Source organism: Nilaparvata lugens, chromosome 2 (genome assembly GCF_014356525.2).
Source record: "Nilaparvata lugens isolate BPH chromosome 2, ASM1435652v1, whole genome shotgun sequence".
In the NCBI taxonomy this organism is placed as follows: domain Eukaryota; kingdom Metazoa; phylum Arthropoda; class Insecta; order Hemiptera; family Delphacidae; genus Nilaparvata; species Nilaparvata lugens.
The window spans coordinates 25,672,765-25,779,613 of record NC_052505.1 but is presented as its reverse complement, the minus strand read 5'-3'; the positions used below and the strand labels follow the sequence as shown (position 1 = coordinate 25,779,613).

Here is a 106,849-nt window from a genome sequence, read left to right as displayed (position 1 = left end):
TATTGTAAATATATCTATAGATAGTCATAATAAATTCTAGATACATCTGAATAGATCTATTAAGAGTGATTTGAAATTTTGCAATTCATTGTGTTGAATCAGAAGCATTGTACAGGAATGCGAAATAATTGTTGAAATTAAAATGTTTTCAAATTAACCAGCTATATCAACACATGCACAATATCATTACTCTTTCATTTGACTGTGGTTTGAAACGAACGATGAAATTATCAGATACCTTGTCGTTCACCTGACTGTTTGTCAGGTAGTTGCCAAAGTCGATACTTTGTGATCACCTGACTGGAAACGGAATAAAAAGTCTTCGAATAGATTAATAGATAGGAACCTCTGCCGAATCAATTTGGTTCGATTGTTAAAGTGTATCGTGCTAGCCTATGGTGAGATTAACTTTAAACTATCAGACTTGATTGAATGGCAAAGAGCATTGACGTTGAATTCAATAAAATGACAGTTCGAATTGAATCTCACTAGTCAGTCACTACTTTCATAATTTTTTCAGGTTTCTCACTATAAGCTAGACAGACCATAGCACTACCGGTATCGACCCAGAACCGTGATGCCATAAGAAGTGCTCATTGAAAACCTCACAAAATTGAGTTGTAAATGTTTGCATAAGATTTCTGGAATTTTTAGAAAAGAAAATATCAATAATTCAAGACTAGAAATTGAAAAAAAATTACTCGTTTCCATTCTATCATTTTTTGAGAACGTTATTGATCAAGCACGCTGTAGCAGCTATGCAACTAATAAGAGTAACTGTACTAGCAGTTCCAATGATTATTCCAATTATTTACACAGACACAATATCAATTTTAATTCAATTTCATTGAACTTTTTCTTCAAAGGGAAGAATTAAACAAAAAAAAATACACAAAAGAAATCAAAATACAAGAACAATCAAAAAGTTATTATAGTTGGTTCTCAGAGCCTAAAATAGTTATTTGTGCAACAAGTGCGCAAAGTGATAGTTTGCTGCACCGAAAGAAACATTTACGCACGAGCCGTAGGCGAGTACGGAATAATGGTTTCCTGAGTGCAGCAAACGAACTTTGCGCACATATTTCACATCAAATTTTTCCTACAGTTACCATTGAATATGAAAAGTGGGTAATTACGGGTAAAATTCCCTGGAATCCATCAAATGTTTTTCTGTGTAATTTTATTAATAATAAAAACCTTAATTTATTTAAAATTGAATAATAATAATATTAAATTATAATGATTAGTAATTCAATTGAAAATTTATCTAACTGCGTGAAGGGGGTTCATCATAGGGGGTGTACAGATATACGCGCCGCGAACATGAGCAATTCACTTTTAAACAGCTAATTATATCTGTATTTTTACAGATTTTTCTGTAAGGTACAGATATAAAAAGCTTGGCATCAGCTGATTAAAAGTGAATTGCTCATGTTCGCGGCGCGTAAATGTGTACGCACATGTAAGCATTGAAATGACTATAGTGAGGTCCACGTTATAATGACAATATTTGATAAACTTTGATGATGCTATCCTTCTCTATCGTTAGACAAAGTAGGTATTCTAGCTCCACAACGAGGCCAAATCTGTTTTTGACAATGTAGAAATATAATTAATCAAGGCACATAATAAATTGGCAACGCTGTTTTCCACTGCCATTATAACGTGGACCTCACTATACCACAGTCAGTGTTACCAACTAATTTTGATTTTCCTGCACTGGTGCTCCACATAACCTACTAACTATTTTGCATTGTCATGCTGCAAATCTGGAGTACGCAAAGAATTACTTTGCACACTAGAGCGGAGAAGTGATTCTTTGCGGCCTGCAATCAGTGCAGAAATGGTCACTTTTCAAGGTTTCTGTAGGAAGAATCAATTTTTTTCAGTAATTATGTAGGGATGGAAAAGGTGTTGAATGTGGGCTTTTTAAATTCATATAACTAATAATTCTCAAAGAAATTTCTACCATCCAAGGTTCATTGAATTTGTTTACAAACTTATGAAAATATTTTTGATTGCACGTTCAGCTATTAAATGAAACTATAATTAAAAGGTGCCATCCAACCAAAGTGATGCTGCAAGAACAAATGAACTAATTTGACGACAATGCGATGATGTGACATAGGTGAATTCGATGCAACCGACGTAGGCTAGTGTAACTGACCCTCAATGATCGAAAATCACACTAGAGTTTCCTCTCCTACAGTATAACAGTGAGTGGATCATTTTTTTGTTTACTACAATCGTATTGGTATAAAATAGTAACTTTTAGTTATTATCAACTATTAGATTTCCTTTAAAGTGAAAACGATACAGAAATTCATAAAACATCTTTTAAGTGTATCTTCTAATTCTAAACCGGAATCTAGTATGAACCATATTACGGTTTATACTGTAGAAACTACAGAGTTAAAGCTGATTTGTAGAAATGCCTTGTCATGCATAATGCATAGTTTACCTATAGAGGATAGAGAGTAGGCTACTATGGGAAGGTATATAATATCATAGACTATATTATTATAGTCTCATCGATTCCGGCTATGTCATGCTACATACAAATCATATTAATTTTTACTTTATAGGATACTACAAAAATTATTGAAATAAGATTGGAATTATTAAGTATCCTTTTATATTTTCTACAAGTACGATCAAAGGATTGAACTAGGACCCAATGGCCCCAACTATACGGGCGTCTCAAACACGCTGACGTGCTGAATTTTCTCAGCTCGTTAACCCCATCCATTGGCTCTCATGGGGTAAACTATACGAGCGAAAAAAGACGCTTCCCATGAAAGACCATGCATTTTCCGAAGATATAGGTTACATTCAGCGCGTAAGATGCATGTATAGTTGGTGCTGACTATAACAAACTATACACACATAAACTACGAGATGACTATTGATACAAGTCTGGTAATGAATATTATAACTAATATCGGGGCACCGAGCTCCGCCCGTTATTTTTATTTATTGATAAACAGAACATATTTTACAGCTGGCTATACGTCAGCTTATGAATTTCGGGGATGCGATATTTTGATTTTCCACAGAATCACTCGCTCACTTTTTACTATCCACATATGACGAAAGTCTCAGCTGTTTCAGCCGAGGATGAATTATCCTTTTAAATGTCGTTCATCGAGTTTTCCCAAGAATGAGACCTATTGCAATCGAATTTTTATATCATAAACCTACTATGTTTCAAATTTCGTGAAAATCGTTAGAGCCGTTTTCGAGATCCGTTGAGCATAAATAACTAGATAACCAGATATAAAAATATGAAAATCTAAACAGATATACAGAAATTGCTCGCTCAATATAATAGGATGGAGGATTCTGAGTACTATGATTATAGCTGTATGTAATACATTGACATTTATAGATACCAGCTTAGTCTTGCAGACTATAACTATAGAGAAGTGTGAGTACTATACCTACATAGACTGTAATATCATGTAGATACTAGCTCGTTCATCACACTATAACTATAGAGGATTCTGAGTGCTATGATTATAGTTGTATATACTTAAGAGATCTATAGATACCAACTCAGCCATGCAGGTAGAACAGGTATTCAAGATGGCGCGTAGGTCTGAGTTGGCCCCAATGCTCGCAACTCCAGAAGGCAGTCCTAGTCACAACTCGCCAGTCAGTGAGCGTACCGCTATACGTCTGCAAGGTTGTAGCCGCGTTCATTTTCTTACTTTTAAAATGTGTTACCGTCTCCAAAACACGAGAACTCCACAGAGAACGTTCCTCTAAATCAAGTATTATCTTTCGCGATTCGAAATTTATTGACTAGTGATCAGAAACTCGAGTTCTCGATTGATAACAGATTGTGTGAGATTGTTCCAGCTGTGTTGTCTTCTTTCGAACGCCAAGAAGACAACCAACAACATTCTTGAATGGAGTTCTCACGAAGTTTCTCTCAAAAACTTCTACAGCAAACACTTTTCAACAACAACTATTTCGGCAAAATGTTACGACATCATCGATAAGAATGTCGAATCACTTGCACCGATTAACAAGGTGTGACATTAGTTAGTTATTGGAGTTTACGTGAGCTATTCGGAAGTGTTGAAGTGAAAGAAGCCAACGTGTTGGGTGTCAGTGGTGGAATTTCAGTGATTTCAACAGTGTTCCTATTATGGATCGATTGGATTTCATCTCGATTCTGCTGCTAAACATCTGCTTGCTGCTGGGAGGTGAATATCTTGATTTGCAATTTACATAATTTGAAGTTGATAACGATGAACTTCCATTCTTTTGCATGTGCTAGCTGAGTGACTGACTACATAATAATGTAGTATATATATTATAATTATCAATAATAAATATAATATATTATATAAGGAGGCATTAGGTACCTTATACTTCATCTTCTTGATTACATATAATTGGGGATTCATGAGAAGTTTAGATGGGTGCTGCCAACATACAGCTGTATTATTATCAGTTTAAATACACAAGTCTAATTAATCCGTGATATGTGATCCATTGCTATATTGAAAAAAAATCACCATAGATGATGGTCACATCAAAAGTAGATTGGTCATGGATAATTGTAGATCAAACTTTAATAGCTGTTTGCCTCTGCTCTGTGTGTCCGGATTCAGACATTGCATTGGGTTTGAGACAGAGATTATCTGTTCATAATTGTTGAAGGGTTTTGGCAGAGAAAACTTCTCTAAAAATAAAGACCACGGATAACTCTATCATTTTTCTCTTTGAATGAGTTAAAGAAAACAGCGGTTTCGAACAGAGAGTAGGCCTTTAGAATGTACGTTCTATTCTCAATATTCTCTGGTTGAGAACAAGTACCACAAAATTTATCTCTGCTCCTACACATGATATATCATGGTCCCAGTCAGTATTCAATTATCCTAGAAACAATGAATTACTTTTTGTTTGTCAGACCGGTTGACCTTCCTGCTGTCTGTAGTGGGTGGACGTGGAATTAAAAGGAGGTTTTGTTGATTGAATTTATTTTCCTCACTGTCAACTAGTGACTAACCAGTTGATATCAACTTTCTAAAAATAATTCAGTTGACACAAGCTTCTCGTGCATTTCTCATAAGTTTCGGTGATTTTATTTACTCATTCACCGAATTCTTTCAGCTCATTGTAAGTAATAATTGTAGGTAATAATACATACTATGTAGTGTTTTAGTTGATCAAAACTGCCTTTAATCAGATAACTAAATTCGGAGATGAAGATTATATATCCCCCAATCAATCCACCAATAACGTGATGAAAGAAGATACATATCTTCGAGAAGAGTAAGTGTAGGAGTATATTATTCAAATTTCAAATCAAATCAACAGTCAACACATATTCTTCTCACTTGCTCTAAAACGTCACCTCATACCAGGATGACTAATCGGAAAACAACGGAAAACAGAAAAATTAACTCAATTTCCATGGAATGTTTGATCTCATCGAAGAAGTGGATCAGAAAATAGTAATTAGAAAAAAAGAAAATTGAATCTGAGGGAACTATTCAAATTGAAAAATTCAATTATCTATTATTTGATTTTTTCAGACAGTAAATCAGGAATTCCGTAATTGGATGGATTGTAGAATATCAAGAGAAGTGTATTGTTATTTCTGCATCTGCCTCCAAACTGAGGATCTGGAATTTCATTATTGAGACGAGACTTATATTCAGAGGAAGCCTCCCGACAAGACAATACAAGCTCCCTCTGCTTCTATAATAGAGCATTTGTCTGGATATGGAATTCAAGAATAGTTTATAGACTATAACTCTCCTATCAAATCTTACTGTGAACCTTGTATACTAACCCAAGTACTTCATGAAATGTTCTGCCTATTCAGCTCATGAAAGACTAGAAAAACTAGGCCCTTACAATACACGTACTCATTGGTGAAATCTTCAATTTCACTCTCCATGACGGGCTGCTAATTGATAATTCTCTTTAAGCACATTTTCTACGACACATAGCAGTCTATTGGTTTTCGCAATTAGTAGTAGAAATTACTATTAGACTAGGCCTACTTTAGGGAAGGAGCACTTTCAGATTTGAAGTCCAACTTCAACATTGGATATGCTTCTATGTCGTGAAAAAATTGGTATGATTTGTGTAATGAATGTGTTAAGGAAATTTGAGGATGATGTTTCATTATGATGTGATTGTGGTATTACGTATGCGTGGTAAGTGGCTAACAGTAAACTGATTGGTGATTTTCCATCAATAAACTAATTGGTGATTTTCCTTCTGGAATATTGATTGATTAATAATTATTCATTGATTTGCTGCTTCTAATTCAACTTGAAGGGTGAAGTTACGGCAGAGCCCATCCTCTCTCTCATTTGAATGAAGAGCTTTAATGCAATTCCTAAGGGATGCTGACAAATTTAAGTGGATCTCACTACAGATGTGATCGGTAGGCTGGTAAGAGCTCAGTTCACAACAAATTTCATCCTCCGAGCATCCAACTGATCAGTCAATGTCAATAATCAATCAATATTGTCTGATTTCTGTGAAAACCTGTACGAGATGGGCCTATACAGTTTCGACCGCATGTCCACATATTGTTGCTCAATATGACGTCAAAAATATTACATGCCTTGTTTCAAAAATTCAACCCATTCCAGGGTTGATGCCTCCGGCTGATAAGCTACGGTGTGAGTGACTTACAAAAATGTAAAATCATTTTCACTGATAATTGAACAGAAACGTACAGTTCAACGTGTTTTTTTGTATTGAATTTTGTAATCACGTTGTTTTGAAAACCATCGGACGGCTATTCATCTTGTGGAAAAAATGGATGAAAAAGGTTATTATATTTATCCTTTGCATACGAGAATCAAACTATGACAACAAGCCAATCAAGCTGTTCCGCAGCACTAGACAAATAACAAAACCCTTCTTCATTATGTATTTGTTTTTCAAACATGTACCTTCCATGTTCATTTTTCGATATAACAGAATATACAAATCAGTCCATAATCATAAATATGTATTTATAATATATTTATTACTCATCTCTTCATTTATTAGCATTATAATCATAATTAAAAAGTATCACTTGATTGAAAATTGAATGGAAATTCTGGATAAAATTGTCTATTCGGCTTTTTAAAATTCAAATAGCATAAGTGATTTTCGAATCACATTACTTTCGACATTGCATCGTTAAAATTAGTGGAACAGAAACCGTATTCTGTCTTTATTTTTATCATAACCGTGATCCAACTTGATCATTTTCAATCAACTGACAATTATAATCTGGCTGACACTACTTCATTCAATTGATATCTACTAGGCTATTGATTTATAATAATAATAACTGATTTGTTTAACTATCATAGAAATCAGTACATTAGTACCTTCTTTATACTTTTTTATATGAACTCGACTAGTTTCGAGTACTCATGACATTTCCAAGTATAAAAAAATGTAGTAATTTACTAGTAAAATCTACTAGTAATTTCTATTATAACTAGACTATTAATGCTCACAAAAGTGCGGACATACTGGACTATTACGAAATCAGCAGACAAAGTTGCCAAACTCTATTGTAAAATTGTCACTGCTTAAAGGACTTGTGAAAATTCGTGGAAAGCATGTTGACTATCATATTTCAGCCATTCAAAATACACTTCTTGACCTTGATACTCCACTGTGAGTGAATTTTCCGTTTATTCAGAACTAGCAGGTAACCCGTGCTCCACAAGGCTCTAATTTAAAACTTGACCTACTGAAATTTTGAAGAACTTAAAGAAGTCCCATACCAATCCTCGTTAACTTAAGAATCTATATGCAAAATTTCAAGTTGACCTGTCTCCAGTAGTGCAGACGTGATGATGCGTCATTCGTGAATTTCCTATCCCATATGTGTACAAGCCAATTCTTTTCTTTATTATATTGAAGATTATTAGAGTTTTCATTATAGAATGCAACACAAAACCTCACAGATACTTGAGAGATTATCATCTGTAGATATAAACTGGGATATAAAATGCCAGTATTGGGAACTTCACTTAATATTCTAGAGACTATCTTATTAATCACTTCATATTCTTCAGGTCATTTAATGAACCTTTATACAAAGTTCAAACACATTTTTAATTTATTCTTACTGCTTATAAGCTGTAGAAAAAAGCTGGAAATCCAATTTTGATCGACCGAAGCTTTTCTTCCTTAATTCTCCAGAATAACTTATTGTGAATAATATTCATAACGATTATTAGTTTCTCTGGCCTTTTAGTCCAGTCACTATAAATTGGTGCATGCAATTCATATTTTAGTTCTTGTTTCTTTTGATATATTATTTTGGTACATAAGAGAAGTACAGAACCAATTTGTTCATGCAAAATTTCCTTGTGTCAGATACAGAGTGGCCCAAAAACCTCGTATTTTCGGCTCATTTTCCAGTTTTCAGCTGTTTCTGCCAAATCTCGTAATCGAACATTTGCTCTTGTCTTTGTTCTAGATTGAAAAATTCTGAATAAAATGAGATCATTCGGAACTCTCTATCTTCAATTAGTACTGAGTTATGATTTTACAAAAATGAGTGAAATTTAAAGAAAAAAACAATTTTGATGAATTTTAGTTTTTGATCAACAGTATTTTCCGATTGTTACCATTTAGATGTATCATTCAAAATTCCTCTGGGCGTATTTTTGTGCTCTATAATCTGAGATCAAGTAGAGCATTCTGTCTCATATAGATTTCCAGGTACACCTGACAACAATGTTCCTTGTATTGTGAAAAACACCTATTTTCAGCTTCAATCATCATCACCAACTACATTGTCCTCATATTGATATTTCGCACACTGACATAAGTTCATGATATTATGTTCTATTAGAATCACCCGTTAGATGCACTTCATTTCAGTATTTCCTAGTGGAGAGGCGCGCTTAAGGACACCTCAAGGATCAAAATTTCTAACACTTATAACTTTTGACAAAATGCTCAGATTTCATCGTACTACACTTCATTCTTCTCGGCTTGTCAAGGCGGTCCGAAATCACGCATCATAAGTCGAACTCGGTCGAAAAATGGAAAATTTATTGTTGAGTGTACACAGAAAAACAAATTTATTGGCCCATACACAGAGAATGGCCAATTTCTATATTCAAAGCTATGTATCTTGGTAACCCCTTATTATAAAAATCATTACTTGATCTTGTTCCGAATGATCTCAGAATTTAATTCAGAATTTTATAATCTTAAAATAAAGGCAAGAGCAAATTTTTCTGACCGATTACGAGATTTGGCAGAATAGCTGAAAACTGGAAAATTAGCCGAAAATACGAGGTTTATGGGCCACTCTGTATCTAGCACAAGGAAATTTTGCATGAAGAAATTGGTTCTGGATTTCTCTTATGTACCCAAATAATATATTAAAAAATCAGAACTACAATACAAATTGCAAGCACATCCCCTTTTTTATGTCTATATTGACTGGACTATTTCTAATAATATTACAGCTCCACTGTAGAACGTGGGACACTGAAGCAGCTTGTAGGCCTTCCTTGTAAAACCTTGCCTATAACCTGTACGAAAAGCATGAAATATTGAATTTCAGTTACTTGATAGGTATGTTTAGGCTAAGTCATCATCGTGTAGGCTATAGATAATTCGTATCTTTGAAATTACGAGAATTTTCAATGAGAATGTTTCACGAAAGGCATGAACCTGCAACAGGAACTTGTACTAAACTGTACAAAAAGCGTTCTATTCAATTTCAGTCGATCAAAGCTTCACTTGATATTGCTGTGGTCATCATGTAAATGCGAAGGATAAGTGTTGCTGGACTATTTCTAATAATATTACAGCTCCACTGTAGAACGGGGGACACTGTAGCAGCTTGTAGGCCTTCCTTGTCTATAACTTGTAAGAAAAGCGTGAAATATTGAATTTCAGTTACTTGATAGGTATGTTTAGGCTTAGTCATCATTGTGTAGGCTATAGATAATTCGTATCTTTGAAATTACTAGAATTTTCAATGAGAATGTTTCACGAAAGGCATGAACCTGCAACAGGAACTTGTACTAAACTGTACAAAAAGCGTTCTATTCAATTCCAGTCGATCGAAGCTTCACTTGATGTTGTTGAGGTCATCATGTAAATGCGAAGGATAAGTGTTGTTGCAATTGCGGATAGCAGCTGATGGGCCGGAGATTGGAAATGGTTGAAGCTGTCAAGAGAGTATTCGAGAAGAACCGTTACTCTTGACCATTGAAAGGCGTTACCAGTTACCAGCATCACTGTCCACGACTGAAAGGCCACAGTTCTTCTTTTCCATTCATCCTTCCTTTCTATCATCTGCTCTTTCTCCACTTCCCGTGTCCTTCTCTCATTACATTTCCAATTCTCCCCCGTATTTTTCTTCCTTCCCTTTACTGTTTACAATGTCCTCTCCATTTCTATCCTGCTTTTTCTCTCACTCATACTATCTCCCTTTTCCTTCCTATTCTTCCGCATCCTTTTCTACTTTCTCTACCAATCTTCTCCTATACCATTTTCTCATCCTTTATTTCCTCTGCTACCTCTCTTATCCTCTTACTCCATGCCTTTTTGTTTTCTTCTCTCCCTTATTTCACTCTCTCTAGCATATCCTTCATCTCTTCCCTATTCGCTAATATATTATTATCATTTCCTATCTCCCTACTTCCTTTCCTATCCTCTCGCTTTTGTCTCTCCTCTCTCAATCTTCTACTGTCGTATTTCTCTCTTTCATGGAAGTGTTATTATTTAGTTCATTATTACCAGTATTCGCCATAGCTCTTGTAATGTAAGATGTATTAAATAAATATCAAATATATTTCTTCCTTCACTTATTCTACTCTCTTTGCCCCTTCCTTACTCTTCACCATTCCCTTTGACCTATCTATCATATTTCTTTCCTCCTCTTACTTTCTGCATCTTCCTCTCCTCCCTTTCTCAATCTTCTCCTGTTATATTCCTCCTTCTTTCATATCCTTCTCTTCTCTTCTTTTTTCTACTATTCTATTCTCTTCTCCTCTTCCTTCTTTTTCTCTCTTTCCTCTTTCTCTCTTCCACTCCATTTTTGTCTCTGTCATTCTTCTCAACTTCTTTTTCTCTAAGATATCATTATTCATCACCTTTCTTTGACCATCCCCTACTATCTTCCTTACCTTTTCATATCCTTCAACATCCTTCTCTAATTCCTTTTTTATCCATCTCCATTTTCTTCTTTCATCTTCTCTCACCCTCCATTCTTCCACTTCTTCCGTTTCTCCAATCTTTCCGCTCTTTGTCTTCTCTTTCTAACCTTCTCTCCATTTTTGAACTCTCTTCTATCTTTTTTCCCTCTCCTCACTCCTTTCAATTTTTTCCTTCCATCGCCCACAGTTCACTATCCTCCTGTTCTTCCTTACGATCTTTCCTTATAGTTATCCTCTCTTTCTCCATCTTCTTCCTCATCATGCAATGGAGGAAACGTGTCATGAATGCAAACAGCAAAGGATCGGTCGTCTCATGCAATCAATGCCAGAGGAATATCGAGTTGCACCAACTTCTATACATACCGAGACATGTTTTGCTCTGTCGAATGCTTGAGACTTGTCACCACAAAAGAATCCTGTCCTATTTTTTGTTGATGTTTATTATACATCTAAGGTTTTTTCAGCAACTGGAATGCTTGGGAGATGTCAAAGAAAGGCAATCTTTCCTGGCATTCTTACAACTGAAGATTTTTATTAAACTATCATATTCCAGTCAAGAATCAAGTGACGGATAAAAGCTTGCCCAAAACTGGAATGACTTGCGATATTGAATGTCTCTTGTCTATTTGACGTTAGAATAGAGAAACGAAAATTCAAATTTATAGTTTTCCAATTCTCCTCCTCTAAATTGTCCTTTTTTGAGTGAATATCAGGGGTCAAATACGAACTGAACTCATGTCAACCATACATAACAAATAACACTCGTACATTTCAATATTATAAAAACATATGAAAATTCCGTTGTGGAACGAAAAATGAATGATGAATGAAATATGTATAATGAACGGAGAATATAATGTTTCTCTATAAATGTAGCTTTTATGATCAGTTCATCACAATATATAAGATAATTGTACAAATGGGGATGAATTGGAAGTTGCATTTGTTCAAAAGCTAATCAATGAATCAATAAAATTATTAAACGAAATTCCAATTAAATGCTGTATATCACTCGGAAGACTTCTGCTACTGCAAATATTGACAACAGGGTAAACAGCTTGATGGAAATTCAATAACGCTACTATACAAAAATCACCCGGGAATCGAACCCAGTACCTCCTAATTTCCGGTCAGGAATAAAAAATTAAATAAAAAATTTCAGTTGTAAGAATGCCAGAATGCTTACCCTTACACCAAACTGACAATCTCTGGATTATTTCCATCTGTAGACTGGCTGGCCGCTATGGCATTGTATAAAATGAGCGCTGCTATCCAGAGATTGTCAGTTTGGTGTAAGGGTAAGTATTCCTGACCGGAAATTAGGAGGTACTAGGTTCGATTCCCGGGCTGACAAATAATTTTTGTATAGGTCTTCCGGGTGATGTACAGCATTTCATTGGAATTTCGTATAATAATAATTATTGAGAAACAATTTCCGAATTTTTATATTTATACAGTAAATGAGAGATGAAGAATTGTAATATAAAGTACAGTCTTTCTATCAACATCAATAAAATCAATAGATTATAGAATAAATTTGAGAAGTTAGATCTACTAGTTAAACTGTGCTCATGTTCAAAGACTTCATTGCATAATGTGAACATAAAGTGCAACTCCAATTATTTTCCAAATCGGTTTTGAATAAAGTGGGCGTAATTTGAGCTGTTTCCAGCGAATTTAAGATATATGTTGAAAATCCATTAACATTCTTTCATTAAAGTTCAATCGACACAGCAAAGTATTCAACTTGTTTTGATTGGAATTGATAATATTAAGATATATACAATGGAGATTTTCCTCTCTAAATTCTCATTTTTTTGTGAGAACTCCAATAAATTATCCAAAGATTTTACTAACCGAATGGGGGTAGGTCTCACTTTATCCAGATATTTGGAATTCTACTATACTTCATCAATATTACAACATATTGGATACAGACAGGTATTATGTCTATTCCAAGCACTTTTAGCATTCTACTACTCGTCACACAGAACAGTAAATAAATTTTGACTCGCATTCTAAATTGATTTTATTGCAAAATTTGAATGTAGAAACATTCTCTCCCTACTCCATTTTTTCGCTAAAATTAACATACCGGTAGTAATCTTCTCATGCTGATTCTTCCGCTCCTTCTCCATTGGTAAATAACTTTGACGTGTTAATTAATCGCAATTTAAACTGACTAATAATGACAACGTTGAAAGAATAAAATTTTCAAGGGAAAATTTTGACCAGAACCACATTGCTACAACCCAAGATGTTAACTTGACATGTGGGAAGGGAAGCTTCAAATCCTCTGTTATATTATGATTAACTGTGTTGAATAAATTTATATCTTATCTTATGAATAGATTCTCATTTTAAGTCTTACAGACTCGTGATAAATCGAATCTTTCAGATAATAAAAGAATCAAGATGTGAAAAAAACAACTCAAACTTCGCCACAGAATATGCGAATAAACAACTGTACTGTGAATAATTCTTTCCTTCTTCTTCTTCTCCTCCTCCTTCTTGTTCTTCTTTTTCTTTTTCTCTTTCTGTTTCTCCTTCTTTTTCTCCCGTCAATAGTCTCGTACGTGGACAGTGAAATCAAGAAACTCTCCCAACAGCCAGAGCAGCGAAGAATTGTGATTGGTGAGAGTGAGAGAGAAAAGCCCAGTCTGTGTGTCTGGACAGTGCCGGTCGTCGCATTGGTCTTCAATTCGAGCTTTCACGTGCATCGAAGTGGGTCAAAGCAGGAGTTGAGAATGAGTGAGACAGAGTGAGAGTGAGAGAAATAGTTAGAGAACTCACTTTCTTAGTAAGAGCAGAAAAGCCCACCTAACTCATCTCTCAGGAATTGTGCGATCGAGAGAAAGAAAGAGGAAGAGCGAGAGAAAGAGCGAGTATATGAGAGACAGATGTAGTATATCAGTGATAAAAAAGAGTGAGAAAAAGGAAGATAAACCTCACCCTCTCATCCATAACTCATTTCATTCGTTACCAATAATTAATATGTTCATGACCCAGCTGGTTCTGGTCCGATCTCTGTGGTAGTAGGGCATAGAGAGATTCACAAACTGACAGCATTGATCGAATTGGAAGCGTCAGTGTTATTTATAAGGATTACTGTCAGTTCAAAGTGAAAACCACTATAAGATAAAATACTTTCCCTTGAGGTAAACGTATCTCTGAGACAGGAATCTTCAGCTTGCTGTTGACAGCTGTGTGTAATACCTGCCAGCTGAATGGGTGTAGCTCATAGTCTAGAAATTCCTTCTTGGAACCCAAAGAAAGTGAAATCTCCCACAAATCTCTACTGAGCCGATTCCCAGTTATTGATATTCTCAGGTATGATTTACGTCACCTCGGATTCTCGTGTAACGACGAAGAAAAACGTTATAAATGTCATCCAGTTAGGCTTTGATAATGGTCCTTAAACCTTTTCACAGACCTTTTTGGAGGCTCTTTATAGTGTCTTCAAAGACTAAATCCTCAAGAATAGTTTTTCTGATATAACGAAGGAGAATTTTTCATGTTTTCCTTCATCGTTACTTCATTCTATTCTCATTTCAAATGAGGGATGAATTTGATCAACAGAATTTCATTGGAAATCAACCTAATGCAGCAAAATGAAATTTATCTGCTGAGATCGTATCGAAAAAATCAATACAAGTTTAATGGTGAATCTTTGGTGGCCTGTAAGGTCACTACGGTATTCTCTTATAATAATTATTATGATTATTTGTAATAATTTTGATGAAATAATCAATTGAATTTGAATCTCTCAATTATTGAATTCCTTAGAATTCAGCAGTTTCAAACATCAAATTCCAAATTCAATTATTCATTCGTTTTCTAATTTCAATATGAGAATACATTAATTCGAATATATTCTTTTATAAGTCACTTTTATATTTCACTTCATTACTTAGATCTTATGATATTATCAAGAGATTGATTTTTTTTAAAATTTTCATCATTATTTCATATGGAAATGAACCACTCTACTTATTTTCTAATGCGGAATAGATTGTGTGGTAAATACCTATAAACAAAATGAAGATAAGATTCCAATGTTGTCACTATTACCATAGAGAAACAATAGCGTAAGTAGATATCCCATGGTATAGGGAGTTTATGTCGTAACTTCTACTGTTATCTCAAGCCGATAGTCCACGTAGTTCTTTCCCTTGAAGCTGTGTGACACTGGTAGTCTCTCATATTGTGCCGTTCATACCCTCTCACCACAACAAAACAGTGAGAATCGACAATAATCGACTTGAGATAACTGTAAAAGTTACGACATAAACTCCCTCTACCATGGGATATCTACTTACGCTATTGTTTCTCTATGCTATTACCAAAACAGACTGTTGTTATGAACTTGTCCGCTCAATATTATTTGATTCAATATATAATTAAATTAACTTCAATGTATGACAAACAAGAAGTATTATAATAATCAACAATTTTGATCACATCCAACAAGGCAGTTAGAATATCTTTATATTCGGCCTTCTATCGAAGCTAGTAATAACAGTAGGCTATTCAGTTGAGTCTTATGCTCCTCTGATTTATTATCATAATTTATGCTTGATTGGATAGATACTTCCATTGTTTTCATTCAGAAATGATAGAACCATTATTGAGAGATGCTGAATTATTGAATTTCAAGATACTACGTATTACTCTGTGAAGTCGATCAATGAGAGACACAGGAATCACATGAATGGATATCACTACCACAGGAAATCTGTATTCAAGAGAGGTGTTAAGGACACCTTATACAGGGAAGTAAATTGCATCGAACAAAGCTGCTGTACAAAAGCGAATTAGACGTCTTTTGTCGCCCGCCATTGTTGTCCGCTGAGGAAATATTAGAGAAAGCGACTCCAGATAACTTCTGCTGTTGACTTCTGCAGCGACAGAGGAGGTTTGAATGCTGTTGCCATGATAGCGAGATTCACTTCGAACGGCCAGCATCCCTTATTACTGGCTGCAGCACTTCTCAATCAACTCATGCTGACAGTTTGAAGTGGATTTCATTGTTTTGTATCTCCTCTAGGCGGATGTAAACAGCCATTACCGTAGTGTAATACTATAAGATCTGAGGAGATGTTATTGCAGTGTAAACTTTGAGATTATAGACTCTGAACACCTACGAAAAAAAAGTGAAATTGGATGGGAAATGAAAAAGGTAGATGGTTGGCACCATAGGCGTTTCGAATTTGAATAATCAATATAGCCTATAGTGAGGTCCACGTTATAACGACAGTATTTGATCAACTTTGGTCTTGCTATCCTTGTCCATCATTCGACAAAGCCGGTGGTACTATCCTTTTCTAGGTCCTCAATGATGCCAATTATGTTTTTGTTAGTGTAGAAATATAATTAATTAATGCAGAGAATCGGCATCGCTATTCTTCTATCTTTATCCACTGCCATTATAAGTGGACCTCACTATAGTGATATTTATTCCAATCAGTCAGTATGGCTCATAAATTAATAGCATCGATGTTGCTCATTCAATCAATGCTGAGAGTTCTTAAGTGGATCTCACTATAACAAAAATGATTCTTTACTAATAAGTTGATGGGAGTTTGGGTTCACTCTGCATACTCTACAATAAATGATTGAATGTATTAATTCCTTCCTCAAACTAACATTACAAAATAAGACATTTAATAAATTCAAAAAACGATGAGGTTGTCGTTTAAGCCTGAAGCCCCCTCTTTCACTCTAAGAAACATTATTCTCACAATAATACAATATTCTTGAATATTATTCAAAAATTTATAACAGTTTTCAATCAAGATATTATTTCTTATGCATGATTAATAATGTTATGAGTTTGTGAAGTGTCAAATCGTATATTAGATCAGACTTCTCCAGTTCCAGCCCTCAATTCCACATTATTAAATTCTTAATAATAATGAAGGACTTTGTGTTCAAAATCCTCTAAGAATTCCTATTCAATGGCTGAGTTACGAGTTCCAGAATGGAAATACTTCATTGAATATGAAGCTTGATATTATCGTATTTGTACCCATTATTTGGTTTTTCGTCTAGTGTTTTCCTCATCAAGTGTTTTGTTATGAATTATTGATTTGTTTGGTCCATTTCACATTGCTTTATTGCATATTTCTCACTTTCTCCACTTGAGAGTCGAGGCTGTTCATTGTTTATGGTGAGCATTTTTGTAATTCCATAATAATGAAAGTGAATTTCTCAAATTTCTGTACGAATTCTCAGTATTCATATGGGGAGATGATTCTGTGTTTACTACCCTGTGCTATCGTACTATCCTTCCCAATTCATATTTCTTTATTGAATGAGAAGAATGCTGGCAGATATATTATAGAAGTGAGAAAATACAAGTTTAGGGAAAGTTATTAGACTGCTGGAGAGATGGTTATCACAAAGATTGAAATTGTTGAGATATCTAATTGATTGTACAGCTGAAATGGTTCAAGTTCAACAGCAATCATATTCTCGTCCCCACACAAGATAATTGAGAATTTCAGTTTAAATAAGATATGGTTTGAGAAAGTATGATAAGTCTAACCTATTTAGGCGACAAATGTAAGAATCATTATTGGAACTTGGAACCAATAAATACTTGATATGCTAATATATGCTTATATGCTAATATGTTAATATGCTTATAAGCACATGTGTTAGATAAACACGATTATGAATTCTTTGAATTCAATCGATTGATAATGCTTCAAAGTATTTAAAATTTAAACAAGTATCAGATCCTTCAATTAACACTAAACTGAATACCTGCATTGAATTCTCTCTGCAATCGTAAAATCAGTTTTGAAGATTAAGATCAACAATAACTTTATAAATATCATATATCAAAGAAAAATACTTATGTTATAATCATATAACATTCACGTTTAAGCAACATAAGTTATACATTGATCATTGATTTTTATTGGAATTTTAATTGAAAATCTGTTATCAATGAGAGAAGCGAGTGATTTCGGTAATGTTTTCCCGCAACTACTATTATCCAATTCTTTTAGTGAATTTAGAAATCACCAATTTAGAAGATCTAATACTTAACACAACGTTAAGCAATCACCTGCAACAATACTTTGGTACTTTTCAAGAGACGCCTACAAAGCACTCTCATTGGCTGATGTCTTGAAGACATTATGTTGACTTCATTTTGCTGGACTAAATCATTTGAATTGATGGGCTATTCTATGGTTTCAATCCGGATTCGTAGAGAGAATTGTAACTACTTGGAATAGTGACTGAAATTTGAAATTCATATTGGAACGAAATGCAGGCTCTAATCAGGCTGGTGCTGCGAGCTAAAATCAAGATCGCGTTGCGTGCTCGATTCAGGCCCGAGATGCACGGTCGAATCAGGAATGAGATGCAGTCTTGACTCAGGCTTGAAACGCATGCTGGATGCAATCCGTCCATTCAAGGCCACCTGGCACACCTTTCACGAAATTCAAGCTCGATTCTATTGTGATTCTAGATCAATTAGAGTCGGATTCAAGCTGGATGTTTAGAGTAAATCAATCCTGATTCAAGGCCAGTGCAATCCAATATTAATGCTTAATCATAATTCAAATCTCATCCAGAATTTGAAATAAATCTGTAATTCTTATTATTCATGATTCAATTATTCTTCCAAACTAATGCTCCAATCTTACTATTGCCTTAATACTCTATTTCTATACTCAGTGGACATCCATACATTCTATATAATTATAGATGAAATCTATATATAATATATAGATTATATAATATATATATATTATAGATTTCATTAATATATAGATTATATAGATGAAATCTATATAATATATAGATTATATAATATATATATATAGACTATATAATATATATATTATATAGATTTCATCTACATATAGAATCTATGGATGTCCACTGAGTATAGAAATAGAGTATTAAGGCAATAGTAAGATTGGAGCATTAGTTTGGAAGAATAATTGAATCATGAATAATAAGAATTACAGATTTATTTCAAATTCTGGATGAAATTTGAATTATGATTAAGCATTTATATTGGATTGCACTGAATCAGATTATTAATATACATTTTATATTTTTAATATTATTCAAATTGAAATATTCTTTAAAATTCTCCTGTGAATGGCAAATTACTTATTCATTCTCTCCTGTCAGGGCAGTCTATAAACTGTCTCTGTAGTTGTATTGATTGAGTCGAGATCGACCTCTGCTAACCAATAACAGCTTGCAGACTGTCCTGAGAGGGAGCAGTGCATGAGTCACTCGCCATTCGATGAATTAATTAAATCAAATCTGCTCTAGTTCAACAGCCCTCTATGCTTGCAACACCTCAAATGGAATACAGTTCATATACATCTGAGTAACACATCAATTATTACTTTGAATATCTATTAAAATATTAAATATTATATATTAATATCTTTATTATATTAATATATTATATAATATATTTTATATCTAATAAACTAATATATTAGTTTATTTTCTTTAAAGCTTAACTTCAGAGTATATCTATATGAGCGAAAAATGTAAATAAGAAAGCATTATTTTCAATAAAATTCAATGATTTTTATTAAATATTACAAAAATTGAACTTTCAATTTATTACTAATTATATATTTTTACTTTGAACTGCTATCGTCCTCGATTTGAGCTTCATGAGGCGTAGTCTCTCTGCTCTTGGTCCTGTAAAATATGAAATGTACAGTTTAGTGGGATAACTTAATAGGTTATTATGAGTAAAATATAAAATTTCTCGGTAATCAATTCTCAGAATGCTGATTATGTAGCTTAAAAACTTTTATAAGTTGGAGACTGATATACATATTGTAACTTTCAGGATAAGTTATTGGTCGAATACTCTACCTTTTGACATACATAAATGAATTTCAACCCCTCATAAGTGGTTGACTTAGACCTTCATAAGGACATCTCATTTACATTTATGACAGTTTGGCACACTGTCAAACGAGAGAATAAAGGGTCTCGAGCATTTCGGGAGCATCTTTTGAAATGAAATGTAAAAATCTGGTGTGGCGCACTCACACAACTTTCCTTGCCGTTATGAAAATTGATCACCTGACGCTATTGTTCCCGCGCATCTCAAGTCTACTATTCAGTGATTTGAGCCAGCTGGTGACAGGGTAATAACGCTGGAGACACACATGAGGTCTGCTATCTCTTCATAGTGAATGATTTAATAGAATCAACAATAATTTGCAATTGAATAATCACATTTTCTCGAATTTAAAGCTTATTTTCAATTTTAGGTGAAAATGTTACTGAACATTAATTGTAGAGATTTTCATGGTCAATCTACTCCACTTGATTTTTTTGTTTCAATTGTATCTGAAGCCTGATAATTGGGATTCTATCTGCATTGATGGGGCGGAGCTCCTGAAATTTTTACAGATATGGGACTTGTGAAAGTTGATAGAGCTTATCAATGACTATTTTAGGTATGAATTTGATCAAAATCGTTGGAGCGGTTTCCGAGAAAATCACGGAAAACCTTGTTTTTGACAACATTTTCACCATTTTAGCCGCCATCTTGAATTGCATTTGATCGAAATTGTTCGTGTCGGATCCTTATAGTGAAAGGACCTTAAGTTCCAAATGTCAAGTCATTCCGTTAATTGGGAGATGAGATATCGTGTACACAGACGCACATACACACACACACACACACACACACACACACACACACACACACACACACACACAGACCAATACCCAAAAACCAGTTTTTTGGACTCAGGGGACCTTCAAACCTTCAAACGTATAGAAATTTAGAAATTGGGGTACCTTAATTTTTTTCAGAAAGCAATACTTTCCTTACCTATGGTAGGCTAATAGGGCAAGGAAAGTAAAAAGTACCAAACAGATTACTAAATAAATAATCAGTTTTTCAATGTGTTTCGTTATTCATCAAAAAAGTGTTGTTTTAAGTTTTATTACTTTTATCAATGTTTCATTTCTATAAAAACTAAAACTTCAATCAGCCGCCATTTTTGATAAAAGTATCATAGAACATTTTTATTGATGTCGTCATTCTTGTTTTAAAAAGGCCTTTAAAATTATGTACCACACAATGGGTGTTTACATTTTAAATATTTGAGTTACAAACCCTCATTTCTTCAAAAACTAAAACTTCAATCAGCCGCCAAAAACTGTGTTTGAAGGAGGTTCCGTCTTTGGGTAGCAGTGATTGGACATTGGTTGCAAAAAGGCAAACATGTAGAAGAAATTTGAAAAGAGTATTGGGAGCAAGCGGTGAAGTGTACGAACGATGAGTTCTTCTTTGATTCAAGTAACTGATTTGCAATTTCTCCACATGTATTGGGACTACTAATTTATGATTATTCCATACTTTCATAAAAGAAAGCCTTTTTGACATGATTGTTTTATTCACAAATAAGTTTATTGAATGAACTATTTTCATTTCACAACATATTGGACAATTCAATTTTCTATCTGTAAGTCAAATATTTTCTTGGATTTTTATTTTATACTTTGAAAACATGATCAATAATAATAATTTACTAATGATGAATTTTGTGTACGTATATGTATGTCATTGGCCTTTGATGATACTGCTATTTCCTTATAATTGAAAAAAAATGGGTTGGTTCAGGTGGTTTACACTCAGCAAGAATAGTATAATAATAGGTTGCCTTGATCACATAAGACGCGTGGAGAACGCAGCCTGCTATGGTGTGACGTCATGCTGCGACCTCTCGCCCTGGCTTAACATGCATTCAAATGTAAAAATGCCAACTTTGAGCCCTCATAGCAAATCAACCATCAACTTTACATAGAAGTGATTGACATCAAAATGTTCAGCATTTTATCCCCTTTGAAACAATATCAAACTAATTTTCAGTAAAAATCCTATAAATGTTACCGGCGAGTCTAAAACAAATCGTTTGAACACACAATTTGATTTGATAATACCATTTCAAATACGTTTTTGTACTTTCTATTAGTTTTTTCTGCATCGTTTTAGTTCTTTCTCTTAAACAGATTCCATTCTCATTTAGAAATTTTATCCTTATGAAGTCTGTGGAAAGAACTAACAGCTTCTTTAGGAATTTCAGGATATTAACGTTATTTTATCAACAACTCCTGAAAGATAGCAATGCGAACCCATCAACGGTTGCCTAGCTTTATCACAAAAATAAACAGTCTAGATAAGCCCTAAGAATATATGAACATCATTTAAACATTATAAAGATTCTTATTTATCCCAATTATGATAAAAAAATAGATAATCATGACTTTTAATGACTTTAATGCTGTTATTTTATCAAAAAATAAAACGCATTACACTACTGTACTGTAAAGTAGTTGAATAATTTCATGAATAATTAATGTTATATTATTTGAAGTCATAATTTGATGAACTATTTAAATTATAATTAAGATCTATTCTTGCTTTACACAAGTGTTTTTTGCATTCATAAGTATCCCATGGACACATTGAAATAAAAAATATCATACTACCGTGAATAATATATGGTATTTCCTTTGTAAATTTGTGTCCCATGAAAATAATCGATAAAATATACTAATAATAATAATACTGCACTGAGCAGAAACAAAAACACAATACAAGAACAACGTGTTGGCACTACGCTTTCCAGTAGACAACTGAAATAATTATTAGTAACCAGACAGTTCAACGTTCTAAAAATAACTTGTAACCATCAGTTCCATGATTTCGCTAAATTGGTTCTAGGTATATGTCAATTAATAAAGTCTTAAACAAATATCATTAATACAAATGCTTGCAACTAGCATTCCAGGCGACGATACAACTATCAATTTTCACAAACAATTGTCAAATAAGGAACAATCATTTTTAAATATTATTGGACGACCAGCATAAAATTAAATGAGTTCGCTTCATTTTGTCATATTATTGTTTAAAATAAGTCCAAAACAAATAAGTTACCAGCTTTTTCACAAATATGAATAGGTTTTACCGATTGAATATAGTGATAGATTCAAGGACTTTCTACACTTTTCGAAATGAATTAATGTTTTCAAAATACACATTGATGTGGAGCTTGTTTCTTTCCGAATTGAATAGCATATTCATATTTTTTATCAATACAGCGGTTTTTATGTGAGGAAGTGATATTTGACGCGGTGTTTTGTATGTAATTCTTATGGGAAGCCGGCGTTTGCCACGTAGGCTCATGCCATCTCATCCGCGTATGTAAACGCGATTGAGGCAACCTGCTATACACTATCCTTGGTTTACACTCCCATTCTATATAAAGACCGAGTGGCACATATATGTGTCACGAGTGAAAAAACCCTGAAATTTGAGAAACTTGAGGAATTTAACGATATTCCAGAGTAATTCAAATTACTGTTAAGGAAATATTCATTTCAACAGGTGATATGATTTGGAATGTGTGGAGTATTCTGTATTAATTGACTGGTATATATGAAGTAAACCTAATTTTTTATTGGGAGGAGTTGATTAGTCATGTCGCACATATATGTGCCACCCAGGAGCAAATGTGCTATTCCTTTTAGTCGAATATATGACATTTTTGGTTATGTAAATATGGATGTTACTTATTTTTATTGTATGTTAATTTTTATATGTTAGCAAGGTTAGCGTTTTAGGCAATATTTACACTGCACTGTAGTAGATAGCCGTATTTGTTTTTCAAACCATACCTGTAGGTATGTAAATAAAAACAGAAATTCAAGTACCCATTTTAAAATTGGCATATTTCTTTTTAGAAATAAAAATATTAGAATAATATTATTTTTATTTTTCTTTGATTTCTATTCTCAAGTATTATTCCAGGGTAGCCCTAAAGAAAAAAGACTATAGGTATGTTTTATCCCAGTAATGCGTTCACACTAACTCACTCAAAGTTGCAACCATATTAGCCCAGTCAATATAGACATGAAAAAGAGGGCCTGCTAGTAATTTATATTTTATTTCTGATTTTTATACCTATATTTTTTTAAACATCAATGAAAATTAAACTTGAACTTTCAGCAGTAAAATATTATAAAAACATTTTGGGACATATTATTCATTATCAAAATTTGGGAATAAAATAGTTTTGGGCAAAGCCTGCTATTCTTTCCAAATTATATTTTTATGATTTGTGATTGTATCCACAAAAGGATAAATAAATTCAGAGCCAATCAATATTTGCATGATAAATAATTGTCTTGTTCTATATAGATACAGAGTGGCCCAAAAACCTTGTATTTTCGATAAAATGGATATTTTCAGAAAATATTTTTTTAATAGTTCAACAATACTATGAAGAATCTATCCTCTAAATCTCAAGGATTTATCTTTAACCGAATTTTAAATGTTCTGTCCGAAAAATTCAAACTTTAGGCTCTCATATCTCAAAAAGTAATGATCGGAAAAAATGTTTTTCTGAGGATACCTTTTCATTTTGATAGGTTGATGATATACAAACCGAAAAACTTTGAAAAATATCACCAGTATAAATGTTATTTTTAGCCTTTGCACAACCTTAAACCGACTCTAGCCGCGGTTCACACTTCTGCCAGTTCACTCATTCGTCAAACTTCTTGTAACATATCCAACATTATTGAGATTTATTGTGACTTAAGTCTCCAATATGGTTCTTTGGAAATTACAATACTAATTTGCAGCTTGTTTTACAATAAATTTTTGCTTCATATGAAATTAAAAATCTGAGCCTATTCAATTATAAAGTTATCATTTTAAAATTTTAAAACTGCTTTAGTGATTAGGAAATAGTATAGTGCAACTTACTGAAAATGGTTTCCATCAGATGTAGAAAGGAGTTTTAAATCTAAAACTGTAGTTGGCAGCATATTCGTCTGTCATGGTGGATTTTGGTATATGCGTCTGCAGTTCTATTCCCACCTTTGCCTGAAATCAAATGATACATTAAATGTATGAAAGCGATTTTCTAATTGAAAGGAATTTTATAAGTGATAGTAAATGATATAACAATAAACCAATACAAGAGAGTTTTAAAGGACCTTACATAGTACTGAACTAATTATCAAATTGTAGCCTATCAATGAGAATGATTGCTTTTATTTACAATTTATTTAAAGTATTTCTCAAGGGGGTTATTTTATACTGGTCATATTGGAATAAATATGGTTTAATCTAATCAAAATATTAAAAAAAATTTAGTTCATGTCCCTAACAAAAATGTAACTATAGTCCCAAATAAATATAACTAATAATTAGTAGGTAGGCCTATAATGGTGTTATGAATAGTTCTATTATTGTAACATTTTACAATAGCTTCTTTTATATCATAACCATCCATGATATTAAATCAATCTATTATAATATTACTGAATCATATAATCACTAGCTTAAAATGTATTGAATCATGAAATTAAAACCACTAACTTAATAGTTTTTTACAAGTTTGAAGTTAACCAACAATGATAACAGTTTAATCAACTGTTAGACCCGGTTGCACAAAAGCCGTGATTAACTTCATGAGAACCAATCAGAGAATGCGTTTTTGATAAAACGGCTTCTCTGATTGGCTCTCGCGGAATTAATCATGGTTAAAATTTAACCGGCTTTTGTGCAACCGGGCCTTAGTGTTTGAAAATGATAAACATTCAATTTATAAACACTAAAAATTGCAATTACTGTTATATTAGGGTTATTAATAGGGCTTGACATAAAATCTTAAAACTGCTCCAGTAATTCTTGAATATAGACTATTGTAGGTAGCCTAAGTTTGTTTGTTAAGGTTACAAGTAAGTTTGTTTATGTAGGCTATGTTGAAAAATTTGATCATTGAACGAGTGCAACTTACTGAAAATGGCTTTCATCAAATGTAGAGAGGAGAAGAACTTTTTTCAAATCTAATCCTTGGCATCATATTCATCTGTCATGGTGGATTTTAGTATAATATGTATCTGCAGTTCTATTCCCACCTTCGTCTGAAATCAAATGGAACATGTATGAAAGCAATTATCTAATTGAAAGAAATTTTGGCTAAAGTGCACGTCCAGTGCCAACATACTTGTAATCAAATTTTTGGTTGGGATCGATTTAGTATATATTTTGAGCACAAAATCAAAAAATTAAACGGAGGTCACTATTGTTTTCAAAATAAACTAAGTTCAAAGTAGCACAACTTTACATGCATTTAACCCATGCTATAAGTAGCAACCATAAGTAGCTAAGGTTAGGAAAAGCTTTAGGTTAATAAAGCTTAGGTTAGAAAAAGCTTTGGGTTAGGAAAACTCAGATTAGGAATATCATAATTTGATGATTTCAATAATCAAAATGGCTGCTACTCATAGGTTAAATGCATGTAAAATTGTGCTACTTTGAACTTAGTTTATTTCAAAAACAAAAGTGACCGCCGTTTAATTTTTGTGATTTTGTGCTCAAAATAGCATACTTAATAATCAATCCCAACCAAAAATTTGATGACAGGTATGTTGGCACTGGACGTGCATTTACACCGAAATTTTGAAGTAATAATTTAGTATGGTTTTAATAAATTGATAGTATTAAAACAATAAACCAATACAAGGGAGTATTTAAGGACCTTACATAGTACTGAACTAATTATTAAATTGTAGCCTATCAATAAGAATGATTGCTGCTATTTACAGTTTATTTAGAGTATTTCTCAAGAGGTTGATTTGATACTAGGCTAGTCATATTGAAATAAATAATGTTTTATCTAATCAAAATACTGTATTCAAAAAGTTAATTAGGTCAAATGTAACCATAGTCCCTAATATGCCTATAAATAACCAATATTATTAGTTGGTAGGCCTATTCTCTTATTAGCTTTATTATTGTAACATTTTACAATAGCTTCTTATATCTTAAACATTCATAATAATTAAATCAATCTATTATGATATTACTGAATCATATAATCACTAGTTTAAAAATTATTACCTAAATCATAAAATCGAAACCACACTTGATAGTTGTTTTACAAGTTTAAGGTACCAACAATGTTAACAGTTGGTTAAATCAACTGTTTGGGTTTAAAAATGGAAAAAATTAACTTATACACACTAAAAATTGCAATTAATGTTGTATCAGGGTTATTAATAGGGCCTAACATAATAATTATTTACCATAGTGCTTTTAAAAACAACATGTGCTTTACAAATTTGTCTGGGGAACGCTTTGCCATTATTAGGCTAAACAGCTTTGTTTAGTAGGTAACTTCATGCTATTAAATTTATCAATAAATATCCTAGACATAAATGAATGATCTTACCTTAATTTAAGACCTTCAGCAATCAAAAATCATCATCAACTTGATGACGCGATAAAATAAAGGATAAACAAACAACGAACCAATACTGCAATACTTCACCTTCAACTACTGAAAACTAAAGAAGACAGGCCGAGGACATCTTTAATGGCTGTCGCTCAAGCGCAGTAGTGCACAAGCACAAATCACCCCGGGAGTTTCAAAGTTATTGATATAGACAATCTTTATTGTTAACATTAAAACAGATAACAGTCCATATTTCTGGGATGGATTAATGATTTCTTTATGGTGGACATTTGTGCTTTCACTGAAATAATGTTGGAATCAATAAAATAGTACCTAGTTTATTATTATTTGAATTTGAAACTTGAAAATTATTTCATAGGCTTGGTGTGTGACATGATTTTTAGCACAAACTGGAATCTAATTTGAAAAAATGATATAACTTTCTCAATTTTGGTTGGAAACATTTGAAATTCTAGGACAATGTTTATAACATGAACAGAATCGTTAATTATTTTTTTCAAAATTTTCCATCATCAATTACCAATTATTTAAAATTTTAAACGTTAGTAGCCCGTCAACGGCCCGTCTGACGGGATTTTTGCATTGAGAAGAAGTGCTGGAAATCTACTTCTGTAGCCGAATAAGTGATAAAAGACTGCTTTTTTGAACATTTTTGGGAAACTTAGAAATCGATCAAATTTTTTCCAAGTCCCTATTTGGATTAAAATTAGCGCAAAAGGTCTATTATATCATCAACAGTACGTTGTAGACGATTTTCGCAAGAGACAAAAAGTGTTTGAAATTCAATTCTGCATCCGAACTATTGATTAGAAATACAATTTTTCGACTTTTTTGGGAAACTTGAACATCTGGCAAATTTATTAAGTCCCTCTGGATTTAGCGCAAAAGGTCAATTATATCGTTAACAGTGCATTTTAGACGATTTTCGCAGAAGACAAAAAGTATTTGAATTGCAATTCTGCACCCGAATTTATTAACAAAAAGCTTAAAATGAGACTTTTTGGAAAACTCAAAAAATTTCAGTCTTAATTTGTGTAAAACATTTTCTTTATCTCGATAACGGTGAGTTGGAGACTTTTTTGGAGGATTTTTGAAGAAGATAGAAAGGGATTGGAATTCAATTCCACTTAGGAATATTGGTCAGAAAGCCTAAATTGAGACATTTTTAGGGATTAAGATACACAGGTGAGGGGGGAGGAGACACCTTCTGAAAAAAATGTTTGATTTTCACTTATAACATTTTCACTTAGTGTGTTGACTGGGTAGGTACTGTAGAAATTCCATACTGTACCAACCTTTCTAACGTTTATTTTAGTAAACATTTCTAAGTTTATCAAACGTTGTTTTCATAACGTTTATCAGCAATATACATTCTAGACGTTTATTGAACGTTTATAGAGTAAACGTTCATTTTAGTAAAATTCCCTAACGTTTATTGAACGTTGTTTTCATAACGTTTATCGGATTTATACATTTTAAACATTTATTAATTTATTAAACGTTTTTTAAACTTTTTGTGCTGTGTGGGATGAACACTACAGGTTGATCTCTTCTCCCCTGTATTAGAGGAGATTTTGGAAGTGACAATGAGAAATAGACAATGTAAAGAAGACAATGTAGAATAGGCTACTCGAGGATTGTTTGACACTCACAATAGAAACAAAATCCAAGGGAATGCGTAGCAAGCTATATTCAAGATCGATTCAAATCGGCTTTAACCAATACCTACTATTACTTCAGGCCCCTACAACTGATCTCTAATAAACTATGACGTCATCACATGTAGATCATCGATGATCTACTGGCGGTAAGCAAGCGAGTAAGTAATAGTAGGTATTGAATAAGGGCGCTGATGCTTGTTATCACATCTGATATGGTAATCAACAAAATTTGAATTACAAATTCAATTTTAACGGTGTTCCATTTCAATGAATATGGTTTGTTTATCATTCTTCTAATATTTGTTTGTGAAAAGTAATAATGAATTTGGGGTTTTAAATCATTGGGATACTGCTGTGTACCGGTACCTAATTGTTGCGGGAATTATAACAAGATTCCAAAAGTTTCCGTACGGTTTTAAAGTTTAAAACGGTTTTTTTACTTTTTCGAAAGATTACTTTGAAACGAAAATGGATACGAGCGATAAGAAGAAAGAGCTTCAATTCTACAAAACAACGGTTTACATGAAGTGTAGAAGAACAGTGTAAATAAAGTGTGAGTGGAAAATTTAATTAAAGTGTGGAAGAACAGTGTAAATAAAATGTGAAATAACAGTGTAATTAGAGTGTGGAAGAACAGTGTGAATAAAGTGTGTGAAAGAACTTTTGAATTAATAAATTAAAAAGTAAATGCAAAGTGTTGGAACTGCCCATAACATCAAAATATTGAAGGTTTTACCTAACTGAAAAACATCTCCTGATGGGTTTCTTTGTACTACAGATCAATTGTGATCAAGTTTGTGGGAGCCTCTTTCCTAAAAAAAGAGTTAGGAAATTGGTTTATCTTTGATTTACCTCTCCTTCGACTCTGATACAGGCTATTATTAAGTATTTTTGGTTGAGATGAATTTATCAATAGCTCTATCACTGAATTGAGTAGGCCTATGTCTATCAATCTGAAAATATGGATAAATTATTGCATTTGTGGAATAGTGTTTTTATTTCAATAAAATTTCTATTTATTAAAATACAAGTGTCTTTAATTTGAAATTTAGATAGTATTCCATCCAATAAAAATTCATACAGTAACAAAAGTTACATTGATAAGCTAGTAGAAACTACTACGATCTAGGAAGAATCAATCTACATGTTATGACGTCATTAATTAGTTGTGGGGCCTGAAGTAATAGTAGGTATTGCTTTAACTGACAAGGGTTATTCAAGGCAGAGTCAAGACTTGTTTGACTCATGCAATAAAAGCTAAATTCGAAAGAATACCTTTCGAGCCATATTCAAGATCAATTCTAATCAAGACTGTTAGCTTTGACTAACAAGGGGAATTCAAGGCAAAGTCAAGACTTGTTTGACCCATGCAATAAAAGCTAAATTCGAACGAATACATAGCATGCCATATTAAATTTCGATTCCAACCAAGTTTGTTAGCCTTGAAAAACAAGGGTATGCTGCTTTCGATTCTAGTATGGAAATTCAAGGGGACTTAGAGTTGAATGTCAAGCAAGATTGTTTCCAGCTGGATTCAACTTCAGCCTTGATTGGCAAGTGAAGGCTGCTTCTAATTCAAGCCTTGAATCAAGCCTTACTGCTGACTGGGAAACTAGCTGCAGAACTATGTATTTGAATTGATGGATCTGGTCTTACAATACACAAGTTTAACTATGCGAGCATTGATTAATCTTGGATTGATCTTTTGTTATCAACTATGAACTACAGTACTATCAACCACCATCAACTATCAACTATGTTAACTATCTCCACTCCACTTTAATGCCAGTTATGCTGCATTGCGTGCTGTTTGAAAATGTTCAGTAAATGTGTTGCAACCACAGAATAGACAATCATCTAGTATAGAAGTTTTCTCTGGTTGTAAATGTCTGAGAAGAATCTCCTGATACTTGATTAATGATTGAAAAAGCTACTCCATCCAAATAAACCCCGCTGTTAGATGGGATGCCTAGAGTATGAGTCAAAAGATGAGTGAAAAAAGTTAAAAATTTTTTACTCCTATGAATCGAGTCTCTAGTATATCGACTGTCGTGACTGAAATATCAAGAGTTGAGTGTCGATGAAATGTAATGTAACCGAACAGCTTCGACGGGCAATCACAGTGACAGGCCTTGCAGGTGAAAGTACAAGTTGTAGCCCACGCCAAGCGGAACGGTCTCTACTTCTTCATCTGAATGACGTCATTGGAAGAACCAAACCGATACCGGATTGGAGTCTTCCTAATCTTCATTGAGAAATATTTGCTTGTTTAGAATATCAATGTTCTCAACAGGATTTGCTTGCTGTAGGTCACTACTATCGAAAACGAATGAATAGGCAAGCTTGAACATATTCTTATACACACTTATTTTACTCTTAGAAACTTATCAACAACAGCTTCCTTCCTCTACCAAGTGAATAAAATAGCTATCAACTTTATAAGTTGATGGATACGTGAATAGGGAATTTTTTTGATAACTATATGAATAAAAGGTCATGCTAAACATATAACTCCGTTATTGTCTAGATTATTCTTATGTATGATATAATTTATTTTGAAGGCACTGTGAATTCTGATAACTATGATCAGAATTATTGAAGTAACCCCTTGCAATCGATAAAAGAAGTATCTCTTCAGAAATATTATGATTGGAAATACTACAGTCTGACAATCTTTCAAATAGAATAGAAAAGGAAAGAATTTTATTGTCCTCAAAACACAATTAGCTTACATCAAATAATATAGACACTTTATCCAATTTATCTACATTTTATCCAATGAACTAACGCGCAGTATTATTCTATGGTTGACAAAAATTCATTGGGCATGGCCGAAGCCGTCAGCCAGAGTTGGTAGATAAAGATGATAGTGAGTTATCTCGTATCTAATCAAGATAAAAACGTTTGATAAATTTCAGCAATTGTCATAGATTCCGGTAACTACTCTATACAAAAATAGTTATAAGCCTTCTATTACCATGAACTATCATTTGAAAATCTTTCAAACTTTAATTGAAAAACCAAGAATTTATTCTAATTCACAAGATAAGATTTAGGTAAACATAAAAAATACAATATATTACCGAGGTAAAGAATATCAACAACCTATTTCACAGTTTAAAAATTGTATTCATGAATTATGAAATTTCTCTATCTTCCCGCTGATCTTAAATCTTTCAAATAAAAATCACAGAAAGGAGTTTATCTCATGAATGGTGAACAAAGCACTAAAGCTTTTAAGCTCCCTACGATAACCTAGCACTGAATTATTATAGCACTTCATTATACTAACCTACTCTAGAACATGGTAGGCCATAGTGTAGTAAGTCATTTTCCACACAGAATACACTAAACATGTACAGGACACATTATAAGTACAATTTTATTGTAACCAACTATTGTAATTGTAATTTATCTAATATTTTCTGAAATTGATGTACCGTAGTAGTTTTAGTTTTTTGGGAAAATATACATTGATTTGAAATTGTGTTTGAAAATCATCTAGGGATTAAGTAGCTTTTATAATCACAAATCCTGGAACTCCGTCAAATTAGCAAATCTAATTTTCAATGCAGCACTTCAATTCTATGAATCAGAGAACAGATAAATCAATGAACAAAGAAATAGTTACCAATAAACAAATTGAATTTCTATCTTCAAATTTGATGTATGAAGTGAAACTTACAATTTCGACGAATTCTCCATCTGTTAATCAGCGGTAAACAAAATTCAACTAATTATTCATAATGAGAGATGAATTCATTGTCATTTATTATGTATGCTTCACTGATATGATGGATCAACAATATGTCAGGTTATTGTTATGAGGCAACTCATGGGGGTTTATTATGATTGTTCATGAATCTGTGAAATCACTGATATGGCATGTGTGGGATATGTTAGCGGGTGTATATGTGTATATCTTGTATCTTGGTTATTGCTTCAGGTTATAGACAGTGTTGTTTATGCATATGGAAGGCATACATAAATGTAAGCTTGAGGGAAGCAGCGTCAATATGTTTTGAGTCATCAATGCCTGACAGTTTTTCCATAGGTAGGAATTGTTTCTTTTCGAGAAGGTGATCGGTATCCTTTCCTCATTTGATAAAAAAATTGTCTTCATTCACTAGAAATAATCGTTCTGAATCTTTGTCAGTTAACGTTTGATAAATTACTTGAAAAAAATTTCTTTGTGGAATAAATGTAGACGGATTATTCTCCATATCAATTCATCTTTCTCGAATTTAATAAACAAATAATTGACTAGGCCTATATAAGATGTTATTCTCAAATAACAATCGAATAATTACATGCCGTATCTTCGAAGTTATCATATTTGTTGTGAATGACATCTCTCGCTGTTCTTGAAGGAAATCTGATTAAGAATTTGACTTTTTTACTGACTAATTTGTTTTTCTAACTTACATTCGAATTCAATGTTCAAAGATCATTGCCGTCTGAGTGATCGATCAATAATTCTGCATTATCGGAATTTCCATTGAAATCTGCTCAATTCTAACCATTTGATCAAATGTTTCAACTTGTTTATTAGAAATAGATTCAAATTAATTCCATTGTGCCCTTTGCATCATGGATATCTACGTAGGCTTTGTCAGTTGTCCCTCTTCATCTGTGATTCATCTGTCAATTTGATCCGATTTCAATTTCATCCAAAGTACCTGAATGACGAGCATTTTATATAATTATATAGAGTTGTATGAATATAATGATGAATAGAATGGATAGAGTGAATTTTATGGTGAATTTTGATTTCATATTCTGTAACTCATCCATGATCGTACCTCATGAATGATAATTTGTGATACTGTACGTTTTTTATCTTTATGCTGAATATATTTTTTTATTAAACAAATATTTCACCTCTTAAGTCAATTACTGTACTCTTTCATTTACTCATACATAGAATCACTCAATAAAGTACTATACAGTGCCTAATCTATCCCATTAAGTTGAAAGTCGGATGATAAAAGTCGTTTTTGCTAAACTTTATTTGCCTTTCACTCCATGCTTGTAATCAGAAATATTTTGAACAACTTTTGATGTGACATGTGAATTCACTTTATCTGTCCCCCATTAAGTCTACAAGACTTTCTCTTGACGTCAAGTTCCGAACAAATATCAGTAGAATGTTTTCAAATAGCAAATGCTTGTAAAAACTGTTGTATTACGGTATGTTGATTATGATCGTAAAAATGATTTTCAAGATCCAAAAAACATGCAATGAATAAACTTCTTGGAAAAAACCGATGATATTATCAACATTTTAAAACAGGGAATTTTCTACACCTAAGTTCATGAATGAGCAGAGAGGAACGATGATGGGGAGCAGGAGGAGAAGATGGTGGTGGTTGGTGATGAGGAGGAGGAGGAGGAAGTGGGGAAGGAGAACTAGGAAGAGGAGGATGAGGAGTAGGAGGAGGAGGAGGAAGAGGAGGAGGAGGTGGACGAGGAGGAGGAGGTGAAAAAAAGGAGGATGGTGATGAGGAGGAAGTCGAAGTGAAAGAAGAAGAAGAAGAAGAAGAAGAAGAAGAAGAAGAAGAAGAAGAAGAAAATAAGAAGAAGAAGAAGAAGAAAACATTAAAATAAAGTGAGTAGAATAAATAGGAATAAAAATAGAAAAATAAGTGTATTAGAAATCAATGTAACATGAATTACACAAAGTTACCTCACAGCAAACTATTCATTAATTTTTTCAGTCAAAACCTTCCTCAGAACTCATTATGAAGATTCCAAGAGGTAGCCACTGGTACATGATTATTCCATCTTGTTCCAAACTTACCAGACAACTAGTTGTACCTTTGAGACCTCAAAGATAGTGAAAATTGAGTTCCTAGCCAAGAATTATTTGCCTGGTCATTGTTGTCTAGCTATAAGCAGTTTCACAACTCAGCAACTCTTGGAATTTAGAGAGAGAGAGAGAAATAGTTGAAGTTCAGACACTCAAATTTGGGATTGGGAGAGCAAACTATAGAGAGAGAAAAGTGTGAGAATGAGTAAGAGGGACAGGGTGAGAGAGAGCATTAGAGTGGAGTGTGAGACTGAACGACCTTACCGTCTATGCCTTCATAATTAAGAAGGCGCTCACCCAACATCCGTGTTCGTCTCATTGCTCAAGGACAAAGTCAAACTTCATCTTAGTTTTGTTATGATGTTTGCTCTTACCAGAAGAGCAGCAGAGGATCTCCATGCTAATGCACAGGTTTCCTGTCTGTTTACCGAGAGTATCCTGGATAGAATGACCGGGAAGCATGAGTTCCTGATGAAAGAATGATGTTTCCTGGTTGGATGCAATGATATTCATTCTCTGAATAGAACTGTGGTAAGCCTAGTTGCAGATGCTTTGATAAAGCAAATGATTGATTGAAGCTCACCTTTATATTTCATGGAACAATACTACTTTGCAATATAGGTGCGAGTTTGGCTCATTAATGGTAATTATAATTGAATTAGTATGAGTGTAATTGAGTTGAATTCTCGTTCTCGAATTACACTCTACTTAATTAATATTCAATTTATCAACTTATCCCCTCATCATAGAGATAGGCTAAATGATATTTTATCAGTATCCACATAAGCTCATTTGACAGATTTATCAGAGTTTTCATTGTTATTTTGGTAACGCAAATCTGTTATTTCATACTTACAATTTTGAATGAAAAGGCAGGTAATTAAAACACCAGTATCATGAGTGTTACTGTGTGATTTATTGATTCTTTTGAATCTATTATAGTATAGTATAATGGATCAGAATAAATTGTTTTCACATGATATACAATAATAATTGAAAAATAAAATTGAAAATTTAATGAGAGTTTACTATTCATAATATAAGCTCTACAAATTTTAATGTCATGCATAAATTAAGCATCTCAGGCTGGCTACCAACTGTAACACATGAATGTACATGGAGCATGTTTATCATGCACAAACACACCCTCACACATGTTCATCATGTATTTTTTGTCATCAGCAGGAGGCTTCTAACAAGGAATAAACAACCAATAACAATAAATGAACCACTAGAGACTTACAAATTGTAATGACAGTAGAATTCAACCTCAAATAGAGCAGCGAAGAAAAAATGGAAAGCAAAAATTTAGAGATACAAAACTCTAACCTCAAAATGTTTTATCGAAGCCTTTCGCTGTGATGGCGCATTAATGTATAATGCATTAATGTGTATCTTGAATGTCCTACCGTTAGTGGCCAGCCCTAGAGTAAATAGTAAGTATTGGATTTGAACTGAGATTTTAAGAAAATAAATGCTGTTTTATATACGGTGGAATGATGAATGGTTCAAGTGAGATTTGCTTTCAACTGTCAGCATTCATTGTTAATAACATCATTGCTCACCATTCAGCCAATGCTGACAGATTGTAGTGGATTTCACTGAGGGCTGAAATTATTCTTGAAGTATACTTTTTATGACGAATCCAGTTCAATAACGGCGATGTCCAGTAGTTGATGTTGATGTTGATGCACTTGCAGAGGAGGGAGGACACGCTTTCTTCAGAGCTTAGTAGAACGATGAGTGGTCGGTCTGAGTCTGGCCCACATTTATGCTATGCTTTGCTATGCTATGCTATGCGCCGTAATAACGAGCTTGCAATCATCAAGTGGAATTTGCTCGCTCAACTGGCCGTGAAATATATCTATACTACATCATCTAATTGTACTATATCTTCAATACAAAAAAAAAATGGCAACCTTCAAGTTTCTCCGAACTGATATTAAGCAAAGGAATGCTACGAGGATAAGATGTTGCGAATAATTTGTCGAAAATATTTGAAAGCTTGATAGGAGTAATTTCAGATATGAAGTGATGGTTTCATTCTTTTTATAACAGTGGGCCTTTTAGTGAGTAGCTTTATATGATAAATGATTTGTTCTATTATTTTTTAAAATGAAACACAGTACCGGTACCTTTTTTCATGTTTGTATTTAGAAAACAATATAGCATTCAACTTCATTGCCTCATTTTCATGGAAATCGGTCTAAACGAATTTACAAATGTCTTCATTGATCTTCTCATTAAAGTTTTTTCTGGAAACTCTCGATCCAGCAATATAGAGATATTTAATTGGTTGTTAAAATTATAATCAGTTTTGATTAATTGTAGTTGGTAGCATTATCGTAGTAATATGAATAGGGGCTGTTAGTCGTTTTTGTGAGTATTAGGGCTATGATGTAAGTAAGATTGTGTTCCACTCCAATAACTGACAATCTTCATTGCTGAAAACTCAAAGTTTAAGATTTAGGTTTAGAAAAGAATATTTTCATCAACATCTTCTCTCTTGTCAGAGAAGGATCGTTGATTTCTTATATTATAACTCTTTACCGTACCTTTGAAATTTCAAGAGGATTTGAATATTATAGAATATTTTGAGTGATGAATTATTATTGTTTGGGTTGGAGTGATCGGATAATGGAGATGTTTTAAATCTCTCACTTTCCAATCTTCCAGATTGCTTTTGAATATTTTATTTGTTTCAAAGACAACAATCGCACGATATAGAAGTAGTCTATTCTGTTGTAAAAAGCTGAAATCATCATTATTTTGAGTAGGCTACCTTTTGTTTTACCCTGTGTCAAAGGGAATTCAAACTGAATTGGGATGAATTCTACATTTTGCACTTACAGCGGCAAACAAAGCGTCTGATCTTCATTTCATTTCAGGGTGGTGAGAGAATAAATTCCTCCATTTTGAATATTCCGAAGCCAGCTTAGAACAAAGCTGACAAATAATCTCATTTCGTTCAATTTAAACGGGCACTCAGCTCTTCATTTTCCACTTCTTTAACACAATAAAAAATCGCGGAAGAATGCAGTACAGGTTGCGGCTTTTGGTTAGAGCAGTGTGATTCCATTTCCATTTTGTCTCATTTCCATTCTCTTCGGTTCTGTTACATGTCCTTTCTACTCCATCTCATAGTTCGCTGCCGAACAAAAACGTTTTCAGAGTAATGCAGATTCGCACTCAGATCCAGATCCCCCAATAAAAATGGATGGTTATTAAATTTCAAACTGGAACAGTAACTTATTTCAGTTTCTAGTTTTTGTCGGTTTTGAAAGATACATTGCCAGCAATGATTGTTCTGGAAACTGGAATATTGTGGTTATCCCATTTCCCAGTCATTTAGTCTTTTGATGAAACCAGTCTGAGCTTCTGCTTGGAATATTAAATCCTGGAGAAAAATCATTCTGAAAATACTGGCTTTCTTTCATTTATGTTCTGTGGTTGGTTGAATCGCACTTCTCCATGGAATTTTAATCGTTTTGTTTCAGTTTCATAGGAGATGGAATCCTATAGTCTGATGGTTATTTATAGATTTATTATTGTTCCGATAGAGTACAGAAGTGGGGCTTGCATCAGTTACATCGCAATATTCTCTTTTGGGGGGCATCGTGTCTCAAGGGAGTTGTGTCTCAACAGCTTTTTTTTCAATCTTAGAACCTTCTTAACTTCTCAAAGTCACCTGAACACAAGCAATTTGTTGTAATGGCCATTTGTACTATGTGCAACAAATCAGCAGATAGATCAATGTTGAATCTGAGAAGAAAAAAGATAAATAAAACAACAGAAAATATACTGCATTTTAAGAGCAGAGTGATTGAAAGGCATCTTGGAATCATACCACATCATAAAATAGTAAATTTACATACTCGTAAATAGATTATGAAAAAGGATTAATGATAGAGGTTCATAATGGGTTGGTGAAATGAAATTCCATCTTCTTGTATCAGACAAAATCAATAGTTGTTATTTGTTGACTGATTCCAATTTTTGAAAAAAAGGTAAATAGAAGGTGATTTTGAATAAGCGTTTCTATATGATGGCTGATATAAATGCTTCTGAGAAAATCGGTGTATCTATTGTTATAATAATTCAACAAAACGTTGAAGATACTTTATATGATTAATCTATTATCTGAAACTTCTCAATCGCAAAATACAAAGCTCCACTCCACGCCAGTATAGAGAATATTTTAACTATTTGAGTCCGTTTGAGGTGATTTAATCAAAAGTTGAGTGAAACAGAGCTCACATGCAAAGTATGTGTAGGCCTACTCACGAGTACACACCAACGATCTATATATACAAACTGTAGTATATACTGTAGTAATATACTGTTAGTATATATAGATCGTTGGTACACACATAGAACTCGTCTGATTCTATGACAATAATATTCCAGTCTGGAATCAAACTTTGAACTATGAGTGACGACTTAATCGTACACGAGTCGTCAAACTATCTCCTATTGAACAACTTGATTTTCGATGAATTTCAATGTGAGCATTTGAAATTTACTGAATGCGCCAAATTAATTACGGTACCTTTTGTTGAATGTTGTGAGACTGAGAAATCCACCTGTGCCCAGTCATGATATTAAAGTAGATTATATTCCCAGTATTTGCAATGGTACACCATGAGCGTTTATTTCCTACGATTAATCAAGGTATGTTCACGCAGATTGCAGGTGTTTTGAAAATTAAATTGATATGAATGATTCCTATTCCTGAATATGGAGTTTGAAATTGAATATTGAAGTTCGATGTTTGGAAAAGAGAAAACAAACTAGTGAAGCGGAATAATGTATTTCAGTTTTTGTATTATTGAAGCACAACAATACTCAAAAAAAAAATTATGACAGGAATATCAAACTTATTGCAATTATTTTGTGTCTGACAAAAAAGTGAATACTTTTTATGGGGATGATTGATAATTCAGGAGAATATTCAACAATTTGGCATTGATTTTGAAGGATGATTAGAATGTACTGGGAACGGTAAGTTAATATTCTGGTAATCAATTGTGACCCAGGTTTGAATGGAATTCGAAATTTAAATACAATTTTATATCGAATTGGAGTGAATTATTGGAAATTGTAAGAGCTATTGGACGAACAGGGTCCAGAAATTCCTCTGCAGAATAAGAAACACACGTTTTTTTCAATATATCATTTTCTAAAGATGATTTCTTATGATACAATTGTCTCTTACATCTGAACCAGAGATGAACTAAATCTACTAGACTAGTAAATTTAGTAATACATGAATTTATATAGTATAGTATAAATATGAATACTATCTAGTAAATCTATATACTGAATCAATACTTTATGGTTTCTCTATGATTTGAACAATTTGATGTAAAAGGAAAAATCGTATGTTATCTTTTAATTGTACATTGAATTTGACAAGTCGGTGTTTGCCAAATCAATTTACAGTTATCATTATCTCTACAACGTAGCCACACCCTTCGTAGCAGAGTGCAAGGTCATGAATGATGGAAATTGAGAACTTCGAATATATTTTAAAAAATAATGGAAAATTTGGATTATTTATTGATGAAATATGTGAAACCCCCTGCTAAAACTCTCAATATCCAAATCACCATTTTGTGAGCTGATACTTTATTTCTGCGACAAAAATTTATATATTTAATCGATTTTAAATGTCAGCCTAACATGAAGTAATGATAAATTGACAGAATAACATACAATACAGGATCATCATAATATTGCAAGCTGATAATAAGGCTTATGAAACCTGACTTGTTTGGTTTGTTACATATTGAAATTTAAATTTTCCAATTATATAATATGATGGATCTTGGTCCGTAAAAATTTCCAATAAACCAATAAATAAGAAAATAAATGAGTCAATCGTTTAAATTGAGTTTAATATTCTACGATTAAATCAGAAAACAACACGAATCAATGTTTTTAATATTTTGTAATGAATAAACAGGTTTTCTGAAAATTCAAGTTTTTCATTCAGTTTTGTAAAGCTACCTTGAAACTAGAAACAACTATCACCTCGAGGCTAGTTCACATAACAAATAAATGTTGAAATGCAATTTGGGAGCCTTGTACTTAATAAGGAGATTCTCTGCTTCAATGATTCCTCGAGACTCCGGATAATTTTGTGCCTTTAACAAACGTGTTAAATCATGTACTTCATCACTCACAAAAATGTATATTTTTCTTGAAATCTTCATTTTCAACAGCATATCTGTTATTTGTTGCATCTCTTGGTCACTTGCGAAGCAAATGGCATTGTTTCTATTTAGATATTATCATACATTTGAAGTATACGGGATGTTATTCTTTCTCTTCTGTATGCTGTTTCTCACTCTCATCAACCTTTCCTCATGTTACTTCATTTTACAATATATCAATGCCTTACCTTCAATACTCTTATACCATTAACCTTCCATCTATTATACGTGATTAGGTCTCCTTAATAAACTTACCCAAGCAGCAAAATAATCAGTTTAAAGTACTTTGAAATGTAATTTTAAATCACTTTAAAGCACTTTTAAATTATTGTACAATGATTTACAATGCTTTAAGTGGGCAAAATTGTGATTTATAAACTACTTGAAAATCATTTGAAATCACTTTCAAATGATTGAATAAGTTCTTCAGAATCATTTAGAATCATCGATTTATGTACTTTTCAAATCATTTCAAATTAGATTTTAATCACTTTTAAATTACTTTTAAATGATTGTACAATGATTTACAATGCTTTAAGTGGGCAAAATTGTGATTTATAAATTACTTTCAAACGATTGAATAAGTTCTTTAGAATCATTTGGAATCATCGATCCATGTACTTTTTAAATCACTTCAAAGCATTTCAAACTAGATTCAAATCACTTATAAATTACTTTTAAATGATTGTACAATGATTTACAATGCTTTAAGTGGGCAAATTGTGATTTATAAACTACTTGAAAATCATTTTAAATCACTTTCAAATGATTAAATAAGTTCTTAAAAATCATTTAGAATAATCGATTTATGTACTTTTTAAATCACTTCAAAGCATTTCAAACTAGATTCAAATCACTCTTAAAATACTTTTAAATGATTGTACAATGATTTACAATGCTTTAAGTGGGCAAAATTGAGATTTATAAACTACTTGAAAATCACTTTCAAACGATTGAATAAGTTCTTTAGAATCATTTGGAATCATCGATCCATGTACTTTTTAAATCACTTCAAAGCATTTCAAACTAGATTCAAATCACTTATAAATTACTTTTAAATGATTGTACAATGATTTACAATGCTTTAAGTGGGCAAAATTGTGATTTATAAACTACTTGAAAATCATTTTAAATCACTTTCAAATGATTAAATAAGTTCTTAAAAATCATTTAGAATAATCGATTTATGTACTTTTTAAATCACTTCAAAGCATTTCAAACTAGATTCAAATCACTCTTAAAATACTTTTAAATGATTGTACAATGATTTACAATGCTTTAAGTGGGCAAAATTGAGATTTATAAACTACTTGAAAATCACTTTCAAATGATTAAATAAGTTCTTGAAAATCATTTAGAATCATCGATTTATGTACTTTTTAAATCACTTCAAAGCATTTCAAACTAGATTCAAATCACTTTTAAATTACTTTTAAATGATTGTAAAATGATTTACAATGCTTTAAGTGGGCAAAATTGTGATTTATAAACTACTTGAAAATCACTTTCAAATGATTAAATAAGTTCTTAAAAATCATTTAGAATCATCGATTTATGTACTTTTTAAATCACTTCAAAGCATTTCAAACTAGATTCAAATCACTTTTAAATTACTTTTAAATGATTGTAAAATGATTTACAATGTTTTAAGTGAGCAAAATTATGATTAATAAACTACTTTAAATCACTTTAGAAATGATTGAATAAGTTCTTCAGAATGATTCAAAATCATTGACATATAATCTACTTTATAGAATAAATAGTATATTCAGCTGGATGTGAAAAAATTACATAACTTCAAAATTGATGAATAAATCCTTTACTTTAACATTCATAATTAACATAGTAATGCGACGAATTGTATTTTATTGCTGGAGCTCCAAATTAAAATTTTCAAGTGTCTCGTCTTCATTGACTTCAGCAGACGACTGTTTCTTCTTCTTTTCTCCATGTCTGTGAACAAAAATTGAATCAACTTGATTTCAATGTCATCTTTATTGTATAACTTCAGGTACAAAAATAAGTCAAAACGGAAGCATTTGACCTGTAGGTCTACAGCAGATCAAGTTCAAAGGAAAACAAAATTGGAACCTCAGTTATGTACATTATCAATCAATCAATCAATAATTATTATGAATAATGTCATCTAAATTTGGAAAGAACATGTTTACTTCACTTATCTGTTAAAATACAAAGTTATTGTCATAAGAGCTCGTAGTATTCAATTCTTCCAGTTGCTCTCCTAAAAATGTAATTTTTCACTTCTAGATGAATTCTACTAGAATATTTTAACGACGACTCTGTGTTTCAAATCAATAAAACAAAAAAATAGAATATCAAATCAATGGGTGAAACCTATCTCATTGGGGACATGGGACGGTCAAGCGAGAACAATACAACTGCAATACCCTTTGGCAGGTAGTTCATCATAAATAGAGTATTTTGGGCCGCTGATTCAATGGATTTATTGGGCAGTTTTATTATATCATGTCAAACAATTCATGTTTTTTATGGCTCAGAGTAATAGGACTTGAGCATCACTACATAGTGGCTTTCTTCTTTCGTTCGCCTTTTCTTTTAATCTATTAAGCGTTAGCCTACATGAAAAGTTATAGTTTTCTTTCTCTTCAATATCTTTCTTCTCTGGCCTTGCTTACTGATAGGATTTTTCTTTCGTATTATTATTATCTTTCATATATATAATAGATATATTATACGTATTATTATTTTATTTTAGGCTACTTCTTGTACTGTTACTCATTCCCCACACACAGATCCGTCTATGTGGGGAAAATATTCACAAATCTGTTTTTAGATATGTTGTCTATGTTCTTGTGCTTTGTATTGTGAATTGAAAATTGAATAAAATTGAATTAAAATTGAGTGGCCCAGCACAAGTGCGTTTACAATTTATTGTGATTGTTAAGGGTATATCAGTGTGTAATGCTAGTTTTTAAGTTTATAAAAATAATAACTAAGTTTATACTATAACTAAGTTTAAATTATAACTATAAGTTTATTAATATTATCATAGTAGACCAAAGACTTGAAGAAAATACTCTATTTATGATGAACTTACAAGTTTATACATTTGAATATATAAAACTAATTTCATGTGCTACTTGATATTTTTCAAACGATACATATGTATACATATGTATATGTATACATATGTATATATGCTACACATGTCGAGTTGTAAGTTGTGGACCAGAGTGTTGGGTTTTGGCGTAAATTTTGAAAATATATTATTTCTGCTAATTTATCTGGATGGGGGCTATGTGGAGTGTTAATCCCAGATTTGTAGCTTACTACAAATCAATTAATATTTCCAATACAAAGTAACGATCAGCATCATAATGACCACCTCCCAAATTGAAAAAATCAACTCAGATATCCAATATTGCAGATCCTGGATGGAATGACTAATTTTTTTATTAAATAGAATAGAATGACTCCTTCATTCCAAGTTTGGACAGTAGTGTCCACTCTACCACTCAACCACGGTGTTTGTGGATGTCATGTTTAATGGCGAAATAAAGTTTTTGAGTCAGTGAAGTAGTATTTTCTATTCAAGTGGGATTTTATCTGGCTGATATTAATATTGCCAAATTAGCGTTGTTGAAAAATATGAAGCAAGCTACACAGTAAACTTCAAAAAGATAAATTTGCTGAAATCTTACCAATCATAACTTTAGTTATGAGAAGGTCCTTGAATGGTTTTTTCTCTATCTCATGGTCGTCCTTGCGTTGAACTCTTTCCCACGAAAAGTATATGGCAACGAAGGGTCACCAGCTTCCCCATGATACTCGTGATTGTGCGCCCTTCCAAAGCATGACGCGACATACGTCTCCTTTGAACAATGAAAAAACAATATATTTTAGTTGGATGATAAAATCAAAATTAAAATATTCTCAAAGGGATCAAGTATATCTATCTGATGAATTCATAATGTAACCTTTGTTTTTTACAATTTCCAAAAAACTCTATTAAATAACTTAGAAAGCGGATTATGTATGTAAATCATTTTTGTTCCAAGTGCTTAGTTCTGTTTCATTTAGTGGAATTTATAGTTACGGCAAAAAAAAATATTTTTGAAGTAGGGGTTTGGATTCAAGATTGAATACGAAAAAAATAATAGCTAGTGATTTGAAAAAATTTGGAATGCTGAAGATTTGACAAAAATCATAGGCTCTGATACTCTTATACCGATTGAAATAAGAGACTAAATAATATATAACCCAAATTTCTGGGCTATCGTATGATGACCGGTAAAAAATATAAGCTTGTTCAGTCCTCTAGCTCATCACAGCCTATCAGGTCAGGTAGAATTCAACTAGTCAACCAAAATGAATTAACTGAACCTACCTAATATAGGTAGAAAAGACAGAACACAAGCTACATCTATAAAATATAATAATAATGTGTATTTTCTCCAAGCTACTCTATAGTAGATATACTTTTATCAGTCTATGATTCAAACTTCCATAAATATAGTAATATTGTGTACTTACATTGATAATAGAAGATCAAGTGACTTCAAAACAAATAAATTCCCGGATAAAACACTGGAAACATGAACTGTAATCTGTATTCAATACATGATGAACTGAAACTAACTGGCCCTTGCGACTGACTAAAGTGACAGTTTAGTGACTACAACACTAACCAAAAGGCAAACCCAACCAAAAAGGGCGCGAAATACTCCGACTGAGAAGGAGTGAGTAGAGAAAGAGAGGGTAGACCAGTGGACAATGGTGACAGACCTACACTATTACAAAAGAAGGGACTATGCAGCTACGAAACTGTGGAGCAGGTAGTAAGTGGAGAGACTCAAACTGTATAGCCTACCGTACTGGAAAATGTAACATAGTAATAGAAAGCATATGCAGTTGAATAGAGAAGAGAGAGAGAGCATAGAGTGTAGAGATGATGGATCATGGATTAGATTAGATTAGATTAGAGTTCTTTATTTATGTATGTTATGTTACAATATATTATTATACTGCTGGCTTATACACTAATTTACGTTGAATGACAATATTGCTTATTATTAAACGAATTTTACAAGATATGAAGAGTTAATTAATGAGAATAGAGATTGAATGCAATTTGAATAACGATAACATTGCGATGTACCGTATCTTCATAAATCGCGGTGTTTCGACAAATAATTGTCCTTTCTCTAAAAATGATATGGAATAATATCCTTCCCATTTGGATAGATAGAGAAAGAGGGGTTGAGTGGTGTGGTAGACGAGGTTGATAAAAATATAGACAGAAAAAAACTATAGAAAAGGTTGCTGATCTGAGTTGATTTTTTTCAGTTCTACTCACTGCAAAAGCTAATACTCTGAAGTTCACCCATAATATTTTATGGCGAAAAATTTTTGAGAGCAATATTCATTCTCTGTTATGTACCGCATATAACCTAACTGGCTAGGTATCTAGGAGGCAAATCCTCCTAGGTATCTAGGAGGTACCTAACAGGAGGCAAAAATCGATCAGATGAGCAATTGGCGACAAAGAGTGGACTCGGGTGTTAAAATTGGGCAGGGAGTCTTCCTCAACTCTCTCATGTTGGACTACCAACCAACCAACTCACAACTTTGGCTCGATATGGTGTAACTGGAAAACTAGTAGCACCCAACTTCAAGACACGAAATAAAATTATCATTCAGCAAGAAATGTTATTGTTGTGATCATGTATCTGATCGAATAAACACCGATTCTGGTAGAAGTAAGTATTCCTGAGAAATAAACGATTCTACTATTGAAAAACTTTCTGTACGGTACCGGTATTCTAATATCAAGCCTCCATACCTACAATCCGGTAATTTCATATGATGATAATAATAATAATAAGAAAACTATTTTCTTGAGCTTCTTGAAGCCAGTGATAGTTAAGCCAGTTACACACATCGATTTTTGGACGTTCGATTTTTTGCCGTCCTTATAAATCCACCAGATTAAACGAGACTTGAAACTCTTGAATACATTATCTGTTTGCCAAGTTATGCAACTGTCGGAAAAGTAATAAAATAATATCCTCCCCATTAATACGCGACCGTAATAAGATTGATACGATACTGTATCAGAGAAAATGTAAAATAGGCCTACTAAAACTAAAGAAGACTTGTAAAATGCTGCGAGACCTCAAAATTTAGTAATATGGTTCAAATTAGAAAAGAGATGAAAAAACTAAATTGCAATTCATCCTCATTTAAAAGGATTCTCAACTCCGGCTACGAAATGATCTTGACAATATATTTTCGCTTGTATAGCCTATGCTAAAAACTAAGCACCTGAATGAAGTGAGGCGTAAGCTATTTTCTCTTTCTCCTTCATGTTGTGTAATGAAAAAATCGTGTGTCTCTTGTGTGATGGTTATATTTTACAAGCTCATTCCAAGCCTTGAAGAACCACAGATTAATATAGAATCACTGTATGATTCTCAAAAATGTAGTAATTGCAATGATTGAATTGACTCCTGTACAGGGGAGTATCGTTGGCATAACATTTGCTGTTCTCACAACTTTACTTGAATTGGTTCCTGAGTTTCTTTCATAGAATTCAATTTGATATCTCTAATCTATTTCAATACTCAACCATGAAAACCAATTTTCGAATCATAGTATTAATCAGACCCTTTGGATATCAATCTTCTAGTAGTTAACAGAACCAAAATGCAAGGAGTATAAAAAACCCACCAGTCACTGGTGGTAGGGCTGTGGTTGGGTGCAAAGTAAATGCTGTTATTATTGTAAATGGAAATAAATACGAAATATTTCCACTTTCGAGGTGAATTTCATTTCAAAGACTTGAGAGATATCGTCTATTTTTCTTTCAAATAGTCTCCAATTTATCATAAGAGACAATACAGTAAGTTAATATTCTTTGACATTCAATATTTCGATTTCCGTTAATTGAATCAAGCGACTACAATGTAATTGAAGGTATTTAAGTGCTCTCTGATTAATATATAGATCTACTGGGTAGATTAATTGAGTCAGTATGTAATTAATAACTTGATTGTTGAATTCTGGAAATTACTACTTATCACAATTTCTGAAAAACTACTTTATGGGTTGTGATGAAACTTATTATTTCTTATACATAGAAACATTAAGATTGAAAAAACAACAGCTTTCCAAGATCCTAGATGTTTACCAATCATGCAGCTATCTTGTGAATATAATAACTTTAACTTCAAGAAATTTTCAGGACTGTTTTCAGAGACAAATATTGTTGAAGCGTTTGAGTTATATGAACTGTGATGAGCTTCTAGAAAATGTGATACAAATAAGATACTTTTTTCTCCTCTCAATACTCTCAATATTATTATGATAGTTTTTGTGATATGTTGATACACAAAATTAACGATGCATTTACTCCGCATGTGCTGGAAGTTTACGTATAATATTGATTAATACAGTACCGTATCAATAATGAAATCAAATATTGGGCTTATCGAGAAGTAATGACAATCGTTCAAGTATTTAGTCTAAATCGTATCTGAAAATGAATCTTCAACATGTGCAAGTTCTATTTGCACAAAAGAGGAAATCTATACAGGTTTATTTCAACATGAAATAGTGTGTCGTCCAATAAAGTATGTAATGAAAACATTTGGGGTATGTTGGGTGTGCTCTGTAGATGTGAGATTCTCTAAAATTATAATTATTAGTAGATAACCCGTGTTCCGCAATGGCGGTCTAATTAAAAACTTGACCCACTGAAATATTCAAGAATTCAAAATAGGCCTATAACCATCCTCGGTAAATTAAGAATCAATATGCAAAATATTTCAAGTCAATCAGCTCAGTAGTTCTGGTGTGATGATACGTCATTCGTGAATTTCCTGTCACCTACGTCTGTCTATTAGCCAATATTATTTCCTCAATTAGGCTATATTATAGATAACTCTAAAACATCAACACAGACAAATTATTATCGTGATTCACATGATACGGAAGATAATTGAATGAAGATCTAGAACTTACATGTAGGCCTACATTATTTTGCTGTAAACTTACTATAATCTTGATAGATACTATAAATTAGGATAGGAAGAGAGTTATGAGAGTTTCAGCAGCAAATCTTCCAAAAACTAGTGTGACAACCTCTTTCACCTACAAAAAGTGTTACAAAACTGTAGTGTGTTCTGTAAAATGTTATTGCCTTTATATTATATTTGCGACACGTTTCCTACAATCAAACTTCTATATTATGCATTTATAATATTTCAAACGTTAATTCATTCTTCAGAAGTTCATATTTCTCAACATTTATTATGTTTCTATAAGAGAAAACTATGGAATATTATAGAAACTTATAGAAGATTAGAAAAATCTATGCAATACAGGTATGACTCATCCAATTCAGGTATTAACGGTTGATATAAGTGAACAGTTCACTCACAACTCAGATTACGTAGTGACAGTGAACTCTATACTAAATAGGCTATGTATCGTTCATGCGTTCATAGCCTACTTCAAATTATGGAACAGTACTGCGATGTACTAGAAACTCGAAACGAAGAAGCAGTATTTTGCTACAGTTTAGAATTTAGTTTTCAGTAGGCTACCTGCCAGCAAAGACAAGAAGATTCTCAGCCAAAAATCCAGTTAGTGGTGTGTCACACTCTTTTGAATTCTGATCTATTGATGCGAATTGGAATCATTGTCTACTTTTCAACTTTTTCTATCCAGAAAAGGTTTAGAAGGTCCCTGCTTTGTAAATACTGCAGCTATAGTTGAATAGCTTTAGTTATACATACTAGGGATAGTGGGCAGTTGGATGAGTATACAGGACAAAACATCTTCTCTCGCTTTCTCTATCACTTCTCTCTCCCTCCTCCCCTCTTGCTTATTCCACCGCTCTCTCTCCCGCTTACTCACTCACTCAATCTCTCACTCACTCACTCTCTCTCTCACACACACTCTCGCTCTCTCTCTTTCTGTCTCTTTTAATTATTTTTTTAAATAATTTTTTATACTTTGTAAAATTTGTTCAATAATTAGCATTACCATCAATTTATGTATAAGCCAGTAAATATTGTAACATACATAAATAAATATCTCCAATCTAATTCAATCTCTCTCTTTCACTCTCTCAATCTCTCTCTATCTCTCTCTCTCTATCTCTCTCTATCTCTTTCTCTCTCTGACAACTATTTGCTGAAACACTGCCGATTTATGTAGTTACTTCACAATATTATATTATCGTTATTTAAATTGCATTAAATCTTCATTCTCATTCATTTATTTTTCATACCTTGTCAAATTTGTTGAATAATTAGCAATACTGTCATTTTAATGAAATAAGTGTATAAGCCAGTGTATATTGTAACATACATAAGTATAGAACTAGATTTATTCTAATATAATGTTAATTGGGATTCCATATAACTCGGTTGATTTTCATCCACACGCTCCGGTCAAAATCTCATTTTGAAGGTTTGTTAATTCTCTATTCAAGTTACGAGGTGGAAAATTGATATTTCTTGAGAAAACATTTATATTGCTCTATTAAGTGGGAAACTTCTATGATTTTTTCCTGGCGTTTTTGATGAATATTTTGGAAATAAACGGTTTTTAAATGGAATCTAGCCAAGGAATTTATCGTTTGCAAGCCACTGAAAAATGGAGGTGACAGACCCTCACACGCACGCACAAGCGGTGCGTGACCGCCTTTAGTTGACTAAAGGCGACCGGTTTCATGGGTTCAGATTTCCTGTACACAATAGTTCTTACATTTCCACTCCCTTTTGAAAGTTATTCGCAGAAAGAGTTCATGTGTAAAGGGATATTGACCTGAGAGTGGACAAAATATAATCAGTATACAGAATGTTCTGAAAAAAGGTGCCCGTAAATCAGGGCGTGATTCCTCACATCAAAAGAAGAAAAAAATTATAATTAACATGGGTCCGAAAATGCTTAGTTACCAAGTGATAGAGGGTGGAAGATTTCGTCTGAATTTCTGTGCCTCTGCTGAAACGAAGCCCTACGGGTATTTGTTGGCTGTTAATTAAGATGTACAATTTAGCGTACTTTATGTGAAATGAACTGAAAAATTCAATAAAACCGTTTCCAGACCTATAGCTACAGTAATTTTTAAGATATGTGACGAAATATGCGAAACTTGGTCCCGAAAAAAGTTCCTTTAAAGTTTTTGTTAAAAAAATGTCTCTCTCTCTCTATATATATCTCTCCCGATCGTGTTCTAATGTGAAGGATGTTATGTTATATTCAGAGAGTTGGCAATAATTTTATTGGTTGAAACACCGCCAATTTATGTAGTTACATCACAATATTATACTATTGTTTTTCAAATTGCATTCAATCTTCATTCTCATATCTAGTAAAATTCGTTGAATAAACAGCAATACTGTCATTTATAGTCTAGTAAATTAGTGCATAAGCCAGTATATATTGTAACATACTGAGACATACAAACAGGCGGCTGTAGAAGTGTAGAAACAGCATTCGTCCAAATTGTCTTGCTACCAATCTATTGCTACTGCTTTGTAGTGAGATTCACTTAAAACTGTCAGCATTAGCTGGAAGGGAACAGCATTGATGCTGTTCAGAAGTATGCTGACACATCTGAGCTACTCTATGATGTCATTCATCTTAAACTGACAGCATTGATTAAACGGAAACAGCATTGATATCATTCACGAGGTATGCTGACACTCAACCAAGCTCCTCTATAGTGAGATTCACTCTAAAATGTCAGCATTAGTTGAACAAGACGAGCTTCGATGTTATTTATAAGGTACGCTGACACACAACCAAGCAGCTTTACAGTGAAATACTGTCAGCATTAGTTGAAGGTGAAACATTGATGCTATTCATGAGGAATACTGATTTTTGAAAGTGAGCCACACTATAAGTACCTGACTCGGTCAGCATCGACTGAATGGGCAACATTGATGTTATTTATAAGGAATGCTGACAGTAGATAGTGAATCTGTTCACAGTATAAAAGTGTCTAACAAGACTTTTCAGCATGGCTAGGAACATTTTTAGGCCAGTTCCTAAGCCTACAACAATCAATTAGTCACCGAAGCCTGTAACTGTGAATAGATTTTTCATTGGGGGGGAGTTCTTCTATGAAAGACTGACTATTTCCATCTTTCTCTCCTCTCCCTCTCGCGCTCTCACACTGACACAGACACACATACCTTCTTCAGAAATTTTGTACTTCTTTTTCTTTTAATCCGAACCTAGTTCTTACAAGAAAACGGGTAATGAATCCTGAATTTACCCGGCTATCCTGCAGAGCCTTGAATCCTTTGACAACAACTATTAAGCAATTCTAAATTATTTCATCCAAATTATTGTCAAACAATTTCAATTGGGAACAATTTTTAACAAATGATATCAATAATTCTAAATGATTTGTGAGTGAAAATTATTCTCCCACAATTCTTTTCCACAATTTTTTTAACACGGTAATGCTCACATGAGCTTCTTGCTTGTGCGTGAGTAATTGGGAAGTGCAATGATGATTTGATGAAATGCAAAACGACCAAGCCAATTGACCTGCAAATAACATTTATATGGACGAGATACTTCATATCTGTTTATTAGTGAAGTATCATTAAACAATTATCCCAGCACTTATTCTCACTCTACTCCAATTATTTTAAACGATTTGTAAATCAATATCAATCATCGATTCTCAAATGTACTTCCAAGCATTTCTGCAATAATTCTAAATGATTCATAAATCATTTCTAATAATTGATTATGGAATGATTTGCAAGTACTTTAAAGCACTTCTGAGTTCATTTAAAATGATTCATCAATCATTGATTATCAAATGATTGGAGAGTACTTCCACATATTAAATAATAAGTAATATGTTTAAGTATTTACTTATTACTTCATGGTAATTCTAAGCACTTTCAAGTACTTCACTTCAATCATTCTAAATGATTCATAAATCATTTTCAATCACCGATTATAAAATGATTGGAAAGTACTTCCAAGTACTTTACTTCAATCATTCTAAATGATTCATAAATCAGTTTCAATCACTCATTATAAAATGATTGGGAAGTACTTTCAAGTACTTTACTTCAATCATTCTAAATGATTCATAAATCAGTTTCAATCACCGATTATAAAATGATTGGAAAGTACTTCCAAGTACTTTACTTCAATCATTCTAAATGATTCATAAATCAGTTTCAATCACTCATTATAAAATGATTGGGAAGTACTTTCAAGTACTTTACTTCAATCATTCTAAATGATTCATAAATCAGTTTCAATCACCGATTATAAAATGATTGGAAAGTACTTTCAAGTACTTTACTTCAATCATTGTAAATGATTCATAAATCAGTTTCAATCACCGATTATAAAATGATTGGAAAGTACTTCCAAGTACTTTACTCCAATCATTCTAAATGATTCATAAATCAGTTTCAATCACTGATTATAAAATGATTGGGAAGTACTTTCAAGTACTTTACTTCAATCATTCTAAATGATTCATAAATCAGTTTCAATCACCGATTATAAAATGATTGGAAAGTACTTTCAAGTACTTTACTTCAATCATTCTAAATGATTCATAAATCAGTTTCAATCACCGATTATAAAATGATTGGGAAGTACTTTCAAGTACTTTACTTCAATCATTCTAAATGATTCATAAATCAGTTTCAATCACCGATTATAAAATGATTGGGAAGTACTTTCAAGTACTTTACTTCAATCATTCTAAATGATTCATAAATCAGTTTCAATCACCAATATAGTGTCTTTTGAGAACCTAAATTCTCAGACAACTATAATTAAGTTTGGAAATCATGCTAGACCCCGATGGTGGAGGGGTTAGTGAAATTTCTAGTACCATTCCAGTGATGAGGAATTCGAAATAAAAATCATTTGACGATTGATTGCCTCTATATTAACTATTTAAACTCAAACAACACTTCACAATAAATACTTTCTTCAATTAAAGATTATCTTTGTCTTTAAGAGACCAAATTTAATTATTTTTACGTCTTTAAGAGACCAAAATTTAAGGGACACATTGAATTCTGGTGGGGAAAGATCAAGTACTCATCTTGTAGTTGTCGTCGCGATGTCCGGAGTCCCTGGCGGAGATGGATGAAGGGTGAAGATGATTAGTCGTCCTCCAGGAATGTTCAGGCGTCGCGGCGACAGATCCAAAAGGGAGTTAGTCTTGTTCTCTCCTCATCAGCGTTCAATGACGTACGATTCCATCCATGGTTGGAAGAAGTCGCCGGCCCTTTTACAATGGAAATTCTCAGCCCGATACAGAAACCTGATGACAAATTTACAACAGAATTAGAAACATAATAATTACCAATATCTAATAGGATTGTATTCAATTGATGATCTAGGTAGATCATCAAATAAATACAATTCACCGCTTCCTATGAGGAAATAAATAATATTATTAACATACATAAATCAACACTTATAAATCACAATAATTGATAAAATATATTCAATGACAATAATAAAAATACTCACCCAAAAGGGGTATTGAAGATCCAACATATAGAGGGAATCAATCGTCATCCTAATTCATCCCATTAGTATATTCTATAAGGGGGACTTTACCTCTAAATATTATTCTTACATGAAATGTCCGATTTACTTGGACAATCAATTATTAAATTCTCCTGGGGAGAATGAGAATGTACCCCCAAACGAAAACATATTACTGTAAATTGTAAGAAATCTCAAGAAACAGTTTACACTCTGACAGCTGGGATTAGAATGATTGCTCTCCTAGTTTTCAGAGGCTTCCAGACTGATCAGTTTTGCCATCATCATTTAAAATATTTACCCGATCGCCTGTGAATTTCTCTTCGCCCACTCTCTTTCTCCTCAGTAAATAAGGAAGGTGATACGTTCAAGCAAGAAGGAAACTAGGAGAGAAAAGTTATTTCCCTTTTGCAAGTTTAGAACTATGGGATTGATTCAGCATACTTCTGGCGTCTCAATCTGTCGTGAGAATAGATAATTCCAAGTGGGATCGTGGGAACCAAGGATTTAATAAGATTCTGATCATAATTATAACGATTTTAGAAATGCTGGCTAAGTTGCCAATGAACAAGAATAAATTTACTATCTTCATGGGAACTGAAAACTACTTACTTAATATAGAATAAATTCCATTTAATAACTCAAAATTTTGGTACAGATTCTCCCCCCGTTAAAGGAAAGTTGGACGCCAATGAAAAAAAACTACCAAAATTTTGAATAGGTGAGCGCGCCAATTGAAAGGGTGTGGGGAGAATCCACAGCATTCGGAGTCAGTCGAAACGAAGAAAAGCGCGGGCCCAGCGCAATCTAGCGTCGTTGACTGGTTTTCCGAGCAAACACTTACTACTACCGTACTACAAGTCATGAAGGTTGTGAGAGAGAGTGTGCGAGAGTAACCTACGTCGAACGCAGTCAGAGAAAATTGGATTGACTCTGTCTGGATCCTATTCTCTCTGAACGGAGCTAGCCGTTCGAAGTCAACATTACACAAAATACTCATCTAACGGTATCATAATATCAACAAAATTATCATGAAACCTTACTAGAACAATGAACTAGCCTACTCTGAGAATTATCGATATATCAAGCTTTTCATTCAATACTTAATCTAATTACACATCAACACTACTAACCTATTTCTACATTGCCAATGAATACTATAGTACGTGAATAAAATACTACAACCTAACTGAATAATCGTACTCTAATAAACTGATTATGCCTTATTCACAACGATATAGTTTAATTGATTATATATACAAATTTGATATTATATAAGATTATACTCCAATTACGATTATTATAATAATTCTACTTATTTATCCTATTTTACCCATATCTTCCTGGGTCATTCTTCAAATAACGTACAATATTCTGTCTTATGGATATTAAAAAAAAACTAGCAAGAATAAAAATCTAATAAAGTTACATATAATAGTGTAAAATAGAAAGTACATAAGGCAATTAATATAAAATGAAAAAAAAGAATGTTTATAAAAAAAATTGTGTCCACAGACTATGATTAGTCATGTCCGTGGACTGTCCCGCCAGTATTTTCAATATAAATTAATGCGAAAAAAGCCTAATCAAAAGCAAGATGAAAATATACGACATATTTTCAGAAAAGTAATGTACAGACTAATAAATAAAAAATATATACATACATTTTTAAGTATTATTATACTGAATTCTAATATTAAACTGTTGTCCTATCAGTTTTAGTCATGTCTGTGGACAAAAGGGAAAAAGGGAATTTTAGCACTAGATCAAGTGGCAACACTGATTTTATCAGTTTGCTAGGCGAAGGAGTTCAGCCATGTTGGATGCTAAGCTGTTTCTGGTTGAATTAGTTGATTGCTCTTTTATTAAGGTAGTGAATTAATTGAGATTATTGAAAGTGCAAAGATCATTCAACAGTTCCGTGGACAACTAAAAAAGGTAAGTGTTATTAAGTTTTTATGAATATTGTTTTTAAATTATGTCAAACTAGAACTTCTTTCTCCACTGTAGTGAAGGAGTTGGCTTAACCTTAAATTTGCACTGGTAAAAAATAAAATACTAAGAAACCATCATGTCCGTGGACATCATGTCCGTGGATTGTGCTGTCTATGGACAGTCCACGGACATGATGTGTGGTAACGGACATGACGTTTTTCTGTATTTAGGAACTGAACACTAATATAAATCAACACTGTTACCAGGACTGATTAATATTTGCTCTTGTGAATATTTTAATCATAGATCACATGTTTTCAAGAAATCTCATAGCATGGTTTATCCTCTGTAGCTATTGCTGGGCAACTGTTTACTTTGCAAAAACAACTAGGCCTATTAGGCTTATATATTATAAATTTGAAGTGAATTTTAGAAAGTCCCTTTTGCTTATTTATTGGACCAACTTGAACATAAAAAGGGTAAATTTGTGTGAATTAGAAGTGCGTGTCCCTAAATTACAAAAAATTGCCTCACACAGGCTCATATTTGCGGGGGTAGGGGGTGGAAACATCACCTGAACTACCAGTAGTTTCTGAAAAATATCTTTTTTAATAGCAGTCCAACATAAAAAAAAATTTTTTTGAACTTCTTTGTTTCATTTATCATGATCCTAGTGTTTTTCAATCTTGATATGAGTTATATTGGTAAATTAGTTAACTTTACATTCTTATAGAAGTAGGACCGCCCTTAATTACATACCAGTGAAAAATATTGTTGTTTTTTAATCTGAAAAATTTATATTTTAGGTCATGGCAAGAGTGAAAAAGAAAGTGAATACTGAAAAATATTTAGCCAAAAGAAGAGAAGCCAAGAAACTAAGTATGCAGAGAGCTAGGGAGAAGTTGAAGCAAGATCCTGAAAAACTTGAAGAAGCAAGAAAAAAAGACAGAGAGAGGAAAAAAGCCCAAAGAAAGCCAATAAATGAAATGCCAACCCGACAACAAAGAATTCTCAGAAAACAATGGAAGCAATGTTCAAAAACCTACAGAGAAAAAATAAAGCATCAGGAAAAACTTATAAATGATTTAGATGCTAATACCCCACCATCCAGTCCAGATGCTTTTGCTACTCCACCACCAGAAAAGAGAAATCAGCCATCTACTTCTAGAGTGGAAAGCGGAAAAAGAAGACAGAGAAAAAATAGGAAAATGTTGAAAAAAGAGAATAAAAAGTTACATGACGAAAATGCTACATTGAGAAGAAAGGTTGAAACTTTACGTAAAAGAATTCAGAGATCAAAAAGTCCAATTGAAGTGACACCAAGGAAAAAAGTTAAGCATATGTTAAAAGGACAAAATTGTTCAAATGAAATTAAAAAACAACTTGTTTTTGGAGAAGTGCTTAAAAATCAGATTAATGTTAACTTTAAAGAAGAAAAAAGCCTAAATAGGAAGAGATGTCTAGCCACATTTTTAAGTGGTAAAATAATCAAGAAGTATCGAATGATGTCTAAAGTTAGGGATATTATTTCTCGCAGAACCACAAACTTGAAAACTAACAATAAAAACATTCACAAACTAGTGTGTGAGAGGAAAGATGTTACATATTTTTTGTCCCAAGATGAGCACAGTAAGCAGTGTGCAGGAAAAAAGGAAACAATAACACGAAAAAAAGTAAAAATGCAGAAACGGCTATTAACAGATTCTCTGCAGAATCTTCACAAAAAGTTTACAGCCACTTACCAAAACCACAACGACATGAGCTACTCCAAGTTTTGTAAACTTAGACCGTTTTGGATTACCATCCCTGATTGTAAAAATAGAGACACTTGTTTGTGTAAACTCCATACAATATGGAACTCGTTGTTTCAAAGTTGAATAGTTCACAACTAATCACTGAGAAAAATACTAAAGATTGTTATCGAGCCTTACTTGTGATGGAGAAACCAACGAAATTTGTCTTCAAAGGAAATGTGTAATCTGTAAACTCAGAAACATTGATATAGCCTTGAATGATGACAACAAAAATGACACCATTAACTATTTTTATTGGAACACTATTGAAGTAGAAGTAGAAATTAAGGGAATCAAGAAGAAAAAGAAAAAAACTGTGAAAGAAGACAGATCTACTACAAAAGAAATGCTTGTTAGACTATTTAGAGGTTTGTTGAACAAATTTTTGATCCATGTTCTTAATATAAAACACCAGTATCGAGCCATCCGCCAAGCAAAGGAAAACTTGAAAGTAAATGAGGGTTTATTACACATGGACTACTCAGAGAATTATAATTGTAAGTATACAGAAGAGATCCAGAGTTTGCACTTTGGAGGATCAAGAAATCAAGCTACTTTGCACACTTCAATATTATACTACAAAGATAAAGTCACTGAAGATTTGAAATCTGTTTGTTTTTGCACTGTATCTGAAGAAAGGCGCCATGATGCAGTTGCTGTTTGTGGACATCTCAAACCGATTTTCAAAGAAATTAAAAACTTAATACCAAATCTTTCAAAAATGCATTTTGTAAGCGATGGCCCCTCCAGTCAATATCGTAACAGAAAAATGTTTGTTCTCATTGGTGAATATCTGACATCTCTGTTGGGTGTAAGTAGTGTCAATTGGCATTACCTAGAAGCCGGGCATGGCAAGGGAGCTGCTGATGGAGTTGGCGGTGTCCTGAAAAGAACAGCTGACAACTTAGTATCAAAAGGAGTAGATATACCTACTGTACCTGTTTTGGTACAACAGTTGAGTCTACACTGCCCTGGAGTAAAAGTGATATATGTTACTCATGAGGAGGTTTTGGAGTGCGATAATCTTCAACTTACATTACCCAAGTTTAAAGGGACCATCAAAACTCATGAAATCTGTTGGGCAGAAGCTAATAAAAACCTGATCCAAGTAAGAAGTCTTACATGTATGTTATGTGCTCCAAACCAAAAATGTAAACATTTCCATATTGGACAGATAAACTTGCAACACTCTCAAGGACAAAATACCAAAACCTCGACTGCTTCAAGTTCTACACACTGTATCCTTTTTACAGCAAAATTCTCTAGAATACTACTATTTTTTACAGAGTAGGCTTAACCAATTTACAAAAATAGTATTAAAATTTAAGACTGACATACCAAATCTACACTGTGGGTTTCTTAAACTGTATAGTTCTAAAATTGGATTGCCTAGGAACAGTTGTTAAAGATCTTACACTATTTTCCTTAACTAATGAATTTTAGGTGGTAAGACCAAAACTTCCATGGACAAACTGAAAAATAGGAACAACTCTTCATTCAAGACCTCGACTGCTACACACTGTATCCTTTATACAACAAAATTATCAATACTAATATTTTTTTACAGAGTATGCTTAACCATTGTTACAAAAATAGTATACCAGGGCTTCAAGACTGGGTTTCTTAAACTGTATAGTTATAAAATTGGATAAGTATTTTATTCTTGAAGTGTATATAACAAAAACAACCAACCTACACTTTTTTTTAAATGGTAACAGGTCATAGCACAAGATAATTTTCAAAAACACTGTGTGCACAAACTAAAAAGGTACAAACATTTGTCCAGTGTAATAGGCCTACAGGTCACAGGTAATAGGCCTAGGAACAGTTGTCAAATATCTTGCAAGCACTATAATAATAAATAAATAAATAAATAAATAGTGCAAGCACTATTTTCCTTAACTAATGAATTTTAGGTGGTGAGACTTTCAAGAACCCTGAAGATGGGGATTGGCTCCTAGTAAAATTTCCTGGGAAGCGCAGCATCAAGTACTACATTGCTATTGTGGAGCAGATCATTGAGACTGAAGGAATTTTTGTTCGGTGTGGAAGAAATATCGGTGACAATGTTTTTAAGTGGCCCGAACCTGAGGACAAATGTTTAATAGACTATGACCAAATTGAGAAAAGATTAAAGCCACCTTCATTCAACTATAAAAATGACAGACTTGTTTCATTTAAATTTGAACATAAATTTGATGACTATCTTATTTTGTAAAATTATGTTTAGTACACACACTTACGGTACATTTTGATGTTGTACCAGACACTATTCTACCTAAGATTTACCAAATAATAAACAAACTAACTCATTGTTTATTGAACAATTCTTTATTTAATCCCTTATGTTTTATCATGCACTTTGGAACAGCCCTAATGACTGTGAGCACAGCGGTCATGTCCGTGGACACAACGATCATATCCGTGGACACCACAATCATGTCGGTGGACACAACGATCATGTCCGTGGACATGTGAAAATTTGATATATAAAAAAAACATGTTTATATCAAGTAACGATCTCGGCCATTTAAACCATAAATTTGTACTTGTAAAAACTGACCAAAAACATTTTTTTCAATTTTTTTTACAAAAGTTCATACTTTTAAAATGTATGTACTGAAATTGTACGTTATTTGGAGATTGACCCTCCTAATATTCTTATCACTATAATCATGGCCATGAACTTATATTACTACCTAGGAAATTTCTCTCTTGTTTATAGTCGACTTTCAATTATTATAACTTCAAAGACATGATACAACAGTCACGAAATTCAGTCACAGTTACAGTTACAGTCACGAAATTCAGATGCGTCCACCTGATTTCTTATGTGTCTCCTGTATTAATGCTCTTATCTAATTTCAATTGTGATACATGTGCACGTCGTATGAATGTATTTCCATCCATGGAAAATAACTTTACAGATACAGGTGAAATCCATTCTTTTATTATGAATGGGCCAGACCACCTTTGTGCTAACTTTGCCGAAATTTTATCAGCAGCTCTACTAATTGGATTAGCTTTTAGGAAAACTCTATCATTAGTTTTGAAAGGGATTCTACTTCTTTGCAAGTCAAATCTTTCCTTCGCTTTACTCTGCGATTTTAAGAGGTTTTCATGAGCTTGTTTCCACAATTTTCTCGTACTTTCACTGAATTTCTGGGGCAGTATTTCATCTATTACCCATATGTTCGTGAGTGGGTGAGTTGGTTTATGCCTGAATATCAACTCATAAGGAGTATACTTACTACTTTCATGGAAGCTACAATTAAATGCTAGAGGTAACCAACTGAGTGGTACATCCCATTTTGTGTGGTCATGAGAAGAGAATGCAATAAGTGCAGATTTCAAATTCCTATGTACTCTTCAACAGCGTTGGATTGAGGGTGGTATGGAGTACACGTGACATGTAAAATGCCTCTTTGAAAACAGAACTTATTGAATATATTAGATTTGAATTGTGGTCCATTGTCTGACACTATTATTTTAGGTACACCGAAATTAGTGAAAATCCTTTGTAGTTCATTGCAAACGGTATTAGCATTGGCTTCTCTGACTGCAATCAGCCAGCAATACTTACTAAAAGCGTCGAGACAGCTAAAAATCATGCAATTACCTTTAGAAGATCTTGGGAGTTTTCCTACAAAATCTATAAATAATTTCTCCATTGGGTAAGAAGCAACACTGGAAGCCATATAGCCATAATTAGCCTTCTGTGCTGGTTTAGATAATGCACATATTTTACAGTTTTTAATAAACACTCCTACATCTTTAGATATTCCTTTCCAAGTGAAAACCTGTTTAATTTTATTCAAAGTTTTTGTATATCCTAGATGAGCGCCAAACAAAGATTCGTGGTAATACTTGCAAACCATAGGTTTTAGAACTTGGGGAAGTACTATTTTTGGTTCAGTTGAATTTCGAACATTGCATACTAGAATTCCCTTTTTTATTTGATACGGAAAGATATCATTACCAGCACTCGCTGATTGCATTATCTCCTTCACAAATTCGTCCTGCTTCTGATAGGTTGAAATATCAGTGAAACTGAGTGGGAAATCTACTAAATTTATACTACATAAATTCTGTTCTATTACTTCGGGAGGAGAGTCTTCAAACATACGGCTTAAGCAATCGGCGACCTTATTGTCAACGCCTTTCACATGCTCTGTAGTAAACTGAAAGGCAGATAACCTTAGAACCCATCTCCCTATCCTACCAAGTTGCTTTGGGTGGTTCAAGACAAATTGCAGTGCATTACAATCAGTTCTCAGAATGAATTTTGTATGTTCAAGGAAATATTTAAATTTCTCAACTCCATAAAGTGCAGCTAAAGTTTCCTTTTCATAGGTGGAATATTTTCGTTCTAACGGTGATAGGGTGCGTGATGCATAAGCGATTGGGGCAAAAGCTCCATCTTGCATCTGACCCAACACACATCCTATTGCAATTGAAGAAGCATCAGTGCTCAAAATAAACTTCTCATTGAAATCAGCCATTTTTAGGAGCGGAGGCTGTGACAGAATCTGTTTTAGTTTATCAAACGATTTTTGACATTCATCATTCCATATGAATTTCGCATTTTTCTTCCTCAATGCATTCAATGGGGCTGAAATCTGTGCTAAGTTGGGGATAAACTTAGAGAAAAACTGCACCATTCCCAAGAATCGTTCAATTCCTTTTACTTTAGTTGGAACAGGAAAATTAACAATTGGTTTTGTTCTTTCTGGGTCGATCGAAATACTATTATGAGAAACCAAATGACCTAGGAAATTGATTTTGTTAGCAGCAAAGTTACATTTCTGAGGGTTCACTGTCAGGTTTGATCGTTTTAATCTACAGAAAACTTCATCTAATAATTTCCAATGATTTTCGAGAGTGTCAGTATATATAATCAAATCATCCAAATAAAAAAATAGTCCCTTGAAACGCAAGTCACCAAACAATTTCTGCATTAAGTTGGTCAAAACAGCTGATCCACAACTGATTCCATATGGCAAACGCTTGAATTGATACAAGTTAAATGGTGTTATGAACGCTGTTAGATGCTTCGATTTTTCAGTCAAATGGATTTGGTTATAAGCGCTAGTCAAATCAATGCACGAAAACCACTTAGCATTTGAAAAATAATGAAAACATTCGTGAAGATTTCCTAATGGAGCTGACTGTAACTCTATTACCTTATTTAGGCGACGATAATCAATGCACAAACGATAAGAATTTGGAGTTGGTTTGGGCACCAATAAACAGGGTGACGAGTACTGCGATGTTGAGGGCTCAATTATATCTTCATCTAGTAGCTGTTGAATCTTTTTTCTTAGATATTCCAACTTGATTGGATTCATGGAATACGGTTGAGATCTGACAACCTTGTTGGATGTTAATTTAATATCATATTTTATTAGATCGGTTGATCCAATTTTCTCAGTCAGAACATCTGCGTGTTTACTGATCAATTTCTCTAGACTACTCCTATCAAAATAACTCAAATGCGATAAGTCCATTGGGGCCAGTCTCTCCATGATATTATGAACTTGAATTTCGGAATTGTTAGAAAAATCTTTATTGATTAAAGGAAATTGCAAGTGAGGACTGAAGTCAAAGAAAAAGTTTCTTCTTATTAAATTCACTAGGATCTGAGAGTGCTCTATGAAGTCACATCCCAAAATTATTTCAACTGGCAAGTTATCAGCAATTAAAAATCGGAATTTCCATGAGAATATTTCTATTTTAATTTTCAAAATGCACGACGTATTCATAACTAATTTAGAAGAGTTTGCAGTCGAACAAATAACTTGATCTTCAATGATCTCAATTTCTTTAAGTTTATTACTGCTAATTATTTCCTGAAGTGTGGAGGCTTTTATTATTGAAAACGCTGAACCAGAGTCAACTAGACATTGGAATGTAGTTTCACCATTATTGAAATTCGCTGGTACAAAGGGGAGAGCTTTGTTAGAATAAATCATCCCACACACTTTATTTTCAGATTTTCTTTGCAAATTTTGAATGAAACGTTTCTTAGAATTAGAAATTTTATTTTTCAATGATTTCAATTTTGATTGTTTTTCTACTTTATTTACTTTTGACACTAAGTTTTTTTTGTTGATGAGGCTAGGTTGAAGTTTAAATTCTTAGTGCAATTTCTTGCAATGTGATTGGGTCCATTGCATTTATAGCATACAAATCCCTGCCTGTATCCTCTGTTGGGATAGTTATTTATGGGTCTCTTTTCAAATTGAGGTGTATTGCTATTATCCCTATTAGTCCTATAGAAAGCATCTCTCTCGATGTCTGCAAAATGTAAATTTTGTGCCTGGATACAGATTTCATCTAATTGGGCTAGAGTTGTAGGTTGTTCATGAAAATTAACCTTGACCTTTCGTGAGGACTCAGACCACTTAATATTGTAGATACGACTTCAGCTTCTGATTTTTCCAATCTCAATAGCAAAGCACTCTCTTTTATCGACACCACGTAAGCTGATATAGGCTCAACCGGCGCTTGCAGTCGATAAAATCGATCTTTGACTATTGTTGACATAAGTCTCTGTGGTACAAAATAGTTCAGAACCTCCTGGTGGAATTTATCAAAAGAGTGACTTGAATTGATCGCCATAGTGATTTTATCGCATAGAGGCCCAACTGTGAATGGCACTAATAGTTTTAGCATCTGGCCGTCATCTATTTGAGAAAATGACTGAATTTTTAGTGCAATTGTTAAAAATGATAACAAATCATGAATGTTCAGACCATCAGTAGGTTTCAAATTTTTAGTCAAAGATTCAATGGGGTTATGCATTTTTGAATACATTGAATGTTGTACCTGATTTTGATTTTGACTCAACATTATATTATTGTCAGGGCCTGCAGCTGCATTCACCTCTCCAGTTGGCGAATTTATTATGTTCACAGAAGGTATATTCAATAGTTTACTTGTACCTGGTTGATTTGAAACTACAACATTTGATGTACTGGGAAATGAGAATGCACTAGGCGATTTCATATTAGCTGGAGAAGGAGGCCTACTCTTAATTTGTTTACTTTGCAAATCTACAGTACGAGCAATGATAGAAGGCAACATATTTATCATTTCATACAACAAGGTCATTGATTTTTCTTGTTTATCTGGTGTTATTGTTGGAAAGGCTTTCAGAGATTGCTCAATCACTGAAATGAAATGAAGAATCTTCGATTCTAATTTCACAATTTCTTTTCTAGTCAGTTCTGACATTGATTCAAGTTCTTCCAATAAATATAGAATTCGAGAGCTAATTTCTTTTATTGTGCTATGAGATCTTAACGTTTCATAGGACACTTGTCTACGTTCAGTGAGGTCAGCGATCTTTTGTCTAAACAAAGTTCTCAGATAATCAACTGTCTGACTTTGCATTTCCGATCTATCCAAACATAGGATTTCCAATTCGAACAGAAGTTCATCTTTTACTAATACATCTGGGTTAATTTTATGAGACAAAAATGAATTAATTACACGGTTACTTGTAAAAGCCGTTTTCACTATCTCCAGTGTAACCGCCATGTTATCCTATTATAATCAAATCTACTAATTATTAATACTTATTACTTCTACACAATTGAAAAGCTTGATAATTCAATATCACTAAAATTTTTCCTACTTTAGATAAATTAATGGAACCTGATAGTCTGGAAACCGCTACTCATTAAATCACTTAAAAACTTCATTAATCTAATAATATTCCATCAGAATTCAATTTTCCCATTTCAAATTTAAATTTCCAATTCCAACACAAAAATAGTACCAGAAAATTCACTAATTAACCGTACGTTCTGCTACCAATTTTATAGTGTCTTTTGAGAACCTAAATTCTCAGACAACTATAATTAAGTTTGGAAATCATGCTAGACCCCGATGGTGGAGGGGTTAGTGAAATTTCTAGTACCATTCCAGTGATGAGGAATTCGAAATAAAAATCATTTGACGATTGATTGCCTCTATATTAACTATTTAAACTCAAACAACACTTCACAATAAATACTTTCTTCAATTAAAGATTATCTTTGTCTTTAAGAGACCAAATTTAATTATTTTTACGTCTTTAAGAGACCAAAATTTAAGGGACACATTGAATTCTGGTGGGGAAAGATCAAGTACTCATCTTGTAGTTGTCGTCGCGATGTCCGGAGTCCCTGGCGGAGATGGATGAAGGGTGAAGATGATTAGTCGTCCTCCAGGAACGTTCAGGCGTCGCGGCGACAGATCCAAAAGGGAGTTAGTCTTGTTCTCTCCTCATCAGCGTTCAATGACGTACGATTCCATCCATGGTTGGAAGAAGTCGCCGGCCCTTTTACAATGGAAATTCTCAGCCCGATACAGAAACCTGATGACAAATTTACAACAGAATTAGAAACATAATAATTACCAATATCTAATAGGATTGTATTCAATTGATGATCTAGGTAGATCATCAAATAAATACAATTCACCGCTTCCTATGAGGAAATAAATAATATTATTAACATACATAAATCAAACACTTATAAATCACAATAATTGATAAAATATATTCAATGACAATAATAAAAATACTCACCCAAAAGGGGTATTGAAGATCCAACATATAGAGGGAATCAATCGTCATCCTAATTCATCCCATTAGTATATTCTATAAGGGGGACTTTACCTCTAAATATTATTCTTACATGAAATGTCCGATTTACTTGGACAATCAATTATTAAATTCTCCTGGGGAGAATGAGAATGTACCCCCAAACGAAAACATATTACTGTAAATTGTAAGAAATCTCAAGAAACAGTTTACACTCTGACAGCTGGGATTAGAATGATTGCTCTCCTAGTTTTCAGAGGCTTCCAGACTGATCAGTTTTGCCATCATCATTTAAAATATTTACCCGATCGCCTGTGAATTTCTCTTCGCCCACTCTCTTTCTCCTCAGTAAATAAGGAAGGTGATACGTTCAAGCAAGAAGGAAACTAGGAGAGAAAAGTTATTTCCCTTTTGCAAGTTTAGAACTATGGGATTGATTCAGCATACTTCTGGCGTCTCAATCTGTCGTGAGAATAGATAATTCCAAGTGGGATCGTGGGAACCAAGGATTTAATAAGATTCTGATCATAATTATAACGGTTTTAGAAATGCTGGCTAAGTTGCCAATGAACAAGAATAAATTTACTATCTTCATGGGAACTGAAAACTACTTACTTAATATAGAATAAATTCCATTTAATAACTCAAAATTTTGGTACACCAATTATAAAATGATTGGAAAGTACTTTCAAGTAATTTGTAAATCATTCTCATGCAGTCATCAATTTCCAAACGATTGGAGAGGAGAGAATTTCCAATCACTTTAATAATTTTCAATGTTCATTAAATCATTTCCAAACATATTGGTCCACAATATCCTTCTACATTATTATGGAGATATACTTCACACTTCATGATCTGTTGAGGATACTCGAAAGTTTCGAAGTTTTTCAATTTTCACTATAAGTATAGATTACTCATTAAAATCATTGGAAATTATTTTCAAGCAATTCCAAATCATTCCATTCAAATGATTCCGAATGATTGTAAATGGATTTCAATCAGAAATGAGAAAAAAATTCAATGACTTGAAATTATTGTGAATGATTTTAAAGTAATTATAATTGCCTCTTCCAAATAACTTCAAAGTACTTTAAATCAGTTGACTCCAATCATTCTAAATTATTCGTAAATCAGTTCCAATCATTGGTCTCCAAGTGATTGAAAAGTACTTCAAAGTACTTCATTCAAATCATTTTAAGTAATTTATAAATAATTTTCAATCATTGGTCTTCAAATGATTGAAAAGTACTTTAAAGTACTTTACTAAATCATTTAAGGTAATTTATAAATCATTTTCAATCATTGGTCTTCAATGACATTTCATGAAGAATTAAAAGTAATTTGAAAGTACTTTTAAATGATTTAACTTGCCCTAAAAAGAGGTGACAAATTTTAAATCACTGGCAATTAGTTTCAAGCACTTTCAAATCATTTCCTTGCTGCTTGGGTACGTATACATTTTATACACAAACTCATTCTATGAATTTTCATTTTAAAGTGAATTTGTTTCATAAATCGAACCTTTATATATCTACACATCCACATTTACTACTGTGAATATGAATTTGAAGTACCGTACTGATGAATGTTTGTAAATTGAATTTGAATTGGTAATTTTACAATAACATTATAATGACATTGTTCCACATTGACTACCACTTTAGTCTAGATTCATCAGTCACTCACATTTTCGACATCCAATTAGCAAGCGATAACTCAAGATCATTTGTATTTCATTAATCGAATAGCTCAAACATCAATTAGAGTATGATGGTCAGAAATCAAAAATATGATATTCTCCAATGACGAACATTAATCATCGAGCATTGAATCAATCCGGAACATTAAATAATGGATCATTGTGATTACATTTTGGTTGCCGTGGAAAAAATTGTAATGTGAAATTTTCAGTTCAATATTATCATCAAAATTTTTATAGTTTTTGCTTTTTAAATGTGATTTTGTGTTTGAAAATAGTTTTCTTGATTTCAAGATTTATAAAATAGGAACTCAGGAAGTGAAAGTGCAAATTTTTTAGTGAGAAAAATGAAGAACCCAAGACATAACCTATAAACTTGAGTGTTGATAGGAAATGACGTTGGGTAATACGGCAAGGCAGAACATCCGAAAGGATCTCTCTGCCGATAAAAGCCATAAGAGTAAATAAATTGTGATTACAGATAGGAATGCAATGAAATTGACTATTGGATGTTCATTGTATCAATTGCTTTGGAAAACTTAATTATTGTATTGATAATTAAGCTTATTTTATCAGTTACCCGTTAACTACTATTTTCAAAATTATGTTCACTTCGACGCCAAATTTATTTTGTGTGCTAGTTTAGTGAAATTGATTTTCAATTAGACTATGATCAAGTCCATATATTATACTCATTACCAATCGAACTATACAACCGATGTCTAGTTTAATCCAGGATTGAATCAAGATTATAGTCAAATTCAATACTCTGTACACTGTGTGTTTCATCCAGAGTCTAAACACCAGCCGATCCAATCTTCTTGGTACGCATAGGGCCTCAATTTACATAGTTCATGATATTTACTACATCATCATAAAATCATTCCACTTTCATGTGCTACTTTATTAAAATTAATAAAAACAATTTGAAAACATGAAGTACCCTTTTCATCCAAAACATTGTTGAGAATCATGAATGTACCCTTTTTATTCAAAACATTGTTGAAAATCATGAATGTACCCTTTTTATTCAAAACATTGTTGAAAATCATGAAGTACCCTTTTTATTCAAAACATTGTTGAGAATCATGAATGTACCCTTTTTATTCAAAACATTGTTGAAAATCATGAATGTACCCTTTTTATTCAAAACATTGTTGAAATGTTTTAACTAAAAATAGGGTACTTCATGTTTTTTTTATTGTTTTTTTTTATCAATTTTACTACATAATATTATAAATTTAGAACAGGGTAAATGAAAAATCGAATCTTTAATTGGTATTATATTCATTCAACAATACAGTGATGTGTAATAATTGTGTAGGGTTGAAGTATTTCTAGGTGCTATTTTACTATATCACCCAGTGAACTCGCTGAGTTCTCTTTTTCGGTTCTCCAAACTAAAGGTGTTGCAACCCATTAATGATACCTTATAAATGAATGAACGCCCTGTATGACTTATAAGCTCGTGATCGTTCTGCTCATACAGCCTGCAAGCAATGTTTGAAGAGAATAGAGGAAAGTGCTAGTGGCAGAGCCATCGGAGTATTAATCTTTTTGTGATATTATTGATTATTATTATGACAGTACTTTCAATTTACAAATTGCATCTTCATTTTGTTTGTGGTAGCTATCAATTCTTGGAATGCGCTTTTGTTGATAATTCTACAGAAAGTTCACCTGAGTTAGATGCCCCTCCGTTCCTCACTCTCTCCGCCTGTCATCACATGCACTCTGGCAACTAATTGATTGTTGAAAGGTCGTGACGTAAAATTCATTTGTTGATTGGATTGACAAGCAAGTGTGAATCATGTATTGAATTGAAGAAAAAACCTAATAATGACAAGAGTCAATTGCATATAATGTCAAATGGATGAATAGCAGGATTTTTAGACACTCCACCTCAAGTTCTGTAATGGGAAAAAATGAACCTCACCTGAGTTATTGAACATATCAGTTATTACCTAAGTCATTGACAGTATTTCCTTTCTTTCCTAGAGCGTGAACCTTACATTAATATAATGTTTCGTAAATATTAAATGTAATTAATGCAATTTAATATTCCGAAAATATGAATTTATCATGAAGATAATTATTGGATTATTGTTCAAAAGCTTTGGTACTAAAAGAATGCTTAATCCAGCAGTTGGATTGATACTTGGAATTGATTTCTTCCAAATTACACAAAGACTTTCGCGGATTGATGGAATATTTTGTTGGCTGTGCCCACAAGAAGTTATCTTCTCGTGAAAACAACGTGAGAGGGTTGTGAAACGGATAAAAGTTTGTTGTTGTGGAGCTTACTGGAACTTAAGGTGGAGTTAAGAAGCTTGTGAAATTAAACACAACATGAATATCATGGAGGATGATATATCGGGAAGGATGCGCTTATTCTTCATTAAGATGCGCTGATTTCCTCCATTAAGCTTCATGTTTCTTGTAATACAAATTTAATTGTTTCTCCAATTATTGTCCTCAACATTCAGCTTCATCGTTATAATAATGTACTACTTTGTTAGATAAATCTCAATTCAAAGACTTCATCATACAAGTATGAAGTTAACAAGCTTTTGCAATATAGTGAATTTTCTCCTACATGTACCCTGATTACAACTCAATTTTATTGTCCTTGCGTCATGTGTCAATCAAAAATTTATTTTCTCACTTTACTTCCCCTGTTTTCTGTACATTATTGTTACTTAATTTAGTTGGTTCTATTCCAGGATTATGTTTTAGAGAACACAAAACTCATTTCAACAACTTTTTTCCTTTACGATATATCTCGTCACGAGACTGGGAAATATGAGTTACGGAGTGAGACAAGTATAATATTTTTCGCCACAAGACTAATATGTAAACGAGTGATAATAAGTATATAAATAATGGATGAACAACGACAGTGGATAACTTAAAACTATTATCGCAACACCATTACAGTTGATGTCACACGATTAGTGTTTGCATCTTGTTATGTCAAGATCTTTCCGAAAAAGAAGTATTTTCTTGTCTTGCCTTCACTTTATGGTGAACTCTTTTTCACATCAAGCCCAGTTGTGGTGATATCTGAAATGATAAGATAATTCCAAACTATAGTAACATATTGTCCTGAATAGAATGAAAAAGACTAAGAAATTGTCAAAAACCACTGATTTATTGATAATTAGAAAGACTGGTTTCGGTTATTACACCATTGTCAATCTCTGATAAACAGATCTATCAGAGTTTATCAGAGATTGACAATGGTGTAATAACCGAAACCGGTCTTTCTAATTATCAATAAATCAGTGGTTTTTGACAATTTCTTAGTCTTTTTCATTCAATATGAATAATTACCACAATATCAACATATTGTCCCTTTAAAAGCTTAAAGCTAACCCTCAACCTTTTATTAACTTTACTCCAACTTATTTCTAAACCCATCTAATATGACGTCACCAGACAGGGCTCGATGTGAAAAAGTGCAAACTGACTTTAAAAGCCATTTGCTAACACCAAGTTTAACGCTTAACTACGATTACTTGTAGATATGGTTACATTTATCATAATGTGTTTCATACTGGGCTCAACAGCTGACATTTCTACGATTGAACCGAGTATTTGCATGCTGGCCTAAGAGACCCATGAATACATGTTCATGGATACAACGGTTGGTGGATAACGTCATTCTAACATAAAAACAGACAGACCAAAATCACCATGCTCTCTGTGCAGAATGGTTAAAATTTGTTTCTAACAGTAGCAAATTTGTTCAAGAACAAGTGTCAACGAATGTTCATCGATTCAATGTTACTGAGAGTGTACGTATAAGTGATGCAACTTCTTGAATGAAGATTACTTGATTTGAATCGATCTACCAACTAATATTGGTATTTTTGACAGGAGTGAGCAGCCAGGGCGACAACACTCCTCCCGTGGTATGGATGGAACGCAAATGGGTGGTGTCCGAGACAGAGCCAGTGGGCAGTGTGGTGACACGCGTGCGGGGGTCGGACGCCGAGGGAGATCCACTCGAGTTTGGACTCGAACACCATCTAGGGTTCAATGTGGCCGCACCTGATCCCAATCCGAGTCCGCTCCCGTTTCGCATCGACAACCGAACCGGTGTTGTCTACACTAATGATTCGTTGGTTGGCAAGGTGAGTTCAAAAATTGAATTTTCGAAAAACGTTGGAGTATCTCCAATAATCTCAAATCATTATCATTCCTATTGATTGATCTTTTCAACCAGTAAACTACAAGGAATCATATTTACGCACAAACTATACCTGGAATTTCTGTTCAAGGATTAGATAACTATTGTTCATGAAATGTTCTTCTAGTTTCTGGGCGTTACAAGACGTTTCAATGTCTCCAAAACCAGTTTTCAGCTGCAGATAACTCTTAGCAGATTGACTTATTCAATGTTGGTTTGTAACTAATTAGCCTCAAGGTTTTTAATATCTTCCCAATTGAAATCAAGAGGGTTCAGAATCAACTTGTCTCCAAAAACAGAATTCTTAGATGGCTCAGAGGTCTTATGCCTGACCATTTAGAATCCTTATTCAATGTTATTTCGTAGTTTGAATGTAATTTTGGTGACTTGCAATAAGCATTAGGGTAGTAAGATGAGCTATTATTGGAGAGTGTGCAAGGTGAGTGAATGTGAGAGTGAATGGTTGCTAGTCTTTTCTTTCTCTCTTCTTTTCCATTCTCCATTTATTCATGTATTTAAAATAATTAGAGTGATATTCATTCCTACTTGCAAACGTGGAGTATTGTATACTTCCATCAAGTAGTATTTTTTATTCCAATTCACAAATTTCTTTCTAATAAAACATATTTTATTAATTATTTTCCATCTTACTGAGCTGTGTGTTTTTTTTCTTATTGATTCTGATTGTAAATATTGTGAGTTTGAATTTGAATTTTGGATAATTATTTGAATCAAAATAAAATTTTAATTTCACTCGTTCTGGATTGGAATGATCTAGGTTAGTGCGATCCAACAATGAGCGAAAAATTATGTTTTTTCTCATAGAGTTTCATAAGTTATGAGGTTTCGAAAAAAAATTCATTTTCATGAATTTCCAGGGCGGAAAAGACATGTTCCTGTACGTGACGGTAACGGATGGCAAGCTGCTTCACAAGAGCGAGGTGTGGGTGAACGTCATTGGTGGTGGAGACGACCAATCAGCCGCCCCCAGGAACAAACCCACCGACCTGCCCAACAAGCTGCTCGCCCAATACCCGAGACCACCACCCCCGGGAGGCCTAGGCAGCTACCTGCCAGGAGGCGGCTTCCCACCCCCGGTGTTCCCAGGATCACAGCCAAGGGCGCCTCCCACCCCACCGCCTCCAAAGCCGCCTCCACCGCATCCTGATCCGCCCCCACATCCCAAACCGCCCACTCCTCCCCGGTGAAGTTACTGTGGCCACTGAGGAGTCGACAAGGTACTCAAATATTAATATTTATTAATCTAATGGTGAATATCAGTATTCTTATCATGCATGAATATTATATAATAATATTAAAGTCAGTCCCGTGTTATCGGATGGGCACGTTAAACTGTCGGTCCCGGCTGAAGTATGACAGTCGTAAGGCCCATTGACGGCTCAAATTATATATTCAGGCGGTGGAACCTTCCCGCAAGGGACTCCCCACCAACAAAGCCATACGAATTTACTTTTATTTACTTATATTAAAGTCAGTAAATCATTCCTGGTAAGTAAATCCTGCATTGAATCCTCTTTCGTCAATCACTCACTTATCTTATCTTCGCCGCAGTCCAGTAACCGGGGAATTTTTTCTCAAATTCCCATTTGTCAATTTCCTTGTACTCCTATGAGGTTACAGTGTGAACATGGTCTACTGAGGAAATTCCAAGATATCAAATTCCAGCTAGATGCTCTGAACTCATTATAATATTGATTATTCAAAGATCAAAATAAACTTCAAATAATGTGATGTAATCTACAAAACTCTAGATGTAATATTATCATTCTGTCATTATACTCATATCGCATAACATATTTCAATTATCTCTATATAAATCATTATTATGCTTCCTCAAATTAGTTCAAAGTTCTCGATCTATTGATTGAACAAGTTAGGCCTTCAGTCAGGTCCTGCAAGTATGATTGAGAAGAGAAAAACAGATACTTTCAGTTAGGAGAGCAAACTATGGTTCTAAGTAGTGGGAACTGGACATAATCCTTCAGATATGATATGTGGTATCAGTGTTCTAAAATTCTACTGAAGAGCGATGTTCCAGTGATTCGAAGCGCCAACCTTGAGCTATTTCTCTTTTCGCTCCACTTATCATCAAAAACCTAACGCTTATCTGGGCATTATCCTCGGTGAAACAGGCCTAATACATAAGTTCTTATTTTGTTCCGGTAACTTCTTCAATTCTCTGATTGTATGGTCAAAGAATTGATTCCAACATCTTTTTCTTCAATTGTTTCAATTCTGTTCTTCCATTGAAATTTAGGAAAAACGCTCATGTTTGTCGTATAAAATATAATATCAAAGATATGGAATACAAATAGAGAGAATTCTGCAAATTAGAATAGTAGAATTATATAAAGAGCAATTCAATTCATTTTTGTTTCCCACAGAAGCTCAACGTCCAGAGCAGAAGTGGAAGTTGCGACGTCCACCCAGCCAACAGTGACGTCACCAATTGCCGTGACTGATGCCGATCTGATCATCGTCACTGTAGTCATGGTGGCAGTCATTGTCTCCATCTCGTCAGTCGTGGCCTGCCTCTTCCGGAGGAGGATATGCAAGAGAGCCAAGTCGAAAAAAGATGAAATGGTGAGTCCATTTGTAGCTCAGTAATCATCTTTAAACATCGACTCATTACTGATCAGCAATTATCAATCAGCTATCAACATATCTTCCTCAAAAATGATTTGAACTATTTTTTTAGGCTCAACTCACACTTTCGCGACTCAGGTCAGGAACATGTGTTTTCAAATGGTGACAGTTGCGGAGACTAAAATCGACTGGTCTGTCACCATTTGGAAACAAATGCTCTCGACTAGAGTCGAGTCTCTTCTCGACCTGAGTCGCGTAAGTGTGAGACTAATTGGCACTCTCTGTTGGAGATGGAGGAATAAAAGTTTGAAGATCTTTAAAAATGGCACTCACTAATTGAGTATTAGACAATTGGTGAGTAACCACGACAATATATTCTTCCACATTGCATATTGAGATTTGTGTTTTCTCATGTCGGATTACAAAGAGCATTGGATACAGGATTGAAATCAGCTCTCATGAAGATGCTGCTAGTAAATAATAATCGTAGTCCAGTTTACAGGTGAGTTGATAGGCTAGCGAACTAGACTACTTCCTAGCATCATGTAAATCTGGCAAAATATTAGAGGTGAGCTCACAAAGGAGTCATAGGCTGTGATAAATTACCGTACGTTTCATCATTTGATTAACATTTCCTAATGGATATTGTGTGGAATGTGACAGAGCACATGATTTCACACTCTAGAGGACTAGAGGTACATTTGTCCTCAAAAGACAAAACCATATCGTTGGAGTGCTTAGGAGAGGGCTGCTGTCCTTGAAAATCTCTAGCAGCTGATTTTTTCAATTCAAGAGAGAGGGTAGCAGCTGATTTTTCTTCAATTCCAGAGGTGGGTGCGTCCATGGTCTTGGGGGGGGGGGGGCTGTGTTATGCTGTACATCTTTTGATTAGAAACTTTGTATGAGAAAAAATATATAAGCCTTTTCATATTATCTATATGAATAAAACATTTTGTGAATAGTCTATTGATTTTAGCTATTGGCAGTGCACTCTTATAATTATTTCCAATTATATTTATTGTTACATTATTAACCTTGAGAATGATGAATGGTTATTTGATAAAAAAAACGATCCTTGAAACCAAAGCAGTTGCAATATTTTTTAGTCAGGGGTACCGGGTATTTAATTGTTCAAAGTATGTAATTTTGTTATTTGGTTTTTAATAGACAATAGTTCTTGATTGACAAACAACATTGTCGTGAGTGATGATTTATTCTGTTTGCAGAGGAAGGAGCCAGCAAGCAGCGAGGAGCCAATGGCAATGCAGCATTGGCAAGGTCCCAGAGCGTACGTCAACAGATATGAGTCATGGGACCTGGATAACGTACAGGGACAGGTGAGCCTTCCATCAGATACGTTTTGTTGTCAGTGGCCTGGTTCATGTCAGTATTGAAGTTTTAGTCACCAGAGCGAAGCGAATGGACTTTGAACACTAATGAAAAGTGTGTTTCATTATTTTTTCGATAGAAATTATTATAAAATAATCAAGTGATTCTACATGAGATCGTCTTGGGTAGAAAAGTAAATTCGTATGGCTTTTGTTGGTGGGGAGTCCCTTGCGGGAAGGTCCCACCGACTGAATATATAATTTAAGTCATCAATAGGCCTTACGACTGTCATACTTCAGCCGGGACCGACTGTTTAACGTGCCACGATAATACGGGAGTGATCTGGTTAAAAAACTTTTGGTGATGAGAGGGTTTGAACCCGGCACTGTATGCTGCTACGCAAGCACTCTATCCACTAGACCACGGATCACTCCCGTCTTGGGTTAAAAAGTGGAAACAGGAAAATTATTTTTTGTCATAGTCATTCAATCTCAGCTGTGTTCCACGCATGAAATCAAGCCGGTAAACAACCGTTTGGAGAACAACTAAACATATGATTCTCATTATACAGCATAATCTACTGTGATGGAACCATATGTTTTCTTTACAGTCGAGTATGTTTCCTAGTTCCGAAATAGGAACAGCTGAACTGTCACAAAAAAACCACCTTCAGCGCTCCAGGTGGTAGTTTTGTCAACTTTCACAAAATTCCTGATTCGGAATTTGTAAACTAGGTAATGTTTATAGTATGCATGTAGTAATGTCAGCACAAGCAGGTAATGTTTTCTATTTCTCGATTATTCTTCTTTAGATCATTATCACAAAAAATAATGTACGTTAATTGGACATGGATGTCTTTTGCAGTGCTCGAATGAAATTCTACTCTCGGCTAATGCCTCGACTAGAAACATCATTCTCGCCTGCAAAAGGCCCCTTCCCGTCCTTGTGACGTAAGATAATATTTTCATGTGCATTTTCCTTGAAAACTCATGAATCAGAACATTAGAGCTCAGAAAAGGAAACAAGTGCCTTGTAATAGTAGCAACCATATTGTTCCTTCTTTGTAACTGAAGCAAGCTAAGAATTTGATTTTCTTCGAGACATGCCCATGCTCTTGAGACTACCCATGGCTTGATTTCAACTCTCAATTATTACAGATTTTGACTTCGTTATAGTCAGCTCAGATTCAGTGGAATATCATAGATTGATGAAGCTTCAGAATCTTCACACATACGCAATCATTTTTTTTCATTCAATATGAGTATCCATTTATCAATAAAAAATTAAATTGTTATTGAAATTAACGTATGTATATTATCTTATTTTTCTCTGCAGAAAACTATGGTCTATTCCATAGGTAAGGATCTCTATAAAGCATGCAGTTATGGGCTTGCCAGAGATATTTCCCATGAAAACCAAAATATTACTGGTACTACTTATATTTTTTCAATGAGTTTTATCGATTGTTCTCCTAGAGTTCTCATTTCGATGAAAATAATATTCTTATAACTGATTTTTCTTTGGCTTTAGACAGTTGAGCAAAGCAAGCTATCAGACCGTTGGGAATTCCCAAGACACCACCTCAAAGTCTACAGCATTCTGGGTGAAGGATGTTTCGGCCAAGTATGGCGATGTGAAGCAGTCGGCATTGATGGTAAGTTGAAAAATAACTTCCAATTCAAACTTACCCCAAAAAAAAAATTGCAAATGAATTAGTTCAAACGTGGATTGATTGATTGAGTACTTTATTTATGTAGATTACAATATATACTGGCAATGCAGCAAAATTAGAGATGAATTTATGAGATGATTTGGATGAGATGTGCCAAGATGTAATGGAAATTTATATGTACAATAAAATCTCTGCAATACATCTACGAATAAGATAATTTTTCTTCGATAAAACGCCATGAAGGATCACTGCGTCACGGCCAAATTGATTTCGCTTTTACCGTGTACGTTGAAATAACAAGAATTGTGGAAATAAAACAATTTTGTTTCGTAAACAAAATGTTTGTAAGGCACAAACGAGTAACAATTTTGTAGCCTGGTTGGAGAATTGGGAGTGAAATTTAATCGCAAGCTATCAGCTACAGGCATCTCCAATAACTGATACTCTCTCTCTCTGTTATCAGTACTACGCTTCACTACATGTGAATGCGCGGTTGCATGTATCGCCCTTTATGTGCTTGAAATTGTTGGCATGCTTCAGGTGGTTTTTGATGCAGCTGACTTCATTAAGGCCTCGAAAATGTTTAGAGTCGATTCTGCGTAGCTGATAAAGCAAGTATGTCGTTTGGCATGATAATGCATGAAGATGATGAATCTCTTGGGGAGTGAACATCTATTATATTACAACAGATAATACTTAGGAGGTTGAAAACCTAATATTCGTTTTTGTGCAGATATTGAACTAACCACCTCGTATGTTTTTCAAGTATGGAAGTTATTGACATTTCACTGTATTTATTATTCACCTACCAAATCAAATCAAATGTTTCCTCTTATTTTGACATCATTGCACAACAATTTAGAACATTTTATTCCAATCATGAACAATAAATAACTATTAGAGCATCGCATAATTATCTTACATTGTAATATAAATCATAAAAAATAATCAAAATCGCATACTTATTCTAAAAAGATGTAAAAACAGAAGAATACCACTTGCTGAATTATTAAAAATTACCAATAGTAGGAACCCTATTTCTTATCTGGTTACTGAATTGATTTGCTATTTGATAAACTTAAACTGTACACCTTAGATTTCCGATCAAGATGTCAATCGTTCATCTCTATTACACATTTTTCATGTAACAATATGTAACAGATATTGTGCTATAATGTATATTTGAAGTGAAAAACTATTCTATCCTTCCACTAGTTGATTTTTTATCAGACATCCTAATAGTGTTTCATTCATTCTTATAGGAAGAGCAGGACAATCAGTGGTAGCCGTTAAGACACTCAAAGAGAACGCCGGAGAAAGAGAGAGACTGGACTTACTGCAAGAGCTACAAGTCATGAAATCTCTGGAGCCTCATCCTCACGTTGTCAGGTTACTTGGCTGTTGCACTGAAAAAGGTAATACTTCAAAATACAGATTCATAATTGACTATTAATCTTAATTCCCACTGAATTCATATATCATATCTTATTAATTTCATCACTTCTCATTCAAAATATAGTTCTAGAAACAAAACTGCTCCGTATTATATGATATGAAGTTGTATTGAATGTTTTTTATAACATCCCGGATTCATACTACAATCAATACAACTGTTACGAATCCATCCCGGATTCATACCGGAATCAATACAACGTTTGTAGCTATCATGATAATAGAAGAGTACAATTTTTCCTCAAAAATAGGATCATTCAAAAAAAATTATCAATTATCAAATTATCAAGCCTCTCCACTCTTGTTTGCTCTCAAGTAATAGAAAACTTCTTCATGTTCGACATACAAGAATGAATAAACCACTTCCATGAAACATCAGAAATCAATTACTCTAACGGACCACTCTTGATTCAAGATGGAAATGCAATTAACGTGTATGAATTGCCTATCGATTTCAAGGCTGAAATGGCTTCCTCACTCACTGATTCTCAAAGTGCGTATTGGAAAGTGCATCTCGTTTCGAAATTTCTGTGTTCCTACAGGAAACAATCAAGCACCTTTCGTCCATTTATAAAATCAGTCACGAATTGTTTTTGTTCCTCATTGACTTTTTTTCAATCAAGGTCTATATCAGTTGCAATCCACTACCGAAAATTGTAATAATGGTTGTGGAAATCGGATTTTTACAAAGTGTATGAAGATGAACAGTATATGAGAATTCAACAGTTCTCAATTCTTGCTCATGAATGCTTTCCATACGGTACTCCATAATCCAATTCGAGAGCTGAAAATGAAGCCTACGAATAGGACTGATAACTCGAAGCTTAATGATGATAAATCGTAGTTTTTAAGTTGATAAATATACTTTTCTTGTAGAACTTCCGACCATAATGAAACTCCGATTTTTTACACATGTTTATAGTGTTTTATTAGACTAATAGCAGGGCACCAGTGCTTCGCTTCGGGAATTGAAAGAGAAGATTATTTTTGTGAACCATTTATAATCTAAATTCTACCAACATTGTTATAATTGTTTTTGAGATTAGGCCACAACTTGGCATGAAAACTATTGAGTCAAATCATTCGATTAATCATTGATGAAGTGCTCTGTAGAATAGTAGTCCAATTGCAGCGAATTTTGTAGAATATTGGGAAAAGGAACAACAGCTATTTGGCCGTTTTAATAAATGACCTCTTTCTTCCGCCCAAGTTAAATTTTGTTTTGAAAATACCCTCCATATATCATACTGAATTAATTATTATAATTTCATCGAAATTGTTTAAGCAGTTATCGCGATCGGATATTCAAACAAAATTAAATTAGTCTTGATAGAATAGGATCACTTGATTGAAGCAACTCCCGTCATAAACGTTTGTTTTATGAAAAATAAAAACTATCTCCCAGGAATAGCTCTGATTGAAGCAGCAGTGCCCAATCAATTTGTTCTCGATAAATGCATTTTGATTCGCTCTTCAACTCAGGTGCCAACCTAATGAAGTTATCTCAACTTAATGCCAACCTGTCAAAATTATTAATTAAGTTGCCAGTTAACAACTGTTTCGAAGAGGTACTCTCTCTAGATTATAGATCTATAATAACATAATTATGATATGGACATTTCTATTATAATAATATGGAGATTGGGAGAAAAAGAATATACATGCTAAAAGACGAATTTTAAACCCTTAAAACCACCCTAAGAGTTGAAATATCGCCAAAGGGTTTCTTAGTGAGCACCTAGGACGTTTAAGGAAGCTTTATTCCAAGTTTTGTTGGAATCCATCCGGTAGTTTTCCAGAAATCGTGATCAGTGAGTCAGTGAGATAAGAATTCTATAAGTATAGATTAATGAAGTTTGAACACTAATTCTGAAAAATCCAGAAGGAAAATTGAAATTTGGGCTTCCAGGTGCAAGAGATTGATATTTTTAAAATCTATGTTCAAAATTTGGAGATCTAAATCATTCCCGTTTTTCCGATATGCAATCCACAAGTTGACATGTTTTGATGCGAACAAACGAACACACGAACAAACGAACAGACACAACCATACTCTCTCTTATTATAAAGAAGATGAAGTGCATCGTCAGTATACGTGTTAATAGTGTTTGGTTCTCCTTTTCATTACGTTTAAATTCAGTAACTTATATGCACGTCCTCTTTGGAGCAAGGTTTAAACGACCTGAGGATAATATTTGAAATAAAAAATCTCTATCATTGTTCATAATATGTGGTTTTGGATTTCTTCATCAAATAACTATGTTCAAATATGATAGAATTTAGCTATAACTTTCAGAATTGGTGTGTGAAAACTCCCTAATAAGAATTCACTTTTACTTCATTGGACTGCTACAATAAAGTGAAAACACTTAGCACTTTAAAATAGTTCTAATGAATCGAAACTTGTGAATTAGTATAATATCAGAAGGGTACACTATTTTTTTTTTCATTCTATTGTAATGATGTATGACCACTCCTTCAAAAACTCTGTGTAAAAATGTAGTAGACTGAATACACGTAATGATCATTGTGAAGAAACATCATCAAAGAGTGATTTTCACCGGAAATGTAGTTTCTCCTCCACAGAGTTCATTCACAATTTCACAGAAAGGGTTTTATTTCATCACTGTGAGGTACACTCGAGTTTCTCAGGTCATTACATATTCAGCCTTTGGGAACCAGTGAGCATAATAATGTTCAGTTGTCTACTGGAAACTGCTCTTACTCTTTGCAGAGTTCGAATTGAGCTTCTCGGAACTTTGTTATCACTGTGGAATATGTTGAGATTCAACTAATCTCCTGAATTCGAATAATAAAGGTACCTCTGCCCTGTTCTAATTTCTCTATTTTTCAGTCTTCTGTACTGGATCAGTTTTATTTCTGAAAAGGCGTGAACTCTGTTAGAGTACCTAAACTTTGCCCCATTTTCCGGGCTCTTTCAATCCAACCCGTGTTTTCAATATCTTAGTTTCCCTAAAACAGTAATATTTCTTAGGTACTTGGTTATTTTTGATTAGACAGGGGAATGATACCAATCTTTCCAATTCCAGTTTCACTAAACCTATTCTATACCCTGAGTATAATTATGATTTTTTAGTTCTTGGGCAAATTTAGTGATCACCGATCACGATTCTCAGATATTGGTATGCCAACTTCTAGATTTCAGTTATCACCATTGAAACTGAATGCTTCTTAAAAATTGCACAGCTTAATCTACCAGAAACAAATCAGTATGATATTCTCAGATTCCAGTTAAGTCTTCCTCAATCAGAAAATATTCCACATGTGAGTTACATTGAGAAACTCTCATATTCCAGTTTCCTTGAGCCAATTCTTTATCTCTGATTTCCTCTGAGCTCTCAGTTTTTTTTACAAGTTATTCATGTCCAATACAAGATTGTTCAGAAGAAGTTCTGCCATTTACTGTACTTAATCGAATCTCTCAGATTCCAATCGGCCTGATCCCGATCATCACTACTATTTTATTATGATTTTTCAGTTTCATGATCACTGTGCTATTCTGTTCTGTAACTAATTCATTGCATCTCTTTATTTCTGATTCCCCGGTTCTTATTACTTTCCACTTCAAATAGTTCTGTCCACTTTTCATATCATTCTAATTTTATCAGTTTTTCTGGTGTGATCCTGATTCATCTTGAGTTTTAGTTCAAATTAATTAAAAATTAATTTTAGTTAGAGGCGTTTTAATTTCTCATTTTCCAGTTTCCCCGAACCTAATCCATCGCCTCTGTTCCTTCAGATCACCCAGTTCTCCACGCAATTCTCCTTTCTAAGTTTACCTTCTCGACTAGTATTTTGATCACTGTTTCTGATTTCAGATCCGCTGTTCGTTATAATGGAGTTCATAGCAAACGGCAAACTACAGAGCTTCCTTAGGAACTCGAGGGCACAGCGCTGCTACGATAACATGCACGGCAAGAGCGCAACACTCACCTCGCGCGATCTAACCTCGTTCTGCTACCAGGTAGCCCGCGGCATGGACTTTCTCTCGTCGAAAGGGGTGAGTTCCGTCACAAACATCTCCCAAATATGATGCTCTAGGCGCCGAAATCATATCTAGCGTAAATAATGAGGCCATGATTTCGTGAATATGCTACTTTTCTGCGTTTGAGTTGGTCACAGACCCAATCTTACAGTAACCTACTGAGACGTAAGCTATTTTTTGCTGTATATTGTTGTGGTATCTGATTTTGGTTGATAAACAATCTTGCCAGTAACCTACCCAGTACAGACCCGGTCTCCAATTCACACCTACATCTTCTGGGCTACAGAATGTGATATGAGAACCTTTTATGAATAAAACACTGAATAAGTTAAAACAATATTTTCACGTAGTGAACTGAATTTTCTTCTATCACGTTTGAAGGGTGCTAATGAACGTTCAAATAAATCTGAATTGGAAACTGCCAGAATCTTCTGCTCTTCAGTTTTTTTTTCAATTTAACATAATTAAATTGATAATAATTGACTCCAATAAATTTAAAAAAATCTCCCGGGTGTTCATGTGAGTTACAACCTAATCAAAAACATGCTAATTTACTGAGGTTATTGAACTTGTAGTTTTTCTCTACTAATCTATATATTATAGGTCCACTCTGAAATGTTATTGCGGAGTATATCATTGAATAATTCTGATTGTTCAATATGATAATTATATTAAACAGTAACTAGACGGTTCAGGAGAGACATTTATATACACTGAAAACTGGCTCATTTTAATTTACGTATGAGCATTTTCCAAACAAGTCCATGAAAGATTGAGAAAGCAGGAAACATGTACAGAAAAATAATTCAAAGTCGGAATAATATTGTTTGTAAATGTATTATGAATACTACTGCTAGATGAATAGAGGCTAGCTCTGCTAGCCCAAAACTATATCAACCCAATTGAGAAACATGAAAAGTGAGCTTAACTATCTCATACAATTCAAGAAAAAAACCCTATCGCGTTCGTATACGTTTCGTATGTGTGAACATAATTCGTCATTGTAAATTTGTAGCATACTTGGTTCTTAGTTAGGGTCACAAAAGATAGAGAGGAATGATATTGTCCTCTAAATGTCACGGCAGAATTACACGAAACGTATAAAGTAACTGAATGAAGGGTGTCATTCGTAAGTGCGATATCTCAAAACTGCGAGTATTTCAACTTTTCGTTATTTTTGTTTATTATATGTAGAAATCAACACATTGAAAATGATGATAACATGCTATCATTTAAAAGCCAAAACCTAGCATCCCTTCTACCTCTGAAGCTTAATATGAACAGAGACTTGTAGTTCAATTGTCTACTATTTAGACAGATTGAAATTCGCAGTTCTGAGGCACTCTCTGAATAAAGGATTGCGTGCTTGATAGTAGCACTTAACTGAAGCGGGTACAATAATGAAGTACACAATTTATTCACTTTAATATGGTGGCAAAGAATATAATTATTTTGATGAATTTCACCTATTCTGTACAGCTTATGAATACCGTTGAAGCATTGCTCTTAAAACCTTCGGGCATTGACAAGCATCGCGATTGATTCCTCAGTCGAATGTAAAATCTAAATTTTACTTTTCTATTTCTAATATAGCATAGATTAAAGCAAGAGTAACCTACTTCTGTCAAACTCGAGTTTGAATTGGTGTTGGAAAAGTAATGTATTCAAACTTATTTGCAAGAGAAATTCAATTATCCGTATTGATTGGTGTTAAACCCCATTTGGTTGATCAAATATTCGGATAATTGGAGTTCTCAAGAAAAAAAACTGGAAATTGAGAAGAAAATCCTTCATTTTCATGTGTAAAATTTACAGAACTTAGCGGATATTAAGCATATTTTTTCAAAAGCGATTTGGTTGAACGGGAATCAGATAATATTGGAGTTCTACAGTATAATCATTGTGTCAGTATAACCTCTCAAACCTCATGATAGAGTTATTTAGGAATGGATTAAATTCGAAATTATTATCACGGACTAACTAAACAGATCTGTGGTATAATCAGGAATTCGATAAGAAACTTTCCTCAACTTCTGTAGTATTTGATTGAGAAAAGTTAGGAGAATTTTTACATTGTTGACTGACAATGATGTTTAATACCTGATCATTTTGAGTTTGATGTCCAATAAGTTGCAGGTCATTTCGCCCCGGTGGGAAAACGAGCCCGTGAAGCTTTTAAAGCTTGACTGAGAAAATTTGTAGTTTAATCAGCTTAGAACTGTTTCGATGAACACTGAATTCCCTCAGAGCAAACCCATGGGATCGTGACGACACAACTCACAAACATTCCCGAACTCAACGTTGTTTAACTTGGCTTGATGCTGTGAAGTTTTTCTTCTAAAACATTTTCGAGCTCTCCGTCTGCAGTCAAAGTAAATACCTATCGGACTATTTTTACGATGTTTTGTTAGTAACAGAGTTTGAAAGGTTCTCTAAGAATTAGATACGGTATATCTTTGTCGATCAGATCTATACTAAAATGAGTTGTATTTAATTAACAACGTACATCACACATAGATACAGTCAGTACCGGTTAAAGCTGTCAAACTTGAGAAATCAATTTTTCTGATAACAAACTCTTTGAACAGCATTTGCAATTCACGAAATTCCTAGAACTTCATATTCTTATGATGTAATGGAAAGCGATCAATGAATTCCGAGAAAAGTGTTTCTTCCAAGGCAATTATGAATGCAATTCCATGAGCTTTTCTTTTCAAACGGGGTTCTTTTCAATTCACAGAACTGAACCATTCAGAATATGGAGAGATCTATCTCAGGTGTAGGCTCAATTCACAGGAAAAAACGAGTATTTTTGCTCATATCTTTGAAGCAAACTAACAGGAGATATCTTTGTGAGATGTCAAATATCTGTGTGTCTTCGGTTACAGAAGAGATTCCTTGAATCTAGAATTATTTCTTATAAATTGTACTGTATCTGTATAGCTTTATATTAAATCCTATGAACTCATATTCGGTTGAATCAGAATCTAGTCTACTTACAATATCCTAGAAAATAGGCACTGCACATTAGGCCTACTATTTCATTTGCATTGATATGGAAGCTTATTCCTCAATACCATTCGTTCTACATGATTGATAAATTCCCAGTTTCACGAACCGATTGATCGATGAAGACGAATTGTTTATCATGCCAAGGGGTAGATAGGACTGAAAATGAGACTTCTTAGCTGTGACTGAGGAGGAGAAGGAGGAGGAGGAGTACGAGGAGAATGAGGAAAAGAGTGGAGAGAGAAAAAGAATGAAAAAGGAGAGGTAGTAGAATCACAGGCAGATTGCTCAAGTATTCAGAAGTTGGAGAAATGAGTGATAGAAAATTAGAAATAAATTTGGTAGGAAGATAATTATTTATAATATTTCAATAAAGGAAAGAATTGGCTTATACACGTACGGGATGGAAAATTCACGAATGATGCATCATCACGACTGAACTACCTTGAAATTTTGCATAATTATAGATTCTTAATTTACCGAGGATGGTTATAGGCCTAACTCCAATCCTCAAAGATTTCTTTACGTCAAGCTTTCAGTATGTCTATAGTTCGTGTAAAATAAGTTGAGACTTGGCCCTCCATCCGAAGAAAATAAAGGGTTGCCAAATCGCGTGAAATTGCAACTTTCTCAAATTTCCAATTAAACGTCAGAATTGGATGTAGAATATCATACCCGATATCATAGCAGTACTAAAAAAGCTTCAGGGTTGAAGGATTAAAAGGGAATTTAATTTTTATGATAGAATTGAATACATCGCTAAAATATGCTCTTCCGACTACTTTTGACAGTTGGAAAAATAATTTCAATTTTTAATGAGAAACTTTCTCGCTTTCACCACCTGCTTTTCTTTTAAAACAAAAAAGTTTCTAGCAAGTCGAAATTTTCATGTCTTCTGCTCGAAATGTCTCGTCATTGATGAACATAATCATTAATTAAAAAATAACTATAAGTCGGATAATCATGATCCAGACACCAATAGAAAGGAGACATTCTCCCTTTTAACTTGATATGAAATTATTACGCATTACGACGCCCCATTATTCTGAGAGAAGTGATATTCAAAAGAAGAACAAATCTTCGCGATGTTTCCAATTTTATCATAAAAATTTAATTTCCTTTTTATCCTTCAACCCTGAAGCTTTTTTAGTACTACTAGGATATCGGGGATGATATTCTACATCCAATTCTGAAGTTGAATTGGAAATTTGAGAAAGTTGCAATTTTACACGATTTGGCAACCCTGTAATTTCTTCGGATTGAGGGCCAAGTCTCAACTTATTTTACACAAACTATAGGTTTCAATTACACCCTTGCTGAGCACGGGCTACCTACTAGTCAGAAAAGTATTTTATGAACAAATATTAGATTTTGAATATTCAATATTATTCGACATTCAACTTGTTCCAGGACAACGACATCGCACATTTCAGCTTCAACTTTTCAACTTCTCTCCACGGTTAACATAGCTTTGTTTGTAGCACATTTGATTTCCGACGCAATGCTTTCAACTGGAGAACCTCTTGGGACCCTCGTGTATAGATAGAAGTTTTGTACCTCTGAGTTTACTCATACTTTATACATGACATTCATTCAATTTATCCATCAGAACACCAGGTTTCACTTTCAGACCCATACCCATATTCCTCTGAAAAGTATCAGTATTTCCTTCTCTCACCCTTTGTAGGATAACATTTTAAAATTAACACTGCACTCCAGGTATACTTGAATACAAACTGAGTGACATATTATAATATTGCTTCTATTGAGTTTTCATCCCACGATCCATTCAATTTTTTTTTTTAAGTAAACAGATACAACAGTGGCAAAAATCCATATCGTTTCTGTGAATTCAGTACCTTTTGAAACCAGAGAGTATAGGGTGTGGCATTACTCTCTGATTCTACACCATGTAACATTCTTCACATTCTATACTTTCTGATTGGGAATTATAATAAATTTCTAGAATTTTATCATTATCAAAGAGGAAGAATAGGTATTTACTGAGGAAACTCCGAATTTCCATTTATCATACTGTCGATTAATCCTAGAATGAGTTTGAATATAAGGTTCCAAATTAACAACTCTAGCAATCATTCATTTCGTATTAAAATTGGTATTATAGAAATTGATTAATCTCAAGATAATTAAGAAATTGGATTTTTTTGTTATTATTTGAGTTGATTGTCACATCTACATACTCATGTCACATTAATACAATGATGGAAGATGAAAGTAGCAAACCATCAAACTTTTCATAGTGAGTTTCGAACCACTCAGATTTAACTTTGAAAGCACTAAGCCGGAAGCTGTGGCGCTGATCAATGAATGATACCTCAATAGAGTCCGAAAACTTAGGATAGAACTATAATCGACTCCACGAAACATGATGAGTGTTTCTGGGAGTAAAATGTTGCAGATTCATTCGAATCAACATAGATGAAACTTTGATTTCCATTACCCTGGGATCACCCGCAGTTTATTTTGAATCCTGGTCCATGAATTTTTCACCTTCCTGAGCCGTTTAAATCTATGATTATGTAGTTTCATCATTGATAAATTCATGATTCATCCACATTACACCAAAATGCAATGAGAAAAACAATATGCAATAACAGTTATAATGTATGGAACACAATAAATAAATGCAAGACAAATTGCTAATATGATGTGGTGTACAAGAAAAAAAAGGAAATTAACTTGCCAACTATGGTTTTCCAAATAATAGACAGGACAATAAGGCGTAAGGCAAGGGAAAATCTGCAACAAGAAGTGAAAGAAGGTGGGTTTGGGCTGAGATACGGTACGATAGGATTTTAAAGGAAGATCCTGGTGGTAGAAAGAGTCAGAGGTGACAAAAAATTGCTTTAGTCCATGTTAATTAACCAAATCAAATTAATTAACAATTTCCTGCTTCATTTTCTTCGTAGTCTTGAATAATTGAATGAAACCATCAGTACCAATCACTTGTAAGCTAATCCTCAAAAACAATTGCCGCAATGCTACTTGCTGATTGCAAACACGTGGATAAATTTTATCTCGTATTGATTGTAAGAATGTCATTTGCAGACTCCAGACACTGTGGATCACGTTTACTTATGTTGTTACTAGTTTACTTGCGAATACTGTAGTTGACTTCTATCACTGATTATTGAATTGTTTTTTTTTTCAGATTATTCACCGTGACTTGGCGGCTCGAAATATTCTGGTCGACGAGAACCATATCTGCAAAGTGGCTGACTTTGGATTCGCTCGTGACCTCATGGCCAACTACGTCTATGAACGCAAGTCAGAGGGTCGACTGCCCATTAGGTAAATGTATTCCCTATAATCATTATTATTGGATAAAACTGTAGTATTCTAGTGAGTGACGGGGGGAAATGAGTTTTGTGATACAGATGGTCCGCCACTGCTTCTAAACTCATAATAATATGGCAATCATAATAAATTGTAACAGACATTTGAAAAACGATTGTGATACAATAATAATTATATATTCATAGGCCAAGTACAATTTTCTTTTCTGTTCGTAGTTTTGAAGGTGATATTGTGGCTTGTACTGTATGGTTTTCGTACTGGATGAAACTTGTAATCACTCATTCGTTGGACAATGGAAAAACTATTTCAACACTTTTTTCTGGTTGGAATTTAGTTTCCTGAATCTTTGATTTATCTACTGATCTCATTTGGTAACTGTATTTCATCATTATTTTTACAAAATTGAAATTATATTTGATTTTTCTTAGAAAGCTGTAAACATAACTCTATTTTGGACTTTTTAATTTTATCTAAATTTGAAAGCGAAATCGGAAATAGTGTAATGTATCCTTGATTTTTTCTCTATCCTGATCTGTGTTTTTTTGTGAAATAAATTAATGGAAATAAATATAATGAATAATTCTTTAGCAATTCGCACCAATTGGAAATTCTATTACTGATTCCATATTTTTCCCAATTACTGCATTCCATTATGAAAATAGCCATGCACCATGTCTCACTGCTCGAAATTCAATTCTTATTTCCAACTTACTTACAACTTATTTCCTGATTGTTTGACAGATGGATGGCCCCCGAATCGCTCTACGACAACATCTTCTCGGTGAAGTCGGACATCTGGAGCTTCGGCGTGCTGATCTGGGAAATAGTGACCCTGGGCTCGACGCCTTACCCCGGCATGGCAGCTGCTGAGGTCATGCGCAAAGTGCGCGACGGATACCGACTAGACAAACCCGAGCACTGCCGACGCGAGCTCTACAACATCATGTTCTACTGCTGGGACAACGACTCCAAGGAGAGGCCCGACTTCAAGGAGCTCGTGAAGCTGCTCGAACAGCTACTGTTGACTGAGACTGAGTACATTGAACTGGATCGGTTTCCCGATCATTCCTACTACAACATGTCGTCGTTGAGTGGAGAAAAGCTATGAAAAGAGTCAGGGAGTGAGAATCCATGATCATCAAAGGTTCATGGATCACTCTTACTCCAAACATGTCTTCTCTAAGTGGGGAGAAGTTGTGATTGTGTCAAAAGTGTTCAATGTTACGTACAACATAACCGTAAGGCTAGTTACACACACATCGATTTTGGGACGTACGATCTTTTGTTGTCCTTTATATTCTATTGGATTAAACAGCAGATGATTTCAAATGGATTATGTTTATCAAGTTCCGTTTAATCTCATAGAATTCATAAGACTGCAAAAAATCGTACGACCAAAATAGATTTATGTGTAACTGGCTTAACGGTAATCAGAGGTTCCTGGATTTCTCTCAGTATATTTCTTATCTTCACTGAGTGGGGAAAAATTATGAAATTGTCTGATGATGTTCAAGATTTCAGAGGCTCCTACAAGATCACTCTATAGATCACTCTTATAGATCACCTTATAGATCACTCTCCTCATAATATTTCGCCATTGATTGGGAAGGAGTAGTGATTGGGTTAAATTTGTTCCGGTGCTCGAATAACTTTATGTATACTCTACGAGTCATGGTACTGCATAGAAGACATTTTATATCATATATCCTATTATATATTATAGACATATTATCTGGGCAGAGAATTGCAATATTCACAAAGCAGCAAGTTTTGGTAGCCTATTATGATCTATGATCACTTCTGGTTAACAAAGAAATGTAATTGGACTACCTCAAGCCAAGACAGCCTATTACGTCACACGTTCCCGCACCACTTGATAACTGACAATGGTTACAATGAATAACACAAGTAATGCATGTAGTGCTCACTAGTCAGACTGTTGAAAAAGTTGCTCATATAGCTTCGCATGTAGTAATGCACTAGCGGGAACCGTCCCTATTGAAGTTCTGAAATTTCAAAATTCCCAATAAATCATCAAGTGGAAAAGTAACTATGTAGAAGAGTAACTGTGTTTTAGTACAGCACTGTTTTTCACAGTGAAATGTTTTTCACATTTAGAAACACAATTTCACTTCTCGTAGGATAAGGCTCCTCCTTAGGATGCATCCCTCGTCTCTTAACCAAATAGTGATTTTTTATGTTTCTTCGGAAAACAGTGTCTAAAAAACTACAAAAGAGTTATTATAAAGTATTTCGTCATGGAAAAGATAATCAATTTCAGGAGAAGAGTCTTTTTGCCTATTGATTTGTGAATCAAATGTAGGTCTATTCACTTTTTTGTCAATCAAAGGTTATTATACTTCTTATTTAAATTAAAAACTTGGATTGATCATCAATTGAAAAATCAAGTCCCATAATCGTGTAATTTGGATACATAGAACCGAAATAATAAATTATAACTGCATTTCCATATTACATTTCCTATCTGTTTTGCTTACTTCTAGCTGATAATGCTTGTGACACTGCTTGCATCGCAGTGAATGGCTTGCAGTTCATGAGAGATTATGTTTTCCTAAAAACAGAAATATGGAAAAGCATAATCACTAGAAACGATTTATTACTGTTAGTCCAATCTGTGTTTATCTAGCCTTCAGTAACGGAGGATTCATTCAGTGAATGTGATGCTCAAATGCCGAACCAATCACAACGTCAATAGCAGATCAAACGTTACTCTGGTTCTCAGATTTAATGCTGGAACTGTTACACCAATCAGTGCGACTGCTGCATTAGATTCAATAGAATCACTCCGTGTGATACGATTCGCTAAATACTTCAATACTAAATACTATATCACAAATAACATTCAAAGTATACATAGTTTTGCAGACTGAATAAATGAGTGTATGATCATCATTTTTTGTACAGCTTTAATCCATTAACCCTGGTAATAGAAAATTGTGGGTGGGATTGTGCATGACTTGAATCAAGCGTTCAATTTATTCGGTTTACACGCCATGATCCGGTCGACTCCTACTGATTCAAATAATTAATAAGAGTGATTCTATCTATTTGAATGTTATTCAACTGATGATTATATATCATTAGTATCCGAATTAATAAACTTTCAAATTATTACGTAGCCATTAAAGAAGTAATCCTGGTTGATCTGTTATTTGATCGGAAGGTGTAACTGTCATGTTGAAAGGAGACTACTGGAATGTGCAGATTTTCTCTTCAATCTCACACATATAATCCAACTCTTCTATATTAGAGAAGTGAGTTATTCCATGTATATTAAGTTATAAATCTTTGTAAAATCTGTCGAGTCATTCTGCAAACGCTACAAATTGGAATTAGTGCTAATGCTAATAGTAAATGAAAAATTATCCATTTTTTCAAACCTATGTAATACAAAACTTATTTCTTTGTGAGAAGAATAAGCTCTTCAAAATTTCTGTAAATAATTTTTATGTTATTACGCTTAGCTAATGTAAAATATATACGCTATTACATTTATAATTTTGATAACTATCACACTCATCGGGTATATTGTGATGCCAAATCTTATTGTTGATTAGTATTATGATTCCTTGTTTTGTTTATCACGTACTGTATATGATTGTAAATAATAAAACAAATTTTTATTTCATTTTTTTCAACTCTATTGTAATAATAAGGATTATTAAATGAATTTGTATGTAATAATAATCACTTGATAATACTCATGGAGAATAAAAAATGTTTGAAAAATTATTTTTTATTCGTTCTTTTATTTCGTGTAACACAGATCATACCACTTTGATACAAACTCTACTCTTGACTTGTAAATGAACTGAAATATATGAAATGTAGAATTTTAAAGAAGGTGATTTATTAATAAGTAGTATTTTTTATTAATGAGTTATCCTATCATATTGAGCGAGCAGTTTCTGTATATGGTTATATGGATATCTCGTTATCTGGATATGTATGTCCAACGCATCTCGAAAACGGCTCAAGCGATTTTCACGAAATTTGGAACATAGTAGCTTTATGATATAAAATTCGATTGCACTAGGTCTCATCCCTGGGATTACTCGCTGAAGGACATGAAAAGGATAATAATTATTAATCATTGGAAAAACAGATGATAATTTCGTCGTCTGTCGATAACAAAAATTGTGAGTGCCTGTGTGGAAGAGAGACAGAAGTTAATAATTATTTTACAGTTTTAAGTGATATGTGAGTGTTATTTTGTTATTCAATTTGGTTCGTAAACAATCCAAATTAGATCTTTCCTGTTTCCAAATGTTTGAACTGAAAATTTGACCTGAATTCAAGTGTATAGAACATAACCTACTTTTTGGAATATTTATAGTGTATAAAATAATCAAAATTCGGGGGAGAAACAGTTTTGGACTGTGCCTGTTTTTCCTCCCCCAATCATTTTAAAGAATTGTGTTCTGTTTATCAATAAATAAATAACGAGCGAAGCTCGGTGCCCCGATATATATAATATGATACAAAGGAAACAGGTGATCTTCTAATAATTCGAATAAGAAACGATGAAATTAAAAACAATAGATTGAAAGATCAAGAAAGACTACTTGTATAGAAATACTACACTCAATAAATGGGGAAAATCGAACATTAGTTTTAGGCAATTTTTGATGTATTGAGAATTACAAATATCCTTGTCATTGATCATTCGTCAATTTTGATATTGATGTTTGGAATTGATTAATAAATTTCTCATTTGTCATGATTCTGTATAAGCGGGCCTCAAATAGTACAATTTTTATACTTAATATCTCCACCAATCAAGACACCGTATTCCAAATAAAATCTCATCAGAATTCAGACAAACAATAAATTTCTCACCTTTTTCAATAATATCATTGCATAATGCCTTGTTTAAATGAAAGAAAAACTTGAAATAAAACGTTTGAATTCGACCAGAATCAGAATAATATGTGATCCTGGAATAAAAAAGAATCGAATCAACTGCTCCATCCCTCAGACTAGGTCTAATAGACTATCGATCCGATACTCTCTCCAAATCACTCTCTGTTCATTTTGAATTTTGGTCCATGAATTTTTCACGCTTCATGCCAAGAACATCAGCACGAATCACTACCAGTCGTTGGAAACAATTGCTACTCAAAATAACGTTAGCGGATACAGAAAACTGCGCTGATGATAGACTGTGCGCAAATAAAATCATTACAAGATCCCGGAGAGCTGAAGAGTATTGTCAGTCGAGTCACTCTATTCCCACGGCTTGATAAAATAAAGATTGTGTCGTATATGGAGCACGTCGCATTGTGAATAAATAATACATTCCGAGTAGACTGAATACTTCATTCAGGATTGGCGTCTGTTGCTGTATTTTTCATGAACTGATAGTTTGCTGTGTGTGGTGCAAGAGAGAAACAGAAAAACAGTGATGGAGAGAGTGAGAGGGAAGAAAGTGAGGAAGAAGGAGTAAGGGTGTGTGTCCGAACTCCAACTCCAGCATGTCACAGTTCTTCAGTCTCCAATGATCCATTTCGATTCTATTGGCTTTTGAAGAAGCAATCTGATTCTCTCCTTCTGAAATAGTCAACAGAAATCCCAGAACAATTCATATTATTTATAACGTGTTTCACTGTATGGTCTTTTGTACCGAGTCCAAGAGTGATTTGATTTGCTCCTGCTACATCAGGTAAGATGAAATCCCAGAAGAAAGCTGTTTAGTTTGAACTCTCACGGCATCTCTCTGTAATGAGATAAGTTATTCAAAGTCTGTTTTCATAGTATGCAAGCTCTCTCTAATTTTAACTAGTAGTAGATGAATCTAATTCCCATTCAGGCTACCCGCAAAGTCTTAAATACAACTCATCTGCTAGGAAAGGTCGGGCACAATCCTCTCTTCAAGTCAGTTGAATAATTAAAATTTTGATTGTATTCCCCAACGGTTTAAGTCTTTTTTTTCTATTAGCACTATCTTTATTTCAACAGAATGAGACTTAGAACACGTAGTATAATATCTTACAACAGAAAAGTGACTTATTCTGGATCTTCACTGTAACTTATAGGTATTTCCAGTGATTTATTCTGGAGTTTATCAAGAAATATTCCCAATTGGACGAAAAATTCAAATTATTATGTGAATAGTCTTGGAATAATTAGAGTCTCTTAGTATGATTAAAATTTTCCATTGTCTTCAGACTTCAATTTGGACATCAATTATGAGTTTGTTCAAGATGAATCTATGAAACCTAAAGAAGAAGAAGAGTCTTTTTTGCATCTAATGAATACAAAATAATGCAATAATGTCAGCGATATGCAGTAGAATATTTTTCGAAGATGCCAAGATGGGACTGAATAAGTTATTTGAATTCATTTTAAATTATGAGAATGTTAAACTAATCCGCATTTATTTGATTCTCTGGGAAGCAGTGTACGAAACTCATTCATTTTATAATTCCTTGGATAATTAGTTGCGAAATAATCTTTCAAAGTAATTCTCAGATGATGATGGAACACGCTATACTTGAAACAACGCAGGTCTGGAGTTTCACGTCTTACATGAATGAAGTCTCCGATTTGAATTATAAAATATATATGAGTTCTGAACTCTCCAGACATCAACAAGGAAATCCCTATAATGTGAGAACACCACATTCATAATAAATAAACGACTAGAATCCATACTCTCCAGACATCATCTAAAAGTTTCCATCCCAAGAAAACTCCTTATTCTTCCACTGGAACAAGGGATAGTAGGAAAGAAAAGGAACTATGAGGAAGAGGGAGTAACGTTTGAATAGGGTATGGTGGAAGGAAGGATTTGCAGATGATTTGACGTGTCTTTTCTTGTTTAGACTGTAACATATTTAAATCTGGGTAGATGAAAAAGCCCTAACAGAAATAGTAATAGGTCTAAAAATAAAGTAATTGGCTAATATCGCCAAGCAGATAATAAACAAGATTAGATAGCATCAGCTTGTTCTGGCTAAATGGTACAAGAACTTAAAAAGGATTTGAAGGAAGTTTATTACTCATACATAGATTATTATATAAAATATTTGAAGATTGAGGTTATATAGATGTATTCACGGATCGGTGACCTAGAGATCGATCAAACCGAAGAACATAGAATCTGACCAAAACCCCTTGGCAGAGCTTTATTGCATTCGGATGGTGTGCAATGTGAAAAAACACCCGTCCACGTGGCTAATTATTAGGTAGCATGGAATTAATATTAATATATAGAATATTAACTAGCATGCAAAGAGCATAAATAAAAAACCAAATAAAAATAATTTAATGTATTCAGGAAATAAGAGTTACCAGGCGCATGAATACCTAATAAAATTTGCATGCACCAATAGTAAAACGGCAGTTAATAGGCGGCAACTGTAGGCCAATTCAAAAATATTTATATATATTTATATAAATGTACTAGATTTTGTGTAAAAATTTGTGTAATCTATGTTATCAATATGGCTCGAATGCAAAGAAATTATTAATCATATAATCTAAGCAATATTTTGGCATTTTTTGTAAGATCTATTTGAATTTAATGGCGGAGGATTGGGATATTTAAATTTTATGCTAATTTGAAAGTCGGAAAGAGGATCTGTAAAACTTGAGAAGGAAGAACCAGCACTCGCCAGCCAGATGCCACCATAAGAGGATCCCAAATATTTTAGAGCGAAGTACCTTATTAATGATTTTGTAAAAGTTAAAGTTAAAGTAAATTATTTAATTTCTTAAAAGACTTCGTGATGCTATTGTGAAGCAGAAGTCATTTTTCATTTTAATTAAATTTATAACCCCTGGAGGAGACGATTCCGGCTACCATATTCCCGGACCACATGGAGTTGGATCGACATCGGCGGCTTACAAGAAGATTTTCGACACGTGAGTGATTAAATTTGAATTAGTGATGGGCGCCCTAGTGCTTCGAATTAATCTGATGATCAAAGCTAGCTCGCCGAAAGGGTTTTATTATAAATTGAGAAATTAATAAGAGTAATACTTGCGCAAGTAAAAATTAGTATTAAAGGTATTAATTGAAAGAAAAATATATAGATCAATATTTTAGAAATTTCTATTTAATCAAAGAAGTACGAAATCTAGGCTATCAAACGTATGCATACAATATTTAATTTTTTGCAATACAATTTGCGATAATTTATCATAGTTCTAATTCACTAGATGAATGGCTCTACCTATTCCGTCAGGTGCCGAATCTTGCACCCTGAGATAAAAATATATATTCGATACAAATAAATCTACTAAATACTAGAGATTTTAATATATAGATATATTTGGATTATTAGTGGCTAATTTATCAAGCTGATCTTAGAGCACATATTTTTGATTGAATTATCCAAGCCGACAAGTATTAGCAAGTACATGTCACAGCTACATGCAAAGGAATGCATATGATTTCAAGATAAAGGCACATGGTAATGATTCGTGCCATAAATCTAGAATATAAAGTTAGCCTGTGATATTTTTATTGATTTCAAATATTGTTCTATTTTTTATATTATATTTTTTATCGCTCTATATATATATTTTTTGCCTCGATTGATCTTTGCATTATTTGTGTAATATATGTGTGAAATTTACATGGTGTGCAATTTATTTTATATTCCTCATCTCTATAGTATAAGTATCATTTATATATATATTTATTATTATTGAATTACAAGAGTTATTGGAGAAGCCCATATCTAGGCTATCAAGATTTTTTAAGACTGAATACTATTAGAAAACCACGCCCTAATTATATTAAATCTCATGCTTTACCGACTGATGCCAAGCAGGAGGCTAATCGTTATTTTAATATAAAGAATAACGTGACAAGACGTATCTTGCAACGGCTGTGCTCTGACATCCCTCAGAGGGCAAATCAGAGATGTTTGACATAAAGGATCTTTCACATGGCATCGTGAGGGATGCTCTTTGAATAATGACAATTTAGCTGTGATGACTGGTGTGGTGGGTTCGAGATATGCGGGTCTCGGATTGTGAATGGGGTTTTAAAGGGGTTTCAGGGATGAGTTGGGGACTGTGCGCATGCTCGAAGAATTGTGGGGTGACTAGTGATCAAGAAGCACAGTTTCCGTTGGAACGCGCTGCGTGGTGTACAAGTGCTCTTCGTAGACGAATTTCATGGGATTCGTGTCGCGGAAAACGAAATTTATGATCTCGAAGTTCAGAAATCACGGAAGGATCTGATTCAAAAAAGGGTTGGAGAAGTGCTTTAAGCATAGTATAAATAATTAGTATAATAAATAGAAGTATATTATAAATCGACTACAGATTCAATTAAAGTATAGTTTTTATTCCTTCAAAAGTTTCTAAGAATATATGATTAATTACCAAATCAGATGATATAATCCTCCCATTGAATGGGGATCGATAGAAGGGGGAATATATCAAGTTTACTAGAAAATAGATCAATCTTGTCAATTAAGTTTATAATAGGGTGATGTTATTATATTCATGATCTTATTAAATGATTAAAGAAGTAGGTTATAATATACATTTCCAGATTCCAAAGACTTTTTCAAATTCAAGTATCAAGAGTTTTAAATTTTTGATATTTTTCCATTCAAACTCTATCTATTTAGGAGTAGAGAAACGTGCAGTTTAATGTAATTCTCAATTCTACGCTGATCCAAAAAGTATCATTCATTCTGTATTTACATTGAGCAAAGATGGAATCAAACTTATTCAATCAAATCAATTTCGTGGTTCCAAACTGGAACAATAGAAAACATAGCTTGATGTAGTTTCATTATATATATATTCAAAATATTTAGAGAATCAGAAACTATTCGTATAGGGTATGCTTGAAGTTGGATGAATATTGTAGCAGGGGCGCTGTGTGTGAAGAAATGAAAAATTTAGAGATTGATATTGAAATTCTGGAGAGATTCCTCATGCATCACTTGATCAATAATCGAATTGTCTTTTATCCTTTTCACTCATTGATATTTTGAAATATCTATTGGTATGGATCATTCCTAGTAATATACACGCAGAAAAAACAATCATTAATGTATATAATATATAGCCTAGTATCACAGCATACAAGTAGCTTCGATTTCAGTAATCATTATACTCAACAGACTCTAAACGATCTGTAACTATAAGTGTAATTTATCTTACGGTATAGACTAATTGATTCACCTCAACGAGTTTCAGAGACCACTCCATTAACATTTCGAGCCACTCATTTGAATTCTCCCATTCAGTTGTCATGCCACTAACTACTCTGTGATTCTATTTCATTCCATCATCACCAAACTAGGAATGATCAACTCCAAAAGCCACTTCTTACTGAAACAGGGATAACAGACAACCTAATCCGCCATTCATACATGCATATTTATTCGGTCAATATAGGAGCACAATGTATTAATCTGCTAGTCCCGGTTACCCGCCATGTGTACCCCAAAAAGCCACACATAATACCATAGGGGACGAGTTGAAATCACCCTACTTGTATTCCAACAAAGGAGTTCTAGTTGTGGAATTCACATTTGATTGAATAATGCAACAATTGTGATGTTTGCTATACGAATCCTACGTTTGCAAAGCAAATTGAGATCCTTGATTACATTTGATCCGTAGAAATAGAGTGTTTCACTACAGTAGTAGGCTAGTTTAATAGAGTAACCAGGCTATATTGGAATATATTTATAACAAGAGAATATAGAGAAAAGTTCTTCAATCGTAGAAGCTTAATGTTAGCAAGAGATTTTTTTCTATGATGTCAACATGAATACTTGTATCTAAAACGGCACTCCACGTGGGGAATGATATTGGGACCCAACAATAATTTATTAATAGTTGATTTCGCTTTATCTGACAATTTGGGATCAGAATACTCCTTACCGGTATTTCTTCTTGACACTGCAACACAAGTTGGCCATTTGCATGAATAATACATATTAAATTCCAATTTCAAGTTGAAATTGATCACAATCAAATGCCAAATCAACCTCAATAATAGTACTTGAGACAAATAGGCGGCTCCTTGAAGCAGAGACACATCAACTTTTGAGAACTTTTACAGTATTCAAATGAGTCTTTCAATCAGTTCCTCTAATACTCCTTTTGAGAGGAAACACGACTCAGCTCAAAGCAAAATGCCGATACGCATAGAAAGACGAATCTTTATTCCAATTTTCCGATCGGGACATTCTTCGATTACTTTCTCAAATTCAGTTTGATTCTCCAACACGCAATTAAAAATGGTGTGAATGACCAAACTATCACTTTTATGTGCATTTTAAGTGCATTACGTGCACATTACGTGCATTGGTAAAGTAATCTACTCCTAATAGAACTAGATGGGTCCCCAATGGATCATAAACTAATAATATTGCATACAATGAATGGCGGTGGTTACAATAGTTACACAAACCTGAATCAGTCAGATTAATGGGTTATTACTCCTGCAGTGATATTTCATGCTGGAGTGCATTTGCCAATGTTCAGTTAGATAGGAGTGCAAGTGATAATGAATGGCGCATAGTTTGCTTGTTTGTCATGGTTTTGGATCAATTCCATCCAACTATTAGAATGATTACGGTACTCAAGTGGCCTTCTAACTCTGCTCTAGAGAAAACATATCCACCGTTAGTTATATAAAGGGGTCAACTGACAATTAATGTCAAATTGAAACAAAATGCGATAACTCAGAAGCTTGAGTTCGGTGACTTCTCCCTTCATTTGTCAATCCAAGTAGTAGAAAGATTAATACAGTTCACAATCATTATTTCATGAATAATTGAAATTTAGGTTATATGTTTTTAACAAATATTGCTACAGAATAACAGGGTTCAAATCGATTTTATAATTCATAATAACTCAAACAATGTATGTGAATAGTGAGTCTTCATAATCTACTGAGAGTGATATAAAGCCGAAAAACATGGATCTGCTTAGTATGACTGACAATATCACAAGTGATAGTTTATCATGTTTGTGGGAGAAAAGGAGAGCTAACACAAGTCTTTGGATTGATGGCAGGAGTAACCTAAACATCAGCTTGACGGTAAGATTGTTTACTTCCACTAGAAATAACTTTCAAAATAATTTTATTTTTATTCAATTGTGCAAGAATAGTTGACTTGAATAAAGGCACAACAAGCTGATATCCAAATTTATTCTTTATTCATACAACACCATCTCTGAAGTTGCGCAAATATTGTATGGCGAAGATTAACCTGAGATGATCACTCGATTCTATGAGATGTATTTATAACAATTTTAATTATTTTTTTAAGAAGCTTAAAAATAATCACAATTACTTTGATATGCCCTCCTTTTTATCATAAAGAAAGCATTAGATAATATGCGAATACAGTATCATTAGCCTTCCTAAACAGACAGCATTCTACGAATGAAAAGCAATGATAGTATAAATAAGAAATGCTCACACCTTTGAATCTCACCATATAAACATTGCGAGCTCTTCGGAATTGTGTGAGATCTGAGATGTCTCCTGTCACTGAAGCTACAGCCAATGACATTTGGTTTTCTGATAACACGAGGTGGGGAGTGAGGGAGAATATGAACATCTCATCCTGTTATTTTTTGTCTCTTCCTCATGTCCTGATATCGAACACACAATTGGAATGAATTCGTGAAGCTGCTACACTCTGATTCGCTTGGAAATACGAGCATTGGTTAATTTGGAAGTGTTGTTATCTATGAGGAATTCTGACAGTAGTCCTTTAGGCAACTGACAAAAAAAATGAATTGGAAACTAAATACTTTTTTGTTGAATAAATTCTCCAGTAAGTATGTAGTAAGCGATGTGTTCTTAGAAAAGTCCTGCCCTTTTCCTGAGAAATAAATCTCGAATCGAGTCAATTATTATTAAGGGGCACTCTGTAAATTGAGAAGCAATCTAAATAAATGTGGAGTGTATATTAAAGATTATTTCTCATTTTTTATCTATTGATCATTTACAATCATATCAGGTCATATTACTAAATCTTATCAAACCATAACTATCTTCCAATGATATGGAATAACGATATCCCTATTGAGCGGAATTAGGACTTGAGAGTCCAACTGATTATTTTGTCACAAACTCATCGATTTTAGGACGTACGATTTTTTGTCGTCTTTAATATTAGATTGAATATAACTTGAAAGAATATATGATGTGATCATGTGTTTTTTAAGTTCCATTCTATCTGTTAGGATTGCTAAAAATCGTACTTCCAAGAGTTGATGTGTGTGAAACTGGCTCATCAACTCTATCACTCAACAATATCGTTCAAACATTAATTAGTCTCAACTGTTCCATATAGTCCATAGTGATAATAACTCCTTGACTGGAATAATTGACCTCTGATCAATATTAAAAGGCGAGTCTCGTGAACCTGAATGATTCGTGGAATCTCATGTGAAACCCAAATAGCTGTTTACATGCATAATAACCGATCTTCACTGATAAGCTGACTCAAGCATCATAGGATTCGACGAATTCGAATGCTATTTTAGATCAGAGCAGATGGAGGAGATACGAATGGTGATTTTGTTAATGTATTACGTTTTGATAATGGTGAAATAGCATGAGAAAATAGGATTGGAAATAAATTGGAGATAGAGCTCATGATGAGGAGAGTGAAATGATAAGAAGAGAAAAGAGAGAAGATAATTGTTATGATCAGATATGGAAACTTGAGCAAGAAGATGGTGGAAGAAGAAGTGAATTATAAATTAATTGATGAATACTGAAATCAGAGATCACAGAAATAAACTGTGAAATAAAATTGAAGATAGTTTTTACCAAATAAATAATCTGTAAAATTCACAGGATAGTGGAATAAAAGTTATTTTGTGAATATGATATTTACTGACTTCATGCTGAAATCGAGTAGAGGAGTTGATTCAGATGAGAATGTGCTGGCATGTATACAAGTAAATATTGATGGGTAAGGATGCATGAAGAATGCAGTGAACGCAAAAAAACGCAGTAAGAATGCATCGTGAAACACACTGAAACAAAAAGTATCTCAGATTTAGCTGGAATTTGCACCATAGATAAAGCTTGACCTGAGAAATGTCAGAGCCAAATTTGGCACCCACAGCTACTATACAGGGTGAGTTATGAAACTGCAAACATAAAATTTTCAAATGGTAATATCTCCTGAACGGTAAGGAATTAGGCAAATATGGTTCCAGATTCGTGTTTCTCGCATCAAAGACCATAAGATCACAAAGTTTGAGCGATTTTTATTTTTAGTGGAGATGTGGAAAATGGAAGAAGGTTATAATAAAATAAGGAGAGCTAGATAAAAAGGGAAGGAAAAAGAAGAAGGTAATAATGGAATAAAAATAGAGAAAGGAAGAAGGAGATCAGAAGAAAAAAGAGAGAAGAAGAGGAAATCGTTGAAAAAAACGTGGAATAAGAGGAAAAAGGGGGAACTTGATAAGGAATAGGAGTCTAGGAATATAAATATCGAAAGTTGGAAGAGAACGACAAGCGGCGAGAAGGATGAAGAAGGAGAAGAGGAGTGAGTGTGAAAGTAAGAGGAAGATGAAGATTAGGAGAAGAAGGAACAAAAGATTAAGAGGAAGGAAGAAATACTATGAGGTGAATAGAAACTAAGTTCAGGAAGTGATTGATTAAATCAAACTGCTGTAAGCATGATATTTAAGTCGTTTGCAAACATTTTTTAAGAAGCGCAATGAAAAAGATATTATAACAAAGACGAGCAGGGGTGATGGTAGGGGGAGGATCATAGGCCGAAGCAGAATGAAGAGATTGGGCCTTGATAAGGAGGAGTAGGATGAGGAGGAGGGGCAGGAGGAAGAATAAAAAGAATAGAAGGAGGTGGAGAAGATGGATGAAGATGAGGGACTTGAGTGGTTAATATCTCAAACTCTGACACATGAGTCGCATAGACGTACTTGAGGAATATCATACCACTATACTGTAACTGACTTGGCAGGTATCGTTGCATTTACATGGCTCTCATCACCAGACAGATTGTTGCATGCATCACTTCACTGAAGAGCAATCTGCCTCTCTGAGCCTCTTGATATCATCACATCTATATTATTGAGAGTAATACTGCATATATAATACATAGTAATATGTGGGAAGATTACGTTGCGACGAACCCTATTTGATTAATAACCGTGATTGAGAAATATTAAGTGGGAACCTACTACTACTACCTTCTTGAAACCGCGGTATTGAAACTAGTAGTAAGTTATCTTAGTGTTCATTTTCAATGACGCTTCAAACTATTATATAGATTCAGAGATTACAAGTTAGATGTTGGTATCCTATCATCGCTTATGTTTAGAGGTTGATAAGCTCCAGGCAAATCAGATCACGATGATACTGATAATTAGGTAATGGGAACTAATATAGCAGGCTGAGGATGTTGATGGTGAATGAGAGTTATAAAAGACTAAAGTTTCATCAATAATGTAATGCAATTGCTTACTTACTGCAATCATGCAGTCATTTAATTGAATATAATCCAATTTTCATTCGCCATCTAATTTACAAAACACTGTAATCGTAATACAACTATGAGCAGGGAGAAGTAATAATACAATGATAGAAAAGATGAGGAAGGAGTTCTTTGTATAATTGGTTTGTCATGAAACGATAAATCGAATCACTAAAGATGAAAATGGACGAGTATAACAATCAAAATATAAATCATCCGTATCATAATATTTTATTGGATAGAATTAGATTAATATTATCATCATTCTCTTCAAAAATTATTCATGTATTTAATTATTTATAATATTCATTATTTATGTTGGGATAGAATTTGTAAAAACTATGCAAATGAAATACTGTTCCACTTTCCAACTTATTACTGGAAAGTATATTTCTCTTGTTAACAAACTCTTCTTGAAAAAACTAGATTTCCACAAAAAAATGAACTGTACGAAGTTTAGACATTGATTACTTGATTCAACTGTTTAGGTGGAGATACTGTATTGATCTATTCTTGCTTTGGACCTGTCACTTGACAAGTATCAGGGGTTTCCAAAGAAATTTTAAAATTGGCAAGCATCAAGTAACTTATCTTGCGAGACTTTATACAACTCCATATTAAAATGATGCTACTTAAAATGATGCATTTGGCTTATATGAGTACATGTATTTGCGCATTCAGAAAAAGCATAACCTAGTATCACAGATCTAACCGTAGCTTAGATAATTATGTTTTAGACTTAGCTAAACCTTAGTTTTGGACTGAGTATTTACTTTGTCTATGCTAGTATCTAAATTCAAAAATATTTATGATATAATAGTATGTGTTACTATTTCTTGTAGGCCGTTGTTTATAACTCTTAAACTATTTAGTATATTATGTTGATGAATCTTACCCATTGATGATGTACAACGCTTTACATCTCAAAAATAGTATCTCATTCGAATGACTCATACTTGAATGAGTGTATACTCTGTGTGTGAATACTATTGTTAATATAAGTACAAACGAACACTGGCGTTCCAGAAGTTGATATTCGGATGGTTTTCCCATTATTTGTGGGTGATGTGCTGAGGAATGCTATGCTATC

At 33.6% G+C, this 106,849-nt stretch overlaps 3 protein-coding genes and 2 long non-coding RNA genes across 7 annotated transcripts in view; 3 read left to right on the top strand and 2 right to left on the bottom strand.

Annotated features, from left to right (window-relative positions):
• Positions 1-3,642: 3,642 nt before the first annotated feature.
• Positions 3,643-93,235, top strand: LOC111046370 (tyrosine kinase receptor Cad96Ca). The gene is given in 11 exon segments (XM_039420892.1): positions 3,643-4,211; positions 72,581-72,837; positions 73,772-74,005; positions 74,007-74,131; positions 75,299-75,497; positions 76,727-76,837; positions 78,360-78,483; positions 79,764-79,916; positions 83,793-83,974; positions 90,141-90,280; positions 91,028-93,235. Coding segments are annotated over 11 exon segments (1,950 nt in total). The 5' UTR covers positions 3,643-4,153; the 3' UTR covers positions 91,395-93,235.
• Positions 19,718-29,250, bottom strand: LOC120349832. The gene is made up of 4 exons (XR_005570440.1): positions 27,434-29,250; positions 25,997-26,123; positions 24,958-25,077; positions 19,718-19,856 (listed from the first exon to the last, which is right to left on the bottom strand). It is a non-coding gene; the product is annotated as an uncharacterized LOC120349832 (long non-coding RNA).
• On the bottom strand, positions 42,819-45,774 carry LOC120349833. The gene is made up of 3 exons (XR_005570441.1): positions 45,658-45,774; positions 44,826-44,996; positions 42,819-43,095 (listed from the first exon to the last, which is right to left on the bottom strand). It is a non-coding gene; the product is annotated as an uncharacterized LOC120349833 (long non-coding RNA).
• On the top strand, positions 58,518-60,809 carry LOC111055821. Of its 2 annotated transcripts, XM_022343118.2 has the most exons (3): positions 58,518-59,647; positions 59,853-59,930; positions 60,326-60,809. In XM_022343118.2, exons 1-3 carry the CDS (start codon positions 58,756-58,758, stop codon positions 60,625-60,627), a joined length of 1,272 nt encoding a protein of 423 aa, XP_022198810.2. In that variant the 5' UTR covers positions 58,518-58,755; the 3' UTR covers positions 60,628-60,809. The 2 variants fall into 2 exon arrangements, with proteins under 2 accessions (XP_022198810.2, XP_022198812.2); XM_022343120.2 differs by lacking the exon at positions 59,853-59,930.
• Positions 93,236-99,391: 6,156 nt separating the features above from the next.
• LOC111046363 (tachykinin-like peptides receptor 86C) overlaps positions 99,392-106,849 on the top strand; it is a 154,408-nt gene continuing 146,950 nt past the window's right edge. The window contains exons 1-2 of one of the 2 annotated variants that reach the window (XM_039420890.1): positions 99,392-99,513; positions 102,107-102,332. In XM_039420890.1, the coding sequence (XP_039276824.1) occupies positions 102,210-102,332 (123 nt within the window). In that variant the 5' untranslated portion in view covers positions 99,392-99,513; positions 102,107-102,209. Of the gene's footprint in view, positions 99,514-102,076; positions 102,333-106,849 lie in introns of both variants that reach the window. The other variant, XM_039420891.1, reaches the window with a different exon arrangement.

Excerpts from the sequence above, each read along its gene's own strand:
- LOC111055821 (XM_022343118.2), top strand. The coding sequence starts at position 58,756 with ATGCTTGTTAGACTATTTAGAGGTTTGTTGAACAAATTTTTGATCCAT. Across the intron at positions 59,648-59,852 it reads TGCTTCAAGTTCTACACACT|GTGGTAAGACCAAAACTTCC; the intron begins GTATCCTTTTTA and ends AATGAATTTTAG. Across the intron at positions 59,931-60,325 it reads GACCTCGACTGCTACACACT|GTGGTGAGACTTTCAAGAAC; the intron begins GTATCCTTTATA and ends AATGAATTTTAG.